The 121,896-nt window shown below is 38.9% G+C and overlaps 1 protein-coding gene across 2 annotated transcripts; it reads left to right on the top strand.

The window, feature by feature from the left end:
• The first annotated feature begins 1,153 nt into the window (after positions 1 to 1,153).
• Positions 1,154 to 94,892, top strand: CDK15 (cyclin dependent kinase 15). 2 transcript variants are annotated; one of them, XM_036756621.1, is made up of 14 exons: positions 1,154 to 1,273; positions 2,036 to 2,185; positions 2,357 to 2,451; positions 3,612 to 3,691; positions 17,538 to 17,632; positions 28,365 to 28,427; positions 32,112 to 32,235; positions 33,262 to 33,382; positions 39,988 to 40,081; positions 50,049 to 50,112; positions 65,759 to 65,807; positions 81,463 to 81,602; positions 87,481 to 87,486; positions 94,807 to 94,892. In XM_036756621.1, the coding sequence occupies exons 1-14, from the start codon at positions 1,154 to 1,156 to the stop codon at positions 94,890 to 94,892; spliced, it is 1,287 nt and encodes a 428-aa protein (XP_036612516.1). The 2 variants fall into 2 exon arrangements, with proteins under 2 accessions (XP_036612516.1, XP_036612515.1); XM_036756620.1 differs by lacking the exon at positions 87,481 to 87,486 and having other exon boundaries at positions 94,783 to 94,892.
• Positions 94,893 to 121,896: the final 27,004 nt, after the last annotated feature.

Here is a 121,896-nt window from a genome sequence, read left to right as displayed (position 1 = left end):
ACTGACTGTATTTTCCTGGACAAGTCACTTAAACTCAACTTCTGTTTCCTCTTCTGCAAAATGGAGACAGGGATAGCACCCACATTGCAGGTTATTGTGAGGGTCAAATGAGATAATGCGTAAAGAGCGTTGTAAACCTTAAAGAGAAATACTAGAAATTGTCATTTTTGATATTGTTATGTGGTTTTCATCATAGAATAGTTTGGTCTGCAAAGAACTGAAATTGAGGATCACCCAGAGGCCCCCCTGAGAGGTGAATGGTGGTCACCAGAAGGGTAGAACAGATATCAACTTATGCCTGCAAAACTCTCAGGTGTAGCCAGAACTAGATTAAAATGTAATTGAGAAAGGAAATAAATTTAATAAATTTATTAATAAATATTTAAATTTAAATAAATTAATCACTCAATTTAAGGAAATAAATAAAAATACAATATAACACAATGTTATTTGTAATTTCCTAAGCCTATATATTACCAGCAGGAACTCATCTCTATTTGGGTTTGGCATCACTGCTAGAAAATCGTTGTTTGGCTGTTTCAGTCATGTCCAACTCTTCATAACCCTATTTGAGGTTTTCTTGGCAAAGATACTGAAATGGTTTGCCATTTCCTTCTCCAGTTCATTTTACAGATGAGGAAACTGAGGCAAACAGCATTTGCCCGGTGACTTGCCTGGGGTCACACAGCTAGTAAATGTTGGAGACTAGATTTGAACTTAGGAAGATGAGTGTTCCTGACTCCAGGCCACTGTGCCACCTAGCTGCCCTATCATAAGTACACATTCTCATAATTAACAGGAGTATACACATTAAAGCAAATAACCCACGTGTAGAGTTCCTTGGCTTATGATAAATGTAGGTGTAAGAATTTTCAAACTGCCAGATTCTCTGAAAAGTTTTTAATCATCCTGATGCATTGCCCTTGTTTTTCGTTTAAGCACGTATGAATGCATAGAGCAGCCTTTCAGAGATTGCTCCTTGCGCTAATGGAGAGAAAGTGCTGAAGTCATGAGGCTGCTTCAGGCAGAGACCTCATGTGAGTCATATGCAAGCTCTAGCATTACTGACCTCTGGCAAAAGAGGAGTGAGCAAAGAGCAGAGAGGGAGAAGGGGAGGATTACGAATGTGTTCTCCCCCCTCACTGAGGCAATTATGGGTCAAGAGCTGTGTTCAAATGCTCTCCAGCCAGGATGCAGCTGTTATCGCTCAGAGGGAAGAGATGCCCGCAGCTGCCGAAGGAGTCAGCCTGTGGCAGTGGATTCTGCTTTAGAGGTATTTCTTCTCCCAGCCAGTAGCATCTTTCTCAAAAACCTATTGCCAAAATGAGTAGCGAGAAGTCTTCTATTCTGTGTATAAAGCTGAATTTTCTGCGGTAGGTTAAAAACAAGAAAAACAAATTCTTTTCTAGAGCCACACAGAAGATTTGTGGCTGTGGGTTGTTTTGTTTTGGTTTAATCAGACTTGAGTATGTTGTTGTAAAATGAGCAATGCCCCCCCATGCTTTGGGGGCAGGGGGACGGCTCTGAACTCCCTTGATGTGAATTACAGTGAGGACTTTTTATTCTCTTTAAATCTGAGTTAGTGGATTGCAGTATCAAATTCCAGAAAGACAAAGTCACAGAGCTGCTGCAGTTGGTGAATTAGAATTTGAGTGAGAAGGAGAAATATTGATTATTCACTATCTGGTGGGCACCAGAGTTTAGTCATTTCCATGCTAGAAGGATTGATTAGGCATAACTGGTCAGTTTGGGTAAGAAGAGAGTGAAATAGGGAAGGCATCCATCATTGTATCTGAGATGACCTTAAGTGCCAAGGATATATTTTTAAATGGAGGTTGTTCCTTAAATAAAAGCTTTGGCGTTTTGGCAGCTGCCATCATAGGCTTTTAGGAATCTGGCTGTCAGGAAAGGTTAAGCTTTGAGGAGGTTCTCCCAGGCACCTGAAGTGAAAAGTCAGATAAGCAAAGAGAAAGAAAATGTCATCACCTCTGGAATCTTGCCTTGCATTCATTTTCTTTCTGTATGCTCCCTTCAGCTAACAGACCTAAGAGAAGCATCATGCTCCATGACTTCACTGCACCCCAAGGGATCACATGCATCCCAGGCCCGGAAGTTTAGGAATAAAAGGCCAAGGAGCAACAGCGATTCTTTCCAAGAAAAGGACCTTGAACAAGGTTTTCCATGGGTGAGTGAGCAGCTGAGTTGATTCCAGTGAATTTAGTGTAGTTTTGTCTAGGGATGTTAGTCATTGCTTGCAGGACAATTACTGGGCATTCCCAAAAGCTCAGGTGGGCAATTGCTATCTAATTTCCCTGTGAAAATGTCAGAACTAATTGTCTTTCTCTTCCTTCCCCAGAGGAAGAGCCTTCCTTTCGGAGCTGCCTCATCATACTTGAATTTGGAAAAGCTAGGTGAAGGCACTTATGCCACAGTCTACAAGGGGATCAGCCGGTGAGTGATTACTGTCTATATCTATGAAGCCTGGTGCAGCAGCAAAGTAAGCCAAGTGGTTGGCTCTAGGATCACTTTAGGATCTGATCAGGATGCTGTACTTGAGAGTTTCATGTTTGTTGTTTAAAGAACTTTTACCCCAAGTCACCATGTCCTTTTTGGAATAAAGTGTAATGTGTCACAGAAAAAGAAATCAAGGCGATACCCCTTCCACTCAAGTCAACCCAGTGAAATATTTTTTTTTACCAGCCTGAGCTTCCCTAGACAAAAATGTAGCTACATAGAATGTGGATTTCCTCTGGCACTGGGATCTTGGTTCACTGTTTCTGGGCATGAAGGTGAGTCAGTATTAGCAGAAATAGAGACTTAGACCTGGAAGGGCCCTAGGGGTCATCTGTCTAGTCTAATATCATTATTTTACATATAAGGAAACTGAGACCCCAGAGAGGTAAATTTTGGCTTGGCCAAGAGCACAGAGGTCCTCAGACCACCAATCTGGGGCTCTTAAATCTCCAGCCCCTAATCGCAATAATAGACACCCTTGATTGAATTTTTCACATATTTGATTCATTGTTTCGCTTTGCATACGTAAATATAACCTAAGTCAGTTTGAGTGTTTTGTGCTTCTACAAAAAAAACAAAAAAACACTATAGAGTTCAATTCTGTCTACCTGGGAACAAGGTACTACCTTTTGTAAGATACTTTGTTATGTGTACATATGAAAAGCCATAAGAAATTTTAAATTCTAGTTGATTTATTGATAATATATTTTTCCCAAGATGGTTTTTCTAAAAGCCTTTAAAATAAGGAAAAACATAGTTCATATTTTGCCAAAACATTAATTAGAATATTTAATGTAAAAATATGACATATGGCCATTTTTATTTAGTCCTTATGTTAGTTATATACTTTTATGAAACAAAGGAGTTCCAGGAACACATAGGTTTAATTGTATTGTATAGATGTAGGATAGGTATGGACAACTTTAAGAAAAGCTTGGAATGATCAGAACCGTAGACACTCCAAATTGGAAAGCACGTCCGACTGTAGCAATGATTTGGGATAAAGTCTAAAGTTTGGGAATAACTTTTTTTTTTCATCTAAGGTACTGCTGATGACCATCTGAATAAGTGTGTACTTCTCCTTCCCACTGTTGCAGGATAAATGGTCAACTTGTGGCTTTAAAAGTCATCAGCATGAATACCGAAGAGGGGGTGCCTTTCACTGCCATTCGAGAAGGTAAGGAATGCAACATACCTGTCAGAAGGACTTCTATTTTGAAGTTTTATGGTGTCCAAATTCTATCAAGTCCACTTAATAACACTGCTATATAACATCTCATATTCAGTATTTCTAAAGTTGCTTTACACTTCATTCCCCCCACCCCACCACCACCATCAAACTTCTTGGATAAGATGTATTGTTTTTGCATTATATTTTATTGATTATGAATAAGGAAAATAAGGTACTAAAAGATTGTATCTCTTGAACAATGCTATCCAAATCAGGTATTCATTGAACATCTATTATGTGCCTAACATGGTACTAGGAAGTATGATCTTGTTTTTATGACACTAGAAAATATATGTAATAATGAAAATTTAGTCATCCATGTTTTGTTTGTTGCCAGCTGTGTGTATACGTGTGTGTGTACTGTATTTGGAAACACTGAGTGGGTGACATAAATGTTCACTTTTTAATCCATCTCTAGAGCATCATCTAATTAGTAAAGGTAGAAAGACACCTTTGTAGTCCCAATTTTTAATTGAATGACTAGACTTCCAGCCATTCTGACTCTCAGTGTGAGTTGTGTCTAAGGATAATTACATTTGCCACCTACTGTTATATATTACTTAGATAGCTCTTATAAGGTACTTTGGGAGGAAACAGATCAATATTTTCAGGTTTGAGCTTCTAGCTTCCTTTTTCCTTTCTATTTTCCTTTGGTGGTAGGCTGTTTGCCACTGCGACAAATGATGATTCATAATTTAAAAAAAAAAAAACCATTATCAAGATGCTATTGATGTGCCTAAAATAAATGAACAAAAATAAATGCACCCTATTTATGGATATAATCCATATTAACACTATGTTTCCCATTTGGATAGGGAGTAAATTGATAATGGCCTCGGTGTCCCTTTCAATTGGAGCCCACAGAGACAAGGTTGCCTTGGAATCACTACTGTCTCTACTCTCTCTACTTACCATTCCCCTCTTTTGGTTTAAACCCTGTGCAAAGAAACATATGAGTAAAATGACTTAGAAAGTGGGTTTGTAGCAGAGGTGTACTAGGAAATGTTGACCAACCTATACAGGAGGACACATTCGTAAGTTTCATCTGCATTATTAAAATTTTCTCCATGCCTTTCTTAAGGCTAGATGATCAACAAAACAATTTATTAAGTCCAAATAACACCTCATTTCTGAGGTATTATTGTTCATACTAAAAATTTAATAATGTGTTTGCTTGTGAAGCAGATCAAGCTGCCTCCAGCACCTTTCTGGCTGGCACTCAAATCTGATGCCATTTTCTAGATTCTTTAAGAGCACCTAAAATATAGTTGTGTTAATTAAATCTTTTGGTTTTGGGGTGGGGTAGGGTAGGGGTTGGGACCTGTGACTACCTGGTGAGGAAGCCCCCCTCTACCATGGAAGACTTGAAACTATTGTACAGCTTGTCTATAAGTTCAAGTTACAGGGGGCATTGAAAAATTAAGTGAGTTGCCGAGGGACCCAGTCAATCAATGATTAAGCATCAGCTTTGTGCCAGTCACTGTGCTAGTAATATTAGCTAGTATTTAAGGTTTGCAAAGTCTTTAGAAATATTATCTCATTAATCTTCACAACAATCCTGGTAGGCAGGTGCTATTATTATCCCCATTTTACAGCTGAGGAAGCTGGGGCATAGGTCAAGTGACTTGCCCAGGGTCACACAGCTAGTAAGTTTCTGAGGAGGGATTTGAATTCAGGTCTTCCTAACTCCAGATCCAGTCTTCTATCTACTGTGCCATCTAGCTGCCTCTGCTTTTCTGCCTGCTAGACGCTAGAGAGATCTAAGCAAAAAAAGGCAAAATAATCCCTGTCCTCAGAGGACATGTTTTCTATCAGGGAAGAAAAAATGTACACATATAAATATATAGAAAATAAATGGAGGGCAATTTTTTTTTGAGGGACGAGGGCACTAGCACCTGCGGGATCAGAAAAGTCTTCATGTAGAAAGGGATATTTGAGTGAATTTTGAAGAAAACAAGGGACTGAGAGGTGGAAGTGAGGAGCCAGGATTGGGGAACAGCTAAGGGAAAGGTATGAAGATGGGAAATGTGTGAGAAATAGCAAGAAGGCCAATATGGCTGTATTGTAAAGTACAGGAAGAGGAGTAACTTACAGAATAAGATTGGAAAGATAGGTGGGGGCTCATCTGGGAAGAACGTTAAATGTCAAATGGATAAGGTTATACTTTATTTTAGAAGCAATAGGGGGCTGCTTCAGTGTACTGGGCAAAGGAGTGACATGGTCAGACTCTAGGAAAACCTGTAACTATTTATTAACTACGTATTATGTGGCAAGCACTGACAGGAGTTTTGTGAAGAAAACAAACTGTCAACTTGAAAGTGCTATGTAAATTGGAATTATTGTTGTTTACTTTAATGAATGCCTTTGCTTTGTATTAGTTTAAAACTCACAAGCAAACTTAACACATTAAGGTTTGTAGGAGTCAAATGGGCTATTTAAAATACTTTCTTCTACCAATATAAGTTATTTTTTCCTTTTTAAAATTTTAATTTTATAATTATGATTTATAATTATATATTATATTTTTATATATTTATGTTACACACATCATATCATCTATATTATAATTATAAATTTTATAATTTATATTTATAATAATAAGAATAATATTTATGTAATTCTTTAAGGCTTAGGAGGCACTGTGTATGTATGTGTGTAATTTGGTTTTCACAACAACCCTGTGAGGTAGGTGTCATTATTCTCCCTGTTTTATAGATAAGAAAACTGAGGCCTGAGAAGTTAAGTGACTTGCCCAGCAAATACAAAATAAACCGAGTATTTTCATATATAAAGTAGATCAGAGCCAAAGGATTGTATATGAAACTGCAAATTATTCCCAAGTACAGTTTGCTGACTTCCACTAAAGTCTTATTCTGATCCCTCATTAGGCCATGAGGGTGACCCTTCATTTTTGAAAATGATGCCAACAGAGCATAAGCTTTGGCAGGTCCTACCCAGCTACAAAGACTATAAGTCTGGAACGGTGATTGACTGTCTATTGCCTAAGAGCCAGCATAGAAAAATTCAGAGAGACTCATCTGTAGATTGACTGCAGGGTAAAGATTTTTTTTTCTGCCATAACAACTCTCGAAAACCATCTATTAATAGGGATTACAGTCTTCATTGGTGGAAGGAATACCATCTCTGGTGATATTACAGATCCTAGAAGGACTGAATTTGAAGTGATCATCAGCATAACAAACTATATTACAAAGAAGGAGCGCCCTAATTAAGGGAGGCATTCCCCCTTGAAAAGATATGAGGCCTCATTTAAAAATTTTGGCATTGCCCCATTTTTCCTAAAAGAGCTTTAAGGTTGTGAGATCAGACAGAGAGGAGGTTAAATGAGAAGGGCTGGGAACTGAAAGCAAGTACAGCTGTGGTTCATTACCTGAAATCCAGGGTCACTAGCATAAAGAGGGCAGCAGAAAATACAACATGCATTTTCTCTAGCCCGTGGAAGGCATAATTTCTAAGCAGAAAATTCAAAGAGTTATGCACCCTCTTTAAAAGCCTTAAGCAGGAATTTTCCTGAACAGTTTAGCTGTTCTTTTACCATGGCAGCCAGAAATTTATTGAGTAGGATTTTACTCCATTTATAGGGTCTTTGTATATTGGCACAGCATATATATCACTTTATTAGGTTGGTCACTTAAGTTAATATTAGTTTTCATTTGATTTTAGGGCACAATTAACACTAGGAGAAGTAATAATAGTCAATTCCCTATGCAGCACTATCTGTGCTAATGGAAAAGACTAGTGGCCCAAATGATTCAAAACCACAGATTGTCCCAGAGCCAAATATAAATGATTTTGGTAGCAAATATGTGTTGGGCTTTTAAAAAAACTATAAGATTTATTCACTCAATTATTAATTTTAATATTAGCCCAAGTAAAATATATTAAATTAGCTGACATTGGGGAAAGGTGACCCAGGCAGATGCCTATTAGGGATTTTAAATTTGCTGTGAGTAATTCACACATGAATAATGAAAATTGCCAGCTAGCTCTGTAGAGTTAGTTACCTGATTACATCATTAGTTGACTTTTGGGGTCGGATTTTCAAGATGTGTATTATTTTAAAGATATTGCTGTGATGATCAACCTTTTTTGTTTATTCAAAGTAACATCCACATAGTATTTGTAGTGAATTGAATCCATTTATTTTTTTTTTTTGGAAAGAATCAGGAATTGGATAACTTCTTGTTTATTAAATCTGGGAATGCTTAACTCAAGTATTTCTTTTATTTATTTAATTTATTTTTAGTTTTAAACATTCACTTCCACAAGATTTTGAGTTCCAAATTTTCTCCCCATCTCTCCCCTCCCCCCACCCCAAGACGGCATGCATTCTGATTACCCCTTCTCCCAATCTGCCCTCCCTTCTATCACCCCACTTTCTCTTATACCCTTCCCTTCAATTTTCCTATAGGGCAAGATAGATTTCAATACCCCATTGCCTGTATATCTTATTTCCCAAGTAACACTTTTTAAAAATGAAAAATAAGACAATAGACAAAATACTAGGAGTAAGCTGGAAAAGGTGGAAGAAAAGTCTTAAAGAGAAACCAACTCCCCATAACACAAAAACATGGATTCTGATTCTATTCCATGGTAACAAGAATGGGTTCAAAAGTGAAATGGAGTTTCCACCAAAGATCTTTGTCAATAGTGTCTGGTTTAAAGCCTTAAAATGTTCCCAAACTGTGTAGGGCAAAACTAAGCCAGAAAAAAGGTGAAGGAACTTAGCCAAGGTTATAGAATGAATTGAATAACTGATTGAAACCAAAATAGAACCTAAGACAGGAGATCACAGTGGAAAAGACCCAGAGATCCTGGGTTCGAATCTCAATTCTTCTACTTGCTCTCTGTGTAACCGTGAATAAATCATTTAACCTCTCTGGGTCTTGTTTTTCTCACCTATAAAATTAGAGGTTTGATGCAATTCTAGATCCCCTTCTGCCTCTAAATTGTAGGTTAGATAAGACCAAATCTCTAGGAATTCAAGTAATAATGATGCACATTTATATGTCTCTCATGTACATACATATATACACAGAATGCATATCAGATCTACATAAGATCAGATAAATTTAGAAGGGTAGCATAATTGAAACTAAAATATGAAAAAATTAAGATTTGAAATATTTATTTCTTTACATGTAACTGAAATTTTTGTCTGGTTGACATGTACAGTCTTCATTATTTTGATTTGTGATACCTCAGAGGAACTCCAGTTTATAGTCCCTGAAGCTTTTATTATTTAACTCCCACTGGAAAAATAGAGAATTGACTACATTTCTTATTTCTTACAGTCACAAATGATGTCCCTTGACTAACACTGGAAAGTTTTTGAAAAGGGAAACTAAAAGAATCTAAGTCCAACGTAATTTTAGTGGAAAATCAGTTGACTATTCTGAACATTTTATTGATAATGTAAAACGGAGAAAAGGAAAACCTTTCCCCATCCCTGAACCTGCCTAAAAGAGGTTAAGCTCACGCCCTAGAAATCTTTTTTGATCTGTTGCATTCCATTGGTTTTCTCTGGCATTCATTTTGATGCCCAGAACCTCCTCATGCTCATAAATAAGCACAATATTTTAGAATGTATCTAAAGATCCCAAAGTGCGCACTTTGATAGAAGGAAGAAGTAGATGGCATATGTGTGTATCATCTGTGCCTAGGGGACCCTGAGTTAGGTCACTTAATGTCACTTCATATGGGAAGGACACAATGAGGCACCCTTCAAAGATTTTTAAAAAATAAATCTATCTCTTAATGCCAGAAAATTCCACTCTACACAAAAAGTGGATAAATATTTCATAATAAATCCTGGTTTATGTTCATGTTCATGTGAAAGTCCCAAATCTCTGATGACCAGTAAATGCACACCTATATCTGCTCTTTTTAGGGGTTAAAATAATGTTCAGACTTTCACTGGTAGGGAGAGCACATGGTTTTTTAAATTTATTTTTTTATACTGTGTCCTGGCTCTGTGTGTGCCCTGGTCATTGTCTTAGTATAAGGGACCTGGGGGAGTGTCAGTTGCATGGGAACTAGGCCACTCAAATTTTAAGGATTTTTCTTCTTCATGGATGACTTGTTTTTCTCAGCCCTCAGATTGTGACTCTGCAGGCCACCATGTGTCCTGTTGTGAAAGTTTATGAGTTAGCCTTGAAACTGAGAGACACAAAAACATGTCCTCCTTGCACAGGGATCAGCCCCCACATGCCCTAGTCCCTCTGTAGTTCCATAAAGTCACCCAGCATACTGACGATGCACTTAGAGAGGGCTTGTGGGTTTTTGAGTTCTCATCTGCTGCTCCATGTAAATTCTCAACTGCTCATTAAGCAGCATTTATTAAAGGTCCCCTGTGTTCAGAGGACTGTTTTAGCAATGAGGGGGGTGTAGACAAAGCAACTGCAGGTATGGTTTCTGCTCTCGAAATGTTCCTAATCAAATGAGGGAGAGAAATGAAAAGTTAGTACAATCGCCGTCATTAGAAGCAAGTCCTCTGATAAGCAGCTGCAGCTCTAGAGAGATAGGTAATGATTGTATGAGGTTACTAAAGTGATTGAAGTGATGCAAGCCAGCTCATTTCAGGCAGTGAATTTCGAACAGTACTTTAAAGGTAGGAATTTGATGAAGAAAAAAAAGCCCCCCACCTGTGCCATTCTGCTTCTCTTTCAGCCCAAGGCTTTGCACAAGCTGTTTCCTGTGCCTGTAATACACTCCCTCCTCACTTCCACCCCTTAGAAATCTCTATTCTTCAAAATTCAGCTCAAATAGTACCTCCTGTACCTCACTTTTCCCTCCTGCTCCCAACCTGCTGTTGGTACCTTCCCTTCTCTTTGACCTAGTATTTGCTCAGTAAGTATTTTGAATTTATATGTATACATGTTGTTTCTTTGATAGAATGCAAGCTCTTTGAGGGGTAGAGATTACTCCAGTTTGGGTCTCCCCATTCATTCTGTATTCCCAACACCTACCACAGCACTTGGCACATTGTGTGAGCTTAATAAACGCTCATTGGTCGATTTATTTCCTGCAAGGTCCTAAGTGTAAAGAACTCTCCCTAGGCCTTGACTCCTCTTGTATTATAAAGCTAGTCTACTGAAAAATTAGGTTGCACCAAGGCCCTTGTGAAGGAAACAAATAAAACAAATGATTCGCTTTTAAATTGGTGTGTTGAATGGTTGGATGGAAAGGGGAAATACCTTGGAAGAAATAGATTATAAAGGTATCTTATTGTCACAGAAATTTTTAGCTTGTAGAAGATCTATCCATTGAATGGATTCATGGGCAAATACTGTTTTTTTTTTTCCTCTGGCCCAATCCAGACCTTATAGTGTCTGGCATCAAAAATTTAGAACTTAAGTGCCATTAAAAGAAAGCTTCAGGTTCAATAAGATGCTACATTTGAGCTTGCCTCCCCAAATTAAGTCTTTAACCATAACAGCTTATATTTTATATAGTATTTGATGGTTACAAAAATGTCATATATATATTTATCACATAACTTCACAACAACCCTGTGAGGTAGTTAGTTATCTCTGGCCTCTGATGCTCAGGGTCTGAAGCTAACTAATACTGGTATGCCTTTAGGGAAGGGGAATGTCCTCTCAGAGACTCAACATCTGGTGTGTCATCATAGTCCTTTCTCCAAGGTACAGATGTACTGTTGGAGGTGGGGAGAGACGAAACATCATGGGCACAGAAAGAGGAACACATAGCGCCTCAGAGATAAAGACCCCCTTGATGCCATTACCAAAGGGAGGGCAACAAAAAGAATACAATTGCTACACAAAGGACATATCTACAGACTTTATTTAGCTCTCCCCTTGCTCTATCCTGGCACACAACTCTCTCTAACCCATAGATTATCTTGATGGGTCTCATAAGAATACAGCAGCACCATTCCCTGCATCCAGCCACTCTGAATGAAAGTCCTGAGGGAATCTTCTGGTTTTGCTTCAGTTACAAACACGAAACTCGGGATGGTGAAAACTTTTAGGACAGTCGTCCACAGACCAAGGGCAAATCACCTGTATTCTCTACTGCCCATAATCCCATTGCGCTTCTCTTTCCTATTGTGCTAATGGATGTTATCTCCACTTGACGGAGGAAGAAACTCATGATCATGAGGATGAAATGATTTGTCCAAACTTGCATAACGAGTAGGTGGTCAAGCCAAGACTGGAACCCCTAGAGTTCCCATTCCAAGTTCAAAGCTCATTACATCACACTATAAAGTTTTGGAAGAACTACCTTAACACTAATAAGCATTTCCTAGAAAACTGGGAAAGGATTTCACATATGCTCTTTGTATAACAAAGTTATAATAGCTATCTTCTGATGCGGTCTTAGACATTTCAGCTTTGAAAGTGGTTATCTTTTAATAATCTCTTAGCTCATCTCATGAATATATTAACTAATGGATATTGACTGTTACTGATAAACAAGAAACATTTATTAAGTGCTTATTATGGGCTAGGTATCATGCCATTGTGTCCCAACATTGTTGGGATACAAAGAAAATGCAAAAATAGTACCTGTCCTCAAGTAGCTTATATTCTAATAAAATAGATTTATCCCATTAGAACTATCTCAACAGGTTTGGTTTTTTTACCAAGCTTTATTAACAGAGACTTCCGAATCTTTTCTCTTCATTCATTCATTCTTTCATTCATTAACAAGAAGATAGAATGTACTTAGAATGTAAAATATTTTAGGAACCCTTACCATGTGAATTTACTTTCTAGTTGAGGATACAAGATATAAACAAATGAAAAGTTAAATAACAAAGCAATATACCCCTATTAGAGATGTCACAAAGTATTACAGGGTGCAGTTACATACTGAGTGGGACAGGCAAGTAAGTATGAATTTAGAGGAGAGGAGAGAATTCATTGCAGTCTGGATGAGTAGGAAGGGCTTAATGGGGTAGGTCAGATGAGAACTTTGAGGAATGAGTAGGATTTGGATAAAAAGGATAAAGGACTGCAAAATGGGGGGAAATAATATAACAAATGCTCAGAAGTAGGAATTCTGTGGCTTTTTTGAGGAGATAGTATACTCCACATACACAATTAGTAAATTTCTAAATGAATGAATGGAGTTCAAAGCTTGTGTAGTTGAGTGAAGTAAGGCTAGAAAGACTAGGGTAGGACCAGTTATTAGAGAATTTTCAATACTAAACTAAGGACTTTAGACTTTGGGTAAAAATAAAGGTTTTTGAGTTGAGAATTAATATGATGAAAGCTATATTTTGGAAAGATAATCTATGGGAAACCTAAGCTCAGAAATCTCCTCATTTGTTACCTAGTTACACTATCTTGGGACTTCTCATACTGACTCTCCACCATGCCCCTACATCAGGTACTTCCCAACTCCCCTTTTCAGCTTCCTTCTGTGTTTTTGTCTTCTCCTATTAGATGGCAAGTTCCTTGAGAGCAGGGATGGTATTTCTTTTTCTTTCTTTCTTTCTCTCTTTCTTTCTTTCTCTCTTTCTTTCTTTTGTTCTTTCTTTCCTTCCTTCCTTCTTTCTTTCTTTCTTTCTCCTTTCCTTCTTTTTAATTTGAATATTTTATTTTCCCAATTTTTATTTTCCCAATGTAAAAACAATTTTTAACATTCATTTTTAAAAATTTTTGAGTTCCAGATTCCCTCCCTCCCTCCCATCCCCCCCACTGAGAAGTCAAGCAATTTGATATAGGTTATACATATGCAGTCATGCAAAACATATTTCCATATTAGTCATATTGTAAAAGAAAACACAGACAAAAAACCACAAAAAAGTTTAAAAAGTGTGCTTCGACTCTCCTCATCCCTCCTTTCCAGCCTCCATCCCAGGTTAGAGAATTTTGATTTTTTTATTCACTTTAGATTCTTCATTTGTCTCTGTTAAAAATATTTACATATTTACAATATTATATGTAAACATTATAAATATCTTTATTTACAACAAATTTTGATCTGGCTAAATATAATTTCAAGGTGATCAAAAAAGTTTGAGATTTCCCTAAGGAGAAATCATTACTCCACTGTCACTTCAAATGCCTCACTAGAGGCTGGATGCATCTCCTGCTTTTACTAAACTAATTAATTTCTTTGACATCTATTCATAGAGCTAAGTTTGATTATGTAGCCAGCATTAGTGACTGAAATTTTTTTTTACATAAAGGGAACAGACAATTCATTGATGGAGGTGGTGAGACACAAAATGGTGAAGAGGCTATGCAGTTCACTGGCTATACAGTGTCTGATGGTGGGTGTTTTTGATGGCATTAGATTATTTTCCCTTAGATGTTGGAGGAACTGGTCATTTGGGGGCAGAGTAGGGGGAAGGAACATCTTTACCCCACTTGGAGGCAAGGGAGAAGGATAACACCCAACAGATATTATGAAGAAAGAAATGACAAGCATTGGCAGCAGATTGGACATGTGAGATAAGGGAAAGTAAAGGATCAAAGACATCACTGGTGGTCTAAATCTGAGTGACTAAGAAGATAGTGGTAACCTTGATAGTAATAGGAGAGGTCAGAAGAGAGGTGGATTGGACGGCGAGGAGGTAATGTCTGTTTTGGACATGTGGGGCTTGTGAAGCTTATGAAATGTCTAATAGGAAGCTAGCATTGTGGAGCTGGAATTCAAGAGAGACTAGGGTTGGATATGTAGATCTGGGAAGCATCTGTTTAGAAATGATAATTGAACTTGTCAGAGCTGATGAGGTCACATAGTGAAAGAAGATGGCAAGAAAAGAGAAGAGAGACTATAACAGAGCCAGGTGTGTGTGGAAGAGATGACTATATGTTATTTGTCTCTGTCCTTTTTAATACCAGTCCTTTACCTCACACTACTTATTGGGAGTAGTGTCCCCCTCCCCCAACAGACTTATCTTGAGTCATTGCCTATCTTCCTGGTTTGAGGAACTTGTGTCTTACTTAATGAGTAAAGCTAGAATAACTGGTCTCTGGATCCTAGGGATGGTTATAGATGAAGAAATATAGATTGTGTAGCACAGAGGGAGGGAAATTTTAAGTATAAGAACTCTGACATATACTTCAGAATCTGGGAATTTCTCATGTAGGACTCAGACTCTGTATGATAGGCCTCTTGGTCAAGATCATGAAGGAAATAAAACTGGAAAATAATCCAAGTATAATTTTGTCCCTGTGGACTTTCATGGTCTACGGCTGGGGTAGCTGCTTTTTTGCATCATTAAAAAAAACTTCTAGTTTGATCTTGAAGAGCATGGTGGAAATAGCTCATATCTAAAGATGAGCTACAGCTAAAAACTGAAAGCAGAGAGGCTCCAAAATGCTTTGTCCATGGAGCCATGTCTTTCAGTGGCAGGTAGAGACTGCTTGTCCAATGCAGCTTATGTGCAGAGTAACATTCAGGACAAACTACATTTCCAGAGTCCAAGTGGTCAATAACCAGTGGGGGCTACTTATCCAATAGTGTAGCAGCCATTGGCAGAACCGTGTCCAGTATCACAGGGTCCAGTGAAGAACAATGGAGAATAGTCCTGGTGGAAAGTAACAGCATGATGACTCATGAGAAGACAACAGTAGTTATCTAGCATCAGAAGTCAGAATTCCCCTTCCAAATTAATGCCTTATGTGTATATCCTGGTCTCAAATGTTCTCTTAGCATATGTTCCTCTATATAAATTCCCTGTGGGTATCCATTCTTCCTATTGATGGCATGATATTTGTGGAAAAGTGGGCCCTACTTACGGGGAAATATTTTTTTTTGCTACTTTTCTTACTATGCCATTTTATGAAATGCCTTTGGAACTAATTATGCCCTCTGGCTGACTAAAGGTGAACCTATAGGTAGGAGCTCATGATTTATGGTTTTGAGTGGCTGTAGATCCACAAAATCTATGTAAGCATCTTTGAGGGACTCACACTACTAATTGGGAGTAGTGGCCCTAGGCTCTAAAATATTTTTTTTGGTAATTGTATACTAACTTTCTCTGTATTATTTTGCTTTGTAAATATTAAAATTTGTACACATGGAACTACTTGTTTTCTCAACTACACTGTACATTCCTTTGTATTGGAAACCTTTCAGAACTCATTCCAGGGGTCTGTGTGAATGAGTATAACAGGTGTCATTTCTGAGAGGGAATTTTTTAAAAAAGCAGTATTGTGAAGAAGATAGAAGTCAGAAGAAAGAAGAATATCTTCTGGGGCAGGGTTGAAACCTGTCTTACCAGGGGGTTGTTTGCAATTATTAATATTCTCTTTCTACTGTTGCTCCAGACATGGAACTTTCACACAGTCACGTTCTAGCAGTGTTGTAAGACCTTTGCCCCTCCATCAATCAAGCAAACATTTATTAAGTGTTTAATAGGTACCAGGCACTGTGCTAGGTGCTGGGGATACAAAGAACAAAAATGAAAATAGTCCCTGCCCTCAAGGAGCTTATAGTCTAGCTAGAGAAGACAATGTGTACATATAGAGTCATAAACAAAATAGATAGTAGGTGATTTGGGGGAAAGAACTAGCAGCTGTGGCAAGGATCAGGCAAATTCTTATGAAGGGGAGTCTATGTTAAATCCTGGAGGTAACAGGGAGACATTGGAGGTGATTTGAGTAGGAAAGTGACAAGTCGGACCTGTTCTTTATGAGTTTCACTTTTGCAGTTGTGTGAAGGCAGGGCGGGGAGAGACTTGAAGCAGAGACCAAGTGGGAGGCTACTCCTCAGAACATTATTTTTAAATGTATAAAATACATAGGCTTACCAAAGGGAAGTGGGAGAAGGGAAAGGAACAAGCATTTTTTTTGTATATTCCCCTTGTGTTATTTCTCTACATCAGTGTTATTTCTTTCATCTTACAAAAATTTGGTGGAAGGAGGAGAAGGGATAAAGGAGCAATGCCATATTATGTGATTTTCACTGGACTCTGCATTTCTTAGGGATGGACAGGGAGGGAGGGGGGACACACAGCCTCCTTTCTCCCCACCAATAATTGCCTATTGGTGAAACATCCCCTTCAAGAAACCTGTCCCTTAGGCATTTTACTCCATGTCACAGAGGTTCCATTTCTTTTTCTGATACCTTCTGCCCTCCAGTTATACCAGGACCTGAAGACCCTTCAAAAAAAAAGGAAGGAAATCTGGAGAAGGTGTAGATTTCAGTCTTTCACCTATCTGTGACAGATTTTAGGGAACCTGTGAACCTGAATGGGAAAAAAATCACATCTTTATTTCAAGATAATTGGCTTTCTTCATAATCCTATGTATTTTGTTCTATGTGCTGAAAAAGATTATTCTGAGAAAGGCTCCCTAGGCTTTACCAGACTGCCAGAGGAGTCCATGACACAAAAAGGTTAAAAACTCCTGTTCTAGAGGGTGGAGGATTCAAGTAATTCCCAGCTTCACCACTGCCTTAGTTGGTAAATTCGAAATTGTCACTTTCAGTCTTTCAATGCTTTCATTTCTGTGGCAACGATGATTGTGTTCCCAGAGGATGAAATTTGCAAAGCTCTTTGAATACTAGGATGAAATTGATTGGGTAGATGGAAGTACATTATTATTTGAGCCTAATGCAACCAATGCAGCCTCTTCTTAGATAAAATAAAAGCAAACTTTTATTGATTTACCTCGCACAAAATAATGATACAGTCCTTTGCTATTATAAGCACTATTTCCCAGAAAAAGAGACTTTCTCAGACAGCTAAAAAAGATAGTGAAAGATATGAGATTGAACCTATTTTAAGAAATCTTCAAAGTATTAGTTTTATTATCAATGGATTGATTTTATTTTTTAATTTCTTTAGCCTCCCTCCTGAAGGGTTTGAAGCATGCCAATATTGTGCTCCTGCATGACATTATCCACACCAAAGAGACCCTGACTTTTGTTTTTGAATACATGGTGAGTTGCTCTAGCATTTTACAAAGCACCAGGAAAAAGCCTGGTGCTTGTATAATGAATCTGTTAATATTTTATGGCATTATAAAACTTTTATTACAATGTGGAAGGTATTATGGAAAATTTCATTACTGTGATTAGCGGGGCCTTATTGCTTTTATTCCCACTCTCCTTTTACTTCTTACCCTTTACTTCTTCAGCCCCTTTTCCCTTTCTGTAAGTGCATAGGTCTCATTTGCTGGAGAAAACTTGCAATGCTTTAACATGATTATCTCTTTTTACCACTTCACTGCCTTAATAAGAACATGGTGAAAACTCTCTACCTTCCCACTCTACTGTACCTCCACTGGCATATTTCTGAGTGATAGATTTCTCACATGCTAACTAAAGGAAAAGGTGGGGATTGGGTGGGGAAGCAGCTAAATAAGCATCAAGAAAATGTACAGTCGGGGGAGCAAAGCCAAGATGGCAGAGAGAAGCCAGATAGTTGCCTGAGTTCTCCCCAGTTTCCTTCAGACACATTACATTCTGGGATGACAGAACCCACAAAAATATGGAATGAAACAATTTTCAAACTTAAGATAACTTAGAAGGACTTCAGGAAAGGTCTGTCTCACTTGGGTAAAAGGGGAGCATAGCCCAACTTAGATGGTATCTGGTCAAGCCAGTGGGAGGCTCTTAGCCACAACAGAGATCAGCAAGTGAGGCTTCTCAGTCCTGGCTCAGCAGGATAATGGCACAGAAGGCCAGCTGTGAGGCCTCCAGCCCCATTGCAGAAGACAAACTGCCAGCCCTGCAACCCTGCATGAGAGGCATGACTAGGCTGGGCCACCTCAGTGTAGTGGATAAACTCTGAGCCCCGAGAACACCTGTGCAGAAAGCCAGTGACCAGGCCCCTGACCCACAGTAAAAGATGCTTGGAACAGTGCCACCCATGTCCCAGGAGCAGAGTTCAACCTTAAAAGTCATGAAATAGGTTTAAAATGAGAAGAAAAACACAGAAAAGAGCTGTGACCATAGAAAGCTACTATGGTGACAGGGAAGATCAAAACACAAACTCAGAAGAGGATAACAATGTCAAAATGCCTACATATGAAGCCTCAAAAGGGGAATACGAATTGATCTCAGGCCCAAAAAGCCTTCTTTGAAGAGCTCTGAAAGGATTTTAAAATCAGATAAGAGAGACAGAAGAAAAATTGAGAAAAGAGATGAGAGTTATACAAGAGAGAGTCAACCGTTTAGAAAAGGAAGGACAAGAATTGACTGAAGAAAATAATTCATTGAAAAATACAGTTGACCAAATGGGGAAAAATCTCTACTGAAGGAATCAACTCCTTAAAAAATAGAATTGGCCAAATGGAAAAGGAGGCACAAAAGCTAACTGAAGAAAATAATTCCTTACAAATTAGAATTGGGCAAGTGGAAGCTAATGACTCTATGAGACATCAAGAATCAGTCAAACCAAATCAAAAGCATGAAAAAATAGATGAAAATGTAAAATACTTCATTGGAAAAATAACTGACCTGGAAAATAGATCCACATGAGATAATTTGAGAATTTTTGGACTATCTGAAAACCATGACCAAAAAAAAAAGGAGCTTGGATGGCATCTTTCAAGAAATTGTCAAGGAAAAGTGCCCTGATATCCTAGAACCAGAAGGTAAAATAGTCACTGAAAGAATCCACTGATCACCTCCTGAAAGAGATCCCGAAATGAAAACTCCAAGGAATATTGTACCCACATTCCAGAATTATCAGGTCAAGGAGAAAATACTGCAAGCAGCCAGAAAGAAAAAATTCAGATATCAAGTCACCACAGTCAGGATTACACAGGGATTAGCAGCTTCTACATTAAAGAATCAGAGGGCTTGCAATACAATATTCTGGAAAGCAAAGGATTACAACCAAGCATCAACCACCCAGCAAACCTGAGCATAATCTTTCAAGGGAAAAGATAGATATTCAATGAAATAGAGGAGTTTTAAACTTTCCTGATGAAAAGACCAGAACTGAACAGAAAATTCAATCTTCAAATACAAGACTCAAGAGAAGCATAAAAAATACAGTAAACAGGAGAGAAAAAGTATTATTCAATAAGGTTGAATTATTCCCTACATGGGAAGATGATACTTGTAACTCTTGAGAATCATGTCTCTATTAGGGCAGTTAGAAGGAGTATACATAGACAGAAGGTGTGGGCATAAGTTGACTTTGATGTAATCATATAGAAAAAATCAAGGGGTTAAAAAAAGGATTGTACTGGGAAAAGAGGAAAGGAAGAGGGAGAATAGGGTAAATTACATCACATGAAGAGGTTCAAAAGATCTATTACAGTAGAGGGAAACAAGGGAGGGGGTGAGCATTATTTGAACCTTACTTTCATCAGTATTAGCTCAAAGAGGGAGTAACATACACACTCAGTTGGATATAGAAATTTATCTTACCCTACAAAAAAAGTAGAGGGGGAAATGGGAAAGAAAAGGGAGGGTGTGCTGATAGAAGGGAGGACAGATTGAGGGAGGCAGTGATCAGAAGCAAAACACTGGTGAGAAGGGACAGGGTGAAAGGAAAGAGAAAAGTATAAACAGGGGGGTAAGTAGGATGCAGGGAAATACATAGTTATTAACCATAACTGTGAATATGAATGGGATGAACTCTCCCATAAAACAAAATTAGATAGCAGAGTGGATTAAAAACCAGAATCCTATGGTATGTTGTTTACAGGAAACCCATTTGAAGTAGAGAGATACATACAGAGAAAAGGTAAAAGGTTGGAGCAGAATATATTATGCTTCAGCTGGAGTAAGGAAAAAAAAAAGCAGGGATAGAAATCCCAATCTCAGACAAAGCAAAACCAAATATAGATCTAATTAAAAGAGATAAGGAAGGAAACTACATTTTGTTAAAATGTACCATAGATAATGAAGCAGTATCAGTACTAAACATATGTGAACCAAGTAGTGTAGCATTCAAATTCTTAGAGGAGAAGTTAAGTGAGTTACAAGAAAGAATAGACAGAAAAGCTATACTCAACCTCCCCCTCTCAGAACTAGATAAATCTAACCACAAAATAAACAAGAAAGAAGTTAAGTTGGTGAATAGAATTTTAGAAAAGTTACATATAAAAGATCTCTGGAGAAAATTGAATGGGGATAGAAAGGAATATGCCTTTTTCTTAGTGGTACATGGCACATACACAAAAATTGACCATGTATTATTGCACAAAAACCTCACAATCAAATGCAGAAAGGCAAAAATATTAAATGAATTCTTTTCAGAAATTCATGTAATAAAGGGCCATGGAAAGACAGACCAAAAATTAATTAGAAACTAAATAATTTAATCCTAAAGAATGAGTGGACCAAACAACAAATCATAGGAACAATCAATAATTTCATCAAAGAGAATGATAATAATGAGACAACATACCAAAATTCATGGGATGCAACCAAAGCAGTTTTGGGGGAAATTTTATATCTCTGAATGCATATATGAATAAAATAAAGAACAGATCAATGAATTGGGCATGGAACTAAAAAAGCTAGAAAAAGAACAAATTAAAACCCCCTATTAAATACTAAATTAGAAACCCTGAAAATCAAAAGAGAGATTAATAAAATTGAAAGCAAGAAAACTATTGAATTAATAAATAAAACTAAGAGCTGGTTTTGTGAAGAAAAAAGTAGGGAAACCAAATTACCACAATCAAAAGTGAAAAGGTTGAGTTTACCACCAATGAAGAGGAAATTAAAGCAATAATCAGGAGTTATTTTGTCCAACTGTATGCCAATAAATATGCCAATCTAAGTGAATCAAAATGAAATGATGAATATTTACAAAAATATAAATTGCTCAGATTGATAGAAGAGGAAATAAAATACTTAACCCCATTTTAGAAAAAGAAACTGAACAAACCATCAATGAACTTCCTAAGAAAAAATCTCCAGGGCCAGATGGATTTACAAGTGAATTCTACCAAACGTTTAAAGAACAATTAATTCCAATACTATATAAACTACTTGGAAAAATAGGTAGAGTCCTAACAAATTCCTTTTATGACACAAATATGGTGCTGATACCTAAACCAAGAAGAGCCAAAACAGAGAAAGAAAATTATAGATCAATTTCCCTCATGAATATTGATGCAAAATTTTAAAATAGAATATTGGCAGATTACAGTAATTTATCACAAGGATAATACATTATGACAAGGTGGGATGTATACCAGGAATGAAGGGATAGTTCAGCATTAGGAAAATTATCAGCATAATTGACCATATCAATAAAAAAACTAACAGAAATCATATTATCTTAATAGATGCAGAAAAAGATTTTGAGAAAATACAGCACCCATTTGTATTAAAAACACTAAGGAGCATAGGAGTAAATGGAGTTTTCCTTAAAATGATAAGGGGTATCTATCTATCTAAAACCACCAGCAAGCATTATATGTAATGGTCATAAGCTAAAAGCTTATGTAAGTAAGATCGGGGTGATACTTAGAAGTAAGCTTAAAAGTAAGATCAGAGGTGAAACAAGGATACCCATTAACACAACTGTTATTCAGTATTGTGTTAGAAATGTTAGCTTTAGCAATAAGAGAAGAAAAGAAAAAGAAACTGAAGGAATTGGATTAGCAAGGAAAAAACAAAATTCTTTGCAGATGATATGATGGTATACTTTGAGAATCCTAGAGAATCAATGAAAAAACTATTGAAATATTGAACAACTTTAGCAGAGTTGTAGGATATAAAATAAACCCACATAAATCATCAACATTTGTATATATTAATAACAAAGCCCAGAAGCATGAGATAGAGAAATGCCATTTAAAATAATTGTAGACAATACAAAATATTTGAAGTTTGCCAGCCAGGACAAACTCGGGAACTATATGAACACAATTATAAAACTTTTCACACAAAGAAAGTCAGATCTAAACAATGTGAAAATATCAATTGTTCATGGGTAGGCCAAGTTAATATAATGAAAATGACAATTCTACCTAAATTAATTTACTTAATCAGTGCCATACCAATTAAACTACCACACAATTATTTTTTAGAACTAGAAAAAATAATAACAAAATTCATCAGGAAGAACAAAAGGTCAAGAATACCAAGGGAATTAATGAAAAAAATGCAAAGGAAGATGGCCTAGCTGCACCAGATCTAAAACTACATTATAAAGTGGCAGTAATCAAAGCTATTTGGTACTGGTTAAGAAATAGAGTGGTGGAACAGTGGAATTGGTTAGGTACACTAGACACAGTAATAAAGGACTATAGTCATTTACTGTTTGATAAACCCAAAGACTCCAGCTTGTGGGATAAGAACTCATTTGACAAAAGCTTCTGGGAAAACTAGAAAATAGTATGGCAGAAACTAGGCATAGAACAACATCTCACACCATATACCAAGACAAGGTCAAAATGGGTACATGATTTAGAGATAAAAGATGATACCTTAAGCAAATTAGGAGAGCAAGGAATAATTTACCTATCAGATCCATGAAGAAGGGAAGAATTTATAAGCAAATAAGAGATAGAGAACATTATTAAATGCAAAATGAATAATTTTGATTACATGAAATTAAAAAGTTTTTGCATAAACAAAACCCATACAACCAAAATTATAAGTAAAACAGGAAGCTGGGAAAAAATTCTTACAGCCAGTGTTTCTGATAAAGGCCTCATTTCTTAAATATATAGAGGACTGAGTCAAATTTATATCCCTAGTTGATAAATGGTCAAAGGAGAGAACAGGCAGTTTTCAGATGAAGAAATTAAAGCTATCCGTATCATATGAAAAAAATGCTCTAAATCACTATTGATTAGAGAAATGCAAATTAAGACAGCTACATCTATCATATTGGCTAACATGATAGAAAAGGAAAATGATAAATGTTGGATAAGTTGTGGGAAAATTGGAACACTAATGCATTGTTGGTGGAGTTGTGAAATGATCCAGCCATTCTGAAGAGTAATTTGGAACTATGCCCAAAGGGCTATCAAACTGTGTGTACCCGTTGATCCAGTAATACCACTACCAGGTCTGTATCCAAAAGAGATCATAAAAAAGGAAAAAGAACCTATATGTACAAAAATATTTATAGCAGCTCTTTTTGTGGTGGCAAAGAATTAGAAAACGAGGGAATGCCCATCAATTGGGGAATGGCTTTGAACAAATTGAGGTATATGAATGTAATGGAATACTATTATGCTATAAGAAATGATGAGCGGATGGATTTCAGAAAAACCTGGACTTACATGAACTGATGCTGAGTGAAGTGAGCAGAACAAGGAAAACATTGTATGTAGTAACAGCAACATTGCAAGATGATCAACTATGATACATTTAGCTCTTCTCAGCAATACAATGATCCAAGACAATTCCAAAAGACTCATGATGGAAAATGCTATCCACATCCAGAGAAAGGACTATGGAGTCTGAATGCAAATCACAGCATACTATTTTCACATTTTTTGTTTTTTCTTTCTCATGATTTTTCCCATTTATTCTGATTCTTTTTTCACAACATGACTAATGTGGAAATATATTCAACATGATTGTACATGTATAACCTATACCTTGTTGTATTGGGGAGGGGAGAGGGAAGAGAAGGAGGGAGAAAAGTGTGGAACTCAAAATCCTATAAAAATGAATGTTGAAAACTACATGTAATTGGAAAAAATAAAATACTATAAAGTGGGGAAAAAAGAAAAAAGAAAATGGTTAAGTATCCTTAGCTAGCATGTTCTGTTTCTCAGGGCACTCTGAGAATGAACATACAAATATCCAGCTGTAACCAGTGGCATCAGGTTTAACTGGAATATTATATCTAGTTATGTTGAATGGGTCATATTATTTGCTGGAGAAGGCACTTGGCCATAGAGTCAAGCTTTCCTAATACTAAACACAATTGATGCTTAGTTCGATTGTTAAAAGTGCCAGAGATTAGACTTCAGAATATCTTCTTTTGAAAAAATAGTTTATTACTTTTGTTTTTCCAATTAACAAAAATTTTAAGAATTAATCTGCCCCTTCTACTATGTCCCCATTGAGTATTTAAAAAAAAAAAAAGAAAAACTTCAATATTGATTGGACTAGACGTCTAGTTCCTCAAAACAAACTCCCACATTAGTCATGTCTAAAAATGTATGTCTCTTTCTGAATTTTAAGTTCATCACCTCTGTCAGGAGGTGTCATGTTTCCTCTTCCTTCTTTTGGATTTGTGATGCGTCATTGACTTTGTGAGAATTCTAAGTCTTCCAAAGTTGTTTTTCCCCTTCAATGTTATGGTTGTAGAAGTTGTTCTTTGAGTTCTGCTTACTTCACTCTGCATCAGTTCATAAAAGTCTTCTCATTTTCCTCTGAAATGGTTTCATTTCATCATTTCTAATTGCACAGTAATATTCCATTACATTTATATGCCACAAATTCTTTAGCCATTTCCCAGGAGGGCACCCCCTTTTTAGCTTCCAATTTTGGGCTACCGTGAAAAGAGCTGTTATGGATATTTTTGTACATTTAGATCCTTTTCTTCCTTCTTTGCCTTCTTTGGAGCATAGGCCTAGTGGTGGTATTGCTGGGTCAAAGGATAAGTACAGTTTAGTCACTTTCTGGTCCCTTATTTCTAAATTGCTTTCTAGAACTGCTGTACCAATTCACGGCTCTATCGACAGTGGACCTGTTTTCCCATAGCCCCTCCAATATTTCTCATCTTCCTTTTTTTTCATCTTTAGCAGTCTGATAGACGTGAGGAAGTACCTCAAAGTTGCTTTAATTTGCATTTCTTTTATAGCTAGTGATTAAGAACATTTCTTCATATGATCCTTCTTTCCTTTTAAAAAGATTATTTGTTTTAATCAGTCAAGATCCACCTTCTCAACCTTCCACTTCAACCCTCCCATCCCCACCCCTGATTAAGAACACAAGAAAACAAAACCCATTACAAGCATGTATAGTCAATCAAAACAAATTTCTACATTGGCCAGATCTAAAAAATATTTGTCTCATTCTGCATTCTGAGTCTTCCACCTCTATCAGGAGGCAGGTAGCATATTTCCATATTAGTCTTCTGAATCCTAATTGGTCATTATGCTGATGCTATTAGTACAACAGTATTTTATTATATTTATATACCATGATTTGTTTGTCCATTCCCCATTCCTTATTTTATGAGCTCCTAGCTCTGATTCCCATCCTTTGACACCTCAAAAAGAGCTATAAATTTCTTTTTGTGCATTCTTAGAGGTGGTTTTGCTTAGGACTAATCCCTCCCTTAATATGTTCTCCCTCCAATTCTTCCTTGCCCCTTATCCTCTTTCCCTCCTACTTCCCTATTGAATGAAATGAATTTCTGTACCCAACTTAGTGTGTATATATATATATATATGTATATATACATATATATACATATATATGTATATATATACATATATATATACATATATATATATATTTTTTCCTTCTTCTGACCAGTTCAGATGAGAGTGAAGTTCAAGTGTCAGCCATAACTCTCCCTCTGCGTTAGTCTTTGTTTTTATCAATATCAACTTGTGTACTCTGATTATGTGACATAATTTCTCCTAACCTTCCTTTCCCTTTCCCTGCAGTATATTACTCTTCTACTCTTTCCTCTCTTTTCTTAAGATCATCAAGCTACAACAAAACAATTCCCAGGACTTGTCTAATTGGATTCTTTCTATGCACCCTGATGATAATAGGGTTCATATGGGACATGTATCATCTCCCCATATTTAAATGTAAGCAGTTTATTCTTATTTAGTCCTTTAACATTGTTCATTCATGTTTTTATCTTTTTATGTTTCTCTTCACTTCTGTATTTGAAAATCAAAGTCTCTATAGATCTGGTCTTTTCATAATGTTTAGAAGCTCTCTATTTCATTAGAGATCCATTTTTCCTCTAAAGCATTATATTCAGTTTTGCTGGGTATGTTATTCTTGGATGTAAGCCCATATTCTTTGCCTTCTGGAATAACATGTTCTAAGTTTTCTGCTTCTTTATAGTGGTGGCTGCTAAATCTTGTGTGACTGACTGTGGCTCCTCAGTATTTGAATTCTTTCTGGCTATGTACAGTATTTTTTTCTTTGATCTAGAAGCTCAGATTTTGGCTATGACTTTTCTGGGAGTTTTAATTTTAGGGTTTCTTTCAGGAACTAATTGGTGGGTTCTTTCTATTTCCACTTTGCTCTCTGGTTCTAAGAGATATGGGGAGTTTTAATATTTCTTGAAATATGACATCTAGGCTCTTATTTTTGTCATGGTATTCAGATAGTACAGTGATTCTTAAATTTTTTCTTCTCAATCTTTTTTCCAGGTCAGCTGTTTTTGCTATAAGATATCTTACATTTTCTTCTATTTTTTAGCTTTTGATTTTGTTTTAATATTTCTTGCTGCCTTGTGAAGTTATTGGCTTCTATTTGGTTCATTCTAATTTTCAAGGTTGTTTGTTACTTGGTCAAGATTTTGTACCTCTTGTGCCAAGCTATTAATTCCCTTTCTAATTCTTTCTTCCATAGTTTTAATTTCTTTTAAATTTTTTTCCTCAGGTGTTCTCATTACATTTATAAACACATTTTTTAACTTTAAAAAATTCTTGCTTCATTTCTTCCGGGGATTCTAGTTGAATTTGTGCCTAAACTATGTTTTCCTCTTAGGTTTTGCTTGTAGATGTTTTGGAGTCATTCTTTTCTTCTGAGTTTGTGTCCTGAGCTTCCCTGCCCCCATAATAGTTCTTTACGGTGAGGTTCTTTTTTTGTTTGCCTATTCTTCCAGTCTACTTCCTGACTTGGGACATGATGTTAGAACAGGGATCTATAGCACCTCTGAAGGCAAGGTCTGGTTGGTCCTGTTGCTGTCTTCTTGGGTATTGAATGTTGTGTTATTTCAGGATTTCGAGGACAGGCTGAGGACTTGCAAGCTTTCAATTCTCCCCAAGTGGTCTGATCCAGGTAAAAGTCTGCTTTATGACCCCCTGGTCTGAGCTCTACAAGTTCCTGGCCTGTGCAAGAGAGAACTGCTACCGGATTCCTGCCAGATCAGCCAGCTGGGAAGCTCTCTTGGCTTAGAGAGGTAGAAGTGTAGGATGCCTTTGGTCTGGGACTCCTGCCTTGGCTGCAATTCCCTCCTCTAAAGGCTGGGCTAGATGCTAGAACTGAGATAGAGTTCTGCTCTTGGGGCTGAAACAAACTCCTGTTGCTGGCTTCTGAGGTTCCTTCTTTCTCTATACACCACCCATGCCATCCCTAACAGGAAATACCGCTCCTCTATAGGTTTCTTTCTCACTCTGCCCTGGATCTGTGACCTAGAGCTAGGTAGTGGTCAACATTGCTGCTAGATGGCAACTGTACCTTCTATTGATCTGGTATATGGCCTGTTTCTATATGCTGGAGTGAGCCTGACTTGACCCCATCTCCCACGTCCACAGACCTCCCTATCTGTCTCCCTGTGTTAAGCCGAGCTGGACAAAGGATTCACTGTGACTTTTCCTGGATTTTTCCATTAAGATTTGGGTTGATGCATTTTCTAGATCTGTTTGGAGGATTTTGTGGGGGGAAGCACCCTGCACTACTCCAGTCACTCTGCTCTCTTGGCTCTGCCCCTTTTATAGGATTGTTGATAACTTGGATTTCTTCCTTTGAAAAGTGCCTATGCTAACTATTTTTCTTTTCATCCTTTCCTTCTTCCCGCTCCCACTATCTCATTTAGCATACTGACCTGGCCCAGTATATGTCTGAACATCCAGGAGGTCTTCATCCTCACAATGTCAGGGTGAGTACCTTAGGGGACACATTTCTCTAAAATAGAAGAATTTTGAAATTCATTTTCATTCTCAAAACAGGTCATGTCAATTCTCATGGAACTAAATAAGTGAACAGAAGGCACTGTTACCTCTTCCCCAATTTCAACAGAAAAAGGACAGATAAAAGATAATAAAACTGGACAGTTAGGTGGCATCGGATTGGGGAGGGACTTGACTGCCAAATTAAAGAGGTTTCACTTTGTGCTATAGATAACGGGGAGTCATGAAGGTGTTTAGTCTGGTTTGTTTTTTGAGTGGTACGATCATAGCCCTGCTTTTGGAAGACTGACCTGGCATCAGTGCATAAAATGGACTGGAGGAAGGAGGGACCAGTGGCCAACAAATGCTGTCAAAAGGTCAAGAAAGGCCTTTGGATTTGGTGATTGAGGTTTCTGTTAACAGTGGAAGGAGCAATTTCAGTGGAAAGGCCTTTGGCTTTGGTCAGTGAAGTTATTGGTGCTGTCTGAGAGAGCAGTTTCAGTAGATTGGTGGGAACAGAAGCTAAATTGCAGAGGATTAAGGCATGAATATGGGCTAAGGATCTGATGGCAGCTAGCATAGAGCACTCTGTCTACACTAGCAAGAAAAGAGAATGTTTGAGGGAAGGGTTTCTTTTTCCTTTCTTTTTATCAACTAGGAGAAAACTGAATATATTGTAGGCAGAAGCGAAAGGAGCCAGAGGAGAGGAAGAGGTTGAAAATAGTGAAATGAGAGAGGATAATTGCTAGCCTTCATAGTCTATGCCCCAAACAGAAACTGAAGAAGGGCTGAGCCAGTAACAACACCCTATGAGTCCATTCTATGATCTCTTTCCCTTCCCTTTTATTCTTTCTCTTTCTCTGCTATGTCCTTCTTTGCTTGGCCTCATACTACTCTGCTCCTGGATTCATTGGTTTCTGTCATATCTCACCTCAACTCCCGCTTTCTGCAATGGGCATTTCCTGGCCTGGCTCCCTGCTCCCCCACTTTGATTTGAGAGTACCTCTCATCTACACCATCTATGTCTTGTATGTACATAGTTGTTTGCAGGTTGTTTCTCCCATTAGGATAGGAGTTCTTTGAGACAAGGACCACGAATTTGCCTTCTTGTGTGTGTCCTCAATGCTAAGCATTATTCTCGGCTTATAGTAGTAAGTGCTTAATAAATGCTTGCCAATTATTTCTTTTCTTCTTTCTTACTTTGCCCTCTTCCTTATCTTGTCCTTTCTCCTTTTTTCTTTCTTCCCTTCACATTGAAGTGTTTCCCATTGAAGCCTATTTTTCTGCTATCCTTCCTTTTACCTCTTCTCCTATTAATTCTTTTCTTTACCTTTTTCACAGTCATTTCCATTTGTCATACCTGCAATTAAACTTTCAACTCACCTCCAGTCTGGTCCAGCTTTACCCATCCTACTATTCTCTATATTGCATAACTAGGCAGGCCTTCTCATGATAAGGGAAAGCATTGGCAGGTGTCATGGAAATTGTGGAAATCTGGCATGGGTAGAGAGAGAACAAGTAAATTTTCACAGGACTGAGTATGGTGTGAATGTGAAAAATCAGCAAAGCTGCTATAGGATAACTATTTCTCTGACAGGTAAACTATAGCAGGTAAGTTAAGTGATTTGCCCAAAGCAAATAGGGTATCTAATGGCTCACACATTTCTGGCTCTTGCTTCTGGGTCAGGCCATACCACTCGTTAACTTCGGTTTCAAAGTCTTACATGCCACTGACAGCTGAGCACTGAACTTGGCATGTCTCTGAGATGCCCAGGTTCCCTGATGGGTGGAAAAATTGATTCATCTATTCAGTTCTGCCACTGTCTCCATGTCACCAGGAATGTGAGTGCTGGCACTTTCTTTTCTGAACTGTAGGAACAAGTTCTGGGCTGGCATAATCTCCTTAAATATCAGTGTTAGCTTTTGAATTCTCCATTGCCAGTGGCATTGGAAGAAATAGCAAAAGACACTTGAGAAATTATATGGTTTTTTTCCCCCTAGTTGGTTTCTGTACTTGTGGAAAACTGATTGGAAGCTGATAACTTTTCTAATTCCCTGACTTTATAACCGCATGAAACACTTTTCCCTTTTCCCCCTTCATTCCTTTTCTTTCTATGTCTGATTTTATTTTTCCCCTGGTGTCTCATCTTTTTTTTAAGTTTTCTTTCCTTTTTAATCCACCATCTATAGTCTTTTCCTTGTATTTTCAAATATGAACCTAGGATTTTTCAAATAGACAAAAAGACAACTGTGACTCCAGTTCCCAGAGTCAGCTGACTTTCCCAGTCCATGGTCTTTTATTTTAAGGATATCTGAGATACAATAAAATTTAAACCCTAGAGAACCATTTCCAGGTTAACACTTATCTCGGGCTAAGTCCGATGATGGGAAAGTCCTGCTTCTCTTTGGATTTTTTTAGGTGATGCTTTTCTCCGGAAGACTGATGACTAATGCAAAAGTCAAGCTGAAATTTTTAAGATAAAGGCTCCTTCTGTATCAAGGAGCTAAGCCTGCCCCTTTCCTAACTTCCCTATTTCTGGTAATGTCAGTACCATCTTCCTAGCTTCTTAGCCTTATTAACTAGGAGTTCTCCTGGTTAGCTTTCTCTCCTTTGCTCTACACAACCAATCCACTGTCAAATCCTGTTGTTTCTATTTTTACAATATTTATATCTAGCCTCACCTGTCCTTTCAATTCCTGCAACCACTGGTTCGGGCACTTGTCTCTTCTCACCTGGACTATACTAAGACCCTTTTATCTGGTCCTCTTTCCTCTAGTCCTTTCCTTTCCAACCCACCCTTCATGCTATTGTCTAAGTAGTATTCCTAATGCACAGTTATGATCTTATGTACTCTTCCACTCAAAAACTTTTAGTGACTTGGAATTGCCTGCTGAGCAAAGTATAAACTACTTGTAAATTGTTCTGAAAACCAGACCTTCTACAATCTGCCTCCATTTTCTCTTTCCAGACTTATCTCATCCTGTCCACTTTAATCTTCTGCCTTTGATTACTCTGTCCCCAAGCCTGGAATGGAGTCTTCGCTTTTTTTCCACCCCATTCCCAAACAACTCACAGAACTGCAAAATCTCTGAGTTGGGAGGAATTTCACAAACCATTGGTCTGACCAAAAATTATATTTATGAATGATTTCCCAACAAAGATGCTCCCTCTTCCAAGAATCCTTCCATAACTAACTACCCTTTCCCCCCATCACTAAAACTGATGGGTCTCACCCTCCTCAAATGAGAAAATAAGACTTTGCCCAAATCTTTCCTTTTCACAGATTACATTTTTCCATGTAACATAGTTATTTGTGCATTCATCCTTTGACCCCTCCTCTCTCATTAAAAATTTAAGCTTCTTGAGAGCAATGCCTATACCATACCTATCTTTGTATCCCTGACATGTAGTACAGAGCCTTGAACTTAGTCAAGCATAATAAATGCTAACAATTGAATAGAAATTAATAAGGAGAAGACAGAAAACTAAATTTTTTTAAATTTTGGATCATGGTCCAGTGACCTTACTTTTGCTATTAAAAAAAGTATTTTAGTTTTTGTTTCTCTCAAAGCATAATTTTACCATCTTCTCTTAGAAAACCATTTTTGATTTAGAGTGGATATTAACACATGATCACACAAAACTGCTTAGGTGTGATGATTATTCTTTCCAGCTCTTCATGTTTCAACTTTTGCGGGGCCTGGCTTATATCCACCATCAACACATTCTTCACCGGGATCTGAAACCTCAGAACTTACTCATCAGTTATCTTGGAGAACTCAAATTAGCTGATTTTGGTGAGTCAATCCCTTCTTCCCTGGGTCTCATTCTCATTTATGAACAATGACGTTTTGTGTGCATATGTTTGTTTATCCAATGCATTGACTAAATCTGACCTTTGGAAACAGGAGACATATTACTGAGTGAGCATCTCAAACTTCTATGAGGCATGAAAGAGGTAGAGATGCTAGCTCCTTTAGTATCATCTCTTTAGTTAGAGGCTAAAAGTTGGGATCAAGTCTGTAAGACAATACTCTTTATTTCAATAGTGGCAGCAAGCCAAATTATAGGAAGGTATACAGAATGGAGGAAGGATTTCCAAACTGTAGGGTTGCTCAGGGATGCTCTCCCAGTGGAAATCCTGAATCTGAGCTAAAATACTAACTTCCAGGATAATTGGGGCTTATTCTAGAATGGGAGGATGAAGAGGGCAACTTCAGACTCTACTTTTCCAGAGTTATATTATATTGTGGTATACTTGCCCAAAGTCTCAAGTTCTGGGTGCTTGCCTTGTAGCAGAACTAGCTCTAGCATAGGCTATCAGGGAAAAAAATACTGAACTCCGTATTTTTGGCATGTCTGCCAATTTTTAATTAAACTTTTAATTAAATTTTTAAATTAAATTTTTAATTAAATTTAGTAATTTAGTTAAAATTTTAATTTAATATTACAGAGCATTTCTTTTTTGGAAAGAGGTATCAAAGTGGCAGAACCGTCTCTTGCCCTCATATCTTTATGTCTCATGTCTCAGACATGTCTAACTGCCCTTTCTTTGTCCATTACAACCTGATTGAAAAAAAAATAGACCACCAGAAAGATATATTGTGATAAGAGAAATTTTGATGAAATATGGCAAATTGGTATCTACAAACATTAGAACTATTGATCTATTTTTTGAGTGTTTGCTCTTTCATCTGTACTTTACCATGACTCGTTTGCTTCCAGGGAAAAATCAACTGCCATGTTTCTATGAGATATAGAGATATAATTGCTTGCATGTGTGTGCAATGCAATATGATTTTTTTTTTTACGTAATCTGGCAGGTCTTGCTCGGGCTAAGTCCATCCCCAGTCAGACATACTCTTCGGAAGTAGTAACACTCTGGTATCGTCCTCCAGATGCGTTGCTAGGAGCCACAGAATATTCCTCTGATTTGGATATCTGGTAAGATTGATATTAAGGCATTTAATGTCCACAAAATATACAAATGTGGTTTTACGCTTACCTGTAAAGGCTGGTTCTGTCATGTGTGTTATATTTTTTACTCCTTACGGGCAAGAACCATATGGTCTTCTATAATCATTTCTCCTCTAAAAAAATAAAAACTACACAGAAGAATTAATCCATCAGAGGCTAGTGGGGGAGGGGGAGAAATACAACAAAGATAGCAAATTAGGAAATCTGAACTATTGCATCAATCAATAAACATTTATTACATACTATTTTGTATGTTACCTCTGTTTTCTGACCCTTGGTTTCTTGATTTGTAAAAATGGGATAATAATGTCTGCCTTCTTCCTAACTCAGAAAATGCGGGGATCAATTTTCCCCATGCAATGGTGGGAGCCACTTTGGGGCTTTATTGTAGAATTGGGGGATTGCAGAGCCTCATAAGATGGAGTGTTGAATCTAGGACAGTAAAGAATGTCTCTGTAAATTAAGATTTTGAGGTCATCTGTATTGTACACCCCAGAACCAGCCTAAACATTTAGAGTTCTTCCTTTTAGAAATGGTATGATTCGGAGTTACAACCAACTTCTCATAAGGGAAGAGAAAAACAATTACAATACTCATGGGCTTTTCTGACTGCCTTGGGAGAACAATATTAGAGAAACTCAAGGCATTATTGATAGTGTTCATAGTTATAAATGTTACATACCAGTGACCTGGAAATCTTTCTGTTGTTGTTCAGTCGTGTCTGACTCTTTGTGAACCCATTTTTTTTGAGGTTTTTGTTTTTTAGCAAAGATACTGGAGTGGCTTGCCATTTCCTACTCTAGCTCATTTTACAGATGAGGAAACTGAAGCAAACAGGGTTAAGTGACTTGCTCAGGGTCACAAAGCTAGGAAGTGTCTGAAGCCAAATTTGAATTAGGAAGATGAGTCTTCCTGACTCCAGGCTCAGCACTCTACCCACTGCACCATTAGGTCTCCCAAAGACTTGAAAAGGGCAGTAGAAATGCTATACCAATACCTTGGAAGATACTGATTAACTAACATCCCAGCATAATTTCAGGAAAAATAACTTGATAGTCAAATCTCAGATGCATCCATCGATTGGTACTGTTCTCCAATGACATTTCCAAGGCTTCTCTAGCACTTGGGAATTTTGAAAAGTACAACTTAAAGTCATTATTGCTTATTACTTTTCTCTTCCTCCAATAAACTCCTATCTCAATGCCTCTTTGTGGCTCATGGTTGATGGATCTCAAAAGTTATCACAGGGGAACTTCAGCTCTGGCAGGTCCCAACCAGCTGGAAAGGCTTAAAGTTTGGATCCAACCAGTGATAGTAAGTGCTTACCCTCTGAATGTCAGGCTCGCTGTTTTCAGAGAGACTCATGCTCAGAATATTACCTACCTGATATTGGCTGTTTGGGACCATAGCCACTCATGAAGGACAAAAACCATTTGCTAGAGTATGGAAGGACTATAATTTGTATCCATGGATGATGAAATCATAGACATTTGAAATGTTGAAGTTTTGTTATCGTCTAACCATTATTATTACTCTGCCCCTATAATGTGGTACATGGGATAGAGGAATGGGCCTTGACTCAGGTAGACTCATTTTCCTGAGTTCAAATCTGGCTTCAGACACTTACTAGCTGTGTAACCCTGAGCAAGTCGCTTAACCCTGTTTGCCTCAGATTCCTCATCTGTAAATGAGGTGGAGAAGGAAATGGTAAACCACTCCAGTATCTCTGCCAAGAAAATCCTAAATGGCGCCATGAAGAGTTGGACATGACTGAAAACAACATAATGTGCCAGGTACAATGTGGGACTAGAACAATCAACATTTTTCCAGTGAGTTTATTGTATAAGACTCTCTTAAGAGGATAATCATAGGACACTAGGATTTAAGTTAGGATTTTTTTTTCTTTTATTATGGAGAGAGAGTGACATGAGGGGAATGGGGAAATGAAAGGAAAAGAGGATTGCTAATTGAAGGAAAGAAAAAAAAACTAATCCTATTCTACTGGACCATGGAATCCCCATGGAATCCAAACAGAATTCCATTTGCAAAGGCATTTGACAGTGAGCATTAACTCTTTTGTCTTAAATAAGCTAATTTTAATAAGTAGTGCCTTATAAAAGTTCTTTCATAGGAGCAGTATCAGTGGTGGGGTATACATAAAGTTAAAAGGTTAATAGCACCTTGGTTAGATTGTAGAAAATATATAAGTAGGTTTTACCAACACTCCCAGCATTCTTTAATCCTCTTGCATCTTTCTCTCTTTTTGATATCCTTTTCAGGTCCTAAAAGATCCAATTAGGGAGCTTTAGCAAGAATAACACAGTGTTTTAGGAAGATTACACTGGGTTTTAGGGAAGGTTTTGCTTTGGAATACAAAAAGTTCTGTACACCAAGTTGATTTTAGGCAGCTACTGGGCTTTTTGAAAAATCTCAGATTGTCTTTGATGGATATGTTATATATAATTAAGCCTCTTACAGTTATGCAAGCTTTTAGAAGAAAAGGAAAAATGAGAAAAAAACAAAGAGGAAAAGCAGTATCATTTATTATTTGAAATACCTTGCCACCTCCATGTATTGTGCTATTTTAAATTCATTTCTACACCAAAAAATGAAATATTGATTTCTCTCTCCCCCAGAAACAACTCAACATATGCTCCATGTACTTTGGGACGATGGGAGGCGGGGAAGGGAGGGAGGCAGGGACTTAAAACTCCTAAAATACTTCCTTCCTTTAGAATTTGACTTGGGAATTTAAGGAGTGTTGCTCTCTCTTAAAGGAAGATTTATTCAGTGAGAATAGAGAGAAATTTAAGGAGATGGCAAAGAGTTCCTGAGTTATTATCTTTTGCTGAAGGTAAAGGTACAAATGAATCAGTAAAAGAATCCATTGTGTTTCTCCCTTCTGGAAGGATTTACTGTGGGATGCCAACTAATATCTTATCTGTACCTTACCCTAGAGATTGCTCTATAGAATAGAAACTCTCTGAGAAATCTTGAAGATATGAAGAGCCAGGAAAGCCATAGAGGTAAATTTCGAGAAGAGGAAGGTAGAGAGGAGAAAAAGAAGAAGGGAGAAGAATTAAAAAAGAAGAGAGAAGAAAAAGAGGGAAAGGGGAGAAAAAAGGAAGAAAAAGAAAAAGAAAGGAGAAGAAAAAGGAAGATGAATGGGGAAAAACAGGGAGGGGAAAAAGAAGAAGGAAGAAGGAGGAGAGAAAGAAAAGAGGAAGATAATGAAGATGATGAAGAAATGCCTCTTTGTTACTATATTTAGATCTAAATGTTAGGAACATTTAATAGGGAACTATTGAGAAAATGAATGATAGATATATTCTTAAGACTGGGAAGTTTAACAGAAATTTGTTGAAAACTAAAATAGTTGTGAACAAGTAAAAAATAATAAAAGTAAAGTATCTAGTGATCTTTGTGGAGAAAATAAATCTGAAAAATAGCAAATCTGAAAAGTGAAGGCAAATTTAAGTTTCTCTTATCAGTGTACTGAGGAACTCCCTTCCACAATTCCCTTTGGAACTTTTCCAGCGCTAAATATAATTGCTAGATATAGTTTGGATTTTAATGTAATTATCTGCCCTTCACATCAACTCTGGAACTGTACGTCATATAGAGTGTCCCAAAAGTCTTGGTGCAGTTTTAAACTGCTTCTAAAACTTTGGGGATACTCTATTTGTAAGGATAGAATGAATAGTGACACCTTGAGACTACGAGGCAGCGCTTCTTGAGGTGTCAGATCTCTTGACTGAGGTGAAGCATTATCCTCAACATGACTCTCCCCACCAAGAACCAAGAGATTGTGACCATCTATTTGATGAAAATGGAAAAATTCAATGAAACGTTAATCTTGCCAATACAAAGAGCTCCATGGTATCAAACATCTGGATAAAAAGTAAAAAATCAAACAGAAACAGGAATAAGACACCAGACCTAGTGAGTTTAAAACTTTAATGGGAGCGTTGTGGAGCCAAGATGGCAGCTGGAAAGCAGGGACTTGCTTGAGCTCTCCCCCAGGTCCCTCCAAACATCTATAAAAATGTCTCTGAACAAATTCTAGAGCTACAGAACCCATGAAATAGCAGAGGGAAGCAGGGCTCCAGCCCAAGAAGGCCTGGATGGTCGCTGGGAAGGGTCTATTGCATGGAGCTAGGAGCGGAGCAGAGCACAGCCCAGCGTGGGCCTCGTCAGGACCAACCAGACAGGGAACAGGGGCAGAACAGGCAGTAGGGCCCTGAATCATTGAGCTGTGGCAGTTACCAGACTTCTCAACCCACAAATGCCAAAGACAACAGAGAAGGTTAGTGGAAAAACTGCTAAATCGCAGTGAAAGAAATGCACAGTGAGGCCTAGCCGTGGGGGCGTGGAAGTGGTGCAGCTCTGGGGCTGCTTCCAGAGCTCCAGCTGCGGTTGCTTTCGGCCCCAGGCCCACCCACTGGGAGGAATTAAGTGTTGGATCAGAGCAGGAGTGCAGAGCCTGCTTGGATCTGGGTTGCAGTCTGGGTTGGTGGTTCTTGGGGGAGGAGGAACACTGCTGTGGCAGAGCTTGCTGTGTAGAAGTAGCTCTGAAAACAACAGCGCAGCCCCTCAAGCTTGGAACAAAGTACTCTACTCTACGGGCAGTCACACCCCGATGAAAAACTCAAGGGAACATGAACAGACAGCGAAAATGGACTCAGATTCAGACTCAGACTTTGGAATCTTTTTTGGTGACAAAGAAGAGCAAAACATACAGCCAGAAGAAATCAACAAAGTCAAAGAGCCTACATCAAAAGCCTCCAAGAAAAATATGAACTGGTCTCAGGTCATGGAAGAGCTCCAAAAGGATTTGGAAAAGCAAGTTAGAGAAGTAGAGGAAAAATTGGGAAGTGAAATGAGAGTGATGACAGAAAACCATGAAAAACAAGTCAATGCCTGGCTAAAGGAGACCCAAAAAAATACTGAAGAAAATAACACCTTAAAAAATAGACTAACTCAAATGGCAAAAGAACTCCAAAAAGCCAATGAGGAGAAAATGACTTGAAAGGCAGAATTAGCCAAATGGAAAAGGAGGTCCAAAAGACCACTGAAGAAAATACTACCTTAAAAATTAGACTGGAGCAAGTGGAAGCTAGTGACTTTATGAGAAATCAAGATATTATAAAACAGAACCAAAGGAATGAAAAAGTGGAAGATAATGTGAAATATGAAATATTTTCCACTGACCTGGAAAATAGATCCAGGAGAGATAATTTAAAAATTATTGGACTACCTGAAAGCCATGATCAAAAAAAGAGCCTAGATATCATCATTCAAGAAATTATCAAAGAAAATTGCCCTGATATTTTAGAGCCAGAGGGTAAAATAGAAATTGAAAAAATCCACCAATCGCCTCTTGAAGAAGATCCCAAAAAGAAAACTCCTAGGAATAGTGTTGCCAAATTCCAGAGTTCCTGGATCAAGGAGAAAATACTGCAAGTAGCCAGAAAGAAACAATTTGAGTATTATGGAAACACAGTCAGGATAACACAAGATCTAGCAGCTTCCACATTAAGGGATCGAAGGGCTTAGAATATGATATTCCAGAGGTCAAAGGATCTAGGATTAAAACCAAGAATCACCTACCCAGCAAAACTGGGTATAATGCTCCAAGGCAAAATATGGATTTTCAATAAAATAGAGGACTTTCAAGCTTTCTCAGTGAAAAGACCAGAGCTAAATAGAAAATTTGACTTTCAAACACAAGAAACAAGAGAAGCATGAAAAGGTAAACCAGAAAGAGAAATCATAAGAGACTTACTAAAGTTGAACTGTTTTGTTTACATTCCTACATGGAAAGATGATGTGTGTAATTCATGAGACCTTTCTCAGTGTTAGGGTAGTTGAAGGGAATATACATATATCTATATAGACAGGGCACAGGGTGAGTTGAATATGAAGGGATGATATCTAAAAAATTAAATTTTCATATACTGGTGCCACATTTTAACAAAGATATTTACAAGCTTGAGAATATCCAGAGAAGACAAACCAGGTGGTGAAGGTTAATGTCATATGAAGAGCGTTGAAGGAGATAGGGATGTTTAGCAAGGGCAAAGGGCCCCATGTGTAGTTCTCTTTTTTTATTATACTGTGTTATGGAAATGCTGGTTTCATTCCATAAATTAAAAACAAAATAAATAAATTTTTTAAAAAGGGAAAAAGAAGAGTTAAGAATATAAAAATTGTCTTTAAGTAAGGCTGTCATGTAGAGAGGGGATTACGCTTGTTCTGTTTGGCCCAAAGGGTACAACTAGGAGAAATGGGTAGAATTTGGAAAGTATTGAATTTAGATTTATTCTAAGGAAAAACTTTACGGTAAGAGCTATTCAAAATTGGGATGGGTTACCTCAGAAGGAAGTGGGTTCACCCTTACTGGAAGTGTTCAAGAAAGAGCCAGGTGACCTCTTGTTAGATGTGTTAGAGAGAGAATTCTCATTTTGGTATGGAATGAGCTGGATGACTTCTGGGGTCCCTTCCAACTGTGACATCCTAGAATTCATATAATGTCCTCAAAGGTACCAAGATCACCTTTTTCCCTTTTCTAGGGGTGCAGGCTGCATCTTTATTGAAATGCTCCAGGGCCAACCTTTATTTCCTGGAGTTTCTGATATCATTGAACAACTAGAGAAGATCTGGGCGGTAAGAAAAAGTGTATCTTATTCCTACAGAAAAACATACCTAAGTTTCGAACTTTGAGCCAAATCTACTTTGAGGAGGATTGTAATAGCCTATCTGCTTTGAGTTATTGATTGTATATAGGACTTGATTACGGGTATGGATTGGGCATGGTGGGGCATGCATGTAGTTGACATTACAGAGAGACTGAGACTGGTAGATTCCCTGAGTTTGGGAGTTCTAAGATATAGTGGGGCTAAAGCTGATCTGGTGTCCACACTAAGTCTGTCACCAATATGGTGAGTCTATGGGAGCAGGGGGTCGAGGGGAGAACCAGGGAGTGGCAAAATGACCTAGGTTGGAAATGGAGCAAGTCAAGGTTTCCATGACAATCAGGTGGCATGACTCTGTGAAAAGCTGTTGCATTTCTAGCCCGGGTAAAACAGGGAGATTAAATCTCAAATAAAAGTATGGCAACTGTAGTATGTACCACAATTATAAACCTCCTAGTAGTAAAGTCATTGTGTTCCTACTATGATCTTACAATAGTCCATGAGCCTTCCTTACTCTTGAAGATCAGGTCTTTCTGCTCTCCTTCATGACCTCAACCCATGATTTTCTTTGGTTTGGACACTAACCAGCCTCTTCCCCCAACATCTGTACTACCCATTGATACACACACACACACACACACACACACACACACACACACATCATTGCCTTATTCAGAAGTACTTTTAGTATAACTTTGTTATATGTTGTACTTCTATTGATCTAATATAGAAGGCCCAATACAACTTCTTAACTTAGGGCAAAGGGATTAGTTTGAATGGTCAAATGTTTTAATGTAGAGATTTACTCCCGGGTTATTTTGGAACTTGATACTCAAGGAGGCAGGCAGCTCTTGAGTAATCATCTTGATTATGAATACTACTTGGAGTCTCCCACCTGAGTTTCTTGGGAAGAGATGCCAGAATACCTTTCTAAGGGAAAAAAGTCAACTTCTTTATTACTTGCTTCCCATTGTTATTTGGAGTGCCTCTAAATTTTTGTCTTTTGAGGCACAATACCTTTAAAACATTTTTGGCATGGTCATAAAACCTGCATTTCCTTCTTTTCAGTAAATAAAAGCAATTGCCGTAGTTAAGAAGGTTGTGTGGTATTCAGCTGACTTCTTTCATTTGTTGAGTAAGAAGTCAACAGAAAAAACAAAACCAAACAGCTGAGTGGCCTTTGTCTCCCACTGGACAAATCTGAGAAGTCAAGGGAGAGAGAACAAAAGGAAAGTTATAAAATAATGATCATATTGGTTCAATAGTTTGGGACACTGTATGAGTCTATCATGCATCCACTATATAACATGTGAAAATATGATTTGTGCTAATAAAGCACCACTTCAAAGCCTTTGATTTCATTGGTGTGAGTATTCTTTCTACTGATAATACAATGAGATCCCACATGTCTTAGAAAATGGGTTACTGAGTTCCTGTGACTGAAACATTTATCTCTGGAGGTGGAAGTGGGAGGTATGGACAACTTTTTAATGGAGATCTTCTTTGCACCTTAAGTCAACTCCTTTGGGTAATCCAGCTTTTTCTTTAAAGTATTTTGGGAATCCCGAGAAGATGTGGCAGAATGAAAAGCAACTTTGAAGCTTTTCCCTTATCATACCAAATAATAAGGAAAAAACTTAAGTGTAGCAAATATAGCAATGATAGGAAGAGGAGAATTAAAAGAACCTACTCTTATGTTATTCTTATAAAAAAACTAACTGATGACCATCTCACCAGCTCCTGGTCCCTGGCACAACCATCCCTGTGATATCTCTTTATCCCCTACCCCCAAACCAGGGCTGTGCTAGCCTGGGGCACTTTTTTGTCCTTTGGGAGGATGTTCTTTTAGACACTGGCTTTTTTCGTCATAAGGATATTATTGCCCCAGATTTATTTGCTTTCCTTTTTAAAAGGCACTCAATCAAACTCCTTTTATAGAACAAATATGGTTCTTTTATCCAAATCAAGGAGACATAAAGAAGAGAAAATACTAATTTCACTAGTGAATGTTGATGCAAAAGTTTTGAATAAAAAGTAGACTATAGCAATATTCAGAAAATAATACATTGTCAACAAGTTAAGTTGATATCAGGAATGTAAGGATGCTTAACCATTAGAAAAACAATGAACATAATTATCTAACCAGCAAAAGCCACATAGTATTTTTTTAAAAATCAGGAATGCTTGAAAGTCTTCTATTTCATTAAATATGCATTTTCCCCCTTAGGATTATACTCAATATTACTGGGTAGATCATTCTTGGTTGTAATCCTAGATCCCTTGCCTTCAGGAATACCATATTCCAACCCTTCCTTTTCTATAGGGTGGTGGCTGCTAAATCTTGTATGATCATGACTGTGGTTCTAAGGCATTTGAATGGTTTCTTTCCAGCTGCGTGAAGTATTTTCTCCTTGATGTGGGATCTCTGGATTTTGTCTAGAATATTCGTGGGAGTTTTCATTTTGGAATTTCTTCCAGATGGTGACTGGTATATACTTTTAATTTCTTCTTTGCCCTCTGGTTCTAAGATAGCTGAGCAATTTTCCTTTCTAATTTCTTGAACTATGATATCTAGACTCTTTTTTTGTTCATGGATTTTTAGGTAGTCCAATGATTCTTATTTCTCCTTGATCTGTTTTCCAGGTCAGTTGTTTTTCCTATATTTCACATTTTCTTCTATTTTCCAATTTTTTTTTTACTTTGTTTTATTATTTCTTGATGTGTCATGGAGTCATTAACTTCTCTTTGGCCAATTCTAATTTTCAAGGAATTATTTTCTTTGGTAAGGTTTGTACCTCTTTTACCAAGCTGCCAATTCTTCTTTCATATCTTTCTTCCATAGCTCTCATTTGACTTTTAAAATGTTTTTTAGCTTTTTCTCTAATTCTTCTAGGAATTCTTATTTGACTTGTGTCCAATCTGAATTTTCCTTTGAGGTTTTGCTTATAGGTGTTTTTAAGTCATTATTTTCTTCTGTGTTTGAGTCTTGAGCTTTCTTGTCACCATAGTAGCTCTTTATGGTCAGATTCTGTTTTTGTTTGCTCATTTTTCTTGATTTTGGATTTTATGTTAGTCTTGGGTTTTGTTTATCTATGAAGGTGTGTGTGTGTGTGTGTGTGTGTGTGTGTGTGTGTGTGTGTGATATCTGGCCTTAGTTTCTGTCTTTTTGTATCCTTCTGCAGCTTTCATTTTCTGGGCCTGCAAGTTTTTGGTGCTTCCAAAGTGGTGTGATCCAGGGAGAGGTCTGTTCACTGCCCTCTTGGTCTGAGCTCTACAAGTTGGATCTGTTGGCTTGCGTATAGTGGAATTTCAGTAGGTTGTTAGCCTTCTGGGGGGTTCTGCAAGTTCAGAGTGACTGAACTGTTGGCTCCCCTTTGGTCTTGGTCTTCTGCTCTGGTTTTTCCAGTGCAGGCTTATGTGTTGGCTAAAGGTTAGAATTGAGTCACTGCTCTGTTTCTGGGCTTAAATCTACATAGCTAAGTTTTTGGAACTTATTCCGTGCTCAGTACTCAGCTAGTGACCACTCTTCTCCCCACTGGGTCTGTGACTTAGGGTAATAGGCAACAGAGCTTCCAGATAGCACCCATTCCTGTTTGTAGCTCTAGTTCAGGGGTCCCCTAGGTTTTCTTTCTGCCTCAGTGCTTCTTTCCCTGATGCTCTGTCTTTTGGTCCCTGTGCAATAGAATGCTCTCTATCCTTACCATGCTGCATGCTCCTGGTCAGCTTTCACCCAAGTGTCTACTGAGTTTTCTGCCTGTCTTTTTAAGCTGCCCTGAACTGGAAAAAAATGATTCACTGTGACTTTTTCTTAGCTTTCCCCTTCAGAATTCAGGCTGGCTCATTTTCTAGGTTGTTGTGGAGGAGGGGTGCTGGAGAGCTAAGGCAGAAATGCTTCCTTTCATCTCACCATCTTGACTCTGCCCCTGTAAGGTATATTTTAGATAGTAAAATAGGTGACATCAACCTAAAGATGTTAAATGTTAATCTGTTAAAGTAAATTGCTTTTGCTACATTGATTAGTTGTTGTTGTTGCTGTATTTGTCTTTTGTTCTCAAAGAGGACCATGATATCAGGGAGATGATGATATGACTTGCAGTTGACTTTGATTTGAGTGAAGGAAGGCTGTGCAAAGTCACCAGCCCTCATTTTCTCCTTCACAACTGTCTGGGTCCAGTGGCCTCATAATCATCAGGATGACTGGAGATGGCCCAGGATGCAATGGGAGACCCTGGCCCCTTTAGGTTAAGGTATTTTCAAGTTCTTACTTTGAGTGAGGTAACACCCATTCAATGAATAGGCCTCTTTAAGAAGTGTGTCAAGGGATGGCCCCTTTAATTAAAAAAAAACCAAAGTGGGGGAAATACCCCCAGGGTTGCTGGCCAAAAGAGAAACAGCTACTTTTGGCTTTCACTCTGAGCCAAGAGGGCCCAGAAAATAGCCATTAAGTGGTGCTTGGGTAGGGACCTATTGTTGTCCAATCAATGAACTCCAGAGCGATGAGAGAGACAGAGAGAGAGAGAGAGAGAGAGAGAGAGAGAGAGAGAGAGAGAGAGGGAGAGAGAGAGAGAGAGACAGAGACAGAGAGACAGAGAAAGAAATCTAGCCAGCAAACCCCAAATTAAATGTGCAGCTTTTGGCCATGAAAATTTGCCTTCCTTTTGGAAAGGAGGAGAAGAAGAGGGAGAGGGAGAAGAACAGGATGAGTTGAGTTACCCAACTAGCTAGGTACCCATGCAGGCAGCTCAGACTATTCACAGGTTGTGTTTGTCCTTCAATCTGGAAGAGGACCGTGACATCAGGGAGATAACATAGCTTGAAATTGACTTTGATTTGAGTGAGGGAGGCCTCTTTAATTAATACCCTCAACTCAGCAACCCTGAGATTCTTCCCCTCCTGGTTTGAATTTTTTTTAACATCGATTAGCATAGAGCATTGGAAAGAGCACTGACCTTTAATAATAATAATAAAAATAATGATAATTCATATTTTTCGAAGTTTGCAAAGCACTTTATTCACAGTAGCCCTGTGAAATATACTACAAAAAAGTATTATAATTATTACCATTTTATATAAAGAAACTGAGTCTCTGAGAAGTGGCTTGCTCACAACTGGTAGATGTTTGAACTAAGATTTGAACCCATCCCCTGACTCCAAGTCCATCACGCTGGCTTTTGAGTCAGAAGACAGTTTTGAGTCCTGATTCCAACAATTGCTATCCATTTTTAGACTCTGAACCCCAATTTTCCCATCAGCAAAATGGAAATAATATTTGCACTTCTTCCTCCAAAGGGTCATTGTGAAGAAAGCTATCACAATGATCAGTTCAACATGTAGAGCTGATGGTTATGCCATAAAAGCCATTTTCATTTGGGTAGTTGTCTTATACACAGTGAAATAAAACATGGGAACTTCTCTTTCATGTTTATGATAATGCATCAAAAATTTAAGACCAATTAAACAGCAACAGACTGAACAAAGCATAAAGGACATGTTATTACCCAGCTTCCACTTTTAAAAAAAATCAATATCCTGCTGTGCTCATTAAATTTTTCTTCTCCAAAAGTAGAATTATTCTCCAGTTTTATTGACTCATATAACTCATTGCTGACCTACACACTGTTGTTTAAAAGTGTCATAGTTTTTTAAAGTAATGAGAGAAGATGGTCATATTTCTCCTGGACACATACCTCCTGGATATCCTGTTCCTCAGTATCTCATACAAAGAATAAACTTATCAGGTAGTGAGTAGTTTTATTCCTAAATCTCTCAGATAGGTCAGAGATCTGGAAGAGACCACAAAAATATTTTAATCCAACCCCCCTCATCTTATATATGGGGAAACAGAGTCCCAGAAAAGGTGAGTGACTTTCCTATGCTGGGAGAGTAAGTCACAGAGGAGGGAATCAAACACATGTCATCTGACTCCAAATTTTGTGTTCTTTCGCTACTCCATGCTGTCTTGCTAGAGCAGCCTTGTTGTTGGATCTCCACTCTCATACTTTGAAATAATGGGAGAAAGTCACACAGTCATCCATGTGCCTCCTTTTTAATGTGACATTTTAGGCAAATTTTAAAAATTAAATAAATGAAACATAATTTCCGTGACTTCGAGCTTCTCAATTTAAGTTTCCCTATATGTAGACTATCTCAAAACCAACTGGCCAAATATCCTGCAGAGATGCTGATGCTGATAAACAATAATAATAATAATAATAATAACAATAACTGGCATTTCTATAGGGCTTCAAAGTTTGTAAAAATTCTTTATATGTTAACTTACAAAGCAAGAAACACTTATTAAGTACTTGTGTGCCTGGCACTGTATAGGCACTAGGGATAGAAAGACAAAAGCAAAAGAGTTCCTACCCTCATAGAGCTTATATTCTAATAGGAGAGATAAAATGCATATATATTACTATATACAGGACACATACAAAACAGATACAAGGTAGCCTTGGAGAGGAAGGCACCAATAGCTGAAGGGACCATTGAATGGCCTCATACATAAAATGGAGGTTGAGCTGAGTTTCAAAGGAGACCAGGAATTTCAAGTTATATAATACATATTTGAAAGGCAATATGGTAGAGTGGACAGAGTACCAGCTTAGAGGTCAAGAAGACCAGGATTCAAACCCTTCCTCTATGTGACCAGGGGCAAGTCACTTAACCTTTCAATGTCCCAGGCAACTCTCTTAAGACCTGAAGTTACAGATCATTCCCAGTACCAATGAAATCACAGGTACAAGCAAAAAAATAATCATCATATTGATGTAGCAAATTTTTTTCTTAAATCAACAAACTTTTTCTGATTTGGATCCAAGTATCCCGATCTTTTAACTGTTTCCTTTTTAGTTTATTTTGTAAGTGTAAAGATGTCCAGTCTCAGAGGCACACACATAAAGAAGAAACCTGTGTCTATAGTCACCCAACTTCCTAAAATGCTATTCTTAGGAATTTTCTTTTGTTCCATAATTCCCATCACTGTCTTTCTGATGAAGGATTTATTTATTTCACTAGCAATGAGCATTGCAGCAAAAGATCCAGTCCTTGTTGAAGTAAGATGAATTATACTGTCTTCCCATTTATCAATGGAAATTCCCATTTAATCTTAATTCCCATTTTTAAAAAGGTAAATAAAATTGTTGGTTACACCAGGCCATAATGCATTCAAACCAAAACAAACAAACAAACAAACAATAAAAAACCTTACTCCTTGACTCTTAAAGCTTTAATCAGTATCTTTAACTTTACCTGTAAACTAAAGATTTTCTCCTGCTAATTTACTTTAGGAAAGTTCTCCACATCACCCTTAGAGAAAGCTAAGAGGCAAGAATTTAGTAGAGATTTAAAATTTGCTGAAATCTTATTGGAATTTTAAAATGTCGTGTTAAAAAAACGAAAGCATATTTTTCACCCTACAGGGTACACACCCCTAGGGGATGGGGTGGGAGCTAAGAAGTTATTCAAATCCATAAATAAGCAAACATACCTTCCATAGACTGAATAAATAATGTACCTTGCATATATATATAGATAGATATGCATGACTGTTTTTCAAATATAGGTAGATGCTCTTATGATTAATAAAATAGAAATTCACTTTAAAGTGTTACTGAATTTATTATATCTTTGGCATTATGTTATTTTCTCAAGCAGTGGATACAAATAGTGCAAATACTAAGTATTACATAAAGGTTCAATAAAATTTTTGATGTTACGAGGCCTTCATACTTAAAAAGGTTGGAACTACCGATCCATAACTCAATAGTTAGAAATAAATACGTAACTCCCACTCTAAACTGAAAAATAAGTCATAAGGATTCTAATAATTTTGAAAGATACAATAAATATGGAAATGAGGTTTGTTTGTTTGTTTTTGTCATTAGGAGTTTGAATTCACCATTGGTGTTACTGAGTCATTGTCAAGCAGTTGACTTTCTTGTTTTCTTTTCATTCTGATCAACCAGCTGGTAGGCACATCCCAAAATCTGAGCCAAGTGGAAACTTGTGGGCACAAGTGAGCCACACCCACTTGTTTACACACACACAGTTTAGAACTTTAGAGCTGGAAGGGAGTGGAGAGATTAATCAGTGCCTGGTAGTTGTTTTTGTGTTTTTCCTTTTTAATTGGCCCCATTCTTTTTTTTTTTTCTTTCAGAATGGATTCCAAGATTCTCTGTACTACCCTTAGCCTAGAGGAGACTGTATGGAAAAATCTATAGGCACTCCAGGTGTTTTTTCATACACTTAGAGAAGGAAGTAGAAGAAGGGTACCTTAGAGGGCTAAGAATGTAAGAATTGGACAAGACCTTAAAGATCATCTATTTCCACCCTCACCTTTTTTTTAAGGGGAGGAAACTAGAATCCCAAGAGGAAAAGTCATATGCCCAGAGTCACACAGCTAATAAATAGTGGAAATGGGACTCGAGTCCATATTCTTCCTCCCAGACCAAGTGCTCTTTCTCCTACCCCATGCTATCTTCTGTGCATTTGATTTTAATGAGGAAAAAAATAGCACTTCAGTACCTTGTTGTGAGGCCTGAAACATGTTTCTCAGCTAGAGTCTTGGACTCCCAAGCCAAAAAACATTAAGATCTGAACTTATTTATTATATCCTTCTATAGCTAGGCAATTTATATTCTGCTACAGAAGTTCAGACTGCATTCATGTTTAAATAGGCCAAAGCTACTTAAATACCTCCTGCTTATATTCAATGCTTCTGAGAGATTTCTACATGTCGATAATGTAGATGTAAACTATTATCAACGAGCTATTTTTGTAATGCTCCCGTGGTTCCTGGAAATGAGTATGGTATTGGGAGTTGGGTATGGCTCATTTTGGGTTGTAATGACCAGATTGGAAAATTAAAGTAATTGATATATTAATGAGCAGGTGTTAAATTTGAGTATTATGTTGTGGATTCAATTCAGTTCAACAAACATGTTAAGCACCTACTAGACTAGGTTTGCAGGATGTAGAGACAAAAATGAAACAGCTTCTGCTTTCAAGAAGCTTTCATTCTTGAAATGAGGCTGCTATGTGGTGTAGTAGGTGGTCTGTTATTGGACTTGGAATCAGTGAGATCTGAGTTTGAATCCTACCTCAGATATTTACTAGCTATGTGATTCTCGGTGAGTCTCCACATCAGCTTCAACTTCCTCATCCGTAAAATGGGGATAGTAATAGCTGTTGAAAAGATCAAATGAGCTAACATACGTAAAGTACTTTACAAATCTTAAAACTCTATATGTATATACATATGTACTAGTGATTATTACTATTACTGTGAAGATAAAACACATATGCAGAAAAATAGATAATTTGGGTGGCGAAAGGCTAACAGTTGGGAGTTAGGAAAGGCTTCCATTGATGGTAGCACCTGAGTTGAGCCTTGAAAGAAGCCAGGTATTCTAAGAGAGACAGACACAGAGAGAGAGAGAGAGAGAGAGAGAGAGAGACAGAGACAGAGTCAGAGACAGAGACAGACAGACAGACAGACAGAGAAACAGAAATGTGAGGAGTAAGTGCATTTCAGGCATGGAGGACAGCCTCTGCAAATAGATGGAGGTAGAAGATGGGATGTTGAATTTGGTGAACATCTAGTAGGTCATTTTATCTGGAGTAATAGAATGCATGAAGAGGAATAATGAGAGATAAAGTCTTACAGGATCTATGATCTTAACCAATTGAGATTAACCAACAAATTAGTGGTAATGTATGTAATTTATGCTTACATCCTGTAATTGGCCTGTAGACTTAAACCATAAGTATTTCCCAAGAAACTATTTTCTATAGCATGTTAAATACAAAGCTTTTTTGTGAGCATGTAACTCATAGCAACTTCCTCCCTCATTCTACCACTTCTGAATCATTTCCCTTCTGATTTGCCCTACTCATCCCCCCTCTCTGCCTTTATTTCTCTTCCTTTGGCTTCATAGGTATTGGGGGTCCCTACTGAAGATACTTGGCCGGGAGTTTCCAAGCTGCCTAACTATAATCCAGGTAATACTGATAGAGCTTCAGAATGCTCTTAGGAGGAACCATGTATGTACAATATTGACCATTATGAACCAAAGGTGAGTCTTCTCCTGTCAGCTGTCCAATAAAGTTTGGGCTAGCCAAGATCTTTTATTCCCTGGACATTTAACTGAGCTGCCTTGATTAGTTCTTTTCTAAGAGAGAGCTCTCCAGCAAGAGGGGAAGTTGACTGACTAGGAAGCCCTAGGAAGTAAAAACAGGAGCTGATCAAAATTTGAAACTAACATATGGGTTAATTCCATCACTGTTTCCTAATCCATTCAGCTTTATTGAAGAGGGCAGGATATGGCATCTCCCTCAGAAAGAAAGAAGGGAATCAGCCTTTTTGTTTGTATACTCTTTACCTTGCCGACATCAAAATCAGTGACAGCAGCCTGTTAAATCATGACTCAGAAACCTTACAACTTAATTCTATTAATAAGGGTCACCAAAGGTATCTAGCTAAGGGAAACCCATTCAAGTCACTAAATTTTCCTTTGGCTAAATCCTAGGACAGTTGCCTTATATAATGTATAGGAAGAAAACTAAGGGAAAAGACTTCCACAAATGTCCCAGAATAGGCTACAGGTCTCTTCCTTATCATGCTGTGGAGGGGGACTCTGGGTTCTCAAAAGCTCTGCCAGTGGAAATGTAAGTTCTTATAGGTAGTATTAAGTTAGATAGACTTCCATTGTGGAACTGGTCACTGAACGGATGTCTGTCATCGGGCAATCAGTCTAAGCTTGGAGAGGCTTATCACCTAGTTGTAGAAGGGTTGTGATCATTGTTGGTGGATGGAGCACGTTCACCAGTTACTGCATCCTAATACTTCAAGGATCTGGGATTTCTTGGAGAAGAGAAGCAGAGCAGGTCTACTTAGACCAACAGATCACTTGGATTTCTTTCATTTTCTTTCTGTCTGACATTTGAGTAATGTTGTTTTTGCCACCTTTGGTCTATGCTTATCCTAGAAAGAGGCCCTTAGAGAGCAGGAAATAGTGCATGAGTGGGAGTGGGGGAGGAGAAGAGTAGGCAAATAGGAAGTGAGGAGGAGAATGGGAGAGATAGAAGGCTGAGTATTTTGCTTTTCTACTGTCCTAGATCAACCAGCTGCACATCAACCAGCAGACATCTTGGTTTAATCAACAAGGTTTACACAGATATTCTATAGTCTCATGCAGAGTTTCCTTGGCCTTGAAGGAGAGGGAATAACTAAAATATATATGGTTGCTTTGAGAATTATGATGTCCAAACCAAATGATAATATGCTAACTTACAACTGCCTACAGTTGTAACATGTTAATTATGATGTCTAAACTAAATGACAATATGTTAACTTACAACTTCAACAATTGAACTATAGTTTGGAAATTCTAACAAAAATCAATCTCCACCCCAGCAAGTAAGTGGGTTTGGAATGGGGCCATTTCCCTAGTCCCACTCCCTGCCTCTAGGGCTTGGTGAAGAAAGGCAGCTGACAGGATCCTCACAGAAACCAAGGCCCTGATGACAACAGTGCCCTTCTTCAACTGTCAGAATGAGGGAAATTGGCTCCTCATTTTTCTCTTCCCTTCATGCTTCCTATCTTGCAGTGGGAGGGTCAAAAAGATTATCCATTTAAGATTCCACTGTTTTTGACTAAGAAGAAGTTTAGGGGCAAGGCTATCTTATGGAAGACATAACAAACATCTAGGTTCCCTTTAATGTAATGTAATTAACAATAATAATTATTATAATAGTTAATATTTATGTCACGATTTCAGTTTTACAAAGGGCTCTGAATCTCTTAGGCATTTTGTTGGTGGATTTTCAGTAATTCATCAAGTCTCTTGGCAAATCTCTCTTTTGGCCAAGGTGCACATTGGTAAGAATTCTTATTCAGTTTAGGACTGTGGCGACAAACTAAACGCGATTATTCAAACTGACTCATTCAGAAGATGAAACCTTTTTAACCCCTCTGTCTTTTCCCCTCCCTCAAGTTACTAGTAAGCTGTTCTGGGTGTATTTAGGGTGTCTCAAAGATCTTCGTGCTATTTTAAGCTTTTAAAGCTTTTTAAACTTAAAACAGCACTAGGACTTTTAAGATACCCTGTATATTGACAGCTGAAGAATCTGTCATGTCTTGGAAACAGGACCAATGACATCAATAATGCAAACTATATTCACAACGGGTAGTAATTTGTAAGGGAGCAACAACACGTAATCCAAGACTAATATTTTGTGTCAGCCTAGAAGCGTCCCCAGGAACCATGATCCCTGGCCTTGTACTTTTGACTCCACTTCCTCACCCTCTACTTTTTCCTCTCCATTGAAAAGGAGAAGGGAGTTGGGTGAAAGCCTGAAGGAATCACTGAAAGCTACAAGAACCTGTGCCCTGTCACCAATGTGCCTCCTCTTCTACCAGGAACTCAGTTCCTTCCATTTCGATATTGATTTGTAACCAGAAAACCAATTTTCAGTACTGATAGTCAGTACAGGGTGACATGGCTTAGGAATGGACATTTTGTACTGGCTGGCAGGGCAGCACAGGGTGGTCAATCACCTTTTTCCTACTCTCTTGATGGCCTTTATTAATAGAATTAAGTCGCAAGGTTTTCTGGCCATGATTTAAAGGGCTACTTGTCCCTGAATTTGATGTGGGCAAGGTGAGAAGGGTATACAATTTAAAAGACATTTCTTTCTCATTTTCTTTTTTCTCTCTCTCTTTTTCCTTCCCTTTTTCTTTCTTTCTTTCTTTTCTTTCTTTTTTTTTTTGGAAGCCGGCTGAGAAGTCTGTGTCCTCAACTTCAAAGGGCCAGTTGTCTTATTTTGATGTGGGCAGATTGAGAAGTAGGCTTTGAAAAGTAGGCTTTTTTTTTTTTGTTTAATGTTTTCTCCTGGGATAGCTTTCAGAGCAATATATCCAAGTGTCAGCGAGGGGATCTGATGAGCATGGATTCCCAGCCTCTCAGCAGGATCATTCTCTAACCGAAATATAAAAGTGAAATATTAAAAACCCTGGAACGTGAAATCCGTCTGCAGACTAGCCAGTGTCTTGCTTGCTTGCACCATGGGAAAAAAAGATCTACTTGAAAAAGGAGGGAGGAGAAAAAAGTGCTTTGAGTAAGAGGTTTACAGGTTTAGTAGAGCATAGTAACATCCCCTCAAAGAAGTGGGTGTTGCCCTGTGACCCCCCAAAATGCTCCTCCTTTGACTCAGCCGATAGAACACTCACCCTTCCCCCCTCCCCCCACCCCTTTCACATGCTAACTGAGGCTCCCGTGATTGGCTGAACAATAAGCTGGTCACACTTGCTAAAGGACTGCCATCTTTCACACAATTAGCCAAGACACATTAATCAAACTGGCGGGGAGAACTGGGAATGTGTCGTCTCCAGAACTAACCAGTCTGTGGTGGGGGGAGGGGAACAGGACTGACTGGAGAAGAATTTGGGTTTTCTTTAATTAAGAATATTAGGAGCAGACAGGAAATAAACAAGGATGGCATGGAGTAGGAATGAGAGTCAATCATCTTAAAATTTGAAGATGTTAAAAATCTAAATAATTCCAGGAGGAACAGGGGGGTAGGTGGGTGTTGGGAGACTGGCTGCTTATGGCACAGAGAAATAAATCTAGGTGTTCAGAACAAGCTGAAACTTTTTCCTCATTAAAATTTGCTAATACAGAATCTTGGTGCAGTATTAGTTTAACTTTGGGATTTCTAATCCTCCCTCCCCCCCCCTTTTTTTTTTACAAATTACCTCCCCCTACCCTTTTCCCAAAGGAATATTTGTACTTTGGGATCACCTCTCCTTTGGGGATCAAGATGGTTCATTCCAATAGGAAATATGGTTCTTGTTACATTATACATTTGAAGAATATTATTGATCTGATCATGGCTTAGACAGGCACTGGAAGAATCAGTTAGAACTAATAAAGAGAAAGTCTAAAGTAAAAAGGAACTGATCCCAAACTAAGCAACTTGCCTTTCTTGGTAACACGAAAAACAGTCAACTTTGAAAGAAAATTAGGATGTATGGGGTTTTCAAAATTATTATTATTTACACTTCAGTGGTGATGGTGTCCAGCTCTCATTTTCCAATTTCCTTTCCTATGGCATTTTAATCCAGATTCCGCCCTGACAATTGACCCAGTTTTGCCAGCCTAATGTGGGGGCAGTTTGAAGATGCTTCCAAGTGTTTAGCAGCATCTAACCAACCAAAGCTTACCAGCCTTTTGCAGGGTGTACTGTCACTATCCTGTATGTGAATCTTCTTTGGCAAAGAAAGTCCTTTTTTCTTCCTACCTAATTCCAGCACAGTTGCAGTTTTTATTTGTACTCACTTGTTTTGTCCGACTTCTTTTGCTTCCTCTGAAAGGGTTGGTAGTGGCTCTGTTTGCTTCCTTAAACATGGTTTGTGAAAGCTCTCGTGCTGTGTGAGCTCAAATCCTAGCATTAATATACTGCTGTGTTCATTTCACCACACTCAAAAGCACTGAATTTAAATCCCTCTCAATTCCATTCGTGGTACCAGAAGACTTTATCCTTCTCCACTAATGGTTCCAAGTTTACATCTAGATAGTGGGGGTCAAGGACAGGAGAGGATTTAGAAATAACAGTGAATGACATTAGTCAATGCATTTGCCAAATTGGCAATTAGTTCCTGATGTGTGCAAAGCATTTTATTCCTGTCTCTTTGATGCTTGTTCCCGTAGGGAAGGGAGTGTAGTCCAGAGCGTCCTTGGAACTTTTAAAGGGGTATCTGCTGCTGATGTCATGACTGATTGGAGGCATGAGTTCAGCAAACAGGGGAGCATCCGGGATTATCCTGGTTGGTGCTCTTTCACTTGTTAGAGGAAGGAAACCTTCACCCTGGAAGTTTTCAAATGGGAAGAATTTGGTGGAAATCTGAAGGCCTGGAAACAGTTTTTACAAAAGGCTCCACGGGGACTGAGAATCAAATGTATTAGAGGGAGGCAAAGGGAATCCTACCTACAGCAGGCTCCCAGATTCTTTTCTTGTGTTTTCAGCTTTCCACCACAAGATGGAAGCAAGAAGTAGCCAGCCACTTCCAACTGGAATCAGATGGCAGCTTGTCAAAGTGACATAGTCTCTACTCTCAGAAGGTTCAGTTTTGATCTGAATTCCAGTATGGATGCTTCACTCTCTATAGGACAGATAAAGATTAAATTTAAAAATGATGAAAGTCCCTATTGTGATGATAAATAGCTACAATGTTCTGAGCCCAAAGGCTTTGGACCATCTCTGTGTGGGGTTGTACATGTGAATGCAATCAGACTTGTGGCTCCCGAGCTGCCTAATAGCTGTCTGGAATGGTCTATTAGTACAGTGGTATTCATGGACACCAGAACTGTGCTACTTTAACTATGGGCACTAATTAATAACAGGAAGTTATCACAGTGAATGACAGTTCAGGATTGAAAAGACTCTCTAATCTACTCATCCTTCTCTAACCTCTGATGACTCTGGACTTGCATTAGTGAATGCCAATTAGACATCTGGAACTGGATATCCAGTAGACATCTTACACTCAACATGTCTAAAACTCCCAAACCTTCTCCTCTTCCTTGCTTCCCTGTTACTGCTGAGGGTGCAACCCTTTTCCCAGTCACCAAGGCTCAAAACCTGGGTGTCATCCTCGACTCCTCATTCTCTCTCATCCCCCCATATCCAATCAGTTACCAAGACCTTTTGATTTTACCTTTGTAACATCTCTTACATATATCCCCTTCTTTCCTCAGGCACTGCCACCACCATGATGTTGGTTCTTGTCTTCTCACACCTGAACTATAGCAATAGTCTGTTTGTTGGTTGATTTATGCCATGACTGTCTCCCCTCTCCAGTCCATCCTCCACTCAGCTTTCAAACTGATCTTCGTAAATCGAAGCTCTAACCATGTCACAAACACCGCCCCTGTGAATAAACCACAATGACTCCAGGATCAAATATAAAATCCTCCTTGGCACTCAAAAACCTTTGTGATCTAGGCACCCCTCACCTCTCCAGTCTTCTTACATCTTACTGCCCTGCCCCCCAACTCTTTAGTATATTCTGCAATCCAGGGACACTGGCCTTCTTGCCATTTCTCAAAAAAGAGACTCCATCTCCTGAATCTGGGTATTTTCACTGGTTGCCTCCATACCCAGAATCCCATTTCCTCCAGGACGCTTTCCCAATCCCCCTTAATTCTAGTGCCTTCCCTCTGTTGATTATTTCAAATTCATAGTTTTTTTGTACAATTGTTTGCATATTGTTTCCATCATCAGTCTGTGAGCCTTTTGAGAACAGAGACTCTCCTTTACCTTTCTGTGTATCCTCAGCACTTAACACAGTTCCTAGATTGACATAGTAGACTCTTAATAAGTATTTAGTGGTGAACAAAAGGATTTTAACAAGCTAGAGCGTTATAATATAATATTCCATAATAAAGTAAAATTCAATACGGATACGATGGAGAATGCTATCTTCATCGAGACAAAGAACTGCGAAGTTTGAATACAGACTGAGGCACACTACATGCTCGCCTTTTCTGCTTCTCTTTTGTTTTTGTTTTTGGGTTTGTTTTTTTTTTTTTTTTGGTTCTCTTTCTTCTTTCTCATGATTCATTCCATTGGTCAAAATTCTTCTCCACGACTTGACTAGTGCATAAATTAATTCAATGCGAAGTTATACATGACAGTTATATGAGACTTCATGCCGTCTTGGGGAGGGAGGGGGGAGGGAGGGGAGAAAAACTGGAACTCAAAACTATGTAGAACCGTGTGTGGTAAACTAAAAATAAATAAAGAAATTTATAAAAAAAAATTCAATACGGATAAATTTAAAGGCTTGTACTTGGGTTAAAAAAAATCAATTTCACAAGTAAAAGATGGGGAGGGAAGCAGGGACAGTAAAATTGTTCTGAAAAAGATCTAGAGATTTTAGTGGGGTCTTAGTGGACTATAAGCTCAAGCTCATTATGAGACCACAATGTGATGTGGTAGCCAAAAAAATTTAATGAAATTTGTGGCTACATAGGGAGTCTGAGATCATTTGGAGTACCGTGTTCAGTTCTAAGCATCATGGCTCAAGAAGGCCATTGATAAGCCAAAAGTTGTCCAGAAGAAGGCAACTAGGATGATTAAGAGCCTTGAGTGTATGATATATAAGGATCAGTTGAAGGAAATGGGGATGTTTAGCTTGAAGAAGAGAAGCCTGGGGTCACAGTGGTGGTGGTGTTGATGGGAGAAGTATTTGAAAGGCTGTTTTGCAGAAGAAGGTTTAGACTAGTTTCTGTTTGTCCCCAGAGGGTAGAACTATGAGGAGTTACAGAAGCAAACTTAAGCTTGATGTCAGAAAAATTAAATTCCTAATAATTAGAGTTATGCAACAGTGGAATGGTCTTCCTGGAAAGATGGTTCCTCCTCCTTAGAGGTCCTTAAGCATAGTCTGGATGACCATTTGTAAGATATGTTACAGAGGAGATTCTTTTCATATATGAGTTGAACTAGATGGTCACTAAGAACCCTTCCAATTCTTAAATTCTGTGATTCTTAAGTCATATAATGCTACTGGGAAATCCAAGTCTACTAGCCTGGTGGGAAAATTTGGTATTTTGGGTGGCTTGCTTGAGATCCTGATGCCTCCAAATACTTCTGTCTCTTATTTCACTCCCTTCAGTTCCTACCTTCCAAGTTAGTGCCTTGCCATTCACTGGATGTCAGCTACTGACATCATTCTTGTCAGTCCTTGCCTTGTTCCAAAATAGGAGTTCTTAACCTTTTTTGTGCCCCGGACCCCTTTGTGAGCCTAGTGAAACCTAGGAATCCCTTCTGAGAATAATATTTTTAAATGCATAAAATAAAATACATGGAAAGACAAAGGAAAGCAATTATATTTAAATATAATTGTGTAGCTTTAAAAAAATTCATGGTCCTCAGGTTAACAACCCCTAGGAAACCTTGACTAAATTTTTGAAGCCGGTCTGATACCCCAGACTTACATTGGCTTCATATCTCAACACCAAGCTAGTTTAAGTAGCTGGTAATTTTACCTCTACCCTCTTTTAATGATGCCATGCAGCTAATTAATTGATCTCCCTCCTGTCACCCTGATCCAAGTTTTGTAAAGATCATGGCAAAGGAAGACTTTGTCCTAGCTTGGGTTCCTTTGTAAGGAGCTCTAATCTTGCTAGACATTCTGAGTTCCCTAGTCTGTTCACTATAAGTAAATTCCATCTGCCCACTCTTCTCTCTCTCTGTCTGGAGAGCTGTTTGTTATCTTTTTTTCCTACATTTTGCTAAGCATTAGGGAGGTAACTGTGAATATTCTAAAATCACAGGTATTATTATCATCATCTAAAATGTTTGTTGAGTCCTCGCTATACTAAGTGCTCTGAAAAAGGGCATCTATAAAAAAAAGGCAAGATAGGCCTAAATCAAGCCACTCTATGGCTTGCTCCCTTCAGTCCATACTTGCTTTTGGAATCTCTGTCCTAAAGTGATTAAGACATTTTGTAACAGGTTTCTAAAATGCCCTATCAGTAGAATCATAGTTTTCCATACTTGACTTAGAATTCCAGCAGTCTTCCCTCCCAGATGCTAATGAAGGTCCTAGCAATTGAGATGCTATGAACCATGATTGGGCTCATTACTATTTCAGTCCTGGAGCTTAGCAAAAAAGCTCCTGGGGAGTTACTATTAACATCTTTATTAACCCATTCCCCAAATCAGTCAATGAAATTAATTTAGATACACATTCCACTTTGATCTTCATTAATAGTTTCTCCTAGTCCCTACATTTATTTTTAGTTTTCTCATCTTTAATTTATCTGGTGGCAATTATTAGTTTATATTGAGTAGAAATACATGATCTTAGATTGGGAAAAATAGTAGCAAATCAAAAGCAGGTAAAATGATTTTATAGGGAGAACAGTCAAGTTCTTTCCTTGCCCAGGGAGGTGCTTTGGGCCTAAACCATGGTGCTGGTTCAATCGCCAAGATAGTCTCCATGCTCGATTAAACTCTAAAATCAAGAAATATTTTCAAATGGACCCTTCAGTGTTACAGTAAAGGCATTTTAATGGTGTTTTGATAAATGTCTCTTTGTTACTCCCATCAAATAAATTCGACTTAACCAGTATTTTTAAGTGCTTACTGCGTATGTGACTGTGGGCAAGTCAGAATGTTTTCCTAAAGCTGGGATAGCGCTGTGAAAATATGTGGCCTGTTTGTGTCTACCATAGCGGTGGCTATCTTTCTTGAGAAGATGAACTTCCTTGCCCTTTGGATAAAAGTGACTATATGATTATGCACTGGGATTGTTTAGCATTACCAAGGCTTATAATCTCTTCTTGTATGGTTGGGATGCTAAAATATTCTCAGGTCATATTGAGGAAGGTCTTATTTCCTCATCTGTAAAATGGAGGTGCTGGACTTGATGATTTCTGATGTCCCTTTCATTTCTAAATTTATGATCCTATCATCCATAAACCGCTGTTCTAGGTCCTGGGGCTGCAGAGACAAAAGAATAGCCCCTGTCCTCATGGAGTTTGCATTTGACCATCTATAACAGCAATTTTCCAACTTTTGATTTAAAAAATGTGGAGTAAATGGACTTTTAGCTTTTGTGATGTGTCTAAGAGTTAGTTTGTCTACTGAGAGTGTGCCCATATTAAAAGGCAGGATTCCCTTTGGAAGGCAACAGGGATGCCTAGGTACTCTACCTAGGATTCCTCCTCATCTCTCCATCCCTTAAACAGGTAGGATCACAATCTGGGAAGGATCTTACAGTTCATCTGGTCCAATCCCTTCATTTTACAGATGGTGAAAATGAGGCCCAAAGAGGCCATGGTCACTCAGTAAGTAGGAGAGCCAGGATTCAAACCCACATCTTCTGACTCTGAATCCAGTATACTTTCTACTGTATGGGGACTACAGTTCTTTAGAAGCAACTTTCAAGTCCTTAGTTATATGCCATGAGTTTCCCATTTTCTGATGGCCTAAGAAAGTTGATTTTAAATCTTTGGAAGAAAATGTAAACATGAGTGCCCAATTCCCATTCCAAAGGACACCTTCCTCAATATGACCTGAGAATACTTTGGCATCCTGACTATACAAGAAGAGACTAGAAGCCTTGCAGATACCAAACAATCCCATCTACTCAAGAAAGACAGCAGTAGACACAAACAGGCCACATATTTTCACAGTGCTACCTTGGCTTTAACAAAAAATTTTGATATGCATATACATGTGCACTTTACAGTGGTTTAAAGGGTTGGGTTTTTTTTTTTTTATGTTACTATTTAAGATAACCGAGGAAGAGCAGGAACATTATCAACTGCTCAAATATATGGTATCTCAAGAATGTCTTGTATTTGAGAAATACTGGGAGACATCATTCTGCAAGATAAGCCTCGTGTGATCGTGACAAAACCATAGTAACGGGAAAATGTTTTAAGCAGAGTCCAAACAGTGATGCTCTGGTAACATTAGCCACTAATCGGCAAGTGTTTGTTGACTAAGCAGTAACCATGTTTCCATCAGTTGTGAATTTGACCTCATTAAACATTTATATAAAATGTAGCCTTTTGTTAGGGTAGCAACAGTTCTGCCCTCTTTTTAATTTTAGTGTTCTGATCAAGGCTTTTAGCTGTAGATTGGTTCTCTTTTGTAAATTTCTGATGTCTCTCCTCAGAATTTCTATTGTACTCAATGGGAATCCTTCTAAAAAGATTTGGAAGGTAAAGAAAAGGGAGTAAAAGTCTTGTACCAATGATTTACTACAAAATAGTTGTGATAGGGGAGAAGAGGAGGCCACATATAGACCTATTATTTTTAGAAGATGTTGAAAACAGAAGAATCAATTCCTCCTGGAATGGTGCTGGGTAAAACACTTATCTGTTTGTGGAGCATTCTCTCATTGATTGGAGCTGTTTAACTACAGGAAAAATCAATATGAGAGATGCAAGGTCACTTTGCATTGGGTTATCTGCATGGGAGTGGGAGGGTGGGCTGGTGCAAGACATAAACTTTGGGATTTAAGACTTGATTGTGCTTCCCAGATCTTGGACAGGTCAATTTCTTCATGTCTCAGTTTATCCAGGTATGAGACAGACCTAGGAGGAAAATTTTTCATAGTTAATCGTGCAACTGAGAAATATTTATTCAGCCTCTGCTATGTGCAAGATACTGCGCTTTGAGGTCCAAAAATGTAATTTCAGGAAGCATTTAATCATCATCAGGAAACATAAAACCTTCCTTTTGCTGCTACAATTTATGAGAATTGGGTTCTGCTTTTGATATCATGCTACCATTTCATTAGACACAAGTTAAAATCCGTGTACGTGATTTAAAAAAAAAAGTAGCTCATTTTATGTTTAATTATTATAGAGAATGAATGTGGTCACATGACCATGATTGAGCCATAATAATGATCCTTTCCATAGCCATGTATTCTGCCAACCAGAATGGAATTGTGGTGTATACAGGGATGTGCTGGTAAATGTTTAACAGCTGGCTCTCCAAAAAAAATTGTATATATGACATGCTTTTAAGTTTATTCTGCATTATTTACATTTTTTCATCACTTTAATTAAGTATAGAGACAAAACAAATTAAATCATGATAGGAAGAATTTGCTGATTCCAGTATGTGCAAATGCTCTCATTGAAAATTTAACAATCTGCTCTTATGCACCAGCATGAGTTGGTTCCAGCACACAGGAGGCAGATTTCATCTCACTGTGAGGAAATCTCTCTAACAATCAGGGCTGCCAAAAAGTGGAATATGTTGCCTTGAGGGATAGTGAGTTCCCTATCACTGGAGGTATTTAAAGGGAGCCTGGGCAACCACATGTCAGAGATAGTATAGAAGAGTATCCTATTTAGGTTAAAGTTATATCGATAAGGCTTATTCCATCATATAAAGGAATGAGCATTGATTCTGGAATCAAAGGACCTGTATTCAAATTCTGCCTTTGATATTTAATGTGTCAATAATTGTGATACTTGTGTGACCATGGGTAAATCACATAACCTGCAGGTTCAGTTTACTAATTTATAAAATGGGAGAACTGGCCTCTGAGGTTCCTTCCATCTCTAAATCTATGAATTTATATATCCTCCATGGACCCTTCCAACTCTGAGTACGTGACTTCAAGTACAATGCTCTTTTTACTATGATACTTTCCTTGGGAGTATCAAACAAGAAGGTAGTTCTTTATTAGAAATGATACGAAGTTAAACTTAAAAGAACATCACTCTAGCCCACTGGTATTTAATTCATTTTTTTAAAAAGTGCTTACACACAGAAAATACATCATTTTCATGATACTAGTAAGTAGGGAAAAGGCTGGCTGGTGAAAATGTGGTGAGTCATTAAGCTTGGAGCCCTAAACTTGAAAGACAGGTTGAGGGCCCTGCCTTTTTCGCTCTCAATAACTTGCATTCCTTGATTGTCCTCTTTGGAAATGTTCAATTCAAGCCAGGAGATTCGGAGAGTAGCATTTTTATACCCGCTGTCACTGCATCATTGATTGGCTGAGGCACAGGAGTGGGGAACCTGTGGCTTCAAGGCCATATGTAGTCCTCTAGGTCCTCAAGTGAGGCCCTTGCAGTCAAAGGGCCACATGTGGCCTCGAGGCCACAGGTTCCCCACCCGTGGAAGAGGATTTTATAAGTATGAACTTGAAGCAATTACCCAAACCTCAGATTTACTCAGCCCAGTTTGAACTATTTACAAACCTCAATTTTTAACCAACTCTAATGATCTTTGTGCCAGAAGGCAAAGTTTCAAGACTTACTTCACCTCTGTCTTTTATAGATGAGAAATCAAATGGTATGTTCTCTTAGTGGAATCAATCAACCAATAAACATTTATTAACTGCCTACTCTGTCCTAGAGCTGCCAAGTGGCATAATGGTTAGAGCATCAGGTTTGGAGTCAGGAAGACCTTAGATAGGTAATAGCTGTGTGCCCTGGGCAAGTCACTTAACCCTGTTTGCCTCAGTTTCCTCATCTGTAAAAAGAGCTGGAGAAGAAAATAGCAAACCACTCCAGTATCTTTGCCAAGAAAATCCCAAATGGGGTCACAAAGAGTTGGACATGGAAAACAACAACTGTACCAGACCCATGACAGTGGAAAAAGCAAAAAGTTAGTTCGGGGACTTAGGCTTTAGTTCTGATACTTATATATAGTCTTAATTTGTTTTGCAGTTTAAATTGTTTGATCCATTTCTCCAACTGTAAAGTGAGCCTAATAAAGTATCTCTCTACTGCCTCTGAAGGAAGGTGTAAGGGGATTTCCAGAAGAGAGGGGGGGAAATAAAGATTGTTTTCTTCTCTACCTCCCCCACTCACCTTCTGTCACTTGAAATCTGAGACAGTTGCTCAAGAGGAACAAAAGAGGCACCACAAAAGGAGGAAAGGATGCAAAGAGCCAGTGTCGTTGCTTTGGAGTAAATGCCTCATCTGAAGATACAATGAGGAGGAAGAAGACAGAGAACATCTGGGAGAATGAAAGGCGGGAAAGGGCAAAAAGGAGGAGGACGAGAAAGGGAAAAGATCTAAATGCAGGTGAAATGTAGAAATGCAGGGGAGGGAGGAGGATAAAAACAAACCACAAGACCAGCTAGAAATGGAGAAGAGTGTCAAGGACAATGGAAGGAGAAAAACTTACAGGTCTCAAGGATAACATAAGGCATAATTGTATGCATGAACATATAACAAAATGAATAGTATCAAACTGTAAAAGGCTAGGGATCCATCCTATAAGGCTTTGAGGGAAGTAGGACTGGAGAGGGGCAGCTTGGTGGCGCAGTGAGTAAAGCATTGGCCCTGGAGTCAGGAGGACCTGAGTTCAAATCCAGCCTCAGACACTTGACACATGTACTAACTGAGTGACCTTGGGCAAGTCACTTAACCCTAATTGCCCTGCCTTCCACCCTCCAAAAAAAAAAAAAAGAAAGACTGAAGAAAAAGTAAAGAAATGGTAATTTAAATTATTGTAGATATGCAGCACTGGGATGTGAATGAGTAGTAGTATTGGGGTAGGAGGGATGGTGTTGTTAGAGAAAACCTGCAAATATACAGCACAAAAATGCCTTATTTAATCCATGATGAAAAAAATGAGGGAAAAACTGAGTGAGAACTTTGAAAATTGATCATTGCAGTGTGGTTTCTGTTTCTTTGTTACAAATTCCACAAACATTGGCAAAATTTATTCTATAGTACCTCTGTAGATCTAAGAATTCCTTGATGTGGGCGTTTCGTGTATTGATACAGGTTGTAACCCATCTGTTCCTCCTTTTCACATCAGCATGGTATTGTAGACAGAGTGCAGGGCCTGGAATCTGGAAGACATGGGTTCAAATCCTGGCTCTCATATTGATTAGCCATGTGACCATGGAGACCGCTTCATCTCTGAGTCTCCATGTCCTCATCTGTAGAATGGAGATGACGATAATACTGTATCAGCAGGACCTACTTCACATGTTTGTTGTGAAGCTCAGAGGAGATAACATGGGAAATGCTCTGAAAACTTTTAAAGCGCTATGTAAATATCAGTGCTCGTCCATATTGAAACACTCTCCAAAGGCAAATAAAAAATTATTTTCTGAGTATCCATTTTGGATTATCTCTACCGGGACGCCTTTCCATTGGTGCAGGTCATTGAGAGTTGGTTGTATGAACTGTTACCATAAGGTAATAAGAACACTTCACCTTGTTGCATTGCCTAGAGGGACCTAGTGGATAGAGCTCTGGGCCTGGAGTCAGGAAGACCTGATCCTCAGACACTAGCTGGGTGACTCTGGGCAAGTCACTTAACCTCTGCTTGCCTCAGTTTCCCTCACTGTAAAACAGGGATAATAAGAGCACCTACCTTACAGGGTTATTGTGAGGACCAAATGAGATAATATTTGTTAAAAGTGCTTAGCATAGTGCCTGGCACATAGTAGGTACTATATAAATGCTTATCTCCTTTTTCTCCTCCTTCCCTTATAGTCTTACTTCATTTATCACTGAAATTATTGCTATTTTGCCCTATAATATGGCTCATGTCTTTTCATATGTGTATGTCTTGTTCTAGCAACAAAATTGGAAGACTTTCTAGGTTAATGATCTTAGCTACTAGTTTCTCTCACCAATTTGCCTTGTTACATCTATATATGTATATATACACATATTATATATGTGTATATATATATATATATATATATATATATATATATACACATACTTGGTATATACGTATACATGTGCACTTTGGCTTTCCTTCCCTTCCCTTCTCCCAATAGAATGTAAGATCCTTGAGAGAGGAGACTGTTTCATTTTTTTCCCCTTGGTATTTCTAGTACCTTGAACTCAGCCTGGCACACATGGCAGATATAAATAAATGCTTCTTTGCCTGATTTCTTTTGTACTCCATACAGCATTCAGGACAGCCTTCTGCATATAGTTGGTGTTTGAGAATTTCTTGTTAACTAACTCAGTATTCAGTGATTCTTTCTCCAAAGCCTTTAGAATGTTCGTAACATAGTTGGCAATGCCTTAAAGAATGCTATTGGCATAGGATTAGTTGGTTTTTAGGTGAGGGAGGGTATTTTCTCTCATCCATTTCATTTTTTAATCATTCTGTGGAATTCCTTTTCCAGAGTGGTTCCTGCTGAGTAAGCCCGAGAGTCTTCAGGTCGTCTGGAACAGGTAAATCACTTAGTCCTAGAGCATCCTTTCTCTAAGCAGAGACCAAAGAAAGAACTAGACTTAGTACCCAATAGTATCACTGAGCACCTGAATCTTTTGACAGTAGGCGCCATGGAAATGCAGAAGGCTATTGCTAGGAAGCTGTCTGCAAGTCTGTTAGTTTTTCTGTATAACCATTTTACCCTCAATGCTTTCGGTCATTAAATTTGTTTTGTGCCCCCTCAGTGGAGCACTAGATCCTTAGAGGAGGGAGTGTTAGCTAGCAGGAAAACCTTGTGGGTTTATTATTCTCATACACATAGGAACTAAACATCATTGAGTGGCTATTTGGGGTGGGGGGCATTTGATTCATGGAGGTCATGCTTTCCCAGGCCCTCTCTGCGCAGTCTCAGCTCAGACCAGGGCAGACTTTTATTACCAGCTTTCAACAAACCCCAGTTTCTTTTGCAAAGAAAAACAGATAATAGGGACATTCCCAGAATAGTTAGCTAACTAAGCTGTGCCAGGCAACCTAGAGGCTAGAGAAGAACTCGGCGTCTTCGGACAATGACCAATTACAATAACCCGCATTATTTGATCGGAGACTAATTAGCCAAGGCCCTGTTCTTTTTGCTTCACTGAAGTCGCAGAAAGCACATCGAAGGAAACATTAGAGAGAGAGAGACTGGGGAAAGGAGCTCAGACGTCAAAGGAAAACACACTTTCACAGGTGGGGAGATATAGAAAAGGATTTCATCTGCCAAGATCCTATCTGAACCTGGGAATATTTTCCACTGAGAATCACGTGCAGTTGAAGGAAGGCAAACTGAGTTTGCTCTTTCTACACTTTGAAGGGCTTTTAAAGTTCATGAGCACAGAGTGGGGCGGGGGGGGGGGGGTCAGGGGTGGAGAATGGGCCCAACTCTGCAGCTTAGGTGTTTGTCACAAACCCTGATACATAGTGAAAGATATCAGAGCTGATTTCTGGCCAGCATGTCATCATGATCCTCTACTGTTTTTTAAAAGCACGGTAAGGCCTGAGATCCAATGTCACTTACACAGCCAACTTGGAGGTAGGCTCAAAGGGACTTTCATTTATCATCTCATTCCAGGGATGGCACGAGCACAGCTCTGTAAACACCCACTTGTCTGCATGCCTGGGGTGCCTAACCCCATTGACTTGGAGTTAAGATTGCATTCCTTCATTTCCATTGGCTACAAAATGTTTCTCTCAAAAACAAATAAAATAAACAACCCACACCCCCAAACACAAACCACCCCAAAACTTATATCCCATAACATAGGAGAGGATGCTTGCTGCTATTAGGGGGAAGCAGGATGGAATCTTACAGAATGTTTCTCTGAGTTTGTCCACCTTCTATTCCCCGCTGTGCCACCACATCCAAACCTTTGCTGGTAACCCTATCTAATTGACACTACTTATAGCTTAGGCTCCATTCGCAATCCCTTTGATTTCTGGGTCCAAAACTCCTTTCCCTGGCCATCACTCCCCTACATCTGTTGTTTTTCCCATTAGAATGTAGGGGCAAGGACTGTCACCTGTTTTTGTATTTGTACAAAATACAAATCCTCAGTTCCAATGACGTGCCTGGCAGATAGTAAGGACTTAAAATGTTTTTTCATTCATTTATTCCTGGAACAATGTGCATATCATCTCATGAAGGGCCTTATGTTTGCTATTAGAAAGTATGCTGAAAAAAAGATTACTGAAGTGTTGCTGTCATCTCTGCATCATTTGATCTCCTTGGGGTCACCATCTTGGCTCCTGAGAGGGGCCATGGTGGTCGCTAATCTGCATAAACCTGGAAACCGTTGAGTGAAATGCCCATAGTTTGATAGTGATCACTCTGAATTTATACTTAACCAAGTACCACCCACATGGTCCTTGACCTGACCAACAAGTAAGAACAAAGCATCTCCCATGTTGTTTCTGACCGGGAAATAGCAATGTGTGTGACAGGCTTGTTGTCTTATCGTGGGAAGCTGCTTCATTAGGTACTGAGGGAACATGGAGCATTACAAGTCACCCCTCCCAGCCTGGTGCTGTGCTGGCTTTGCAGTGAGAGGATCTGGGTTCCAGATTCAGTTTTGCCCCCTTACAACCTTTATCACCTTGGGCAAATCACCTCAGTTTCCTTGTCTGGAAAATGAGGAATGTGAAATGACCTCCAGATTTATAGTCCTATGATCAAGATCCCTGGCCTTCATGAAGCTTACAAATCCCTTTTGGTTCTGAATTACTATGAATTACTGGGAAGAATGATTCCCCAGCAAACAAACAAACTTCTACTAAGGAAGATCCTGAAAACAAGCAAGAGGCTGGTGGGGAAAGAGCCCTCTGCATTTGGAGGCAAACAACCTGGGTTCAAATTCTGACAACGTTATTTAGTTGTTGTATGACCTTTAACCCCTCTGAGCTCTGATTTCCTCATCTGTAAAATGAAGAATTTGACCTAGATCAGGGGGCCTAAACCTTTTTCATATTATGGATCCCTTTTGCAGTCTACTGAAACCTATGAACCCCTTCTCAGAATAATGTTTTTAAATGCATAAAATAAATTACATCAGATTACAAAGAAAATCAATTACATTAAAATAAGGTTGTGAAAATTTTTTTTAAAAAATAAACAAGTTCACAGACCCTAGGTTATGAACCCCAAGACTAGATGATCTCCAGTGCTTTTTCCAGCTCTAAAACCTATGATCCTATATCTTTTGGGCCAATGGGATTCCACTGAACCTCCATGGGAATTTCTTGCATCTGAAGCCAGTCTATTTGTTAAGAAATCTAGGCTCTTGCTACAAACCCTTAAGAGCATGCAGATTCCAGATATGTTCTATGATGGCCAATTAGTGCTTTTCACAAGCATTTGCTTGAGACTGATTTGGATTTTACTGTTACTTGTGTTTCTTCTTCTTAACTTCCAATACTAATATCTTCACACACAGAATAACTTTCAGGTTACATGCTTAATTGTAACATATTTCAAAATTTTAATAATCATTGGACGCTGTCACTTTTGCAAATTTAGCTCGCTGAAAGAGTGCCATGTCCTTTGAGTTGATATTAGAAGGAAAGGTCTGTGATGGGGTTCTTTCAAAATTTTTATTAATGAGTTCTTAATAATAGGGCAGATCTTCCTTTTGCTGCTAAGTCCCTTTGACATGAATCTTACAGGATGCAGGGCCAAGTCCCACTCCTGATATCTCATCATGTAGCCTCACAGGAAATATATCTGAGGACACAGAGCTGACTATAATAATTTATGACATGATTTCATAACAGCTGTATTTTTATGCCATTTTTAGTCCTAAAATAGAAGGTTTATCTACTCTTTGTAAGGAATATTTCAGAAGGTGCCAGTCAGAGAAGGTGAGAAGTTAGTAGGAAAAGTGATGAGGAAGGCAAGATCAAAGTTGTATTCCTAGAAGAGTAGGATTTACATTTTTTCCCAAGTGCAGCCATAACACGTATGGGTAATTATCTTTAGAGTAAATATAGTAGTTGGATGGGCAGAGTGGGGTCAAGACAATGGCTCATGAAGTTCCTATTAGTGCTTCTTTTGCTGAAGGCTGTCTAGTCAAATCATAAAACATGGAAGAGAAGCATAAAAAAACCATACCCAAATCACTGGTATCATTAATACACACTGCTCCTTTGGCACCTGGCACAAGATTCACAAAATACACCCTTAGAAAAATGCTTAAAGAAACATTCAAATTGTGGGAAGGGAAAAAGAGGGGAGAAGCAAGACCTTAGGACCCAAAGCCTCATGGATGGGATGGGGAGGAGAAAGAAAGAGAACCTGATCCACCTCAGGTTTGCTGCTAGGGACACCACTGGAGAGAGGAGGGAACTGGGTGGAACAAAATTGAAGAGAAGCTCACCTAAAGTATAATTGCTTGGTGGGCTGGGGTGTGGTGATGGGAAGCACGCTCTCTGTTAACTTGCTAATTTTTTTTACTTTGTGCTAAGCTCCATTGTTATACTCCTGAGTGGAAGTATTATCAATACCCTCTATACTTGGGGTACCCTTGGGCAAAGCTCTCATTGTCCCACTCCAGTTTTGGCTCTACCTGTCCTAATCATTGCCAGTCACCTGGTAGGAGAGATAAGTGCATATAGCAATGGCTTGTAAGGGTAAGTTAGGAATTACTGTCAAGGGTACAAAAAAGCCTTTACTTGGCATATTCCTAGGGAAGATGGACAGAATTAAAAAGAAGTCTTCATATTGCTCATCCTGGACCTTCTATATCTATCTGTCTATCCATCTATCTGTCTATCTATCCATCTATATACCTCTGTCTATCTACCTACCTACCTACCTATCTATGTCTTCCCCATTAGAATATAAATCCTTGAGAGAAAGTACCTTATTTTTCTTCTTTGTATCCCTGACACTTACCATGGCGCCTGGCACATAGGAAGCACTTAATAAATACTTCTTCCCCTGCCTCCTTCTTTATTTGTTAGGATTTGTTTCTTAAAATTTTGAGTTTCTAAATCTCTTCTTCCCTCCCAACTTTCTGATACCTATTGAGAAGACAAGCCATATGATGTCAGTTACATATTTGAAGTCATGCAAAACATATTTCCATATTAGTCATGTTGCCAAAAATAAATATATAAACAAATAGCATTTTTCATTGAGGGTCTGTTAGAATTGTCTTGGGTAGTCATTGTATTCATCAGAGTAGTTAAGTCTTTCACAGTTGATCATTATGATACTACTGTTACTGCATACAATGTTCTCCTTATTCTGCTCACTTCACTTTGCATCAGTTCATATAAGTCTTCCCAGGTTTTTCTAAAACCATACCCCCCATCATTTCTTTTAGCATGGTAGTATTTCATCACCATCATATACCACAATTTGTTCAGCCATTTTCCAATTGATGGGCATCCCTACAATTTCAAATTCTTTGCCACCACAAAAAAGTTGTTATAAATATTTTTGCACATACAGATCCTTTTCCCTTTTCTTTGACCTCTTTGACATACAGACCTAGTAGTGGTTTTGCTGTGTCTAAAATTATGTACATTTTTATAGCCCTTTGGGTATAGTTCCAAATTGTTCTCCAGAATAGCTAGACCAGTTCACAACTCCACCAACAGTGCATTAGAGTCCAAATTTTTCCACATCCCTCCAGCATTTGTCATTTTCCTTTTCTCTCATGTTAGCTGATCTGATCTATTTGAGATGGTATCTCAGAGTTGTTTTAACTTATATTTCTTTAATTAATATTGATTTAGAACATTTTTCATGTGAATATGGATAGCTTTGATTTCTTCTCCTGAAAACTGCCTGTTGACCTTTTGACCATTTATCAGTTGGGGAATAGCTCTTAATTTGATACATTTGGCTCAGTTTCCTATATATTTGAGAAATGAAACCTTTATCAGAGAAACTAGTTGTAAAAAAATTTTCCCCCAATTGCCTGTTTTCCTTCTCTAGGGTTGATTAGGGTTCTCTAAGTATACCATCATATCATCTGCAAAGAAGGATAGCTTTGTTTCCTCACTGCCTATTTTATTCCTTTAATTTATTTTTCTTATCTTATTGGTATAACTAGAATTTCTAATGCAACATTGAATAATAGTGGTGATAATGGACATCCTTGATTTACCTCTGATCTTACTGGGAAGGCTTACTCTTGGTTTTAGATGGATGCTACTTATTTTAAGAAAAGCTCCACTTGTTCCTGTTCTTTCAAGTGTTTTTTGGTAGGAATGGGAGTTGTATTTTGACAATAGCTTTTTTGCCTCTATTAATATAATCATATGATTTTTGTTGCTTTTCTTATTGATATGGTCAATTATGCTTATAGTTTTCCTAATATTGATCCAGCCATGCATTCTTTGTATAAATCCCACCTGGTCAGAGTGTATGATTCTTGTGATATATTGCTACCATCTTCTTGGTAGTATTTTATTTAAACATTTTGTATCAATATTCATTAGGGATATTGGCTTGTTCAATTTATTTTTCCAAGATATGGTTATTTAAACATTTCATTTCCTTTTCTGTTAATGTGGGTAATTTATATGTTTGTAAATATTCATCCATTCACTTAGATTGTAGTTTTTTTGGCATGTAAAATTGAGCAAACTATCTCTTAATAATTATTTTAATCTCATCTTTGTTGGTGGTGTAATCACTCTTTCCATTTTTGAGATCAGTAATTTGGTTTTCTTCTTTCTTTTTTAAAATCAAATTAACCAATAGTTTATCTATTTTATCGGGTTTTTTTTTTTTATAAAACCAGCACCTAGTTTTATTTATTAGTTCAATTTTTTCAACTTTCAATTTTATTAATATCTCCTTTGATTTTCTGGATTTCCATTTTGGTGTCTGTGGAGATTTTTTTTTCTTGGAGGGGAGAAGGCAAGGCAATTGGGGTTAAGTGACTTGCCCAAGGTCACACATCTAGTTAAGTGTCTGAGGCTGGCTTTGAACTCAGGTCCTCCTGACTCCAGGGCTGGTGCTCTATTCACTGTGCCACCTAGCTGCCCCTATTAAGTTGGGATTTTTAATTTGTTTCTTTTACTGTTTTTTTTAAACTCCATGCCCAATTTATTGATTTTCTCTTTCTCTTTTTTTATTGATGCAAGTATTTAGCGATATAAATTTTCCCCTGAGTACTATTTTAGCTGCGTCCCATAAATTTTAGTGTGTTGTTTAATTGTTGTCATTATCTTTAATTAAATTATTGTTTCTATGATTTGTTCTTTGACCCCCTCATTTTTTAGGATTAGATATTTTAGCTTCCAATTAATTTTTAATCTTTGTTTCCATGTCCTTTGTTGAACATGATGCATTATGATTGGGGAAATGGTGCATTTAATATTTTTGCTTTTCTGCATTTGTTTGTGAAGTTTTTATGCCCTAATTCATGGTCAATTTTTGTGAAGGTGCCACATACTGCTGAGAAAATAGTATAGTCCTTTATGTCCCCATTCAATTTTCTGCAGAGGTCTAGCATATCTAACTTTTATGAAATTCTATTCATTTCCTTAACTTCTTTCTTATTTACTTTATGGCTAGATTTATTTAGTTCTCAGAGGGGAAAGTTGAGGTCTCCCACTAGTATAGTTTTAGCATCTATTTCCTCCTTTAACTCATTTAACTTTTCCTTTAAGGATTTGGATGCTATAGCATTTGGTGCATACATGTTTAGTATTTATATTATTTCATTGTATGTGCCTTTTAGCAGGATGTAGTTTACCTGCTTGTCTCTTTTAATTAGATCTGTTTTTGCTTTTGCTTTGTCTGAGATCATTATTGCTACCACTTCAGCTGAAGCATAATAAGTCTCGCTCCAGCCCCTATTTTAACCCTATATGTCTTTCTGTTTCAAGTGTTTCTTTTAAACAACATATTGTTGGATTCTGGTTTCTAATCGATTCTGCTATCTACTTCTGTTTTAAGTTCATCACATTCACATTCACAGTTATGATTACTAACTGTGCATTTCCCTTCTCTCTCTCTCTCTCTCTCTCTCTCTCTCTCTCTCTCTCTCTCATTATCCTATCCCTTCTCAAAATTCTGCTTGGTTTCTGATCACTGCCTCTCTTAATCTGCTTTCCCTTTTATCACTTCCTTGCACCCCTTCTCTTATGACCTTCCCCTTCTACTTCCTTATTGGGTAAGATAGATTTCTATACCCAAATGAGTGTTTGTATGTATGTATATGTATGTGTGTGTGTGTGTGTGTGTGTGTGTGTGTGTGTGTGTATATATATATATATATATATATATATATTCTTGAACCAATTCAGATGAGAGTGAGGTTCAAGCATTGCCCCTACCACCATTTTCCTTTCCATTGTAAAAGCTCTCCTTTGCATGCCTCTTACAGTTGAGTTAATTTTCCCACTTCTCCCTTCTCCCAGTGCATTTGTGTTTCTTACCCATCCCTTTTTTGAGATCATTCCAACATTACTCCGCTGCCCTTTCTTATTTACTTTATGGTGAGACTTATTTAGCTCTGAGAGGGGAAGGTTGAGATCCCCCATATAGAGTCTATGTAGAGTCCTTCTAACTGCCCTAATAATTATAAAGTTCTTAGGAGCTACATGTGTCATCTCCCCATGTAGGAATGTGAACAGTTCAACCTTATGGAGCCCCTTATATTTTCTCTTTAATGTTTACCTTTTTATTCTTCTCTTGAGTCTTGTTACTTGAAAGTCAAATTTTCCATTCATCTTTAGCTTTTTTAATCAAGAATGTTTGTAAGTCTTCTATTTCATTAAATATCTATTTTCCCCCTGAAGGTTATTCTCAGTTTTACTGTTTAGGTTTTTCTTGGTTTTAATCCTAGCTCCTTTACCATCTGAAATACCATATTCCAAGCCCTCTGACCCTTTAATATGGTAGCTGCTAAATTTTGTGTGATCCTGATCCTCCATGGCAATAGAATGGTTTCTTTCTAGCTGCTTAAAGTATTTTCTCTTTGACCTCGGACCTCTGGAATTTGAGTATAATATTCCTGGGAGTTTTCATTTTGGGAGCTCTTTCAGGAGGTGGTCAATGAATTCTTTCAATTTCTATTTTATCCTCTGGCTCTAGGATATTGGGGTAGTTTTCCTTAATAATTTCTTGAAATATGATGGCTTTTTCTTTGATCATGGCTTTCGGGTAGCCCAATAATTCTTTTTTTTTAATTTATTTTTATTTTTAGTTTACAACAGACAGTTCTACATAATTTTGAGTTCCAGATTTTCTCCCCTCCCTCCCCCCTCCCTTCCCAAGATGGCATCGAATCTCATATAACTACCACGAATGACTTCGCATTGAATTAATTTATACACTAGCCAAGTTGCGGAGAAGAATTACGACCAATGGAATGAATAATGAGAAAGAAGAAACAGAACCAAAAAAAAAACCCAAAAACAAAAACAAAAGAGAAGCAAAAAAGGCGAGCATGAAGTGTGCTTCAATCTGCATTCAAACTTCATAGTTCTTTCTCTGGATGTAGACAGCATTCTCCATCATGAGTCCTTTGGAGTTGTGCCTGCACCTTGTGTTACTGAGAAGAGCGAAGTCTGTCAGGGTTGGTCCTCATGGAATCCATATATCTGTGGTTGTGTACAGTGTTCTCCTGGCTCTGCTCCGCTCACTCAGCATTATGTCATGTAGGTTTTTCCAGGTTGTTATGAAGTCCGTATCATCCCCATTTCTTATGGCACAATAATATTCCATTACCTTCATATACCACAGCTTGTTCAGCCATTCCCCAATTGATGAAGCCCAATAATTCTTAAATGATCTCTCCTCAATCTATTTTCCAGGTCAGTTGTCTTTCCAATGAGATATTTCACCTTCACTTCTACTTTTTAAAAAATTCTTTTGACTTTGTTTTATTGTTTGTTGATGTCTCATGGAGTCATTAGCTTCCACTTGCTCAATTTTAATTTTTAAGGAATGATATTTTTCATTGAGCTTTCATGCCTCTTTTTCCATTTGACCAATTCTGCTCTTTAAGAAGTTATTTTCTTTGTTATTTTTTGTGCTTCTTTTACCAAGTTGTTAATTGTCTTTTCATAATTTCCTTGCATCATTCTCATTTATTTTCCCAATTTTTACTCTACCACTCTTATTTGATTTTCAAAATAATTTTAGCTCTTCCAGGAATTCTTATTGGGTTTGTGTCCAATGCACTTTTTTTCTTTGAGGCTTTGCTTGTAGCTTTTGACATCATCTTCTTTTGAGTTTGTTTTGATCTTCCCTGTCACCATAGTAGCTTTTTTCATGATCAGATTCTTTTTTTTATTTTGTTCATTTTTCCAGCCTATTTCTTGACTTTGAACTTTATGTTAAAGTTGGACTATGTTCCCAGGGTGGTGGGAGAGGGGGAGAAAGGAGCATTGTCCCCAGCTTCAGAGCTAGTTATGAGAATTTGGAAGTTTTAAGTGCTTCCAAGGCAGTATCATTTAGGGAGATGTGTAATCACTACTGTCATTATCTGTGCTCTAGTCCTTACCCATGAAGGGTCCCTTCTGTCTTTCAACAGCAAGAGTTACTGCTTCTCAGGGCCCCTGATCTCTTGGGACCAACAGCAATTCTGCTACTCAGGGACCTGCTCCCTTTCAACAGCAAGAACTACTGCTCCTCAGGGCCCTGGTCTTTTGGGACCAAAAGCAATATTGTTTCTCAGGACCCCTGATCCCTTGCAGCCAAAAGCACTCTTCTCTGCCCTGGAACTGTGACCAGTAAGTAGGTATGAACAATGGAATTGCCAAATAGCACCTGGTTCTGTACCCAGTGTTAGCACAGGGATAACCTCTTTCTGACAAGTTACCCCATTCCCATGGCCTGAGACCTCCCAAAGATGCTGTTGCTGCTGCCACCACCACCAGGTCCTATAGTTGGTATTGCCATCACGTGGCTTTATGCCAGCCATCCTCCCCACCCCCCAGCCCAGTGTCACAGACTTCTTCTTGGGCTGTGAAAAAGTCTCACCCCTACCTTTTATTTTCTCTGCCACTCCAGTTTTTGATTTGATTTGAGCAGTTATTTTAAAGTTGTTTGGAGGGGGGATTTTGTGAGAACTTGACTATAGTGCTTCTCTACTCTGCCTTCTTGGCTTTCATAAATACTTCTTGATTAGTTGAATCAGAAGTTTTATAATCATTGGATGCTGGTTGTTACTTCTGAAATTTTGGCCAGCTAGAATATATCTGAAGTAGCCTGCATTCCTTGAAATGATACTGGAAAGAAAGGTACATGATAGGATTTCCCCCTTTATTAACAAATCCTGAATAATTGGGTAGATCTTCAAGGGCCTTTACAAGTCATCTAGTCCTACCCCCTAATTTTGGGTGTTATGGGGGACTGGCCAGTCAGCCCAGTCTTTATGAGCTTGTGCTCTGCTGACACAATCACCACATAGCATCCAGAGCACACTCAGGTATTGTTTCTGGTCTGCCTACTACCTGATGTTTAGCCTGATTGCCTACTACCTGATGTATTACCTGATGTTGATGTTTAGCCAGAACTGAGAATATTTACAAAAGGAGATAAGGACCAGACATTTTTCTTTCCCCTGGGTAGTTGCATCCAAGAGAGGAAGTAAGAACTACTACTGAGTCCCTGCTAGGGACAGATGCCTTGGGTTTTTTATTTCCCACCTGAACCTCCTCCATGTAGCCCATGAGCACATGGCTCTGTGGTTCCTTTTCTTTCTCTTATATCTATTCTTTCCCACTTTGGGTTTAAGATAGAATGTACCAGGTTGCAATCTTCTAGCTTCAAAAAGACAGGAAAGTGAGCTGGCAAAGGTTGAAGCACTAGAATCCAGCCAGAGTTTGTGATCCACCAGTACAGCCAATTTTAGCTCCACTCTCTTAGGGATACCCCTTAGGTTAGGAGGTGTTTTCTCTAATGCTTTTGGCTTGACCCTCATTCTAGTATGTTCTCTAATATTAATCTCCAATGATTAGCACCCTAGGATCATTAAACAATTAGCTTTTGCATAAGGATAACAATCTTTCTTATACCTCTTTGGTCCTTGAGGAAAGTGGACACATGCATAAAATAGTTTCTACAAAATATTTTCCCCACCAAGTTAACTTCTGAATGTGACACAGCCAATGGACAAGACCATCTCTTTTGTAAGATCCAGCATCTTGGCTACGGGGTCAATACTGCTGGTCTGGGGATAATTGGAGACTGTAAATTCTGATTCCTGGGACTCTGGAAGCTAAAGCTGACATTTTGAAGTTCCTGAGGTCATAGCTGAGTATAGTCCATTTCCAATATTCCTTCATCTAAAGCAAGAGAGAATTAACTGTCTTTAAAGTGACTTTTCCAAGGCCAAACAAGTTAAGAGAATAGTAGGGCTGGGTTTGGAACCAGGCCCCTCTGACTCTGAATCCATTATTTTCACTTTACCATGTTGCCTCCCGTTTCTTCACTTGTCTAATAAAGGAATGAATGGGTGAACTCCAAGAGGATTTTTATTTAACGAAGTACTTGTGAGTAGTAACTGTACCAGGGCTTCAGAACTTTTTCCTAGATACAGAATTACTTTTGAATTTGAGCTCTTTCAATCAGTGGCAGGGGGTGAATGGAATCTATGAGTACTAATGGCTAGCAGAAAAGGACTGATAGTTGTGCCCCTCTCCCCACAGAGAATTCTTGAGAGAGACAATAGCTGTAAAGAGGAGAGTTGTAGAGATAATAGTCTGGAAATTGACTTAATAAGGTTTTAAGATCATAATCTATCTACCAGAAGTCAAGATTTAAGAAAAGTTTATGGGACTAGGAAATAGGAGTAAGAGAGTCTGGTCAAAACAAATGAAAGATACAAAGGCTGGGGTGATCAATCGCCTAAGAATGGTTTGAAATCCAAGGAAAGCCCTCTAGACTTTAGGGCCGCCTTTCAGGGAGTTTTTATCAAATTATGAAATAATCTCTGTAAGAAAGTGGCATAGGGGCAGCTAGGTGGCACAGTGAGTAGGGCACAGACCCTGGAGTCAGGAGGGCCTGAGTTCAAATCCAGCCTCAGACACTTGACACATGTACTAGCTGTGTGACCTTGGGCAAGTCACTTAACCCCAATTGCCCTGCCAAAAACAAACAAACAAACAAGAAAGTGGCAGACATCTTTCCTTTAGATCAGATTGAACAAAACTATGTATTGACAAAACCTAGAATAGTATGGACCCCCTTGGGGTGAATCGATAACCTACTCTTATGGAACTTTGCTTCTTTAAAAGGCAAAGAATCCAGTGGGTTACCTTGACTGGTAGAGTCAAAGGAGAGGTATAATACTGTTGAGCAAGGGGAAATTGAGTTGGAACTCTAGTTGTACAGAGAACATTCTTATTTGTGTTCTAAAAAAGCCAGAGACGTGAGGATCCATGAAGTAAACCTTTTCAATTCAGTTAACGTTCAATGGAATGGCTGTGGTCATTGTAGTTCCAGATGGGGAATAAACCTGGCAACCAATCTCCACGCCTGTGCTTCACTGAAGACTAGATCCACAGAGCTCTGTTATCACTTCCATCATCTTAAAATGTCCTGCAGAAGTCCTCCAAACAAGCAACTGAGTCTGAACAGGTCACTTAAATAGAAACAGCCGGAGAGTTCAGTGATGGGGACTCAACATAATTGGCTAGATTGCATTACTTTTTTTTTTCACCTGCCCAGGAAAAACATAAAGAAACCAGAAAACCTTGAACCCAATTTCAGAAATTCAATTCAACAAATGTTTATTAAGCCTTTGCTAATATGCACAGAAGTATTATGGCCTAGTAGATGAAGTACCAACCTCAAAGTCACAAAGACCTGGGTTCAAGTTCTAAATCTCACATACACTGGCTGTGTGACCCTGGTGAAGTTACCTAACCTCTCAGTGCTCTAAGAATGTAAGATGCCACTGTGTCTCTGGCTGTTTCTCATCTAGAGGTTACAGAAAAGGTAAGTTCCATATGGGGAACTCCCTCACCTATAAAATCACAGTTCTAGTGCTATCACATTGCTTATACAGAGCACTGTGATTAGTGATGGGGAAGATAAGAGGATTAAGTAAATCAATTACAAAATGTCCAGTTGTTCTGTGAGATCTCCATCTGCTTCTATGGTGATAGTAGCAGATGGTGACAGAAAGGGGGGCTGAGACTCTCACACAATTTTGAGAACATCTGTAGACAATAACTTACCTTTTAGAAATCTAAGTGGCTCCAAGAAAACATTTAGTGGCCCTCCAGCATCTAAAGCATGGTTGTCTCTCACATATGGGATCTGGCTACGTGTGTGCCCTTTGTGTTTGCCCTTCCATGCATGTCTGCAAGGTATGTCCACAGTTCCCATCTATGGATGGAATACGTATTTGTGTGCACGTGTGCCCCCAGTTTGTGGGGGCAACATCCTAATAATATTTTTTTTTACTGTGTGTGTGTCTGTGTGTGTGTTTTTAGTGACCTTGCTTTGGCTTTGAAGTAATTGTGCCCTCTGGCTAAGGAGTAAAAATAAATACTTCTTTAGATAGGGGAATCTTGAGTGTATGGGGACCCACAAAGGACTTTGAACTTTTTTACTATAGCCTCTCTGAGGGCCAAGGTTGCTGCCTAGTATATGCCATCTCCAGTGCTCCTTCACCTAGTGTGGTAATAAATATAATACCAAAAAGTGCCAAATAAGTACATAAGATGGGTCTATGTCTAAACTCTCAGCTGCAACTTCCCTAAGCTACCTATCCTCTATTAAATTGAACCTTGCATGTAACACATCCACAGACAGGGAGAGTGAGAGTAGCCCCTAGGGCAGTGTCCTGGTAATCATTCTTCAGGCCAGCATTCTTCCTATCAGATTATAACAAGAGCTAATGAGTTAACATTTGTATATTGGGATCCTTTCACTATGGACTCAGCCTATGATGAAAGAGGATTTGTCAATTTTTAAATCGTTACATACTTATAGAAGGGTCACTTTTAATGTGGCTTTGGAATATAGCTTTTATAGTGTTCGATAATTTTTTTAAGTGGTGGATATTAAGAGTTTAAGACTCCCTAGCTTCATGGATAATGTTATATGAAATTACATAATTTGAGTTCTTTGAGCTGAGACTTCTGATATGACTGCAACAGGGATCCCAGGAAAGGGAGAAAAAAATTATTTAGTTTATGAAAATAAAATAGAAATTTAGATCCCAGGATAAAAAAGCTCCTCTACCCTTGTTTACTTGTGGATTTGCTAGTGAAAATTAGTTCTAGGAGTCCTTGGCTGAGACTCAGAGGTTAATGAATGCTTGATGATTTTGACCATAAGAGGCTGCAGAATTTTCCTCACCAAGCTTTCAGTGACTGAATTTGTCTGCAGACTATAGTGTTAAGTGTACAAAAATAATTATAATCCATGAATCAGTGCACACTTCCAAAAATTATAACTAAGTATGAATATTTAACTCCATACAAGGCTGAGTTATAGTGGATGTGGACCATCAAGGCATTACCATGATTAGAGTTCTAATTACTTTGGTGATTCCTCCTGTAAGGAATGTATTTTGTAAACAAACCTTCATGTACTGTAGAAACATGTACTATTATTATGTTTTCTTTACTATTCCTCTAATTCATCACTGGGGAAATCAAGATGGTTTCATTGCTGATCTTTCTTGGGATTTGAATTTTGGAGGCACTGTAGATTTTACCTGGGATTTAATATCTGGGAACTTCCCCCCTCTTCCTGAGCTGGGCAGACGTGGAACCTGCTGACTCTTAGAGTCTGTGCCAGGCCCATATACTTAATCGGGTTTCTGACCTGGTACATGCTCCTATGTCCATCACATTGGAATAGTTAATTATAGATTTCTGTTTTTATAATTTTAATCCTGTGTGTAATTCAGTGCCCAGAGATATGGGGAAACAAAATGAAATAAAAGAATAAAGCTTCTGAACTTCTTGCTTCATCTCATTAACAGGATAGGTAAAGATTTGGTTGGGGATTGAAGAGGAGAAAGGGATGAGAGATTATTTTCTCACTTGCATATTAACTAATCCCAGGAAAGTTCAACTTGAAACACACACACTTCTAAATCTTGCCTCCTCTTGCCTTTTAGGTTTATTGTTTTTTCCCGCCTTTGCTAAGGGATGCTTCTTTTGTAAGGGAGGGCTCTAGAGAATTTTCATTTTTCTCTCCTACTTTTCCAGGTTAGGCAGGATTCCAGGAGCTGAAGACCTGGCCTCTCAAATGCTCAAAGGCTTCCCACGAGATCGGGTCTCTGCCCAAGAAGCTCTTGCCCATGATTATTTCAGTACCCTACCAGCTGAGCTACACCAGCTTCCAGATGGTATGTGAGTGTCTGTGTGTGTGTGTGTGTGTGTGTGTGCGCGCACACCAACACACCAGCTATTTTTGGATGTTAAAGAATCATAGAATTTGCAGGAAAGGAGACCTTCGAGACTAGCCTTCTTGGGAGAGCCAAGACAGGGTCCACAGCTTGTTGGATTTCCTTATGAGATTCTATCAAATTTGAAAGTAGTGATGGAGTGGGGCTAACAAGACCCTCCTGAGCCATAATATTCAACATGCTTTCAATTACAGTCTGAACATTTCATACATACATTTATATACAAGAGATGGAAGCTGCCTGAAAGTTGCTTTGCTGACGATATCGGTAAAATCAAAACCAAGTTTTCAAACCCTGACCCCCCTGTTTGTGTGTTTGCATATATACAAATGTAAGTCTATATTATACATTGTATGTTATATACGTATTATATGTGAACACTATACATATAACATTCTACATATCTACGTATTAATCATATTAGGAATAGCAGTAGCACCTGCTTTTGTAGTCCTTCAAAACTGACAGTGTTTGGTGTATATTGTCTCATCTGATTCCTCATAACCACCCCTGTGGCAGTATAGGTGCCGTTATCACCTCCATTTTAAAGATGAAGAAATAGAGTCCAACAGAACTTAAATGACTTGCCCAAAGTCACATAGCTAATAGGTGTTTGAAGAGGGCTTTGAACCCAGATCTTTCATCTCCAAGTACAGTACATTACCCACTGTACAACACTGCCTCGTTGAAATTCATGATTTCTTCAGTGCAAGAACCTCCTTCACTGATGGCATCTTTACCTCTCTGTGCCTTACAAGACAACCTTCATTAGCTTCTGTAGTGAAAAGAATTTGTCACCCGGGGCCAATCTTTGGGTGATGAATTTCTCTGTGGTAGACAGAAAAGGCCATCACTCAGCCCTTACTAAAAATCCGCGTTAGTGGATATATGGTAAAATCAATATAATAAAGACTGGATCTGTGATTTTACTGGCATAGGTAATTCCCTCCAGCAAAGCAGATCAGTACCTTCTCCACAACTTAGCTTCTTGGAAAACTGCCTTGGATGCAAAGAGATTAAATATTTTGCCCAGGGTCCAACAGCCAGCATGTATCAAAGGCTGGACTTGAGTTAATTCAGGTCTTCCTGGCTCCAAGGCCTGCTCTCTAGCCATCGTGCCACAATTGCCCCATTTGTTCTTGTTGTAAAGCCATTTCAGGCATGTTTGACTTTTTGTGGCCCCATGAGGGGTTTTCTTGGCAAAGATACTGGAGTATTTTGGCATTTCCTTCTCCAGCTCATTTGACAGATGAAGAAACTGAGGCAATCAGGGTTAAGTGACTTATCCAAGGTCACACAACTAGTGAGTGTCTGAGGCTGTATTTGAACTCAGATCTTCTTGACTCCAGGCCCAGCCTTTTATCCACTGAGCCTAGCTGTATCCACCTAGCTACCCTAGTTACCTCTATATTGTATTATAAAATACTGACAAGCATAATATTACTTCTAATACTGCATATATTATAATGCTACTATATATCCATGTACATATTTATTACATCTATGAGAAAGAGATAAGATGAACAAATAAATGCAAGCTATTTATATGGTAATATGATGCTACTAAATTTCTACAGTGAAGATGCTGGTGGGGCAAAAGAGGAAGAATCCCTATTGGAAGGTGAATCTGAAGTACTTTGAAAGAATTTTGTTCTCTTCTCTGTTGGAGTCACCCTCTGTGGCCTAAAGTTACAATCTAACTCTTGTATACACATTGAATCATGTGCTTTAAATTCTTGTCACTTACTCTGAATGACTTTCTGTTTCTCATAATTTTATCCTTCATTTTTATCACCCTACTCCAGGGCCTGGAAATATCTTAAACTAACACTGAGAATGAGGATCTAGATCAGGGGTGAGGAACCTGCGGCCTTGAGGCCACATGTGGCCTTCTAGGTCCTGCAGCCTTTTGACTGAATCCAGATTTTACAGAACATTCAGTCAAAAGGCTGCCCTTAAGGACCTAGAAGGCCACCTTTGTTCTATAAAATTTGGATTCAGTCAAAAAGTCCCACTTAAGGATCTAGAAGGCCACATGTGGCCTTGAGGCTGCAGGTTCTCCACCCCTGATCTAGATCCTGGGGTCAGGGAGAAGAGGGAGAATGGCCCTCAGGAATAAAGTTTTAAAAGAAGTTTACATATGGTAACATGTGTTCTTGGACACTGGCTTTACCATTCTTGAGAGTCTTGGATTTCCAATGGACTTGGTGTTCGAAGACTCGGGTAGGAATCTTGGCTCTTCCAACTTAACTGATTATGTTACCTGAGGTAAATCCCTTTGATTGTCTGAACCTCCATTTAAATGTAAACCTCTATTTTAAAAAGGGATATTACTTTTATTATCTCCTTCATAAAGTGAGAAAATAAATTTGCAAATTTTAAATATAAATACGAAATATCCTTATCAAGGGCAGCTAGGTGGTATGCAGTAAAGAGAGTGCTGGAAGTGGAGTCAGGAAGACTCTTCCTGAGTTCAAATCTAGTCTCAGACACTTACTAACTATGTGACCCTGGGCAAGTCACTTAGCCCTGTTTGCCTCACTTTCCTCATCCTTAAAATGAGCTGGAGAAGGAAATGGCAAGCCACTCTGGTATCTTTGCCAAATGGAGTCACAAAGAGTTGGACGGGACTGAACAACAACATCGCTATCGAACATAAAGACAGAAATAATAGAAACATTTAAAAATGTTTATATGAACAACCACAAAAGACCAGGAGATAAACACTGAACTTTTCAGAGCCTTGGGTTCCTTATCTGTAAAATGGGAATAATCATTCTTGTAATTCCTACCTCAGAGAGCTGTTGTGAGGAAGGTGCCTTGCCAGTCTGAAGGTGTAAAATTGAATTGAGTTGTCACAATTATCACACGAGCAGTGGGATTGAAGGGAGTGTTGATGGAAGGGTTGTCTGTGTGGATGGAGGTGAGGCTGAGCAGTTTGGAGGAGCCGAAGGTCATGGTTTGGTAGGAGCTTTTAAAGTTTTCCCTTTTGTTCTTGTTCTTACACACAAATGGTGTGCTCTTTCCCATGTGTGCATCCTCACATGCTAGTGTTTAGAGAAACAAAGTCCACTGCACATATTGGCCCCACCTCTGGTACCCATTAGTCTAATATGCTGAGGGCTTTCTGGGCACCAGCCCTTTGCCTAGAGGAGGGTAGTTAAGAGGAAACTGTCACTGTCCAACCTGACATGTTGCTTGAAACTTTGGGGTTTTTTTTATTTTTCTGACAGATCCCAAGTGGAGAAACTGCCATGCAGTTTCCATGTCTTCCAAATTGCTATCCTCACAGAGGGGCTATGTGCATGTGTGCTTGTGCCCACCTGTGTGCAAGTGTGTGTGTGTGTGTCTGTGTGTGTGTGTGTGTGTGTGTGTGCGCGCGCCCTGTATGGGCACATATTCATTCTCCAAAGAGAGACAGAGCTAGAGAAAGAGAAAAAGAAAAAACAGACAGGCAAAGAAACAGGCAAACAAAGAGAGGGAAAGACAGAGACAGGTAGAGGGAAAGGGGGAGAGACAGACATACAGACAGAGAGAAAGAGACAGACAGAGACAGAAACAGACTAAAGAAAAGGGGGAGACAGACAGAGATAGAGACAGAAACAGAGAAAGACAAACAGACAGAAATATAAATAGAGGGGGAGAGAGAAAGACAGACACAGAGAGAAATATGGAGTAACAGGCAGATGGAGAGACAGACAGACAGATGGAAAGGGGGAGAGACAGACATACAGAGAGAGAGAGAGAGAGAGAAACATACTGACAGAGAGAAAGGGAGACAGAAACAGATACAGAGAAAGATAGGCAGAGAGAGTTGAAAGGAAGAAAGGAAGGAGAGACAGATAGAGGGGGAGAGAGAGAAGAAGACCCAGAGAGACAAAGATGAGAGACAGACATACACAGACAGAGGGAACAGGGGACAGACAGGCATATACACAGAGACAGAGAAAGACAGAGACAGAAAGACAGACAGAGAGATGAAAGAAAGAGAGACAGAGTGGGGAGAGAGATAGAGGAGAGAGAGAGAGAGAGAGAGAGAGAGAGAGAGAGAGAGAGAGAGAGAGAGAGAGAGAGAGAGGAGATCTGCATTTCCCTTTCTGTTCACCCAGCCACAGAGCACAAATCTACTTTGACACTTTTAGAGAAATGAAAAGATGGAATCTCGAAGGAGCCTGCCTGTGCTGGGGGGGAGGAGAGGAGCGCTCACAGCGGGAGGGAAGTTGACTTTTCTTTATACATATAGGGGTTTTTCCATGCAGAGTTTAAATTATGCCTGATAAAAGGAGTTTCGTGGATGTTTCAGTTCTTTCAAACCCTCCTGGCTTCCTCCCAATTAAATGAGGTTTGTCAAAGCCACAGGGCTCTGCTGCTGCCTGAGAGGCCGACAAGCACTTCCTGCAGTGACATCTCAAATCCCCAAGGGAGGAGATGAAAGGGCTAGTGCCGAGTGAGAGAGAGAGAGAGAGAGAGAGGGAGAGAGAGAGGGAGAGGGAGAGGGAGAAGGAGAAGGAGAAGGAGAGAAGGAGATAGAGAGACACACAGAGAGAAGAGAGACAGGCAGGCTGGCACATAGACAGATAGAAAGGGACAGACAGTTGGAAAAAAACTGGCACTGAGTCTGCGACAGCTAAGATGGTTAAAAAGGAAAAGGAAGTCCAGAAGAATTGAGACTGAAAAGAGAAGACCTAGGACAACACCTTGGCCCAGCAAGCCTTTCTCTGGGACAGAATTTCCAACCAAGGACACATTTCCTGCCAAGGGACAAATTCCTTTTGCCTGGCACCATGATCCTATTTTTTTTAGTACTCATGATGTTTCACCTGTATTAAGAGGCTGTGGTCAGTGAACTCTAACATGTTCCATAGAAATGGACACTCAGGAGAACAAAATCAAAACCTTTCTTGGTTTGATGCTCAAGAGGCAAGCATAGGGTGTCATAAGAATGGACACTCACATGCATGCACTAAATGAGTGAATTGTCAGGAAAGTCCAAAGACCGCAGAAGCATTTGTGGGTAATTCTGAACTCTCTCCCCAGCCATAACTGTGCAAGGTAGTTGTCCTCTACTGCCACTTTGGGATTACATCATTGAGGGGCTTAATTATATCATTTTATTATTCTGGTTGCTAGGATGTTAAAGTTGTCACTTTTAGATATATTCTGTCCCCACTTTGTTCTGGAGAATGCTGGCTATTAGTTTCTGTCCTCTGAAGGAGAAAGTTAAAACATGAAGGCTGTGAATGGGAATGTATCAAAAGAAAAAAAACACAGTCTAAATCCCAGTGAAAAGGGAGGGGAGGGGGACTCACCAAATTAAAGAATTGCTCTATTTTTCTATTTTCATTAAGCAGCCATGTTCTGAACTTCTCTCTTTTTGAAACTTGCTGCAGAAAGTTTATATAGCCAGAGGACATTTTTTAGAGGTCACTTTCCATGGGGGAAAAAAAAAAGAATCAGAGGAGCCAAGAATTCCAGGATCAGTTCCTTTATCAAGAATGCATTTAAGAAGGTAAACATAAGCATGAGAATGGGCAAGAGGGTTGTAACTTTTGGTTTGCTCTGACGTTTTCCTCTCCTGAACTCTAGAACACCTGGAGAAACATTTGCTGAAGGAGAAATTATCTGTAGTCTCTCCAAAAAAGCATACGAGTTAAGGCTCTCTAATTACTTTTCCAGATGGCCTGGGTGGACTTCTCTTCCTACACAGACACCAGCTTATGGCCACACTCATAGTCTTCCAGGCTGGGGCAGCAGCTCAGGATGGCAGCTGTTGTAGCAACGACCTAAAATTAGGCTCCCCACAACTCTCTAATCTTAGCTTCAGGTTCAGGCTCTTCATTTAATTCCCTTTGCCCTCAGCATGAACTTGTGCTTTGGGATAGAGACATTCTTTAACGATTTGGGGGAAAGGGAGTTTTGGGGGGCTAGGGGGAGGGAAAAGAAAGGAGAGAAATCCTTAAAGAAAGAGAATCTGCCCATTCTTGCAGGGAATAGTTCAAATGTTACTCTTGGATCGCTAAGACCAATTTTGAAACATAGCCACTTTGGACCACAGACACTGGTCTAGAGGAGCATTTGAAAAAAAAAAAAGTGCAGCAAATACTATTTGGTTTCTAGACCTGATTCTGAAACAGTGTGCCTTGGTCTTCAAAACAGACATCAAAGGCCGTTTTTCATTTGTGTGGTCCTGCTTTTCTAATCCTAGGCATGATTTTCACACCCTTCTCTCTAGAACCCTTTCCTCTCTGAACAAATCTACAGATCTTTCAGAGTGTCTTAGAGAAAAATGATCAAGAGTTTAGAATTGTTTGATGGGATCTGGTGAAGATAGACATTCCTGAGTAAGAGTGATGTTGTTGCCAAATAGCTGGACAGATGGGTCCTCCAGATGCCATGTAGTCCACCTACTATCAGGAGTATAAAGTTCTTCATTGTGCCAAACCTGGGTTTCCCATTGTGGGAAATTACACCCTGTATAATTGAGTGTCCCAAAAGTCTGAGTGCAGTTTAAAGCTTTTAGTGACTTAAAACTACAGCAAGACTTTTGGGATATTTTGTATTTCCTCTTACTCCATCCTCAGAGAAGAAAAAAAATCTAGGCCTTCTCTTCTTTTAATAGCTCTTTTAACCTGTGCCTGAAAGAACGACTTCCCAGCTCTTGAATGTCATACTTCTTTTAATATATTCTAACATCATTTTCCATTTTTTTGATAGCAGCAGTACATTGCCGATTCATGTGCCACCATAACCCTTCATATCCTCTCTGCGCTATACTTAAAGTATTTATTAAGCTATTGTTACATGCGAGGCACTTGTGCCAAATTTAACATTATTCTTCTCATGCTTAAAAGCTTGCTCTATTTCTCCTTCTATGTATTTTTGAACATATATGTCTCTTCAAGTTTATTTCTACCCATTCCTCAACAGGGGCATTTTACGTTCTAATTCTCATTTTACGCTCTGCTAACATGGTATCATCCCATGGTCAGGAGTCCCAGGGAGATTGAGAACTTAACACCAGAGACAGGGGAAGGAAGAAAACTCACTAGGGGATATTGAGGAAATATCCCTGAACCCAGCAATGGTTTCAAGGCATGGTATGTCCCAGTGAACAGAGCACTGAACTTGGAGTCAAATACTTGTTCAAATAATCCCTGGGCTACTTACTGTCTGTATGACCTTAGACAAGTCTTCTACCACCCTCATCTGCAATCGGAATAATAGTAGTATCTTACTCACAGAGTTATCGGATCAAATAAAACAGCGTATATAAAATGCTTTGCAAATCTTAAAATGCTGTATGAGCTATATTATTTCAGCATAGAGGTATGTTACCGCCTTCTTCAGTGTCCCCATACCAAAGTCACTGAAAGGAATTCTTTATCCTACTTTCCTCCTCCCAGAGAAGTGACCTTCCATTTAGAATGTTGGGGCAAAGAATAAGGAGAGGGAAGATTTGGTATTATATATCTGCATCTCCCCCTCCCCAACACAATATGTGTGTTCTGTATTCCATCAAAGTCACTAATAAAAAATATTAACTAATACTAAATCCAAAACTGGGCCCTGTGAGACACCACTCTGTACTTGGATATATCAAAACAAATTTCAAAAGTGAAATCTTAAGTCAAGCAACTATTTCTGACACAGCTAAGATGTTTCTATGCTAGAATGCCATGCAAACTTTTAAGGGAAAGAGACGCCCATTATAAACTCCTTGGGAAAAGATTTTCCAACTTTCTACTTTAAAATCCTGCACAATCGGTCCTTATTTGTGTGGCTACTCTTCTGTACTGGACTGACAGGAGGCTGTTAATAAACTACACAGAAATGAGTAGGAACTATGCTCAGCCTTTGTTGAAGTGAGTGGGGATGAGAAATCCTTTCTTCCCTCCAATTTCGGTACCTCAGTGGGAAAAAAAAAAGTGCCTCTTTTCCGCATGGAAATTAAAATAAGGCATGCACTTATTTGTTCTTGATTTATCTTAAGTAAGCAGTTCATTGAGTTCACGTGTTCAGTTCTGAAACATGGCTGCCCTCCCCCCCTTCAGATCCCCCACTTTTTTCTCAATTTCCAGGGCTCATTTTGTCTTCTAAAGGCATGTTTCTTAGTTCTGTGTTATCCACATTACAAAACATGAAGCATCCATAAACAAAGCATCTTTGTGCTTTTATACATTAGAGTGCCTGGTTTTTAGGGATCTTTTATTACCTGCTTGGAGAACTGTACTTCACTGCTGTTGGGTTGAGGGAGGCCCTCTTGGAAGGTATTATTTTCATCCCCTTGCTTTTAAAATCTGACACAATAAAAAAAGAACACTGCCCCTGCCAAATCGGAGGAACTGTGTTCAGTTAATACTTTCTACCTATGTGAACTTGGGGAGGTCACTTAACTTCCCTGGGTCTCGGTTTCTTCATTTGTAAAATGAGGGGAGTTGGACTAATGGCCAAGATTGCTTCCAGCTCTAGAGCTGAACTCTCAAGATTTATGTCTTAAAATCTTTTAGCTTTGTAGTTGGTTTCAGGGAAAGAACATCAGCCTGGGTCTGTCGGTTGCTAGCGTATTGTATACATAAACACATGTGCATCTCTAATAAATACTATATTACATAATAGACGATATAATATTTCACTGCAGATACAGCTCACAAGTATCATATATGTGAACATATATATGTGTGTGTATGTATACATATACATTGAAACATACTTGGAGGCAATGTGATACAGTAAAGAGAATGTGTGTGTGTGTGTGTGTGTGTGTGTGTGTGTGTATACTCACATTTTAAGTCATTTAAGTTGTGTCTTACTCTGTGACTCCATTTGGGGTTTTCTTGGCAGAGATAATGGAGTAGTTTGCCATTTCCTTTTCTAATTCATTGAACAGATGAGGGAACTGAGGCAAACAGGGTTAAGTGACTTGCTCAGGGTCACACAGCTTAGTCAGTATCTAAGGCCAGATTTGAACTCAGGAAGGTGAGTCTTCCTGACTCCAGGCCTGGTACTGTATACACTGTGGTGCCACCTAGCTGCCCTATATGCACATCTGCATAATATGTATGTATGTATGTATGTATGTATGTATGTATGTATATATATATTATGCACACATATATGAACATATATACACATAGAAACGTACTTGGGGGCTGTGTAGACTAACGAAAAGAATACTGGCTCTGGATATGAGTTCAAATCCCATCTTTGGCACAAGCTACTTTGGGTAAATCATTTAATCTCCCTAGAATTCTAGATGGCCTCTTCTAGGTGTAAATCTATGACTCTGTGATGTGTGTGTGTGTGTGTGTGTATGTGTGTGTGTGTGTGTGTGAGTGAGAGAGAGAGAGACAGAGAGAGAGAGAGAGAGAGAGAATCAGAACTCATATATACCTTAAACACCTTCTTAACTTAATTTTCACTATCATATTCCTTCCCTGTTACATGAAAAATGAACACAACCAAGATTCTTGGGTTGCTTGGAATGAGGTAGGTACATGTTACTGTGCATTATGTTGCCAGGAAATGCCTGGGTAGGTCTTATCCCTCGAGTACTATCAGGTCTGTGTATTGGGCAGGCTTGGAGAAATTACAGGGCTGAAAGGAAGCCCCAGAGGTCCTAGAGTCCATCTTTGGGCTCCTATGCCGAACTGGATCTAAAATACCTAGAAAAGAGAATCATCGAGCCCTGTTCCTCTTGGTAACCTGATTCTGTATTACAGAAACAACCAGGGCCCTTGAAGCCGTGAGAAAAAGAGCCTTAGGGTAGAGATACCACAACCCACTTTCCCACTGCCTCCTCTTAGGTCTCATTCATTCCCTTTCCACAAAGTCCAGAATCCTCTTTGTGTTTTCTTAATGCCTAGGTGGTCATGGTTTTTTATTGATCACGAATTCCTCTAATTGAGGGCTGCTTCCTGTCTTCCCTCATCCTTCTCGTGCCTCTGGGAGGAATTGTATGTACACACTTAATACGCACCAGGGGAATGTGAAAGAGGAAACAGGCCACTAGTGGGGTGCAGTAGATAAGAGTACTGGACCTGGATTCAGGAAGATCTGAGTTCAAATCCAGCCTTAGACACTTCCTAACTCTGTGATGCTGGATAAGTCATTTAACCTTTGTTTGCTTCCGTTTCCTCATTTGGAAAATGGGAATCATAACAGCACCTCCCTCCCGAGGTTTCTGTGAGGTTAAATTGAAGCAACATGTAAAGCGTGACCAGTGCGCCCCCAAATACATCCAAGTGTGTCATCCTACAGCGTGAGAAAATTCCACTGTGGTTCTGAGCACATACAAACATTGGCATGGATGAAGCAGACACCACAGTATGCATGTACTACTGGGTTCATTACATAACAACATAAGACTTCCTAGTACAGATATAAAAGTATTCCAAGCACACGCTTCTTTGAAACTTAAATTCTTATCTTTTGTATAAAAAACACTTTGGTTTCTTAACCTCTCTGTCCACTTAGGACTGTGATGCCTCTATTTTTTTTAAAGAGGTAACAGAATTCTTGAGTTCCTTTTAATGTGCCGCCTTGGGCTCATTGGGCCTCCATTTCCACATCTGTACAGTGACCTTGTTTAAAATTTTCCCTTCTTCCCTAGAAGGTTGATGGGAGGGTATTTATTTTTAAAACCTTTGAGCTCATTGAAAGAAAGTTCCTGTATAAATTTGATCCTCTGAGGGAGGGGGGAAAGGGAATGAGAGGGGAAGGTAAATAGTCACTAATTAATTAAAAGAGGAAAGATCATCTGCTTTAATCGGAAGGGTGGGTGATGTGCCCCCAGTCAGAGTTGTAAGTGCACTCCATGTTAGATAGCAGCTCCAATTTAAAACGCTGTGTGATCCTCAGGGCTTTGAAGATGCAAACTCCATATACATACACATGAGCTAAAATTACAGAATAATCATCGGGCTGTGTGCATTCTGGAAAATTAAATGGCTTAAGCAACTCTGGCTGATGTTTGTTGATGCCTGTGAGCGATACAGGCACTACGTGACAAGGGAAATTACAAGATTTTTTTTGAATACTGTTTAATTTCCCATTTGCTTCTGAGTTTTTGCTAACCTGTGCTCACTCCTCAAGGCTGTTCAAGGCAAGTGAGAGATTTGATTATCTTGTTTCCTGTGAAAGGTTATTTAGATCCTCAATCCCATTAAGTCACTTTCTGCACTCCAGTCCAATGAGCCTTCACCTGGTTATCAGCAGGGAGGAGGAGTAAATGGAGACACAGAGATCTCAGATTTCTAAGGAACAAAAGTTAAAGTGAAGTTTGAAAGGGGGTGACAGCAAGCAGCCACGGGCTTAGGAACTCAATTAGGCTGAAAGACAACTATCTCATTATCTCTCCCCCAAATGATCCAAATACATAAGAATATAAAAATTTAAAATAAACTCTTTCTATTGACTGTCTAGATGACTGAATTTCCCCTCTAGATTTTTTTTAAACACCCACTTTCGTATTTATTTATTCTAAGCGCGAAGCAGCTGCGATAATTATACTGTCAGATTCAGTAAGTTAATGAGGAGTCACTGGAGTGGAAGGTTTTGCATTTGTGAGATTGCTGAAGGAGAGCAGGTTTGTGCCTCGGCTCCAAAGCGGTTTTTTTTTTTCTTTCTCTACCGGGTGGGAAGGAGAGTGCAGCAGCCCACAGACGGATTGGAATCCTTTTGATTAACTAGCTGTTTTCCCACTGCTGTTCTGCCAGATAATGGTTTGCTGTCTCTCTCACTCTCCCTTTTTTTCTTTGCAACCATAAGTGAGCTTTTTAGGGGCAAGGAAGCCTAGAAGGGGAGAAAAAAATGCCCCTCCCACTAGCCCAAAAGGCAAAAGAGACCCTTTCTTCCAGAAAGAAGTTTGTAAGGGAATTTGGACTCAAGTTGATTAGAGAGAGAGTTATCTGTGAAGTTGACGTACTGTTTATTTTAGCTAGGCAAACTCTATGTCTCCCTTCTCCAGCTTTGCAGAGATGACATTCCATACCAGAGGGGAGGGGGCACCAGCTACCCAAGGCAGAATTCTAGGTGGAGTGGAAGCTAATTTGGTGCTTGAATTTTCCTCTCTCTCTCTTTTTTTAAAAATTGACTTAGCGTAAGTTTAAGTAATGTTATTAAAGTATTTCTTCCTTCTCCTCCTTCTGAAGTGTTGTCCTCTGTTAAAGGTTAGCAGGGTTAGAGTGGCCCAGATTTGTAGGAGTTCTAACCCTGCAAAAATAGGTACTGGTAGAGAAATTCTCTGGTCAAGGTTTTAGGTTGTTCCCAACCTTTGTTAAGTATGTAGCAATAACCCATATGGGATGCTTTTTGTTGATACAGGGCCTCCTGCCTCCTGCTTATCTCAGCCTAAGATGTCAAGTTATGAGCCCTTTAAAATGTAAACTCTTGGAAGCTAGGATTCTTGCATAGGGCCTGGCACACCATACCTAGCGTTAGAAAAATCCAACATATGGGGGCAGCTAGTTGGTGCAGTGAGCAGAGCACCTGCCCTGGAGTCAGGAGCACCTGAGTTCAAATCCGACCTCAGACACTTGACACATTTACTAGCTGTGTCACTTAACCCCAATTGCCCTGCCTTCCCCCGTGTGGAAAAAAAAAGAAAAAGAAAAAAAAAGAAAAATCCAACATATGAAAAATTTGAACTCACTAAGTAGATACTGGAGAAGGAAAGACAGGGTTTACATTACAAGAGAACACTTTGCTTTACCAAAGGATGTACCTTAGGAGATTCCTTTAAATAGTGAAATCCTTTAGCACATCCGACGTATAATTTGATAAATATTATAATAAACTCAACTTTTATTATATCATGTTATATTTCTACTATGTTATAATAAATACGATCAATTTTTTGAGAACACATGTAATAAGGACCATCTGGCATATACTATGAGTATAATGCTAGGCCCATAGTAGGCCATACATCTTCACTGATTAGAAACAAGACAGATATTCCAGTATTGGTATAATTTATTGAGAAGTTCAGCTTATCTTTTTACATATCTTTAGGTGATACAATATTGTAACATATAAAAGACACACTGTGCAAACCTTCAAGAATTCATCCTTTTGTACTTTTTTTCTTTCCTCCCCTTGCCCCCTCACACCTCTTCCATAGCGGAGTCTTTGTTTACGGTTCCAGGAGTAAGGCTAAAACCAGAAATCTGCAACCTCCTGGCCTCCTACCAGAGAAGTCATCACACAGCTCGATTTAGCAAGTGCTGGTGAAAAGAGAGTAAGGAAGAATCACTAATCTTCCCAGGTAACAGACCTCTAGATGACACTGCTTATTATAGACAAAACTGGAATGCAAATATCTGTGCATTATTTTGCGCCCAAAGTTTCTCTGTCCCTTTTCTAGCCTTTCACCACTGATGATTTATTTGACGGTTAAGGAAGTAGAGGTTCAGAAAAGATGAAATCATCTTAGGAACTATAGGATTTGAGAGCTGAACCTCAGTTCCCCCATCTGTAAAATAAAAAGGTTTGATCAACATCTCTAAGTGACTTCCTTACTGTCACATGGGAAGTGGCATGGCTGGTATTTGAACCCAGGTCTTATGACTTCAAGTCCCACTTTCCTTTACTTTACTCGGAGATATGGGCAACCTGTCTGCCCCAATCCCAACAAAGGTGACAGAAGGCTCAAAAAGCAATATTTACCTGGTACTTTGAGATTGTTCATCCTTGTGTTTCTACCAAAGTAATAGAATTGACTTTCCTTTATTCCTAGATTGGGGTGGTCTGTCTCTTTGACAAGCGATACTTCAGCACCCTAAGGGAAAGGAGGTACTTATCCGCCTCTCCTTCTTTTTCCCTTCCCTTCTTTTCCCTGGGTGCCTTAGATGAGCTGTCTCAGAGCACCAGTTGACATCTTTCCCAGAGATCTGCCTGAAGGTTTGTACGGCTGAAGTAACCCTTTCAATGACTCTTTCTGGCACAGGTCCTTCCAGCAAAGCAGAGGGGGATGCATCTCACTGAGGTTACAGTTGTTCCAGAGACATCCCTAGTACCAACAAGGCTATTTGGAGGAAGCAAAGTTATCTGAAGATACTGAGGGTCTCTATAGGAACCTGGCTGCTTAAAGAAATTCCCCTATGCTACCCCCAGAACCACCTAGTCTTTCAGAAGTGATGATGATGACAAAAAATGCTGGGGTTGGGAGGCTTACCCTCAAGTGCTCATTGCCCTTTGGGGGTGAGGCATATTTCTTGAAGGCTTAGGAGGCCTAGTAGAAGGGATATCTTAATGGGGCCTACTGGATTATTCTACAACCCCAAAAGTCATCATAGCTTGGGATCTTCCTTGAAAATGTACAAATCCTAGCTTTCTTGAAGGCACAGTTCAGGTATGCTCTCCTACATGAGGCCCATAACTTGAGCCCCCTAACCATAAGTCTCTTCCCTACCAAATTGCTTTGCATCGACTTTGTGTATTTTTTGTGCTTAGTAATCTGCATATATGTTGTTCTTGTTGGTAGAGTGTAAGCCCCATGAGGGCAGGGACTGTTTTCAGTTTTATATTTCTGTCCACAGCACCTAGCACAGTACCTGGCACACAGTAAGCTCTTAATAAATTCTTGTTGAATTGGATCTAACTGAATTGTCTATCTTCCACCAAAGGAATGTAACGCTCAGGGTAAATAATGAATGAACGAACACAAAGTGATCATCTAGTATAGAGACAGTAACAAAAGCAGCAAGACTAAGGATACATTCAGCAGAGCCGGGAAGGGAGATAATGAGTTATCACGGAGACGCCACCTTTTCCATGGCCTTGGGATTGTCATCGTCTGGGCTGTAGGTGGACTATAAGAGCAAAGGAGCACGGGGAGGGGGAGACCACTAGGGAAACAGACTATCCCCTTGAGCTTATAGCAATTCTGACTAGTAGACAACTACAAAGACAGGGCTGAAAAAAAAAAAACAAGACTTTTTAAAATTACCCAAGCCAAATTCTAGGTTTGAGGATAGCAATAGGAGATAACTTTGCCCTGGCTTTCATCCATGCCTAGAGTACATTCCCTCTTCACCTCTGCTTATAAAATCCCTAGTCGCCCTTCATGTGTGGTTTGTCCTTCCTTCTGGAAGGACCATGCCATCAGAAAGATGATGCCATGACTCGCAAGTGAATTGGATTTAAGTGAAGCAGAGCTATGCAAAGTCGCCGGCCTCACTTTCTCCTCCAGAGCCATCTGGGTCCAGTGACCGGATATAGATCAGGATGACTGGAGATGCCCCAGCAGCCTCCTTTCAGAACTAGGCTCAGATGCCACCCTGGACGAGACACCTTTCCTGTCTCTCCCAGCTGCTGCTGCTGTCCCTCCAAACCTGCTATTTGGTATACATCTACATGTGTATGTGTTAATTAGAATGTCTCCCCTGTTAAAATATAAGTTTTCTGAGGACAGGGGATGCTTCACTTCAGCCATGGGGTCCCCATGCTACCGTAGTGCTTGGCTTATAGTAATCAAGAACTTAATAAATCCCTATTGACTGACTAATCACTTGGACATGGCAGATTTCAACTCACAAAATGGATTAAAACTGGCTCTTCTATCCTAGACTTATCCAATTTCAGCATACATTTGGTCTCTTTTTTTTAAACTGACATTTTAAGAGCCTTTCCTCTCAGGACAGCCATCTTTGGCAGTTAACAAGCTAATCAAACATGACTTCTGAGACCTTGCAACCAACGCTAATTCTTGAGTGACCTGAATAAAGAATTATTTCCCATAAAAAGAATCCTGTGGGAAAGATGCTCCATTCCTAAATGGCCCCATGAGTTTACCTCCCTTTATCTCTGTAGCTCTGATTTTCCCAGGTTTTGCTGCACCCCTGTCCCTTATTAAATGTTTCTAATGCTGGGGCTTTCCTCTGCCATGCTTTATAATTTGTTTCCTAGACTGGTGCTGGAAGTCTTAGGAGGAACACGAGATTATTGAACTGTTTGGGTTGTAGAAGAGGTTCACTGTTGCTTCAATAGCTGCCATGACCGCCTTTCATCAACACACTAAACAAAGGATCATTTTATCCATAGGCTGGGATCTCTCCTGTTAAAACCACAGAGGACCACAGAGAGGCAGGATAAATGGCTAGATTAGATCCATGTTATTACTGCATATTAATATTCAGCCAGAATGGAAATAACATTTTTGTTGTTATGGCCATTGTCGTCAGTCCAAGCCCATCTTGAGGTGCTGCCTTCCCAGAATGGTGCCATTTCCTACTGCCTGCAGCTGAGATAGTCTTGTGTTTTCAAACAGCAGATTCAGCTGTATCCTAGTAACCTTGTAAAAACTATCCTTCAGGAATTACTTAAGAGGAAAATTGTATACCACGAGTACTTGTCAATACCCAGATATGAGACTTCTAGCTATAAAATACCTTGGAGATGGATCATTGTCATGAATAATAAAGACCTTTGTATAGGCTTAAAGTGTTGTTTCACCTGATTGTTACAACAATTCTAGGGAATAGTGAGGAGGAACTATTAGCCTTAATTTACAGATGTGGAAACTGAGGCCCAGAGAGAAGTATCTTGCCCAAGGCTACAACTTGTTAGCAGCTGCCTGGAACCAGCACCCAAGCAAAATATGGTGTTCTTTCCACTTCCCTGCAAATGACTTTTTTTAAATACCCAGGTATCATGAACTTAGAGAAGGGATAATAAGTATGTATAATCTATATGTCCAGATCTTTAAGTAATAATGCTTAAAAATAGAGGTAGGAAAAAAAGTGGTAAAGGCAGTTGAATGAAACTCCCAATATTCTCATTGGCACCTGGAAAACAGCTTGGTCATTGGATAATAGAATTAGCCCCTCAGAGACCATCTAATGCATCTCCATTTTCCAGAGATGAACAGGGAGGCCCAGGGAAGTTAAATAACTTGCCTAAGGTTGAACACATTAGAGGCATAATTCGAACTCCAGTCCTCTAAGTCTACCAAAGACAGTTATTCTAAGAGGAAGACCTTTTAAAATGTCAATTTTTTAAAAAATAAAAGTGAAATGTGTGCTAAAATCTTGTTGTGTATAGTATCTGAGAACAAATTTTAACCTGTTTTGAGAGTCGCAGTCTGTTGCGTCCAATCAATAGGGATTTATTAAGTGCCTGTTACATATGGGCAGCTAGGTGGCACAGTGCATAAAGCGCTGGGCCTGTGGTCAGGAAGACCTGAGTTTAAATCCAGCCTCAGACATTTGCTAGCTGTGTGACCCTGGATAAGTCACTTAACCCTATTTGCCTCAGTTTCCTCATCGGCAAAATGAACTGGAGAAGGAAATGGGAAACCATTCCAGTATCTTTACCAAGAAAACCCCCAACAGAGTCATGAAGAGTCAGACATGACTGAACAACAACAACATACACTGAGCACTGTAGCACAAAAACAGAAGTAAAACAAACCCTGTCCTCAGTGGGCTTACATTCTAACTTTTAACAGGGGAGGCAACACCCATATACATGTAGGTCTGTACGAAATAGCAACGAGGTGATTTGGAGGGAGTGCAGCAGAAGCTGGGAGGGACAGGAAAGCCCTCTTTTACAAGGTGGCACCTGAGCTGAGTTCTGAAGGAAGCCTAGGGATTGTATAAGCAGAGGTGAAGAGCAGGTTCCATCCAGGACTTCTTGTTCCTATTCTCATACCTGGAAGTGGGTTTGGGGTAACCAAATGAGCCTTTTCAGCCCAATCTCTGTAGTTGCCTACTAACCAGCAATGCTATAAACTCATGGGAATAGTCTATGTCTCCAGTGCTTCCCTCTCCCTTGCTCTTATGGTCTGCCTGTAGCCCAGTGTATAATGACAGTCTGAACACCATGAAAAAGGTGGCGTCTCCATGATGACTCTCTCTTCTTGGCTCTGCTGAATGTATCATTAACCCTGCTGCTTTTTTTCACTTCTTCCATTCTAAATGATCACTTTCCATTTATCATTCATTCATTATTTCGCCTGAGCTTAACATTCTTCCCATTCTCATTGTCACATGCCTCAGATTTTAGCCTTGTTCAGTGGGTTGTCTCCACCCTTGTCCCTAGATTTTAGATATGGCACGTTTTAAATACCCCTCTCCTGAGCAAACCCAATAGTGCAGAGAGTGCTCAGATTTTGAGGTGTAAATACATTGAGAAATCAAGGGGATTATTGCTGCTGGCTGTTTGCTTACCACTTAATAATTCCAAGGGATTTTTCAGTTTCTGATTGGTTCAGTGATCAACACAGATTAGGATAGTCTGGGAACTGGGCCTTCTGAATAATCCCCTCCATTTTATCATTTAATAGAGAGATCCCTGGACCAGAAGATCGATTTCCCAACAGGACAGATGGGAGACTGACAATTGAAAGAATGTAGAGACTGAGCTGGTCCTGTCACTCCTGGAGCCTGCCTACAATCTCCCTTGACAAAAGCTCCTGTGGCAAGGAGAGGATTAGTCTAAAGTTTAGTGAAGTCTCCAGGGAAGATGATTTCTTGGATAAAGTTGTCAACAAAAGGAATTGCTTAAGACTATTTGTTATATGTTCCTAGAGGGTGCTTCCACCATCACTAACAGGATTATTGGAATACTGGTTACATCCCTCCGCCCTCCCTCGTCTGCCGCCTTCCCACCCCCTCCCCCGCCTCAATTCCACTTGGGACTTGCATTGTGGACCTTCTGGTTTGAATTGAATTTCAAACCACCTTCTTGCTCTGAATCCTAAATGACTGATTATAGCAAAAGTATGGCGAAATCAAGCTCTAATTTTGATGGTAAAAACACCACATAAATCAGGAGAAATACATTTCTTTTAAATAAAATACTGTTTATTTTTAACATTCTTTTCTTTATAAATTTTGAATTCCAAATTCTCAAACTCCCTCCTACCCCCTCCCCTACCCACCGAGAAGGCAAGCAATATGATATCAATTATATACGTGAAATCATGCACAACATATTTCCATATTAGCCATATTTTCCCCCAAAAGAGCAAGAAAAATAAAGTGAAAAAACTCTATTTCAGTTTGCACTCAGAGTTCATCAGTTCTCTCTCTGGAGGTGGATAGCATTTTTCATCAGATGTCCTTTGGAATTGTCTTAGATCACTGTATTGATCAGAGTAGCCAAGTCTTTCACAGTTGATTATTATTACAACATTGCTGTTGCTGTGCACAATGATCTCCCAGTTATTCTCACTTCACTTCACTTCACTTTGCATCAGTTCATGCCATTTTGAACACTGTCTTTTTGGAAGAATTTAGGGAAACTCCAATTCAGTTGCTGCTAGTATTCTTATACATTTGCCCCAATCAAGAGTGCCTTTTAGTCCAGTCCATTTCAACTGAGGCTCAGGGAAGTTAAGTGATTTGCCCAAGGTCATGCAGATAAAAAGTATCCCAGTTATGATTTGAACCCAGATTCTTTGACTTCAGAGACAGTGCTCTTTACTCACAGGAAAGTAATAGCCAATAAGCCAGAGAATTCAACATGCCCTTAGAAAAACAAAGTAAAACTAGTTTAAAAAGAATTAAAACTTAAGCAATTGTCTATAGGAAGTAGGTGGGAGGGAAAGAATGTATACATACTTTGAACATGAGTTCAGTCTTTCAATAAAAGAAAGGGGCCAGACTAGACAGAATATCAAAAGTAAGGAGGACATCCTAAATATATGGTAGATCTAGATTTTAGGAAACCATTGTCAAAGCCTTGCATGGTATTCAGTCTATCTTGTTTACCAGAAGGAATGATTAAATTTTGGCACAGAGTAGGTGCTTAATAAATGTTTCCTGACTAGACCTGTTAAATGGTAAATGTATAGTTAAATAGATCAGTTAAATGATTGTACATGGATTGTTAATAGGTTGATACCATCTTGGAAAGAAGTATCTAGTGGCATACTGAAGACTCTGTCCTTGGCCCTGTCATATCCAGCATTTTTATCAACATATTAGAAAAACACATGTAAAGCATGCTTATTAAATTTTTAGTGACATGAAATTAGGAAAGAGTGTTAATATGTCAAATGACAGAATTGAAATTCACTAAGATCCCAGTAGTCTGAAACAATGGGCAAGATCTGGCAGGATTAAATTTAATAGACTAAATGTAAAGTCAAAACAACAATAACAACATCTATACAAGTACAAAATGGAGGAAATTTGACTTAACAGTAATTCATCCAAAATAGATAGATCTAGAGTTTTTGTTGGCTACAAGCCCAACATGAGTCAACACAATAATGTGACCACTCAAAATGCTAATTAATACACTCTGAGACTGCATGAATAGAAGTATATACTGTTCGGACTGAGAAAAGTAATGGTTCCACTTTACTGTAATGATTGGACTGCATGTGATGTATCATGTTCATTGTGTGTGTGGGGAGAGGGGTGGGCCGGGGGGAGTGGGGTGACATTTTTAAAAGGACGTTGACAATCCAGAGAGCAAACAGAATGTTCAAAAGTTGGGAAACCATGTCATATGAAAACTTTTTGAAGGAACTGGGAATGTTTAGCGTGAATAAAGAAAGACTTAGAGGGAATGTGGTAGCTGTATTCACATCTTTGAAAGTCATATGGAAAAGGATTAGATTTATTCTATGTAGCTCCAGGAGGGGAAGAACTCAGACTAAATGGTAAATAAGTCAAGAAGGAAGATTTTAGCTCAATTTAAAGAAAAAAGAATGTTTTGTGGGGAGAGAAGGGGAAGAATGGATTAGCAATTCCCAGTCAGGAAACTCCCTCTACTGATTCAGGTTAGCAACTCATATGTAACTAGAAGAGTTTTCTGGAGCACTGAGAAATTGAGTGCCTCCTCTACACTCACAAAGCTAATGTATGTATCACAGGCAGGACTTAAGCCTATCTTCCCAGTTATACCATGTTTCCTCTCATACTGCTTCTAAAAAAGACTTGTCTAAAAATGGAATGGGATGCTTTGTGAGCTCCTCATTCAAGCATGGTCTAGAGGACCACCTGTCAGGGATGGCATAGAGGCATCCCTGCTCTGATTGGAAGGTTGGGCTAGGAGCTTACCATTCTAGGATTCAGTGGAAAGTTTGACATTTTCCAGAATGTTGTTACCAAGAGACCCAGAGAAAAGAATAGAACTTTGAATTACGGTGAAATCTAATTCTAAAATGAGTTGGAATAAGCTTCATTCCATTAAAATGAATTTTTAAAAAATGAGAACTGATATTTTAATTAATTTGTTGAAAAAAAATATATTCTATCTGAATTTTGATGAGAGACAAAATGTGATTATGCTCCTCCATTTCCCCTTTATTAATTACTTGGGTTTTGCAAAAAAAAAGAAATCAATAAAAGTACATAAGAGATTTCATAAAACTCATTCAGATCTTCATTCCTAGCCATTCCCTTTCATTTTGAAAAAGTGGCATCAAGATTAAAACAGTGGTATGTGGGGGGAAAAACCACCTTTAGATTTTCTGGCACTTTAAGTTGGAGACCTAACGACTGTTAACACTGAATATGTGTCTTTGGGTTGTTTGATGTCTTAGGTCCCTTTGGGGAACCTCAGAAAATGAATCATCTGGCTTTGTAAGAGCTTGCAACCCTGTTTTCTAATATCTGCCAATATTGTTTAATATATTAATCTAGTGACTCCTTTCAAGTCATAAAAGGACCCTCTTCCTAATAATAACTATTTCACTATTGGCTGCCATATAGCCCATTCCTGAGTAACGTTTGTTCTATAAGTAATTCTCTTGGTTAGGAATAAATGGTCCCAAAGAATTCAGGATCACATCTGAGCCATTTTCAAAGGGTACATAAATGCAGCATATTAATTCTTTTTATTGCTCTTCTCAACTTTGATAATTAACTACCTCAGAGAGTTTTACCTTTTCCATCTTCATCTCTATCCTCATTCTTATTTCCTGCATATATCCCAGTTCCTTGTCCCCAAGTCATCAGGTTGCAAGTTAACTTGAGATCCCCAGTGATGTGCATCCTGATGTGTTTTGCTGATGGATTCAGTTGTTGCAACAGAGATGCCTGCTAATGGGAGTGATAAGAGAGTACCATTGTCTCTTCTGAGAAAATCTAGGCCATAGATCAACACTGTATAAAAAGACTGAATGATCCTCAAATCCCAAGAGGAAGCAAAAGTCAACAGGTTTTAGTGAATGATTCAATACCAGAGTGAGAAAGAGAACAGCAAAGAGGTAGGTTAGAGAAACAGACTTAGGAGTCACTCTAACAGAGGTGATAGTTGAAACCACAGGAGTAGATGAGATCACGGAAGAAGAATGCAAAAATGGAAGAGAAATGGTCTAAGGATAGAACTTGAACGCCCACATTTAGGTAGTAGGAAGAAGAAGAATAGAGGACGGGAGGGGTTGGAGAGTCAGAATATCCAAGCCAGAGAGGTTTCCAAATGGAAGGGATAGTCAGTTGCATCAAATGCTGCCAAGAATTTGAGGAAAAGTCACCCTAGGAAAAAAAAACACTGGATTTGGAAGTCCCTGGTGACTTTTGAAAGAGCATTAGAATGGTAGAAACAGAAGCCAGATTGAGAGGATGAAGTAGAGGTGTAGAAAATCCTTGAGAATTTTGTCAGAAAAAGGAGAAAATGGAAAAGGAAAAGAGAAAGTTCAAGAGAAGCCTTTTTTTTTTTTTATTTTTTAGGAAAGAAGAGATTTGTACATGCTTGTAATCCAAGGGAAGGAACTAGCAGATAGAAAGACACTGAAGGAACAAGATGGGGCAGGGGGATGATAATTAATGAAGCCGGTTCTTAGAAGAGAAGGAAGAGGAGGGGAAGGGATAAAGAGTATACACCTGGTTGGGTTAGGGAATGCTTGTATTCAATTGTGTATAACCCAGGGCTGAAACCTAGATATTTGCATAAGATTCTCCTCATTGGTGGAGAGAATCAATCAATCATTAAACATTTATCAAGCACCTACCATGTGCCAGGCACTGTACTAAGCTCTGGGAATGATGTTCCATTGGCCAGCCTAAGGGGCAGAGTTGTAGGGACTTAGGAGAGGAGAGTTTTTTCTTCTGGCTTCTGGCTTCAAGAGAGTAAACACTTGGGTTACATGAACATCTATAAAGTGCCTACTATATTCAAAGCACTGTGATGGGGATTGGAGAATTCAAGGACAAAAAAAAAAGTAATCCATGCCCTTCAGGAAATTTTATTCTTCTTTTCAAGGTTGAGACAGAAGGGAAGAGAGATGAAGAGTGCTGCCATTAAGGAACAATCCTCTCTGGTCTCACTCATTTTCCCTTGTGACTATAGCAAGCACCAAATGTTGGTTTGGTGAAAAGCACAGCTAGGTTAGAAGTGCAGATTCTATATAGAGCAAAGCCCCTTGACTCTCACTTCCTAAACCGCACACTTTAACAAACAGAACTAGAGATAATAGATATAAATGATTAAAAAAAATCAAATGCCATTCTTTCCCTAGCCAATTCCATTTTTATATACTCGTATGAGATGTAATAATTGCATGTCCTTTTTGGTCTTCAAACAAACGAACAAACAAACAAAGCTAGGTTTGGGATTTCTTAATTTCAAGTAAGAAGCCATGCATCTGTCCACTTGCTAGATTCCAGGAAAATCAGAAAGCTCGAATAAAAACCAGACACAACACCAGCAATAGCAGGACTGGGCAGCACACCTTTGTAAAATTTACAACCAAAAAAGGTAGCTGGAGAAAGTAGATGAAAGGCCTGACTTGGGTCATGTGACAGGTGTCACTTGAGTGATGATATTGGGACCAGAGATAAAAGAGCTTTCTTTCTGGTCATGTGACACAGCTTCATTACTCTCCCAGCAGGGGGTGAGAAAGTCGGAATGCCATTTTTACTTATTTATTTAATTTATTTATTTATTTGTGGGTTTTTTTCCCCTCTTATTCTGTGATAATGAGAAAATGTTTAAACTCCCATCTCTGTGTTTAAACACTTCTTCCTGATGACAGCAGCGGGATACCCCTTGATCAAATGTCAGATTGGAAAGTGCAATTTTTCTGGAAAGTAAACAGCATGTTAGCCCGTTGGAAATAATTTTCTGTTTATCGGGAACTGTGAGCTCGGGAGTGATGGAGTCTTGTGACAGCATCTGACAAGCAAAGAATAGGAAACAAGTTTAGAAAATACCTTTTATGATATACCTCTGACAACAAGGTCTTAACCATTTTTTATAGTATTGCACTTTTTAAAAGTTGGGTAGAAATAAGCAAGAAACTTTAACAGTAGTTTCATACCAGGACCAATTCACAAAGGTCCTCCTGCCAGAGCCAACCAATATAGGATAGACTTTGTATCTCTTAGAAATATCTGCTAAAACTTTGCACAAACAAGATTATCATGATAATTTAATAAACCCTCCGATAATAAGTATATGGTTTTCTTTTAATCCTGTGGGAAAAAAATTTGAAGACCCTAGTGGATCAGTATAATGGATAGAAATGTAGCTGACAGCCATGTTTAACATTTTGAAAAAGCTAAATATTTACTTTAAGCTCTGACCTTTCTGTTCCTGACCCCCATGCATAGTTACAGAGCCCAACAAATGGTCAGATAGAGACCATCATCATTTTAACGAGGCTAATAATAAAACTTTATCTTTCTTCGAGCTTTCTCTGCAAATCAGAAAAAGTTGGTTTTTGAAATCCTCTCTTGTCAATCACCCACTGGTTAACTCTCCAGCTTTCTTGAAATGTCTCAAATAAAAGCCTGTTGAGTAGAATTGAAATTAGACTAAATCTTGCTAAAAATTCTGGGTTATGCAGGATCTTTACAGAGTCCTGGGAATTCTTGGGGAAACCATGGTCAATGACCCATGAAGTTTAAATATGTAATAATTGAATATTACTTCCTGACTTTTGTTTAAAGGGAAGGTCAAATGGCATGCCAGCAAACCCAGTTAAGGGGAGGATTTGGCTTGTCTGGCTTTTCTTTCTAAAAAGTATCTCTCCAAATAAAATTGTAAATTAAAATAGTTACATTCTCCGTGTGTGTGTGTGTGTGTGTGTGTGTGTGTGTGTGTGTGTGTGTCCCTTATGTTTGAATACTCCCAAGGATCTATAATCTCATTAATTTGGATAGCCTTTGCTTAAAGACCTCCAGTTAAGCAGACTTGTGTTTGAACCCAATGGAGATATATGCTTGCCAGAGAAGAGTCCAAATAGAAGAGGGAATTATAGATGGTGAGTTCCTTTGAATGGTCCTATTTGTGGATAACATGGTGGTGATGGCTACAAGCCTTGGTATATTATAAAGCCTTTTCAATGAAATCTAGTCACTCAAGAGGAACTTGGTGGGTACATGGTAATGAAGATTCTTGTTCAACTAGATAGTCCCTGAGGTCCAAATCTTACATTCTGCGATCTTGGAAGTCAAGTGTTCACTACTATCATGGAAAATGCCCTGCACAAAGAGATCTGTATTATTTATCAGTGACTCTTAATATATGCATACAAAGCTCTTTGTTGGAAGAGAGACTTTAAGGCTACATTTTGCTCTACAAAATCAAAATTTTTTATTTTAATGTAGTACATGCTTTAGAGGCAACCATCCTAACTCTCATTCTCACTGCCAATTTGGGTCCCAGAATATAACTACTATATCCCCTCATGGCTCTAAAATTAACCCTGAAAGGTCTGGGCAGCGGGGAGTGTCTTTTTAATAGTATAGCTAATAAGCCCCCACCAATGTGCTTCCTACTATGATTATCAGTTGATTACCAATTAATCAGCCATACTTAATTAGCTTTTAAAAGGGGTTATTTTTTATAATAGTATAGTTTGGTACAAAACATCCCCTACAAAGTCTATAATACATTTTCCCATAAATACATATATAGCCTGGGAGAGAAGTAGCCCAAAGCTTGGAGAATACATGTAGAAAAAAAAATAAAAAAGATAACTCACAACTCACAGCACAACTCCAGAAGTCCTTTTGCTGGAGTCCTCAAGATGCTTCCCTTAGGTATGGTGTAGTTTTTTTGCTGGGTTCTTGGCTTCAAATCTATGTCAAGTCTGCCCTTGGCTCCCATTGTAGACATTGCTGTAAATTGTTCTGAGGATGATGCTAGGACACCGAGAGGGTATCAGCAGGCTTCTTCTTCTCTGGACAGAGGGGATTAAAAAGATTGTGGGGAGACCTGGGTTGAAGCCTAGACATTTTCTTTCCCTCCAAGGGATTCCTCCTCAAGGGCAGCTCATTTCTCTCTCTATCATCAGACATTTAAATCTCTCAGGTTCTGAATTAGCTTCCTGGTTTTAAAAAAGCTCTATGAGGCATTGTCAAACTCCTCATCCCATCAGGCCAGACTTCCTGTACAGTGTTGCTGCTGTTCATCCATTGGTTTTCAAGGATTTTCTAAAGTCTAAACTCTTTGATTATTTGAGATGTAGTCTCATCTGATGAATGCATTAAGGCTAAATCAGGTGGGGTGATTTTTTCATTCCACCCTTACATATAATCAATAAACATTAAATAGCAGGTTCTGGTACTTTCCATACTTTTCAATCAGTTGTATGATCATGAAGATATGATGTAACTTAGAAAATTGTTTGCGAAAGTTTGCTCCTCTGATTGTGTGGTCGGTCCTTCTTCCTCAGCGTACACAGCTATTGAAGACCTGGGGGAAAAAGTTCTCCCCACCAAAGTCCTTGCCACTGTCAAATGGTTCAACATCTAAAATACATACAATTTTATCATTATATCTGCTTTGCTGTTGGGTCCTAAGGATAATGGGACCTTTCCCATCCAACTTTCAACTGAAATCATCTATATGTGCTGTCTCCCCCATTAGAATGTCATCTCCTTGAGTACAAGTATTGCTTTGCTTTTCTATTTGTATTCCCAGCACTTAAAGCAGTACACAATTAGTAAATACATTTTCATTCATTCATTCTCATATTTTACAGAAGCTTAGACTTGGCAGATAACATCTGATATAACCAATACCTGTTTAGGAATTATTTCTATAATATCTCCCATAAATGGTCATTCGACTTTTACTTTGAGACCACCAGTGATGGAGATACAATCACATCTTGAAGCAGCCCATTTTACTCTGGAAGTCCAGATAGTTTAGTGGATTGTAGACTCAGTATGAGTCCATGTGAATATGGCAGTCAAAGAAGTTAATGTGATCTTACAGTTCACTGAGAGAGGCATATCCAAGAATAAGGCAATGCTAATCCCACTATACTCTACCCTGGGTATTGTGGTCAGTTTTGAGCATCAGATTTTAGGAAGGACATTTATAAGCTGGAGAGTATCTGGAGGAATGCAATCAAGGTGGTGGAGGGCCTCAAGGTGATGACATTTGAGGATCAGGGGAAAGAACTGTGGGAGTTTAGGCTAGAGAAGAATTAGGGGAGATATGATAGTTATCTTCAAGTATTTGAAGGCTGATCCTGTGGAAGATTAGACTTGTTCTACTCAGGCCCAAAGGGCTGACCTAGAAGCAATGAATGTAAGTTGCAAAGAGAAAATTTTACTATTGATATCAGGTAAAGCCTCCTAACCCTATCCAAAAGTGAAAGGGGCTGTCTTGAGAGGTGACCAGTTCCTTTTTATTTTTTTTAAAGGTTTGAGTTGGCCTAGATAGCCATTGAGGTACTTCCCCCATTCTGAGGATCCATGTGATACCGACATAATGCTCCTGCCAATCCTTTCTTTGGCTGCCATGTCATACTTTCAGCTCATATTGACATTAAAGTCTTTTAAAACCCCCAGATTTCTCTCACAGGAACTGTTATCTCTCTATGCCCATTACGTCCTCCATTTGTGAAGTTGATTTTTTTCAACTTGAGTAGAGAACTTGATCCCTATGAGATTTCATTTATTAATGAATGTTCAATGTTCTAGACCAGTGATGTCAAACTCAAATAGAAATGGGGCCACTGAACCATATATACAGATCCCTGTAGGCTACATATTGATTTAGAAAACCACATAATGATATATCTATATTTTATTCATTTTTTATTTATTTTGTTAAGTATTTCTCAATTTATATTTTAATCTTGTTTGTCCATATTCAGGAGTGTTGCAGACCCCGTATTACCTGTGGGCTGCGTATCTGACATCTCCGTTCTAGACTTCTGAAATCTTTTTGGATCCTGACTATCATCTAGTGTATTAGTTATTTTGCCCTTGCTTTGTGTTGTCTGTAAATTTGACAAACATGCTTTCTATTCCTTCATTCAAACCATTCACAAAAGTGTTGACTAGTGCAGGGCTAAGGACAGATTACTCTAATATAGACTTCCTTCCAAGTTGACATCATCTCATTAATGGCTGCTCTTTGGGTCCAGTCCAGCCTGAAATTCACTATCACCTAGCTCACATATTTCTTTCATATCTGCAAAAGTAGCCTTAAAGACTTTATTAAATAATGCTTTCCTGAAATCCAAGTATATTATGTCTACAGAAGTCCCTCATCTATCAGTTTACTTATGCTGTTGTAAAAGCAAATGAGGTTAGCACCTGGTATGACTTGGTAATTTTTTAAAAATAAAGATATGCTAGCCTTTAGTGATCACTGCTTCCCTTTCAAAGCATTCACAAACCATACTTTTAATAACTATTTCAGAACTTTGCCAGGAATCAAAGTCAAGCTCATTTGTCTATCGTTTAAAAATTCTACCTTCTTCCTATTTGAAAAAAATGGGACATATGACTCTTCTCCAGTGCTATGGTATCTCTCCTGATCTTCAAATTATAAAAACAAATCACTCATGATGGTTTAGCAATCATTTAATTTAATACTCTAGATATAGGCTTGCATAAGTTCTATGCACACCAGTGACTCTAGTGTGGAGCTCATAAGATTTAATTGACTTGATCTCATTGACAGCAACTAAATGCTGTCTTTTAACTCATCATGGATTTACATTTCCTGCTAATGATTTTCTATCCTGCCAAGTCCAAAGATCATTCCCTTAGAAAAGAAAACAGCTGTATGAGAATTCAGAGGAATGAGAAGCTTTCAAATATGAAATTCTGAAGACTGGCAAAAATTATTCTCATAAGAATGAAAAGGGGAAGTTACCTACAGAGACCAATATGACTACATAAGGATCACAATTATCAACTCAGATTTTTTAAAAGACATATGTAGATGATGGAAACATGGACGAGTCTACGAGGAGGAAGATAATAATGCTAATAATGCCTGATAAATATATACTTTAAAGTTTACAAAATAAGAGATGAGCAGACCAACTTCCTTATTGTTGTCCATTATTATCATCCCTTCCACCTCAGAACCTCTGCCTACCCACAATCTAGCTTTTAGAAAATTTTGTATTGTCCCTGGCACTTATCACCTCTCATTCGTGGCTTTGGTGCTTCAAACTTTTTTCTTATAAGACTGCTATTCATTGGTAGGCCAGCTCTGTTTAGTGGCTAGAGTGCTGGACATAAAGTTAAGGAGATATGGATTCACATCCCACCTATGAAACCTATTAACTGTGTGATATTGGCCAGGTCACTTAATCCATTTGATCTTTGCTTTCCTCATCAACAAAATGGGCATTATTCTAATAGTCTCATAGGGCTGTTGTCAAACTCAAATGAGAAAATGTAAATTTTGTCTTTATTTACGTTGTTGCAGTTATCATGTATTTCCTTCTTTTGCTTCTGGTTTCTTTGATTTTCATGAATTCATATAAGTCCTTCCATGTTCCTCTGAATTGTCCATTTTTATGTCATTTATTGGTGTAGTAACATTCAATAGCCATTACATGCCACTATCTGTCTCACCATTCTCCAATCACTGAACACATTATCATTTCTCCCCCCAAGCTTTTTGCCGTTACAAATTATTTCTATGAATATCTTGGGACATAAGGGATCTTTCTGTCATTGGCCTTCTTGGGGTACAAACCTTTTAGTGGGATCATTGCGTCAAAAAGTATGAAAAATTTAGTAACTTTTCTCCCATAAAATTGTTTTAATCTCATTTCATCTAAGGAGTATAGCACTCTCTCACCCCCCAGACATTTTGTTTGTTACTTATCAAGACACAAATATAAAAACTCTCTTCAGGTCACTGAAAAAAAAAATCTCCCTTGCACGATGCATGGTCTTTTGTCTCTTCAATAGCTCTCTTGGCTAAATGTTGGGATAAACTACCTATTTGCCACACCTGCTCACTGCTTTGATGGCTCAGTAGCTGGCAACTCCTGAGCAAGGCTTAACTTGTTTAGAGCAGGCTTCCTACCATTTTGGTGATACGGTGATGCAATCTACTTTTGATTGGCAGCACACTTACCACTTTCTAATGGAGACAGAAACCAATTCACACTAAAAACCCAATCATCTAATAAGATCCACCCAACTCATTCTTCTTTGCCATGTATTTCCCAGCGGTGTGCTGAGGCTAAGTTTACTTAGCTGACAGCAAACCTCAAATACATTCACATAACACACAAGATACATCACCTAACCATATAGAAGCAAATAGAATCCAGCCAAATCTTCAGTAGAAATCTGATTTTTCTATTAGAGCTACCAACCTTGTTTCATGGTACTACCGATGCCCAGATATTTCCCTATACTTCTCTAGATGTTTGCTTGTCTGCCCTTTTTCAACAAGGACCTTAACCTCACTGTGTTTGCAGATCATTTTCAACAAAGACTTTATAGAGATGAAAAAAATAAGTATTTGCTGATGACTTTTCTTTACTTTTTGTGGTAACAACAAACAATAGTAATGATAATGATAATAATAATGATAAAAGGCAACATAGGATCATAGGAAAATCCCTGGTCTTGACATCAAGAACCCTGGGGTTAAACATCACTTCTGCCACTTATGATATGAACCTGAGAAAGTCATTTCAATTTCATGAGCCTCAGTTTTCTCATCTATAAAATGGGAATAATGATACTTTCATTACCTATCCCACAATGTTGTTGTGGGGAAACTATTTTAATAAACCTCAAAGTGCTAAAGAAATGAGTTATTATTAGTAATCCTGCCTATGGTCCTTTTTATCCTTTTGGTATTTTTTTTTTCTTTGAGATATCTTGAAAATTGATACCTCAGTGCCTTTAAACATTGATTTCTTCTGTCTGCTTGGTCAGGTCCAGTTGTTCTTTGAAACTGATCTCCTTAAGTGCCATTTTCACTTCCTCATGTAGTACTGGAGGGAAGAGAGAGAGAAGGACAGGTGAAGAAGGAGAATTTATTGGACACTTATTATATGCCAGGGACAGTGCAAGGCACTGGGGATGTAAATGAAAGCAGGCGAGATAGTTCCTGACTTCAAAGAGTTAACATTCTATTAGGGGAAGATAAAGGGGGTGTGGATGGAGGAAGTGGAGGTATGTGTACACATACATATGTATACACATATATACACACACATATATACATATATACATACACATATGTTACCACAAAAAGTAAATGAGAAGTCATCAGCAAATACTTATTTTTTTCATCTCTATAAAGTCTTTGTTGAGAATGGTCTGCAAACATATTGAGTTTAAGATCCTTGTTGAAAAAGGACAGACAGGCAATATATATATATATATTTATACACATATATATTTATACATATATATATTTATACATATATGCATATGTGTGTGAGTGTGTATGTGTCCAGGTCTGTATGTATATTTGAAGGGTCATGATTAGAGGTATCCTGGGAGTACTGCGGAAGCCTGGAACCAAGCAAGATAAAGCCAAACCTGGCCTACTGAAGCTTAGATAGGTTCTAGGGTCCAGTTTTCCAGAAGGGGTTGGAGGTGATGGTCTTTGTGAGATGGCATGGCTAGAAATGTCTTTGGAGGATCCAAGTGTAATGGTTCTTACATCACTAATGATGAGAAATAGATTATTATACAAATGTTAAAATATACATCTATATATAAATATCACCTTTCAGAGATTGGGTTACAATTATGGTTTGATATTTTCTCTGTAGATTATGTGTATTCATCTGCATTTATGGGAATAAACTCATAAATCTCACAATGGAATGTGCCTCAGATGCCATTGAATCTCAGTTGAAAGGACCCTTAGATGCCAGCTACTCTACCTCAGACCTGATTAGGAACCTCTGCTACAGTTCCCTTTTTGGAAACCTCAATTTCCTCAAGTCTTCAACGAAGGGATCAGAAGATAAAGGGGACAATTTAATTTGCTATACCTTCAGGCTGTTTCTAACTACCTTTTGGTGTTGTTGGTTAGTTGTTTTCAGTCATGTCTGACTCTTGGTGACCCCATTTAGGGTTTTCTTGGCAAAGATATTGGAGCTGTTTGTCATTTCCTTTTCCAGCTCATTTTACAGATGAGGAAACTGAGGCAAACAGGGTAAGTGACTTGCCCAGGGTCACATAACTAATCTGAAGCCATATTTGAACCTTGGTTCTCTTGACTTCAGGCCCAGTGCTCTATGTACCTACCTAGCTGTCCCAGTGCCCCTAACTACCAGCTATCACTAAAAACAAAACAAAACAAAAATAACTTTTATGTATATGCTAAAAATAAAGTTGACTCTAAGGTGTTAACTTACTGAATGAGCACAGCTTAATATCAAGTAAGGATCCTGTGGCTCTCATGGAATAAGAAATTGAGGAAGCTATGAAACCTTGTGTCCTCAGATCATCAGGGACAAATCTGGGCATCGGTTAATCCCAAATTGATAAGCAAAGCACAAAAATCTGCTCTTTTCTGCCCAGTCTGAATTTAGACTTGCTTTAGTCTGACTATTAAGGCAGATAAAACACATAAGTTGGGTCCCATGACAGGTGTTAACTTACTTCAAGCGATGATAGTAGGATCTGGAAAGAAAAGCCCTTTTCTTTTGGTCACATGAGCAGGGAGAAGCCTCTAAATAAACATTTACCACTAAGTTACCACCTCTGTTACACTGCGAGCTATGACATCACCAAAAACAAGAGATTTCCCCACTTATCTGAGTCATTGCAAAGTCTGTCCCTGAAGCTTCCGTTGCAGAGCTTGAGGGACGCCTCCTTCTCCGAGGATAAGGCAAGACTGGACCAGCCCAAGAGTCGGTGAAGCAAGGAGGTTTGACTTGCCAATCTGGAATCATAGCTAACACTTATATAATGCTTGAAGGTTTGCAAAGCATCTTGTGTGTGTGTGTGTGTGTGTGTGTGTGTTATTTTATCCAATTCTCACAACAATTCTGTGAGGTAAGTGCTATTATTATCCCTGTTTTACAGTTGAGGAAACAGATTGAGAGCAATTAAGTGACAGACCCAGGGTTACACAGCTTTAAGTAGGATTTGAACTCACTTCTCTACCCACTGTACCACCCAGCTGCCTAGCTGTTATCTGGAAGGAAGCTTTCTAAAGGAGACAATAGAGAGTGTTATGCACAAATGTGCAGGAGACCCAAGAGACTCTCCCTAAGGAGCCTCCCCTATCTTGGATAAGCAATCTGACATATTACAGCCTGACAGTTACCCAGAGCCGGCAGAGGCTGCCTAATTATAGCCAGTGAGAAAATCAGCCCCCAAACTGGAAGTTTGGTTCTCCCTTCCTCTCTGGACACTTTCTCATTTTCCTCCTTTTTTTCACTGCTGTTTTCTTTCTACTTCTGCACACCTTCCTTCCTTCCCACCAGCTGTGCGTCATGAGAGGGAAGAATGAGGAGCAAGTAAGTGGGCTGGGAGAGATGATTTAAACCTGGGAACCGGAAGACAGGATGTTGATTTCTCTCTCTCTCACTCAGGAGGGAAGAAAGAGAAAGGGGTCCAGAAATCTCCCTTTGTACACTGCTCTTCCATTCAGAGAGAAAGAGCAGCAGAGGCTAAGAAAAAGGAAAAGAAAAAAAAATAATTCTCTAACCATCCAGAATCTTTTCCTAATTTTTATATGGGGAAAACCTGTGGTTAGCTATTCTCCATTCAATGTGGGAGTCTCAGCACCAACCCCCAGGGCCTCTAGATAAGAAGCTTCTCTTAAGTGTACACATGTTATTAGAAGTGCTTGATCAGAGCGTCAACTCGTGAGGAGCTAAGAGCATTAAGTGTCTCTGTCTGTCACATCACCTCCCCTGGAATCTGACCATAATCTGGTGAAAATGCATTGCCCACTTTAAGGGGGAATTTCCTATCAGTAGAATTGTTTTTCCTACTTAGGATATCTGCACAAAGACTTTACTGATTGGTGGTACAATCATTTGTTATTAACCAGAGCTGTGTGTGTATATATGCATGTATATACATATGAGTATAAATACACCACACATTTTTATGTGTATATGTATATGTATGCATACATATATGTGCACATATGGTGTGTTCTACATTACATATTAAATATGTGTGTGCATGTGTGCCCAGAACCACCATCTTCCCTAAGTACTTACCCCATAACCTACATGCTTAAGTAAGCTAGTATGTACATTTATTCCTCGTTGTTATCTTTCATCATGGTAACTCCTAAGAGAGAGAGGACAGGACCCTATGACTCAAATAATCATAAACAGAGCTCTTAATATTTATTATTCCTCCATCTCTTCCCCTACCAGAAAAATATCTGTAAATAAGGGAGGGATAGGGAACTGGTGAATAAGCCCAGTCTTTATGAGCATTTGCAGCATGCTCTGCTGATACAATCGTCCGCCACAGAATAAGAACATGGAATTGTGTCCATTCAGTTTACCACATGAAGAAGAGAAGTCTTTCAATTGGCTGGTTGGCCAGAATTGAGAATGCTTAAAAAGGTACTCACTTGATGATTTAGGTCATTTTCTGGCTGCATTAATGTGTGGAGGTGAGGAATGAGCATATGGATCTATCTGTTGCTTCTGCCCCTTTGTGTTTGTCCTTTCCTGATCTTGCATGAAAGCATATTGAACTAGGCTTAGATCCTGTGAGTGGTGAAAGGTCAGGAGTATGAGCCACTACAGACCCAGGAGCTGGAGTCCATGTCACATTGTTCAGAGAGCTAAACCTAGTCAGGAGTGAAGTCCCAAGGGACCTGCTGGACCCTGTATAGCAGGGATTGAAGGCAGCCAAGAGGGAGGATCTATGACTCATCCATTGTCCAATGGTGAACTTGATGGGGCAAATTTAGAAACTCCTTTAAGTTTGAGTCTATCTTCCCCAGGGCAAAATGGTATAGGGGAGAGTGTACCCCCAGATGTTGGGGGGAAATGTTTGTACTTCTGTTTTTGCTTTACCTTCTTAGTGAGTATCCCTTTTTTAAAAGCTAATTGATGAGAATTAGGTAAAAGAACCTAGGGCATCCACCATACTAAGTGTACTAAGATATCCAAGATACTAAGTGTAACTGGCAATTTATATTAGGTAAAACACTCTAGAATGGGGGCTGGAGCTGGTAACTAGAGAAAATGGAGGGGAGGGGAGGAGAGGTAGGGAGGGAGATAGATAGAGACAGAGGTGGAGAGAGACAGAGCCAGCACCTTGCTCTGAGGATCCAACTCATCAAAGGAGAGTTGAGATAAGGACATTCAGTTTATAAAAGCTTACATATTCCCATTCCCAAACCTCACCTAAGGCTGAACTGGTCAAAAGAAATTATCAACATAGCTCCTTCACTGGGAGAATTGATTGGAAGCCAGTAGCTCCACTTCTCCCCTACTTTCAGAAATCTTAAAAAAAAAAAAAACAAAAGCAGCAGCCAGAGTTAATTGGCATAACTCAGCACAGGTGCCTCAGCAGAAGAATGCATAAGGAATTGAAAGATGATGTGAGTGCCTTTTTGGAACACACACTCAATGGGGAGGGCTGATATCAGTGGGATGATGCACTAGGGGAGGGAGAGAGGAGATGAATTTCTATGGCCTCTCCATGAGCAAACCCAGAGTAAAAAAACGGAGATCTATTGGAAAAGGCCAAGAATGGGATGTTCACAAGGCCACCTGGAAAGAATGTTTGTGTGTTTGTGTGTATGGTATTCCCTCCTCAGGTGGAGTTGCAGGACCCATGTGGAAAGCATTGGGAAGTTTCAATAGGTTGAATAGAAGTTTTGTACTCTCTCTCTCTCTCTCTCTCTCTCTGTCACACACACACACACAAGCACACACAGACAGACACACACCCCTCCACCAGAAACCTAAAATACTGAGCCCTCTTGAGACGGGGGATGTTGATCAAATTACCAGGTTATCTTGTATTAATTTTGATTGCGTTATTCTACTTTGGTTTGGTGCATAGCAAGTCTAGGCAAAATGTTTCATTGGTGTATGAGAATTCTCTGATTGCATCATCTCCCACCCTTTGCTTTCCACCCTACTGGGTAATACTGAATTCTAATCTCCACAAGGCACTGAAAACTGCAATTATTACCTATCGTACAAAGAGTTGTGGATTATGAAAAGAAAAATAAGGGCATATCTCTCTTTTGGTAGGAAGAAAAGTCATTGCATTATGTAATGGTTCTTCAAGAGTTCACTCAAGCATACTTCCAACTGCTGGAACCCAATATTGCATTAGGACAAAAAACAAATGCTGAGTTGATTCAATCTTGGAAAAAACATAAATTCTAAGTTGAATATTGTTTTGTGTAGGCCAAGGATTCTTAACCTTTTCAATATATCATAAGCCTCTCTGGTACAAAGGTAGAACCCTTTTCAGAATAACATTTTTAAATGCATAAGATAAAATGAGATTACAAAAGAAACCAATTATATTGAAATACAGTTATCAAAGTATTTAAAAAAAAAGTCCATGGACCCCAGGTTAAGAAACTTTGGCCTACCAGGGGTGGGGAACCTGCAGCCTCAAGGACACAGTGGCCTTCTAGAACCTTGGGTGTGGTCTTTTGACTGAGTCTAAGTTTTACGGAACAAATCCTTTTATTAAGGGGATTTATTCTATGAAGTTTGGATTTGGTCAAAGGGCTGTACTTAAGGACCTAGAGGGCCACCTGTGGCCTTGAGACCACTGGTTCCCCACCCCTGGATAGTTTAAGGTTTCTATGCAAAAGACTGAGGTCCTGAGAGGAAAACAAAACAGACTATGAAAATTTCTTTGAATTGTGTGATATTAAATTGGTATCAATCTTTGATGTGCCAGGAAGAGCTAGAGCCAATGAAACCCAACCCTTGAAGCCAGAATACTTCTTGGCCATGTAAAAGAGGTTTCACTGAAATCTCTTCCTCCTTGCCTCTTACCCATCTTCTTTACTGACTGTCTGACGTGTTGTTGCTCCGTAGTCTCTATGACTCCATCTTGGACTGTAGAACTCTCCCCGAGATATTCATCATCCTCAAATGTCCCATATTATCACAGAGCAACAGGTGAAGGAGTGGAGGAATGAATGAGAGAGGAGCTCCAGTGGTTTGTGCTCACATGTGGGTTATCAATCTGGGAGTGTGTATTTAGACACAGATAACCCTGTTATCTTTTTTTTTAATTTAAAAAAAATTTTATTTAATTTATTTAGTATATTTAATTTTCAGCATTGATTTTAACAAGAGTTTGAATTATGAATTTTCTCCCCATTTCTACCCTCCCGCCCACTCCAAGATGGCGTATATTCTCGTTGCCCCATTCCCCCATCAGCCCTCCCTTCTGTCACCCCACTCCCCTCCCATCCCCTTTTCCCTTCTTCTCTTGTAGGGCAAGATAAATTTCTATGCCCCATTGCCTATGTATCTTATTTCCTAGTTGCATAAAAAAAACTATTTTTGTTGTTTTTGAATGTCTGTTTTTAAAACTTTGAGTTCCAAATTCTCTCCCCTCTTCCCTCCCCCGCCCCATCCTCCCTAAGAAGGCAAGCAATTCAACATATGCCACATGTGTATCATTATATAAAGCCCTTCCACAATACCCACATTGTGAAAGACGAACTATGTTTTGCTCCTTCCTAACCTATCCCCCTTTATTGAATTTTCTCCCTTGACCCTGTCCCTTTTTGAAAGTGTTTGTTTTTGATTACCTCCTCCCCCTATCTACCCTCCCTTCTATCGTCCTTGCCTTTTTATCTTCTTCCTCCTTCTTTCCTGTGGGGTAAGATACCCAATTGAGTGTGTATGGTATTCCCTCCTCAGGTCAAATCCGATGACAGCAAGATTTACTCATTCCCCCTCACCTGCCCCCTCTTCCCTTCCTGCAGAACTGCTTTTTCTTGCCACTTTTATGTGAGATAATTTACCCCATTCTATCTCTCCCTTTCTCCTTCTCTCAATATATTCCTCTCTCATCCCTTAATTTGATTTTATTTTTTTAGATATCATCCCTTCATATTCACCCTGTGCCCTCTGTGTATATATATATACATACATATGTATATATATACATATATACATATGTATGTATATATATACACCTACATATATACATACACACACATATATATTTATACATACACATATATATGCATATTCCTTTCAGCTACTCTAATACTGAGGTCTCATGAGTCATACACATCATCTTTCCATGTAGAAATATAAACAAAGCAGTTCAACTTTAGTAAGTCCCTTGTGATTTCTCTTTCTTGTTTACCTCTTCATGCTTCTCTTGATTCTTGTGTTTGAAAGTCACATTTTCTATTCAGCTCTGGTCTTTTCACTGAGAAAGCTTGAAAGTCCTCTATTTTATTGAAAATTTATATTTTGTCTTAGAGCATGATACTCAGTTTTGCTGGGTAGGTGATTCTTGGTTTTAATCCTAGCTCCATTCACCTCTGGAATATCATATTCCAAGCCCTTTGATCCCTTAATGTAGAAGCTGCTAGATCTTGTGTTACCCTGATTATGTTTCCATAATACTCAAATTGTTTCTTTCTGGCTACTTACAGTATTTTCTCCTTGACCTGGGAGCTCTGGAACTTGGCAACAATATTCCTAGGAGTTTTCTTTTTGGGATCTTTTTAAGGAGGCCATCTGTGGATTCTTTCCATTTCTATTTTACCCTCTGGCTCTAGAATATCAGGGCAGTTCTCCTTGATAATTTCTTGAAAGATGATATCTAAGCTCTTTTTTTGATCATGGCTTTCAGGTAGTCCAATAATTTTTAAATTCTCTCTCCTGGATCTATTTTCCAGGTCAGTGGTTTTTCCAATGAGATATTTCACATTGTCTTCCACTTTTTCATTCCTTTGGTTCTGTTTTATAATATCTTGATTCCTCATCAAGTCACTAGCTTCCACTTGCTCCAATCTAATTTTTAAGGTAGTATTTTGTTCAGTGGTTTTTTGGACCTCCTTTTCCATTTGGCTAATTCTGCCTTTCAAGGCATTCTTCTCCTCATTGGCTTTTTGGAGCTCTTTTACCATTTGAGTTAGTCTATTTTTTAAGGTCTTGTTTTCTTCAATATTTTTTTCCATATTTTTTTGGGTCTCCTTTAGCAAGTCATTGACTTGTTTTTCATGGTTTTCTCACATCATTCTCATTTCTCTTCCCAATTTTTCCTCCACTTCTCTAGCTTGCTTTTCCAAATCCATTTAGAGCTCTTCCATGGCCTGAGACCAGTTCACGATTTTCTTGGAGGCTTTTGATATAGGTATTTTGACTTTGTTGACTTCTGGCTGTATGTTTTGGTCTTCTTTGTCACCAAAGAAAGATTCCAAAGTCTGAGACTGAATCTGAGTCCATTTTCGCTGCCTGGCCATGTTCCCAGCCAACTTACTTGACCCTTGAGTTTTTTGTCAGGGTATGACTGCTTGTAGAATAAAGAGTACTTTGTTCCAAGCTTGAGGGGATGCGCTGTTGTTTTCAGAGCTATGTCTATACAGCCAGCTCTGCCACACCAGCACTCCTCCTTCCCCAAGAACCACCAACCTGGACCTGACTCAGATCTTAAGCAGGCTCTGCACTCCTGCTCTGATCTGCCATTTAATTCCTCCCACCAGGTGGGCCTGGGGCTGGAAGAAACTGCAGCTGTAGTTCTGTAGCTGCACCACCCCCACTGCCCCTGGGGCAGTGGCCAAACTGCAAACTCTTTTCACTCTGTCCCCTGCAGCTTTTCCCACTAGCCTTCTCTGTTGTCTTTGGTGTTTGTGGGTTGAGAAGTCTGGTAACTGCCACAGCTCACTGATTCAGGGCTCTAGGGCCTGTTCCAACGGGCTCCAGGTCTGGTTGGTTCTGCCACCGCCCACGCTGGGCTCCACTCCCTTGCGCTCCCCTCTGCTCCCAGCTCCGTGCATGATAGACCTCATCCAGTGACCATCCAGGCTGTCCTGGGCTGGATCCCTGCTTCCCTCTGCTATTTTGTGGGTTCTGCAATTCTAGAATTTGTTCAGAGTCATTTTTTATAGGTTTTTAGTGGGACCTGGTGGGGAGCTCATGCAAGTTCCTGCTTTCCAGCCACCA

This window comes from Trichosurus vulpecula, chromosome 4 (assembly GCF_011100635.1).
Source record: "Trichosurus vulpecula isolate mTriVul1 chromosome 4, mTriVul1.pri, whole genome shotgun sequence".
Lineage (NCBI taxonomy): Eukaryota > Metazoa > Chordata > Mammalia > Diprotodontia > Phalangeridae > Trichosurus > Trichosurus vulpecula.
The sequence above is the reverse complement of the archived record's forward strand: the minus strand, read 5'-3'. Positions and strand labels throughout refer to the sequence as shown.

Coding starts and splice junctions, on each gene's coding strand:
- CDK15 (XM_036756620.1), top strand. CDS start 1,154: ATGGGTCAAGAGCTGTGTTCAAATGCTCTCCAGCCAGGATGCAGCTGT. Junction 3,692..17,537: donor TTTCACTGCCATTCGAGAAG/GTAAGGAATGCA, acceptor TAATTTCTTTAG/CCTCCCTCCTGAAGGGTTTG. Junction 17,633..28,364: donor CTTTTGTTTTTGAATACATG/GTGAGTTGCTCT, acceptor TATCTCATTTAG/CATACTGACCTGGCCCAGTA.